The following is a 144,179-nucleotide window of genomic DNA, read 5'->3' on the forward strand; positions in this document are numbered from 1 at the left end:
TTTTTTCTCTGGCTGGAATCACAGGTATAAGAGCTCAGTTATATATGGTGGATACAAACATGTTTTGAAAATATATGTTAGTGTAGTTCCATCTGTAAGAACAGGACTGGTGGTTGTACACATTAAGACAATAAAAAAAAAAAAAAAAAAAAATCAAATTCAAACCGTTTTCCATGGGCTATTAGGCAGTGAAGAGCCAAGAGCAGTCAAGCACATTAGATGACCTATGAAAGATGAGCTAGGATTACAGATAAGAGTCCCATCATTAGTCATTTCATTCAAGTGTTTAAGAAACTATTAGCGCCGCACATGATAGTTGTTCGAGTCTGTCTATTCTCTATATACACCAGATATAATGATGACTGTGTCCAGGAAGAGGTCTGTTGACAAATGATTTTGATACTGGTTCATTTTGGGTGCATGTATTAATTATTTACATAAATATCCAAGCTAAGTACCATTACAAACATTGCATTGCATTCGATTTCTAGCTTTTTAAACATGATTACTTGCAGTGAACTCAAACTGAGGGGGTTCTGGTGCATCTTGCCCTTTTGGTACGGCCGAGATGTGATCACACTATACACACTGCCCAACATTTCAGTGTGTGCTTCACCTTTGAACCCTTCATGAGTTCAGACCTCAGAGTGAAATCAATATCGTTTAGCCACTGTGTGTCTGAATCCACTACAACCACTGCCCTCCAAAAATAAAACGCGGTGAAGCTAACGTTCTTTGGGCCATGTTGTTTTTTCCATACACCATCCAATCAGCCTCCATCCTGTCAGGCTGTGCCTGTGTTTTGTCTAGGGGGGAGGTCAGACTGTGGCTTTCTCTGAATCAGCTGTTTCAGCGCCAGTGGATGCTATCTGCTGTCTATTCTGACTCGTGTTACATCACTCGGACCCCAGATTTGGGCGGCAGAGCATGTGTGTGTGTGAGACTGACTGATATCTGATGGATAGGCAGGGGATCATTGACATTATATTCTAAAATAGCTTCATACTCAGTATTGTTTTGCATGGTATGTCAAAGGCAGTGTGGCAAATAACCTCATTATCTTCTCAGAGACTTCACCTTTAGATTTAAATATCATTAAAAGAACAGTTCATCCGAGGAGGACATTTCTGGAATCCAAACCCATCCATTAATCTGCATATAATGCTGGTCTCTCTGTTCTATGGAAATGACAGTATCATTTAAATGGTCCACCATATTTAAATTCTTCTGAAGCCAAATAATAGCTTTGCCTGATGGAAAGACCAAAATTAAAGTTGTTATTCATGAACGAATCATTCAGAGCACTTTTCCAAACGCAAATGTTCTGTCGGCAAAAATTTTTTTTTTTTTTTTTTTTTTTTTTTTACTTAAAATAACTATTTATTCAATAGTCAGCCATTGAATTCTTAGTATGAACCCACCAAGGAGAGCACACTAAAAATGTTGTTTAGTGAATAACTACTTGTTTTTCATCAATAAAGCATAATACTTTTATGTTTTTTTTTTTTTTTAAGCTTTAAAGTTCTAGTCCCAAGGGCGTAGATTTGGTTTGAACATTGGGGGGGTTGAAGTTTGGGTATGCCTCCTGATATTGTGATCATGGTATAAATAATGGGGGGTTGTAATGCATAGATTTAAATATTGGGGGGGTTATATCCCCCCCATCCCCCCCACAAATTACGCCCCTGTCTAGTCCCCATTCATTGTAAGTGCATAGACAAGCACATGGAAGTCATTCAAGTTTGAAACAGTGTTAGTATTATTTATATACCATGGTCTGTCCGAATACTTGATTCTGATTGGCTGGAAGGTGTGCAAACAACCGTTTAATGCACAGTTAGTTCCAGATCAGTTTAATCACCGTTCTATATTGATGCACTGTTTTCATTGTATCACTCACACACACTCACTCACACACACACACACACACACACACATAGAGATTGGAGATTGCGCTGTGCGCGCAAACATATCAACACTGCGCAGCGACTTTTATTAATAAAATAGCTAATCGCTACGTTACATTTCTATGCAATTTCAAACAGATGTAATTTTACAGACTGGCCATAACTGACAAAAATATCTGTCATTTTTACCCTTCCGGTCAAATATTGCACTGCAAACATCAAAAAAAAGTTGTGCTTTAATGCTGACAAATGAACACGGCAAAAGCAGCTAGCTATGCATTAAAATATCTGAATGCACACCACGTAGTGCATTAAAATAATTTAATGCATGAATTATCCCTTCCTTATAGTTTTGATTAATATTTTAAATAAGTGTTTAATTTGAATATTTGGAGTTTTCATTTTAAATCGAGTGTACAATTTCAGTAGTATTTTTATTTTATTTCCGGTTAGTAATTTTAGTGCTTCCACTTATTGAGCAAACTTATTTTAGTTAGTTTCCATGGCAACATTTCTCATTTTTGTCTTTCTATATGGAGGAGTCCCCGGTTTCTAACCTCGGGTCCTATAGACCTTATGTAGCCCCGCCCCTTCTCAGCGCTGCGCTCGTTGTCTTTTGACTTCCGGTCTGTATTTTCACAGCGATCTTGCATAGGTATGAATAAACTGCTCGTAAAAAATTTCCCGGTCGACATTTAAGACATCTGCTTTACAATGCTTATGATAAACATTACAATGCTCATGATAACTTTTGTTAACTCTACAATAAGTAAATCCACTTCACCAGCTAATTACTCCTGGACAGCGATGCCATAGAAATATACAGAGCGACCGCAAAAACGGAAGTTCAAAGACAATATTCTAAAGATGACGGCGCCCACGTTTCTCTGGTGCATAAGGTCTATAGGGGCTGTCGAAAGATCATCGATGGACACCTCACTCATGGGTCGGGGTGCTGCCATGGACCCTGGGTCTTTGGGAAGCCCCTTGTGGTAAGGAGGACGAGGCCGAGAGCTGTGAGAGAGGGGCGAGGAGCTCTCACGGAGGAGCTCCGGAAGCATAAAAGGATGAGCGACGACAGCGAAGGACGAGAGAGGACCAGCCCTGGACAGTTATGTTATGATTTGTTTATGTGTGCGGCAGTCGTCAGTGAGTCCTCTTATATTTATATTTTATTTCAGCTTAATTTAAAAAAGTGTTTTTAAAAGATTTGGTTTTAGTTCACGATAATGGCTTTGAGTCCTTTGGCTTTTTGTACTGACAGTACTCTTCACCTCTACATGGAAAAAATATGGTCATGCCTCAGACCGTTTTCTTTCCATTTCCATTTCTTTGTCTGGCAAACAAAGCCGTGCACTTTAGTTACGATAAGATCTCAGTCTGCTCCAATGGTGTGATGTCCCAAGAAACATGGCCACCATGATATGGCACCGTTTCGTCCTCATGACCTCCTTGTACACACACACACAACACAAAATCCTGGAATTGCCTACTTACCGTAAGAGCTATGAACTTAAACATGCTCCACGTGTTTGAAGACTCAATACACTGAATAGGGTTGTTGAGTTCAGTTTCTGTGGCATGACCAGGGTTTGTTTAAGCAGAAAATACATATGCATTCTACCTTCTCGATTATGTTTGCGTTTGCTGATGGAGGGAAATTAGTGAATCTGGATCTGCTCCCTGGTTTGGAAAAGATAAAGAGAGAATGAGATATGTAATACTATCAAAAAAAAAAAAGTGTCACTCCCTCTCACGTCTCCCAGATTAATTGTTTTTTAACTTTTGTTCCTTCTGCTCAGTCATGTGCGGTGCTTTTTCAGTCATATTTCAATAGAAGTGACCAGACTGCCATACGATTGGGTTTGGGTTTGTTTTTGCACAGGGATCCAAGGACTCGGAGAAGCGGAACTCCAGAAAGGGAGTCGTATCAGGCAGATCTGCTGTATGTATAATGCTAACATTGTGAAGTGGTTCTGATAGGCGTGGGAGATCAGAGTTCTTCGCTGCACACAGATATACAGCACTTCCATGTAATGTCTCTACAGCACGTATGCAGACTGTCAGAACTGTCATTCTTTTAAACAGGGTGGTGTTTTTTTTTAAAGAATCAATACCTTGATTCTAGCACGTACAAAACTTGAAAAAGGGGAGAATTCAAAGTGGGGGAAAAAAACCTTTAAAGGGATAGTTCACCCATGAAGGAACTAATTTACTCACTCTCATGTCTTTCTGAACTTATATGACTGTAGAACACAAAAGGAGAAGTTGAACAGAATGTTCACACTGTTCTTTTCCACACAATACAGGTATACTTGTTATATATTTTATAAGATGATAGCCACATGATAGTTTTGTTTGATGAACAGATGAAAAATCATCATTCAGTGAAAATCTGCCATAGCTGATCTCAATCATGCACATTTACAAAACTTGGTGCTTGAAGTTATAATGATGACAGAATTTGTACCCTTTCTGGTAACACTTTACTTGAAGGGGTGTGCATAAGACTGACATGACACCTTCATAATCATGACATGACACATGTCATGAATATGAAGGAGGTTTTATGCATGTTTATGACAACTGTCATTAAGTGTCATTCGTTCAATTATGACATTTTAATGCAAATATGACATTGTTTGAGAGACCTGTCAGTGTCTTTGTCATGACAACTTGACATTACTAAGACAACACAACCTGTCATAAATATGTCATAAACATGACATAGCAGATTAATTATCAAACTTAAGAAACCACTGGGTTAACATTACATTAAACTATCATTTGATTGGTTTTGACATTGGCTGTCATGAGGCCATTATAACATTTTAATGACAAATTCAATTTGTACCACTGTAGTTGAGGTCACGAAGAATATTCATGACACAGTTATAATGGCCTCATGACAGCCAATGTCAAAACCAACCACATGACAGTTTAATGTATGTCTTTGGTATGTCTAATCCTAAACCACCCCAACTTGAAGACAGCACGCTTTTCTTGTGATTCAACCGTATACCTTTTTTGATATGTGCGTGGAAGGGAACACTCTAAGTGTCCCCTTTGCCCAGAAGCGTTAACCAAATATTTTCCCTCATTGACTGAATTAGCAGTGACAGAAAAATCTGAAGGCTCTCTGTTATTTTATTTATCATTAAAATATGAAAAATTAAATGATCAGTAATAATAAATGATGACGGAATTTTTACCAGAGGTCGGACCAAGTCATTGTTTTGCAAGTCACAAGTAAGTCTCGAGTCTTTGGATTCAAGTCACGAGTCAAGACAGACAATTACAAGCCAAGTTGCAAGTCCTCAACTTTAAGCTTCAAGTCTTAAACAAGTCATTAGTGCTCTTGGCCCAAATTAGTGTCTCAGTAGTAAATGTATACTGATATATATATATATATATATATATATATATATATATATATATATATATATATATATATATATATATATATATATATATATATATATAATTTTCCCCTTCATTTCATGTTTCTCCTTACCCAATTAACGTTCTGTATTATCTATTTATCTATCATCTGTAGGCCTGTATTGCCCCTGGCAATTCATGAAACACTTTAAGGCAATTTAACAGTTTATTAGAATATTTCATTTCAGTCATTAAAAGTATATAGTAAGTATAATTATAAAGACATAATTAGTGGTGTTTGGTTTAGGAATAAATCAGAGTTTGTAAACGAATCGTAAGCTTGAATGTATTATTTAGTTCACATCCACCGTTTCTTTTGTAAACGATCCAGTGTTTTTAACGAATCGGGACTGATGAATATGCCAAATAATTCCCACAAAAACTGTAGTTGATGTCCATTGTCCACAGTAACCAAGTAGCTAACCTGATAAGTTAAATACTGAACCATATCAATTTCAACTAACCTCTGTCTGTGGGCTTTCAGATGACTCACAAAACTGGACATTGTTGATAAATGTTTCAAATATTCATAAACTTTTTAACTAGATTCACCTCAAAATATGACCTGACATCATCCTTGGCCAATGGCCTGGCTTACTACACGCGACTTACACCATGACACGGCGTCTATGTCCCCTCGTAAAAACAGTAAAAAAAACCCGGTAAAACTGTCCATCTCAGTCAGACTAATTTCTGGCCATTTCTAATTATTGGAGGGGACTTGTCCTCCTCAATGGTTTGGTTACAGCCCTGCATGGTATATTGAGGCCTTTTCATATAGTAGTAATAACATTAATCATTAAATTCCTATTTCGATATTTTTTGTATTGGACAGCAGTGGTGACTTCTTCTGTATGATCTGGATCATGATTGCTGTCAATCAAAGTCCCCTAAGTGCTGAAGAGTTAATGAGGAACCAGCATGATCTGCTCCACCCACCCCATCACTGACCCCCTAGTGCCCTAAACCTCTCTATCCTCTAAACTCCCCCCATTACTCCCCCTTCCCAGCCTTTGAGGCCTAATTGTTTTGATAGGCTGATGCATAGCAGTAAGACATGGTCGCATTGGAGATTCATGTTTGGAGAGAACAAGAGAGCACAACAAGATGCAAACCCGAATAAGGAGTCCGGAGAGAAGCAGGGGTTCTCTAAACCTCCGATAAAGAGATTTCAAAAACAAGATATGCATTGATAATGTAGGAGACAAGGTGTCTCATCTACTTTGTTGTGACCTGCACTGGTCGCGCTGATTCAAATGGAGATGCTAAAAAAAAAGATTATACGTCATCTTGGACACTAATCTAATCATGTTTGGATATGATTTAGACTTTTTAAAATAGGATATATTAAAGCACACGGATAGGGTCACATAGGATGACTGTTACATATCCAAAAACGCTCAGTGTCTGCCGTCTATCATTATAATATGCTCGTCAACTTTGTCAACAAGGTTATAAGTTAAAATGTGTTTGAAAGTGTAAGGAAAAATGTAGGTTTTTGCTGAGGTTTATTTTACATAGTCCTGTGGTGATTGATGAATTTTAGGAGTGAATTTAGTAGAAATTTAGGTTTAAAGGTTTAGGTTTAGATGTACTAATTTAGGTCACACAGGACATGTCAAGCTCTCAAAAGCATTTTATGCCATTCCTTAAACTGATGAAAAGATGAGGAAAATACTGATTTTCTATTTGCTAGTATTTATACAGACAGTGAAAGAAGGACAAGAAATGATATGAGAGTAGTGATGTATATGAGAGGGAAAACAGGATTAGGAAATCTAACTAGTCAGAATCGAACTTGCGTCACCCACATGAGCACCATAGCTGAATGGTCTATCCCACAGCTCCAACGTTTTGGTATAAACCGTTATTTCCATCGACTTTCATAGTCATGATGTCATCTGAACCAAAATAGTCCATGAGTAAGAACCCTAATGACCTCAGTGCTTCTCTTTTATCATCAAAGATGGATCACATAATCCTGTTCTCCCTTAGTTGATAGAGCTGAATTGTTCTAAGCGGTTGACAAAGAAAAAAAGCATTGACCAGCCATTCTCACCTTGCTCACTTCAAACATCATCTCTATAGGAACAATTGGCCTGCTTGTAGCGCGCAGTAGTTCCGCGTACCTGTGTTTACCTTTGGTCTGCGAGCCAAGCCAACAGTGGAATTCAAAGGGCACGAGCGGTGGAGTGCTCACTCTCTCACTCTCCCTGTTACCATTGTGTAAAGCCCCCCCCCCCCCCCCCCTTTTTACAAGACAAAGGCCTCACTGGATAAGCAGATGTAATGCTCACCCCAAGCAACCTGAGAAAACAATATGTGTTGCTGCCACAGTCTTTCAGTGCGTACGTTGAAACCGGTCATGTTTGAAAGACCCTCAAATCAAACACATTTATGGAATTGGAACCAAAAGCTTAAGTGCTTCACAAAGTGTCACTAATGCTCATACTTGATGAGAGATTTGTACCCTAAACTTATGTTGAATGTCCGGTAACGCTTCCTTTTACAGTACGTGTACTTACAGTGTACTTACCTAGAAAGTACTGGCTAATATAAGGTAAGTACTTGGGTTAGGGGTAGGTTCAGGGTTAGTACCTAGTTATTACCCAGTAATTATAGTTACTATAATAAGTACATAGTAAGTACATGGGTAACAGGACTGTAAAAGGAAGCGTTGCAGAATGTCCTTATGCTAAAATACGGTCAAATTTATGTTTTTTTTTTGCAATTAAGTTAAAACTACGAATTAGCATCTAATTTACAGTCAAAAGAAGAACTCCTAGCATGACACATTGACTATGATTATATTTGATATAATTGAGCTTTTTTGTTATCTGTGATGTACGTTAGGCGGGTGTTTTGTGTTACATTTAATAGTGTTTAGTTAATGTCTGTTAATATTTATGATGAATTCATCATGTGGATTTCTATTTTGCCACCTGTATTGTAAAATACATGATGCCATCCCATAATACCTGAATTTCTGCCAACTATAGATACCTTTTTTTTTTTGAAACGATCTACAACACTAGCAATGTGCTGACAACCCATCAAAATGCCCTTTTGCATCTAATATCAAAATGAAATCCAACGGTACATGATATTTTGTGGGACGTGGAGGAAGACACACAGCTGTGAAGAGGCTGCGCCGAGTCAAGGGTTTAAAGGAGTCACAACGGATGCTCTCAAGACATTTTGAAAAATTCCCTACGGATAAGACAACACCTGTAGAGGACAAGGCCTGGGTCGCCATGCGTCTCTCAAGAACATGAGGTGTCAATCAGTAACGTGGTTATATGGGCTTGTTAATAGTTAACACAGACCCCAGATTTGCGGCCCCTTACAGAGTAAAACTGACACGGACCTGCTGGTGGTGATTGCCGAGTGGTCTATCAGAAAACTAAAAAAATATATATATACATAAAGGTAAACACATAAACGTCGAGTGAATCTGAGTTTGTTGAGGGCGGGGATGTTTGACGACAACGGATATGAAATTTTCAGACAGGGAGTGGAGATTTTATATAAGGCTTTTACGAGAATTCGGCTTCAACTGCTGCTCGTTTAGCCAAAAGTTACGCCACCCCTGCAACGATTGTCATCTAAAACTCATTTGTTCGCTCAAAACTCACGAACGCTTGCTACGCCTCCCTCCCTCCCTCGCCAGGGTCAGAGGAACATGATTAAGGACTATCTATCTCCCCCCGCTCCCCCATAATGGCCTTGTGGCTCCAGGCAGAGGGTGAGCAGCGCCATCCTTGACAGACACCTTCAGTAAGCTCTTTCACCCCCCTACCAACAGCCTCGTGCCCCCCTGCCTGCCTGTCTGTGTGACTCCTGCCTCGCTGCTTTGATAAACACTGCCAGCGGGGCTCAAACATGGGTCAGGATAACCTCCTGATGACCCAAAGGCTCCGTCTCCTGTTGTGACACACACACACACACCACTGACCAGGTCATCTCTACCTGACGAGCCACTTCACTGTCCTTATCAACGTTCTCAATTCAACAGAGGAGCACTTTAAACATTCCTCTGTGGGGTCGCTAATTGGTGGACGATCCCGGTTAACAAGCTGTGGATGGCATTCTGGGAAGGCTCCAACACATTTTCTTTCGGTAAAATTAACAGAACTTTCGTTCAAAGTTATACGGTCTTTAATAAAAAAGTTTTGTTGTGTTCTTGGAACAGTCCCCTGAAACATTTTGGCTAGTCTGATGTTTTTTTAAACGTTACTTGTTTCAGAGAACATTCAAACGTGATGTTCCCGTAATGTTTTCTCTAGCGTTCACATAACCAGTTTTGGCCTGGTTTCACAGACAGGGACTTGGTCTTAGTTAAATTAGGACATTTAAGTAGCTTTTATAAACACGCAATAGAAAAACATTACTGGTGTGCATCTTGAGACAAATCAATGGCACTGACATATTTGAAGATACGTCAGAGCAAGTTGCTTTTAGTTCATACAGCTCAAACATGCAGGTAAGTCTGGGACTAAGCCTCGTCTGGGAAACTGGGCAAAAAGTAGAACAAACCCAGACTCTTTGACCGTTCTTAGAACATGAAATAACATTTTCATAACTGGGATCCTCAGAAAAACATGCTTAGAACACCGTTTTGTTAGCTGGGATGAATTTTGCTAGCGCTTGATTATAATTATGTATCATTTTAATTCGTTACAGTTTTTAAAGGGATAAGTTTGCCAAAAACTGATCAGCTGACTTACCTTTAAAAAGTGAGGAAACCTTAACATGATTAAGTAAATAAACCATGAGTAATTGAAAAAATTAAGGTATGTGGAGGGGTCAAGTTCACATAACTACATTTTTCAATTATTCAACATTTTTTTCAATGTGGGGTTGACTTTCTTCCGTCTCGTCCATACAGCGATATGGGGTCCAAAACAATATTGAACCTAACTGCCTTTTCATTGTGTGAACGAACACATTTGGAAAATTCTTCAAAATACCTTTTTATTGTGATATTGTGTTTTATTGCGTGCAGAACAAAGACAGGCATACAGTTTTGGAGTGACATGAGGGTGAGAATGAGGGTGACGGTGAGGGTGAACTATCCCCCCAAAAAGTTGGATTCTGTAAATCTGTAAAATAACGAGTCTGAATATAATGGCAAAATGCAGCTTAGAAGTGTCGGGACTCATATATGAACAGATCCCTTAAACTGCAGGACTGCATCATGGGGACGGAGTAACTGTCTTCAGCAATAAATGATTATTGATAACTTAGGCTGCTTTAAATCTCTTTAAACTTACACCGATCCAAAGTTCATCTTAAAAAAACTGAATATGTGTAAATTGACATTGGCCGAACAATGCAACAATTTTGTGAATTGCATAAAGGGGAGAGATAATATTCAAGCCAACAGCAGAATTGTTACAGATTAAACATTAAGCTCTGATTAAATCGTATATTGTGTCTGGAAAACTATGACAAAAGCCTATAAAGTTAAGTACACAATACATAAACTGGTAATACAGAATCACAATGCCGCGCTCACTTGGACGTGTATCAAACACAGAGTCGGTTCAGTTGAGCAGGACGCACAAGAATGTGCTATCCACTTTGTTAAAAATTACATAAAAGTGTTCATGAGACTGAAAAATGTGGATTATATGTGTTTTTTTTTTTGTGTGGTACATATATAATTAATTAGCTAATTACATATTTAAATAATAACAATAAATACAAAGCTATGTCAAGAAACACAGTACATTTTGAAAGAAGTTGATGACAAGTTGAAAGTTGAGGTAAATGAACCTCAGCTCACGTCACACAAAATGCTTAAGAAATAAAATGTAGTCTTATGGATTCACAGAGCCGAACGTTTCATTGTCTAATCTGAGATGCTGTTTTCCTCAACCTTCAGAAGGGACTGTCTTTATGTCACATTAGGTCCCTATTAGGTCACATATAATCACATTATCTGAGCAGCAGTTTCATTGTCTTCAGAGGTACACACACACACACACACACACACACGTTTACTTTGCTATCTAAATGGGGACATTCCATAGACGTAACGGTTTTTATCCTGTACAAACTGTATATCTCTCCCCTTACCTTATCCCTAAACCAACCCATCACAGAAAACTTCCTGCATTTTTACATTTTCAAAAACCCTAATTACTTTATTTTTATACCAGATTTACAAATGAGGACGTCCCTAACTAAGGAGGATTTTGGAGATTTTGTCAGGTTTTGGTCATTTCTGGGTACAAATTTGTCCCCAAAATATAGTTAAGTAGGTACACACACACGCGCGCACACACACACACAGCCAATGCAGTAGCTTCATTTCCTTATCAGCTATGAGCTCAAACACAGTAAGGTCAGGAATTACGGTTACAGTTTCAGCAGTTCGTTCGATTTACATATATCTGCTGTCAAACACAAATAATCACTGTTCAACACTAACACACGCCACAGTGTTAACACAAACTAGTAGAAAGCAACACAAGGCTAATTCAATCTACATATGGTTTCTTTCCTTGAATGGAATGGATTGTGTGTTTCTGAAGGACAGATTTGTTAAAGTAACAGAAAGGAGCGGAGAGCAACAGGCGTAGATGACAGCTGGATTCTCACCCATTTTCCTGTCCTGTCGGGCAACAGTGTAACCAGAAACTCGGAGACCAGGTGTTTCATTCCCAGGCTGGGCAATAACCTTGACGTTAGCACAGAGTTTCCTAACCTTCTCATGTATCACCAATGAACTACATTTACCACTACACTCTTCCTTAGAAAGAAAGAAATGATAGCTGACAGCGAGAGAAAGCAATATCTTGTAATTCCAGATATTTCATTTAAGTCAAGTCAAGTCGCATTTATTTATATAGCGCTTTACACAATTCAGATTGTGTAAAAGCAGCTTCAACAACAGTGTTCATGTTGCAAAATTAATCAATTATGAAACAAAATTCAATTTCAGCCGTAAAGCAGCTCTACAGAAGACCCGGTTTCCGGTTCTCAGAAGCAGATGTTGACAGTTCGGTAAACTTCTATAATGGTGAATGGAAAATACAATAAATATCATTTTTCACGTTCCCATTTGCTCTGATAGCAAAATAAAAACAAACAGCGCTTTATGACTTTCCAAAAGAGTTAAAAAAAGTATTTGTCAAGAAAGATGTCACATTTGCCATCACTCCATTAGTTGTTGTATTAGAAATATGGAGGCTTGTTTCCGCCAAAGAATAATAAAAAAAAAAAGTAGCCTAATTGCGACTTTTAATCTATTGTATCTATTTTAACAATTGTAAGTTTACATCTCGCGATTCTGACTTTCAGAAAAAAGGTGACTTTTTTCTCAGAATTGCATGTTTATATCTCGCAATTCTAACTTTATAACACGCAATTGGGAGATTTAAAGTCAGAATTGCGAGATATAAAGTCACAATCGCGTGTTATTTAGTCAGAATTGCGAGATATAAACACAATTGCGAGAGAAAAAGTCGCAATTATCTTTTAAAATGTTTTATTCTGTGGCGGAAACAAGCTTACATAGAAACATTCATACAGCAACAAGTTAAAGCTGCAGTCCGCAGTTTTTCCTCTTTGTCGCCATCTCTGTTCGAAATCTGCATTTGCAGTGATTCGCGGAATTATCAACTTTACGTGAGTTGTACCTCAACACCCTCGACACGGCACAGCGCGGATGAACACAGTGTTTGAGGAGACTGGGAGGCTGTCAGTCACCGCACCGGTGTGGATACTGTCATTCAGAATCACAGATTATTCTTTTTGGAAGTATGACCAATATAATAATTTTCACCGGAAAATGTCATCTGAACAAGTAAGAAACATCCAACTTTGTTCTGGTTCTGACATTGCAGTAAATCGCGCTGATTAAATCTAAAAATCGCTTATCATATCACGCAAAACTGTGCAAATTATACTTTGTTCTCAAATTGTTAATGTTAACAACGTCAGCATTGCGTGACTACATGTAATGTCTTTCCGATATGTATCCTTGTTTTCGCATGGGCCGGTTGCAGTCTCTTTTTTTCTGCAGCCACTATTCTTTTGTATTTTACAGCGGGTAAGTCTCTAGTTGTCACTGGTGATTGTCGTTTGAACCTTTCTGGATCCGCCATCAAATTGATAAGTTTAATTATATCAAGTGCTGTGAGAAAAGGCTATAAATCTCCACCTCCAGCATCCTCACGCAATATAGCCTACTAGCCGAGACTCCTTCTTTATGTGTACAGATGTGACGTAATGACGCAAAGACATTCTCAAATTTCCCACAGAAATCCACCAGTACCACTGGAATTAAAAACATTATTACAAGCTTACCGCTTTGAATCGAACTAAGGCAAGCAGAGAGTTTTGAACACTGGCTGGTTATGGATTTTCTCAAATATGTATTTTGGATCATTTTTAACCCCAAAAAAGCTATGGACTGCAGCTTTAACTAGTTTCCTGTGAGCTGGAGCTTCTTCTGTAAAAAGTAACTCCGCCCTTTTTCAGCGCTGCGCTCATTGTTTTCTGTCTTCCGGTTTGAGTTTCTGCATGAAGGTAATAAGATCTTACGGATTTATCAATGAACCGCTCATTTTAAAATACTGACATTTGATATGACATCCGCTTCAAACATTTCAATGCTCATGATAACTTTCGTTAACTGATATTCCCGAATAGTAATTGTCTTTTAACATATTTAATTGTTAACTAATTATAATTAGGCTATGTCTAATTAAAAAAAAAAAAACGTATTATTTATAATTAAAAAATTTATATGGTAGGCCTATTTTACTTTAATATGGTAGGCCTAATACTTTATTTTTATGCCTAAAAATAAAGTATTAGTTACTTCCTTTAATGGCTGAAGTGACACAGGCTAAATGCGTTGACCTCAGCTCAACATAATATTCTCCCACTTGAAACATTAAGTTGTTAAACTTTTAGAAGATACTCTGTACAAGGTCTCTTTACACAAAAGAGGGTTCAAAAAGAAAACAAAGAGCCTTTAGACGAGAACAAAAACAAGACTGCATCTGTCAGGTGTTGCGCGCCAAACGCCAGCAACCTTGAAGGGAGTCGACCGGAATGCAGGGGCATTATCTCTCCCAGCACAAGTACAACTTAAAGCCAACTCTTCTTATTTTCTTCTCTCTGAGGGTGAGAGAATGGGTAGAGTAGAAATCAATATTCCAGAGTCCATCCATTTTTTTTTCCTCTTCTTTTTTGTGGACCTATGTGAAACTTGCAGAGTGACCCCTGACAGAAGTTAATGGCTAACTGTGTTATCTCTCTTTACAGCCCGGGGTTGAACCCCAAATCAATAGATGATGCACAAATATTCCAGCACTCAGCATTGTTCATGCTCTCACCACATTTTAGATCGTACAATTTTGCTATGTTTTGTAATTCTGCTATGAATATGCTGCAATAATAAAGTGGTGAAGGGATGACGTAAAAACCTGGGAGAATAATCGGCCTCTGGTTCCCTCGAGATTTCCTCTTAAAAAATAAGGTCTGTGAAAAACATAATTTGACCATACTTGAACGTTTTGTTCGATTACGTAAATTACACACATTCACACACGTACTAGTTACTTATTAGAAACGTGTTTTTTTTTTAAATAACAATAACAGCTTCAAAAATCGTGTTTTTGATATTGGTGTTCAAAACATTAAAGTATTGTCAAATTATGTTTACCATAGAACTTATTTTAGGGGCCATTTACACAACACTGTTTTCAACTAAAAATGGACAAATTTTATGCGTTTTGGCTATTCATTTACACGGCAACGGCATTTTGGGGGATTTCCCCCAACTGCATTTCACAAACTTTTGAAAAGGGGGTTTCAAAAGGCAAGTTTTGAAAACGATAAGTTATCGTCTCTGTGTAAACTCCAAAAGCGTGAATATGTGAAAACAGTGACGTCATGCGCATGCGTATTATGTGTTCAGTCTATAGTGTTTCTTTACAAACTGCCATCGCCACCTACTGGCCTGGCATGAATAATAGGCTAGTGTTTTATTCGGTGTCGCGGATCCGTGTGAACGAGGATTATTTTTGGCGTCTCTACGTGACAAACACAAAGGAGAAACTTTTCAGTTTTTAGTACATCGTTGCCTTTTAAACTTGCCCTTACTCATACATTGAAAAACCCAATTATAAAACCCTATAGGAAAATCTCGAGAGAACCATGTAGCGAATTAGAGTTCTGGGTTTTGATCCCTGCAAAACTCAATTAACATTTCACCTTTACTCAATTTTTCACTAAATAAAATAAAACAGGGAAAAGATGATATCTTCGCAAATTAAATCTACAGTGACTGAAAATCTACGGTGACTGAAAAGTACAAAACAAATCAATTATGAAATAACAAATGCAAAAATAACAAATTATAAACGCAATGGCAATTCTAAAAACGAAATAAGTCAGAAAACAAAACACATCGACAAGTCTGACAAAACGGAAAAGGTGGATATATTTTGCGAACTGAATAATTACCGCTGATTGGACGAGACATCTGTCAATCAAGACATGCAGAAAGTAGAGAAAGATATAACAATATTAACTTCTTATTTATTGAACTGTATAAAATCAATATCACTCGAGCTGATATTCAGGGGGGAAAAGCACTCTTGCTTGTGTGTGCATACTAGATTAAGCACTGCATTCTACATCATGCAGAAAGAGCGTCTAAGGCGAGCTTTTTTTGTGTGCAAAGGATTTCAAACTCAATAACGTCAGCTTGCACATTGTTAAAACAACAATTATTATCGTAGACGATACATCTCCAATAGGCTACTTACACGCAGAGCCGGATTAACGCAAAGGCAAACTAGGCACGTGCCTAGGGCCCGATTGGCGGGATGGGGCCCAGACAGAGGGACAAAAATAAAAAAATAAAAAAATGTACAAATGTCCTATCTACAATTTATTTCAATATTTATTAATTAACTAAAAATAGTGACGATGTTTATCTTAACCATAGACTGTTACATTACCTCAGATTAACGCCAGCCCATGACTGTATACATATAGAGGCGCCAATTGTCACTCATCTGCAGTTAAACCACTTAATGTTTCCGTTTCAAAGCGGGTGCCGGCTTCTGAAAGTGTGTGTAACGGACGCATCCATCAGGTGCTTGCGAAGCAAAAGCCTAAATAGGCACGCAAAGAAGCACAGCTCGTAATGCAGGTGTGTGAGTTGTCGTCATCTATTTTGGAGTGATTGCAATGTATTCTAAATATAAACTTGTACTGTAGATCAGCGTCATTTCTGGAAAAATCATTCACCGCTTTATTACGAGTTAAAAGAGCGCGAGCGTCATTAACGTGCCCAGCACTAACGCTTTGAATTTGCGCGTACAATGAATAACATCGCGTCGGGAGCTGACTAAAAACGCTACAAAAGTAAAAAAAGCCAACACACTACAACATTTTAAATGTTTAAAATAAAGGATCTCGGGTCTATCTTCTAAATTCTGCTGATGATTAGATTATAGCCTACCCTGACATCATCTACTTAGTTATGCCAATAATATCGCCAATAATATCAGTTTAGAATTTTTTTTCTAATCAGTAGCGACCGTGTCTTTCTCTTGAATTGTGTATAGCATAAGCTAACAATGCAATGCATAATATCATATTACTTATATTAATAATATGACAATATCTACAGTCAATATTGATTAAATGGGAGGGAAAAACCCTGCCAATACCGCAGCTATGAAAAAAATGATAAAAGCACTTAGGCTATGTTCATCTCCTGAAGTGGTATTCTGGAACTGTGAATAAATTGAATAAAACAGCAAAATAACAATAACATCTTCATTAAACAAAAAAGAGATTAAAGTTTGATTAATATGTAGGCCTACATACAGTAGCCTACTGGTAAAAAGTCTGGACCAATTACTATTTTGAATGTTTTTGAAAGAAGTTTCTTATTATGCTCTACAAGCCTGCATTTATTTGAATAAAAAAAAAAAAATTCTTCAAGGATGTGTTAAATATATAAAAAGTGATAGTGAAGACTTTTTTCAAACAAGTTTTTAATAATCAAAAAATCCTGAAAAAAAGTATCACAGGTTATAAAATAAATATTAAGCACCATTGCTAACATTTGATAATAAATCAGAATATTATAAAGTTTTCTGAAGGATCACGTGACACTAAATTCAGCTTTGCATCACAGAAATATATTTTAAAGTATAGTAAAATAGGAAAACCATTATTTTAAATTGTAATAATATTTCACTATATATTTTTCTGTATTTTTGATCAAATAAATCCAGGCTTGATGAGCATAAGAGACTTCTTTCAAAAACATTAAAAATGGTAATGTGTCCAATCTTATGTACTGTGTAAGTAAAAATATACAACATCTAAAATTAAATGTTGTATAAATTAAAAGGTTAGGAATCATATTTGTTTCAAGAGTTTTTTATTGGGGGTGGGGGGCCTCCAACATGAATATTGCCTAGGGCCTCCAAATGTCTAGAACCGGCCCTGCTTACACGTGCACATGATAATCGACTTTCTCGCAGCGTTCTTTCTGCATGTCTTGATTGACAGATGTCTCGTCCAATCAACGCTAAGCATTCCATTCACAAAATATATGCCTACCTTTTCCGCTTTTTCTGACTTGTTGTTGTGTTTTAACTATTAAGTTTTTTTATATTTCGTTTTGTTTTCTGAATTGTTATTTTGGTTTTAGACTTGCCATTGTGCTATAATTTCTTATTTTGTTGTATTTGTTTTGCACTTCTCGACCATTGTAAAAAATCCCTTAAAAATCTAATCGTTATGGAAAGACATTCCCAAACAACCCCAAATCCATAAATACCCAAGTCTGCGAGATGTCACAAGAGTGTTAAAGCATTTGCTAGTGCACAGAGCATGTGATGGACGCTAAATATATCTTATTGAGTCACTACTATCACAGCTTATCACTGACTAAAGTATCATCTACGTGATTACAGTAGGCCTATGTGCAGGGAGCCAAAAAAACGGAGGAGAGTTGAGAGGAAGTTTTGATGAATGGCATGCTGTTTGGTGAACAAACAACTATCGTCTCCAATCTAGAAATCAAGTACTTCCACCAGTTTACTACCCAGTCAAAGGTTGAGCTCAAGGAGGTTTTATAGAATTATTAAGTAAGCAATTATGATAACCCAGCGTTTTAAAGATAATAGAACGATAAGATTCTGCAAGAGGAGCATTATCGCTCACCCCCTCGCGTCAGAAAGTCAATATGTTGTTCTTTGTTTTGCTTTTGTTTTTCCTTTTTCTTCCACAGAATCAGCGAATGTTATGTCTGCCGGGCGAATTTTGTCTTTATTCATGGCGAGCATCAGAAGCTCACAGGGACCACAGTGGAACCGAGGAAGGGTTAGCATGACCCTGCTAAAGCTAGTGGTATTTTTTATCAAAGCTCATAAACCTTGAATGACTATATATTGATAAAGACTGTTTAAAGTGTCACTGGAACGATAACATTTGCACTGTAAATGTGTCCCGGAGGCTCCGGCTCCAGTCGAGGCCTGTTGATAAGCGGACTAGCTCGATTCCTCACGGCATCCCCGGCGACACCGACATCCAATCCAGTCTACTCGGTTCAATCTGGGATTCTGCCATTGCTCGGGATTCTGCAAAGGCAATTCCATGGCAAAAACACCAATACACTTTTTTTTTTTTTTTTGGAGCTTCCACAGAATATTTGTTATAGTACAGTCAAACCAATTATTCAGACACCAGATGTCATTTTTACTAGTGGGTGCAGGACACTATAGTTCATTAATGTAAGTGAGGATAGCAAAATAAAGTAAACCGTGACATATTATACCCAAAAATTCTTCATAAAGTGGACTACCAGTAAAATGTATACAAATTTGGGACCAAAACGTATTCCGACACTTTGACCTGGCCATGTTTTGCTTAAGTGTTTTTTCTTTAGTTGCTAATGCGACCTTTTCACAGCACAGACTGAACTAAATGAAGCATTGCTTGGTGATTGGTTGAGCTAAGTTTATATTATCTAATTGTGTAGTTAAATTTAACAGCTGACAGCTATTCAACCAGTTGACAGTGTAACAGAAGGACGGCCAAAACCAGTGACATATCAACTGATTTGATAACTCTTGAGTTCTTGTCATATTTTATTACCATTTTCTATAGCGTTCTATATAAACTGTGATAATGTGAGAAATGTGGAAGGTGTCTGAATAAATTTAGGTTTGACTGTATAATGGCCCCCGATAATTAATAATAATGGTAGTGCTTTTAAAGTGTTTGAAAAAAAATATATATTTTGTATTTTATTAGGTTATGGGTGTGGGGAGTGACTAATTTTTGCAAACAAATACTTATGAGACAGAGGGAAAGTCATTTAAAAAATATGCAAATGATTGAGTAGAGTTAATTTGTAAGCTTTCTGGCTAGTTATTGGGATAGTCATATTCCATAGAAGCATAGAAGTATGTAACACACTCCCGCTGACCTCAGATGTGGGCAGAATTTGTGAATGTGCTGCATGAACAAACACTACTTCCCCTCGCCTCCCTCAACCTCACACTACTGAATTGAGCGGTTATCTGAGACGGCACAAATGAAACCTTCAGATGGAATAGGAACAAAAAATGGGGCCAATATAGAGCTTTTACATGAGTAATACCAAATATTTTTACATTGCAGATTTTACTTGCTGAGGTCAAATAAAGCAAGCCTTCTCAAAATACTTTTTGAACAGGTTGATTCAAACTCCTGAAGAAATAAAGATAAGCTAAAACGGTCATTGTTCCACGTGGTCCTTAAATAATTTTGAACCGAGTGATTAATTTACAGATCTTGAAAAAAAGGTAAATGTTATATTTATGCAAATAATTATTTTAAAGTAGTGCTGGGCAACGATAAATAGCATCCAAAATAAAAGTTTGTGTTTACATAATATATGTGTGTGTACTGTGTATATATATATATATATATATATATATATATATATATATATATATATACACTACCGTTCAAAAGTTTAGGGTCAGTGAGAATTTTATTTTTATTTTTTGGAGGAAAGAAATCAATACTTTTATTTATCAAGGAATAATTAATTTGATCGAAAGTGACAGTAAAGACATTTATAATGTTATAAAAGATTCTAACCCTAACCCTATTAATCAAAGAATCCAAAAAAAAAAAAAAAAAAAACTGTACAACTGACAGACCAAGAACTGTTTCAACATTGATAATAATAATAAATGTTTCTTGAGCATCAAATCCTCATATTATACTGATTTGTGAAGGATCATTTGACAAAAATTCTGCTTTGATCACAGGAATAAATTACACTTTACTATATATTCACACAGAAAACAGCTGATTTACACTGGAATAATATTTAATACTATAACTGATTTTTGTTGTATTTTTAATCAAATAAGCGCAGCCATGGTTAGCAGAAGATAATTCTTTTAAAAGTATTTAAAATCGTACCGACCCCAAACTTTTGAACGGTAGTGTATATATATATATATACACATGCATGTATATATTTAAGAAAAACGTGTTATTTATATATAAAATATTTATATATATAAATTATATATAAATATATATACAGTGCATGCACACATTTCTTAAATATATAGCCTACATGCATATGTGTGTATTTATATATAGAAAATAATTATACACAGTACATACACATGTAAAAACAAACTTTTATTGTAGATGTGATTAATTGTTGCACAGCACTATTTAAAAGTTATTCATTTAATTACAGTATGACAAGTGAAAAAGAAATTGCACTATTCCTATTTACCAGTAAAGATACTAAAATATTAACATTATGCTGATATTATTTGGCTCAAGTTAGCGAGCATTGCATCAAAATGCTACTGCGGGGAAAAAATGTGTTGCCCTGAATTGGTATTATGTAATCGTGTACTTAAATTTAACAGCTGACAGCTATTCAACCTAATACATTTGTGAGACAGTAACAGAAGGATGGCCAAAACCAGCTGATTTGATAACTTGTTAGTTCTTGTCATATTTTATTACAATTTTATAAAGTAGGCTAGGCTATAGCGAATAAACTGTGATGTGAGAAATGTTGAAGGAGTCTGAATAAATGTTGGTTTGACTGTATATTGTAGGCTATTTAAATAAGTCAAGAACCTCTTCATAAATATGGCTGTTTTCAAGGGTTTTCCAGGCCTTAAATTTCAAAAAGTAAAATTCAAGTAGGCCCACTTCTACTTTAAGCACCTTGTACGAACCCTGTAATTATTAAGATAAATGGTGCGTTCACGTGCTATGGAAAAGATGATATTTTCCACTTGTGAACTGGTATTTGCCAGTGTGTTGCGTTCAAGTGCTTTTGTTGTCGTAATGTGGTAAAAAGATGGAGATCCAGACCTGTTATTTAGCTAAAACTATTTTAGATTGCTTAAGTCATCTGCTACAGCAAGAAGATGATTTATCAAAAGGTAAATAATATGCTGTATATTTTCTAGATCATGAATAGTACATATTTTTTACCAATTACCAACTCTCGCGTTGCTCTCCGCCATTTTGAAAAGTTCAAAGGTAATCTCATCTCGGCAACTCGTGCATCAAAATATTCTACGAGTTGCCCAGTGGAAAATACCACATGAGGGGGTGTTCATGTGCATTTTCCATGTCGGCTTTTGGTATTTACCATAATTACCATAGCACGTGAACGCACCAAAAGACAGCAAGGCAAGCATTGCATTAAAAAAATAATAATAATCCAAATACATTAATCTCAATGACAAAAAAAAGAAAAAGACGCAAAAAGTAGGCTAGGCTACGTGTTAAAATATGAACAAGACGAGATGTACACTTTCAAAGAAATGTTGGACGAATTGAAGAGCCGTCCTTCCTGGAAGTCTGGCACGAGCGCATCAGTCGACGGTGTTTGTTGTGCTTGTGCATGTGGGAGAAATCCAGTGAATGGGGAACGCTGGCCAGTTGCATAGACTACACTTACAAGTTAGTCATCTAATGAACCGCTGGTTGGTCAGATTAGTTCTTCAGTTAGCGGCTATGTTTACGCAAACGGCCCTGCAGTGCTACTATACAGCTTGTTTATCACTGACTATCGTCATTTTCTGCAGCGTGTCTTGAGCAGTATCTACACAACAAATGGCAGAATCATAGAGCTGAGATGGCGAAGGGAGGAGAAAGCATGGCCTCTTTATGACTTTGTGTGGCGTCTGTAGGGTCCGAACTCCAGAGCCCTGTGTCCTACACGCTCTCAGCACTCCCAGAAGAGCCTGTCCAGACCGAGCGGCCTTTGCCCGTGCCTGTCATTAACGCCAGGCCGTAAATATCCCCCGCTCGCTGCCGTGAGCGAGGTGACGTGTGAGGACCTTCAGACACGAGGATCAGTGTCTTCCAACTCATAGCAGGTGTGGCATCTGAAACGTGTGCTTGACGTAAAGGTGGACGAGTTTATTGAACGCTGATGTATTGGTTCAGTCCAAATAAGGATCGTTTTATAAACTTTGGTTTCTCTGTCAGGAATTCAACGGTAGGCCTATCATACAAAAATGTTTTACATTACATTACATTTTCCTGGATAGTTTGTACATCTTTAGGGAGCGTTTATAGGCCTACACTGTAAAAAAAAAAAAAAAAAAAAATCCGTTAAATGTAGGGTAAAAACCGGCAGCTGTGGTTGCCAGAAATTTACCGTAAAAAATACAGTTGCAGCATTTTAGGTTTTACAGACTTGACTTAATTTTACATAAAAAACTGTAAATTAAACGACCTTTATAAGTATTAATATCTGTTTTGTACCATTGTTATACACTGAGAGTCACCAATAATGGTGGTGATGAGTCACATGATTCAAAGCTCATCACAAGTAGCTTTTCCACAAGAAAGTGTCATTCACACAAACACAACACCATCAGAACACACATGCCATTTTTTTTTAATGCAATAAACAATTTAACAACATTACATGTAACATAAAACTTTAATGTACATAACTGATTAGAAAAAAAAAATTATTGAAGAACATGAAGCCATGAAGTTGTTTCAACAAAAATACATCAAATGTTAAGTGTCACACAGGGAATTGTGGGAATGTCAAATTATGGTTTGTCACTGTAAATTTTACAATGACATTGTAAAATGTTCTTCTTTTTTTACTTCCAAAATGTAAATTTTAAATTAAAATGAAATGTACGGTTAGATCTAGTTATTCACCGTATATAGTACAGAATCTCTCTGTTAACCAATGAATTTTTCACCGTAGCATTTTACAGTCTTTTACCGTTAAAATAATAATTTTTTTTATTTATTTAGAAAAACACATTACTGGTGTGAATCTTGAGACAAAACAATGGCACTGACATATTTTAAGAAGTTGCTTTCAGTTAAAACAGGTTCCTAAAAGGGACATAAAAACATTTTGGTCTCCCAAAATAACTTTTCAGTGTTTTTTTTTGTTGTGAAGTATATTTTAATAATCTAGAGAACCTTTTGTCCAATGGAAAGGCATGGTAAAGGTTCTCCATGGAACGACTGGTGCTGATAAATAATGTTCATTTTTAAGAGTTTGGGGTCAGTACGTATTTCTTAAATTAATAAATACATTTTCACTCAGCAATGATGCATTAAATTGATCGAAAGTAACAGTAAATACATTTATATATATATATATATTTATATATATATATATATATATATATATAGCTTTCATCAAAAAACAAAATCCTGAAAAAATTATGTTTCCACAAAAATATTTAGCAGCACAACATAATAAGAAATGTTTCTTTAGCACCAAAATCATATTAGGCAGCTGAAATAAAGATTTTTATCTTGAAGTTGCATCAAACTACAATGGCTGCATTCGAAATCACATATAGGCTACTATAGCCTTGTAGTGTAAGCGAAAAACAGTATGTGACAAACGAAGTATGACAGAATTCACAGTAATCATAAAAGTATATGCAAAAATTATCCAGGTGATCTACTACTTCCGTTGAGATTCTGAAGTGTGCATATGATGGACACTTTACTATCCCATGAGGCCACAGAAGAGGATTTGTAAATGAAGATGAAGCCACGCAACTGACGCTGGAAGGTCACATGATAATGACAACATGGCGGACGTAGTGTGTCCAGATTACATTCACACACACTCATACTATACAGAACATGCTAGTTTAGCGGTCGCAATGCAATTACTTGTTGAAAATAAGTAACTCGAGAGAGTATTTCGGATTCATCCTACATGTTTCAGGACAGTGCCAATCTCCTCAGGCACAGCTCTGGCGTGTGTCAAGAGCAGGCACTGCCCCCTTGTGGTGGTTTCTCACACTTTCACTTTGGGATCACAATCAATCACAGCAACACCTCTCTCTGTGCTAGCTGTCTCTAGCAGAGGTGTGATCTCTGTAAAGATAAAGCAGTCATCTATCTGGCTCTCGTACCCCACAGCCTGGTGTCAGTCACTCTCAGCGGGAGACTCCGTCTGTGTCTGATACCCGGCGTTCACTCCGTCTCCCTCTCTCACAAGCTGAAGGCCTGTGACCGCTGAGAAGATAATTGCTTCCTAAATCTCCTAATCTACACTGTCTCTGCTAACACACAACACTGAGATGTAGGGAAGAGTGGAGAAATATGTGCTGCCCATGTAATCTCAGGAACCTTTACACAATATCCATCCATTCAGAAATTTTAATTTCTTTAACAACCATGTAGCGAAACACATCACGGCCATATTCCAGGATGACAATGTCATGATTCATCAGGCTGAAACTATGAAAACAATTATTGGGAGGAGCATGAAGAATCATTTTTTACAAATGAATTTGCACCTCTGAGTCCAGAGCTTAAATTCACTGAAAGTCTTTGGGATGTGCTGGAGGAGACTTTACAGAGTGCTGGACTCTTGCATTGGCAATACAAAATCTGGAGCAAAAATATATATGCACCTCTTGATGGAAATAAATGTTGTGATGTTATTACTCTAAGTCTTCAGTGTAACAATTCTTATTAACAATGTTTAAAAAAAAAAAAGTTTGGTGCTTAATATTTTTGTGGAAAGCACTGCCATTCAAAAGTCTGATATAAGATTTAAAATAACATTAATTCCAAGAATACTTTTATTCAGCAAAGATGATTTAAATTGATCAAAAGTGACAGTATAGAATTCATGATATACACATTTTTATTTCAAATAAATGCTGTTCATTGAACTTCCAATTCATCAAAGTATCCTGAAAAAGCTATCATGGTTTACACAAAAATATTAAGCATCAGAAAACAATGTTTTTAACATTGATAAGAACCATTGTTATAAACTTGAGCACCAACAATAACTGATTAACACCAAATCTGCATATTAGAATGATTTCTGAAGGATCATGTGATCAGCCTGTTCTCATCCCAAGGCGTCATCTAACGGACGCTTTTGTTTTGACCATGCGTCAACATGCCGACGCACATGGCACCCCTTAAGCCTTGTTTATACCTTCTTTTACTGTCTATGGTTTATACTCGACGCGTCCGCAAGAGCGCGAAGTGCGCGCGGCAAAAATGACGTCATTGCGGTGTGGGCGGTCGTGCGCGTTGGGTGCAAGACCCCATTTCGCCTGGCGGTGTGCACGGCACTGTTTGTAACATCGCGCGCGGCGCCGCATCCGAAGATGAACGACTTCGAGCCGAATCTGGCCGAACTGGTATGTCTGTACCACCATGTTTATGATCCTTCTATACACAGAGACATTTGCATTGATGGGCGACCATAAAAGCCTCTCATTTTGTGAATAGGAACACATTTACATTAAGCACCCAGTTTGCACTTGTATAAAGTAACTGCTTACATTTACAAAATAAGCCTACAATAGCAGAAGTAAGCCCTGCTGATGAAATTAAGGTTTAAACACTCTTCAATAAGGCTTCAGTTGTTTACTAGTTTACATGCAGTGAAAGTGCAATAAAACTACTGCATTTATTACTCTTTTTATATGAATCAGAAATTAATAAACTACTAATAAATGGCAAACTACTTCTTCACTGCTGATTCCTGGTGGTTTAGAGGAGAATTACTCCGAGTCGCCCCCTGTCGTTTCACAGAATAGCACAACGGCGAGCGCGTCAAGCATAAACGCCTCGTCCATATGGAGAGGTCCGCGCGCAGTCAGCGGAGACTCGCGCTCGTGCGGACGCGTCGAGTATAAACAAGGCTTAAAGCGTCAATATGAGACGCGCCTCCTAGTGGTCTAACCCTAACCCTACCCCAGACCTAAACCTACCCATAACGGAAGCGTCATCTAACCGACGCTAAAGGGTGCCATGTGTGTCGGATTTAGACGCATGGTCAAAAGCACAACTGACGCCCGACGATGAGCGTCTCATATTGACGCTTAAAGCCCCGTTCACACTACAAGCGACTTTGTCGCTGCATGTCGCCAGTGGCTGGCGATGAGGTCGCTAGTGGGAGTTCCCACCACTGGTTGCCTTTATGAATGACATCCAATGATGTGGAGAAGGATCATACGCGCTCCGCTCCTATTGGTTGTCGCTCCCGAAAGTCGCTCCTCATTTGCATAAAGTTAAACAGATCTCAACTTTGTCGCGTCACCAGACACGCCCCATCCGGTCGCCAACGGTCGCTGTCGCGCGTGTCGCCGGAAATCGCCAGCTCCCCATTGAAATGAATGGTATCGCGTCGCTTGGTCGCGTGTAGTGTGAACGGGGCTTAAGGCCAATTTATACTTCTGCGTCGGGTGCGCGCAGTAGGTACGGCGTAGCATACGCACAGACGCGTACCATACGCCGTACCCTTCGCCGTAACCTGACGCGCACCTCCTCAAAAATGTAACTACACGTCGCGACGACGCGGACCGCAAGATCTGTGATTGGTCGGCTTGGTAGCATCGCGTTTCCTCCTATGCATTTCCGGCGTGTTCTTCTGCACCGCCCGCCATTTTTAAATTCTAAGTACAGCGAAACTGTTAAAAAAACTAAAAATTTACCTTTTCCACCTCGATAAACTCCAACTCCAACATGATCTGCTCTCTTTCAGTCGCCATTGCTTGTAGTAACCTAAACTCAAAACAGCCGCGAGGAATCTTCTTCTTCTTGCCGCGAGGAATCTAAACACAGTGGAACATTAAAACCCTCCGCCGCCAACTAGCGTTTCGGCGCTGTACTGCAGAGCAACGCAGACCTAAACGCAGAAGTATAAATGCTCATGACGCCGTCGCCTACGTGCGTAGCCTACGCCGTACACTACGGCGTACACTCGACGCAGAAGTATAAATTGGCCTTTAAAGGGTACCATGTGCGTCGGCATGTTGACGCATGGTCAAAAGTGTCAGTTAGATGACGCCTTGGGATGAGAATGTGTTGCGATACTGAAGACTGGAGTAATGATGCTGGAAATTCAGCTTTGATCACAGGAATACATTACATTTTAAAATATATTCAAAAAGTTATTTCAAATTTCATAATATTACTGTTTTTTTCTGTATTTTGATCAAAGAAATGCAGCTTTGGTGAGCATAAGAGGCTTCTTTCAGAAACATTAAAAAAAACCTTTTCGCACACTAAAGACTTTTGTACATAGTGTATGATCAGATTAAATCAGAGGTGTCAATACAACATTCCACATCCTAAACAAAACAGACACTCTTGGGTGCAAAGGCCACAGTCAGGATGAAGGATGGCCAACTACATGTCAGCACACCCCACTGACGCCCATTTCTATAATCAGCTCCATTAAGCTCTTTTCTCAATCCAATCTCAAAACACTTGTGCGGCATGTGGGATATTAACAAGAAGATGACATTTCAGATGTTATCACTAAATCACTATTAACGTACTATGCCAGAATCGAGGATCGGCGGGTTTTCAGAAGAGGGATCTGAAGATACTGAAGCTATACCCAATAATAGACACGACACTTCCTTGAAAATAAATTCCAGTGCAGCGCTAACAGCCATAATGAAACGACCCTTCACAACCCATAATGTTTACAATGAACCTCTTAGAGAGCTACATATTGCAACTTATATGTTCAATAAAATACCTTACTCGCCTGCACTGGAAAACATTTATTTGTGCTGCTCGTTCAAATTACTTAATAAAAATGAGCTACAGCAACACAATTGCTATACATTTTGTCCTAACTTAATTTCATTGTGTTCAATCCAATACATTTCAAACAGAAGTGTACTCAATCCATTTGTTTTAGGATTCCGTGAATGATTTTTGTTGCATTGACAGAAAATGGGCGGGGGATTTTTAGTTCCCAGCATGCTTTGCATATGCCAGGATCAGGAGAATAAATGTTGTGTACCTATTAATTGTGTGTTTTTGAGTGAAGGGAAAGCCCTGTTAAAGGGATAGTTCACTTTGAAATTAATTTTTGATATGTTTTAGCTTACCTCAAGGGCATCCAAGATGTAGGTGTCTTTGTTTCCGCAGTAGTTTCAATTTTGATATTTTTAGGTCAAACCGTTCTTGTCTGTCAGTCATATAATGGAGGTCTATGGTCACCACCTCAAAGAGCACGCACAGAGAAGTCCAAATTAAACATGATTTAGCAGTTCCGCATCACAATCCGTACAGCGGCGCTTCCATAACATGAATCCGTACAGTGACCCTTTGAATCAAATGTACAATGAATCACTTCCAGGTCAAATGAAGTTAAATATACCTTTGGAAACTGTGTTTTGTCATCTTTGATCTTCACGCATTGTCGAAGTCCACGCCCTTTGAAGACGACATTTCAGCGGAAAATACAATGACACCCGAGTGATATTTAAAAATGGCGGTGGGCAGGGATCTCGCGTAGACTCCGGTGAAAGAGGGAAAAGAGTCAGCAAATGAAATGAATGAAGTTTTGGTCATGTGGTCTATAGTATTGAAGTTAAACGTAATGGTTATTGGTGTTGAACATTTTTAACCTAAAATGTGTGTTATAAGGTTAATAAAACCCCATTTTAAACGGCGGTTTAAAAACTATGTTCACGAGGTCTTGGAAACGACCTGCGGTGACTGAACGCGCCATTTTTCGTTATGAACAATATTTTGCAGATCAGCGATGTAAGGACTTTAAAGTCAACAAAAGAGTCAAATGTGAAGTAAATTGTGTCATAATGAAATCTACCTACTATAAGACACCCTGCACGATGAGGCAATCATGATGCCTCATCGTACGGTTTCATGTTACGCTCCCAACAATGACTGTACGGAATCTTGTGACGCGTAACATAGTTCCCCACCCAGCACAGCCTCAAGCAAATCACCATTTATGAGCATTTCATAGGCCAAAAATAAACCAATCAAAGCTAAGAAACGAAGATAAGACCCTCCCCCAGTAAATGACACAGCAAAAGTTCATTGGTCTAATCCGGTAAGGATCGCACTGACGTTTTACGTGCCCGGAAGCGAGTTTTCGTGTACGGATTGTGATGCGGAACTGCTAATGACTCGTAAATGTAAGCATACATTAATGGCCTAACGCCGCCTTCACACTGGCAGATGAAATCAGCTCCGTAATACGCAATACGGACCCAACGGACGTCGTACTACACAATGAAAAGCGTCGGAAGCGGGTAGAACAAAAATGGCGGAGAGATTAGAAAGGTTGATTCTGTCAGTTCTGTATGATCTCTCTGATGAGGGTTATAGAGATATTAATAGGAAGGCTGCGGCGTGAGGAAAGTTGCTCAGGACGTTGACATGTCAGGTCGGCTAAAAAATTTGATATAGTGGTATAATTTATACCACTATATCACATTTAGTTCGATGTCTGCCTACAATTTAATTGTATTAACTGCCCTAATAACGTTAGCAAATCATGAAAATAAAAAAATGACATGACAACTTAACTTTTAATAAAATAAATAATGATTTTAAACGATAAGAATTCAGGTTTGTTTATCAGTATCATAGCAACGCTAACTTCCGCTGGAATTGTCGGATAGGAACCGTTCGTAGCTTTTCGCAAGAGTTCAATTTTTTGAACGCATCCGGATGACCAACGGACACGATTTTCTTCGCACCGCACTCGGTCGGACCCGTTTCGGACCCATTCGCATGCGGTCTGCGAATCTCCATAGGAAATGAATGACTTCCGGTCGTTTCGGCGCTGTATCGGAGCTGATTTCAACTGCCAGTGTGAAGGCGGCGTAAGACACGAAACGAGCGGTTTGTGTGAGAAAACGAACAGTATTTATATCGTTTTTACCTCTTGTAACCACAGCCACGTCCAAGTGATCTGAGGGCGCCGGCGCTTCGGTCTGTGCGTTACAAGAGGTAAAAACAATATAAATACTGTTCGTTTTCTCACACAAACCGCTCGTTTCGTGTCTTACGTTCGACATTTAAAAGAATTTGACGTTTTTATGGTTACCGTTGTGCTGAAGAGTAGATCTTATGGTTATGAATGCAATTTCCCGCGAAAAACCATCCCGACAGGTCTAAAATATAAACACTTATAAAGTGAATCAGGGCAAGAAAAAGACACGTTTTGGAAGAAGGATTGATGTATTTAAATTTTGAAAGAAAAAAAAAGTTATATTGTGTACCATTAAATTCAAATGTGATGGTGACAACTGAAGCGACATTTAGAGTCATAATTAAAGATGAAAGTGCAATATCTTTTGCAAAGTACCGTGCTCCATTTTGTTAGATCTTTATTCGGCAATGCATATTCAAAGCAAATTTCAATACAGGGCAAAAGGAATTTCTCCTATGATAAATGTTGTACATCATACATTAAACATTCATTCGTTCATTCAAAAAAAAGTATGTTTTGTTTAAACCAGGGCAGTTTTTTGTGTACTGAAAATAAGGTACAAAATACCATGACAAAACCATTCTACCATTAAGGTATATTTGTGCATCTACTTTTTAGTGTTAAAATGACACAAAGAAACTGATACTGACAAAAAAAAAAAAGATCACGAAATATGTGAAAAATTATACAACTCTTTAAAAGGTAAAGTATGAAACTACTTTTGCTTCCAGTAAAACTGTGTTGAGTCACACTGTAATGAAACATGCCATCAAACAACAGTAGAAGTAACTTTAGACCTCCGTGATGGGAACAGGAAACAGGGGGGAAATACAGGTCTTCAAAACATATTTTGACAAGCACAGAAAGATGCCAAATTGTCAATGAAAGACTATTTTGATGAACAGTCCTCAGCTACAAATCATTTTTGATCAGGCTTTCTTGTGGCCTAATTAAAGTAAGGCCCCACTTAACATGTATAGCTTGCGTGGATATTCTATAGTATATTCCAAGTCATCGAGATTCAGTGGAAAAAGGTAAAAATACATAAATTAACTGGTATAACAGCATCTTATTCCCAAAAGGTAATGAAACATCTTCACGTTTTTGGAACAATGGCACGAGACCGGCGGTTTCTTTTTCGAATCCTTTCTGTGTTAAATATCTAGCGAGACAATATGGTGCATAAAGCAAGACTGCTGGAGAACAATCCAATAATGATGCTTGTTAAGCAAATGAACATCCTTTTAAAGACGACAGGGATCAGTTGCATGGAAAGCATGCACTTTCCCCTATTGATCGGATGACGAGCCAATCACCACCATGGGTTTGACAATAATACTCTGTGTATATACTGTAGTACAGCAGCAATTCAAGAGAGGAACATGCAATGTTATACTAACAGTACTGCTAAAAAAGTGAATGGTTTTTTTTTATTCCACTGTTCGGACAGGACAAGTAAATGCAGATGCTCTTACACGTTATTTGGAACTGAACGCTACGTCACACAAAAATGAGATTTCAAAATGAATTTCCAAAGCTTCAGTAGGACTCTTAGAGTTCAGTCGTGTCCTAAATTCACCCCAGATACTGTAGATTCAACTGTTTGCATCAGGATATATAAGCATAATACACTGACATAATAAAAAACATGAAACATTAGCAGACCCTGACAGTGTCAGTTCACGTCTTGTAGGTGGAGCTGAGCTACTCGCGGCAGAAAAATGCGGGCACCTGCATGAATAAAATGGCAAGATGGGAGTAGTTAAGCAAGTTTCTTCCTCCTCGTGGTGAACATAATCCAAGCAAACAGAAAACCGAAGGTTCAAAGATCAAATAAAAGATGGATGGCGTAACACTGATGTCTCTTAGCTTAGCGTGAGACACGGAGAGCCTTGCGGATACAGGAAAGGTGCTTATGAGAGCAGCAGCACAGACTTGTGGCTGAGAAACAGGGAGGTTTGCGCTGGCCTGGCGCTCTAGTAAAGCAGGATGCGACGTTCGATGGCCTTGCGGCAGATGGGGCACTCGCTCATTCGGTCTCCGCAAAGCTGACAAGTGCCGTGACCGCACATGAAGATCATGTTTTTTAGGCGATCCAGACACACGGGGCACATGGTCTAAGTGGAAGGCAAACATGTTAAATTAGTAATTTTTTTTTTTTTTGGCTGGAAAAAAGTGGAAACGTTGTAACTTTAGATGCCAGTGAAATTTTACAATTGAAATTGAATAAATCAAATGCAAAATAAAACCCTGCATAGTCCTCACTGTGTTAATTGGACTTACAGAAAGCTACAAAAGTTGTTCAGTCAAGAGCAGTGATTCCGTTTTTCTTTTGTTGTTTGATTAACATTAAGAATACAGACAGAATTAGGCTGCTGTCACTTTAAGACCTAACACACGTTTACGCTCACTTAAGACATAGACTGTGGGAATGTGAAAACTTGTCAAAGGCGGATTTTTTACAATTCTGTGCGTATTAGAGCGTGAACGAGCGTGAAGTCTGTTAATTGGCATGTCTAACTAATGTAATGTTCATATATTTAAAAAAACTGAATGATACAGGATTGCGATCATTAAATGTTGGAATTTTAAACCGATTATTGACCGACAAACAATTCACGATTCAAAAGTAGAGTTGTCAAAAGTACCGACTTTGGTACCAAGTCGGTACTGTAATTTTAAAAATGTGTCGATACCAGTGTTTCCCTCTAGCATTTTGAGCGCTGTTGAACGGATTCTTAAACACCTCTGATTGGCCATTGTGTTGACGTGCTTAACATATGTGTCTGTGATTGGCCAATGTGTTCACACGCTCAACATATATGTCTCTGACTGGCCATTGTGTTGATGCGTTCAACATATATGTCTGTGATTGGCCATTGTGCTTTACACAAATACACACGGGAGCGTTTGAAAGCTGCATCTATCAGCGGGTGCGCTGCTTTTAAACGTTCTCATGTGTATCTGTGTAAGCGCTCTGTGGAGAGTGCCAAAGATGTCATTGATGATCATTGTAGCCAATCACAGGCATATATGTTGAGCACGTCAACACAATGGCCAATCACAGACATGTATGTTGAGCACGTCAACACAACTGCCAATCACAGACATGTATGTTGAGCACGTCAGCACAATGGCCAATCACAGACATGTATGTTGAGCACGTCAGCACAATGGCCAATCACAGACATGTATGTTGAGCACGTCAACACAATGGCCAATCACAGACATGTATGTTGAGCACGTCAACACAACGGCCAATCACAGACTGTATGTTGAGCACGTCAACACAACGGCCAATCACAGACTGTATGTTGAGCACGTCAACACAACGGCCAATCACAGACTGTATGTTGAGCACGTCAACACAATGGCCAATCACAGACATGTATGTTGAGCACGTCAGCACAATGGCCAATCACAGACATGTATGTTGAGCACGTCAACACAATGGCCAATCACAGACATGTATGTTGAGCACGTCAACACAACTGCCAATCACAGACATGTATGTTGAGCACGTCAGCACAATGGCCAATCACAGACATGTATGTTGAGCACGTCAGCACAATGGCCAATCACAGACATGTATGTTGAGCACGTCAACACAACGGCCAATCACAGACTGTATGTTGAGCACTTCAACACAACGGCCAATCACAGACTGTATGTTGAGCACGTCAACACAACGGCCAATCACAGACTGTATGTTGAGCACGTCAACACAATGGCCAATCAGAGATGTTTAAGAATCCGTTCAACAGCGCTCAAAATGCTAGAGGGAAATGCTGGTATCGTCACATTTTTAAGATTCCAGAACCGACTTGCTACCGAAGTCAGTACTTTTTGACAACTAAAGATCGGCAGGGTTTGTTCTTGATGCATCAAGGAAACGAGTGAATCGCTTCAAACTGCAACGCTCACCTGCTCTTTGATATCCTGCAGTTGCTGCTGTAACTTCTGCACATCTGCATTGACATTAGTGTTGTCTTTGTCCCTCTGCATGGCTGGGATATTTCCACTGGCTGAAAAGCAAAGCAGGGGCCATTGAGAAAAGTTTCAGCGGCTCAACAGTTAATCATGAAGTTGGTGAAAGTGGACCCCTGGGCCTCTGCATTTGCAGACCGCAGAGTCTTCTAACTAGGCAAATTTTACAGAGGAATAGCTTGATTCTAGAAGTTTTGTGCCTGTTCTAATACTTTACATGGCGTATATGGGGCACTGTGGTGTGAAATCAGCCCATAGCACTGAATCGCAGCAGGCCGCAAGCAGGCTTATGGTCCCACTTGACGGCTACTTTAATTCGTAAAGTGTGGGCCAGTGAGAATGGCGTATGCTGGGGTGGAGATAGGGACTTTGAGCCCAAAGGAGCAGGCAGAAGTTGAGGCAGGAAGAACTTGGGGGTGATTAATAGAATACTTACACCAACTTAGTGCCAGATTGTTGGGCTGGAGAAGATCCTGCGACCCCCCTGCCAATGAGTTAGAGCTCCCTGCTGAGAAGCAACCAGCCACAGTGTTACGTATTGCACGTACCCCTGCTGTTGGCTCAGGGGCCAATTCAGCCTGGCCTGTGGTATACGCTAGTTATAAATATTCATTAGAGGGAGCAAAGGGAAGAGCAAGTTAACGCAAGTATTTGACACATGGGAGGGCTTGTTCATCAAGCTATCCAATTATGGCTGCAGGACTATCCTCCACAGCAATTCTGCAGAAGTGACGAAAATCACTATCATAAAAGAAAGCTTTTAAGTAGGGATGCACTGATATTAAAATTCGGCCTGATAGTCGATAATTACTTCCATGTTAAAAGGATACTACACAAAAATGAAAATGATCTTATTTGCTTACCCTCATGCTATCCCAGATGTATGACGTTCATTACGCAAGATGGATACAAAGATGTTTAGGAAAATAATCCATCTCTGTGAGATCTTATAATGCAAGTGGATGGGACAGCTTTAAAAACACCAATATCGAACATGACCCTAGTGGATGAATCAATGCTTTCTAAAGCAAAAAAAGGTGTATCGGAAAATTCGAATATTTTAAACTTTAAACAATCACTTCCGGCCAAGCTCGCAGGAGAAGTTACGCAAGAAGCGTAGAGGACAGTTGGCCAGAAGCGATGGTTTATGGTTTAAAAAGTTTCAAATATTAATATTAGTATTTTTCTCACGCCCACCTATCATTTTGCTTCAGAAGACATTGATTCAGCCACTGGGATCCTATGGGTTACCATTGTGTTTGTTTTGTATCATTTTTGAAGCGTCAACATTGACGGTCCCATTTACTTGTATTATATGGACTCAAGAGATGGATTATTTTTCTAAAAACCTTTGGGTCACACTTTATATTAGGGGTCTTTAACAACTATGTACTTTATATAAAAAGGTAACACTATTTTACATTGTACTTACTGTATTATATTAAGTTAAGTAACAAACCTTCCCCTTTAGAAAGGTACATGTAGTTAATGAATATTACTCAGTACTTAAATGTATAATTACATTAACAAGGACAAATTAAAATAAAGTGTAACCAAAATGTATTGCAAAACAAATGTGCTGCTATTGAGGTGGGATATGTTAACATTGTAATTATAGATGTAATCACAGATGTAACTGCATGCAGGCATTTTTAAAATATAACAATGTAACAACATGCTTGAAACAACAACATGAATATTGGATAAAATCTTTAGTTACACTATTTTAAGGTGTCATTGTTACATTGTAATTACATTTTTAAGTACAGAGTAATATTAAGCAACTACATGTACTTACATGGGTTTGGGTAGGATTAGGGTTTGGTTGAATGTTATATTATTATTGGTTGTAATTATGCATAATTTACTGTTATTACTATGTAAGAAGGACACTGTAAAATAGTGTTTTTTATTTTATTTTATTTAAATGTTAGTACATGTTAGTAACAAATGTTAGTAGACACTCAATAAAAAGTAGGACCAATCTTTGTGTTCCACAGAAGTCAAATACATCTGGGACTGCAAGAGGGTGAGAGAATAAGATCAAATCATAATCAATAAATGGAAAATTCTACACCAGTGGTTCAATCCTGGTCCTGGGGACCCACCGTTCTGCACAGTTCACATGTCTCTCTTATCTGACACACTCAGTTCATGAAGCTCTCACCTAAAGAGCTGATTATCCGAATCAGGTAAAATACTCATTTAGAGATTTGCTGAAGATTAAGTTATTTTTAAGCGAGAGTTATATGATGGCAAAGGTAATCTAAATGTAAAAATAGGAGGATATTTAAACATTTCTAATAATAGTAATATGGTATCGTGCATCCCTAATTTTAAGGTTTTCATTCAGAGTAAAAACATTTAAAGCAAAGGTTTTAGAGACCATGGGCGTTGAGAGGCCTGAAAGGGAGATTTTTATGATGGATTAGTGTGAAAGAAGACAGACTGGTTAATTTTGAGCCTGACAAGTTGGAAAAAATTAGATGGATATTCGCTAAATGGGAAATTAATGGTGGCATAGTGAGAAACATTTCTTGGCTTCAGGGGTCGGCTAACAACACTGGATCATTTCACAGTCCCCCCACTCTTTCTCTCCAAAAATGATGTAGAATCTGTCCAACAGCATGATTAGTGGATGTTTCCGGCGTTCATATTCAAGTTCCCTTCGGTAGAAATTAAAGTTCTCGGCATGTAATTGGCCACAGCCTTCAGATGCCAGTTTATCGCGGCCACTTTTAGAGCGAGGAGCCTCTTGTATGTGGGGATTGAAGTGCTTTAGTCTTCAAAGTGACTGAAGCAGGAGAGAATCCCATCTATGGTGGCATTTCTCTCTCATTGCTTCGTCTACATGGAGGGGGGGCGGACTGTGTTAGGTCTATATGAGATGCTGCTTCGGTCTTGTGTGTGTGTGTGTGTGTGGAAAAGTGGCGCCTTACAACAAACAGAGCTCAGGCACTAAAGACAGACCAAGATAAGAGCTAAAGGCTACATTCCTCTGCTGACTGGACTGTGTGTGTGTGTGTGTGTGTGTGTGTTTGTGGATCAGCATGTCTGAGGGTCAGCAGAGATGTCAGCGTGGATGAATGTGTTGGACATCTAAGCGAGGCTAAAAAGAAACAGATCCTCCTCTCTATAAATAAACACTAAGAAAAAAAAGTGAACTTACACCAGTATCCCTTTGAACTCAAACTAAACCAACATAAAAAAAAAACATGGGCAGTGTCATGATCACATACAAAGGAATGATGTTGTAACAAATAGTAGTGAATCACAACAAAAAAAAAGAAAAAAAAAAGATGGGACTAAAATAAATCTTGCATAGCCCCTTTGGCGTGTCCAATTATAGAAATATTCTATGCTTTCTGTGAAAAATGAATGCATTTTCAGTCGTCTGCTTGGAGTGGCTTCCTAAAAATCCTTAGAAACTTGCAGCGCATGTTACGAAGACATTCCAGAGCAGTTACGAAGCTCATTCCAGGGTGTTGATATTAAACATTAAGATGAGGGGCTACGCGTCTGATTGGAGTCATGAAAACACATTTGGGAAATAACAGATTAGTCATAACAATGGAGAGAGAGAAATGAGTGGATATAGAAACAGAGAAGCACCAACCCAAGCCAACGTAAATATCAAACATGAGAGACATGAGAACGTAGGAAGAGAGAGAGGAAAGAGAAATAAAAAAACGGGAACGTGTGGAAGTTCACTCACTAAGGTCCTCATCATCAGTGGCATCCTCCATACCTTTCCCTCCACAGCACGAAACGAAGGGAGTGCGGCGCTCCACCACGGCCCGACACTGTACACACTTTTTCATCAGGCTGGCGCAGTCTGCGGGAACACACACAAATGCGCAGACACACACAAAGTGGGTTTGCTTCTTAATCCTATAAAGCCAACTGGATCATTGATAGTTCAATACTTTTAGCATGTAGTAAGTCAGTCAAAAGTGAACAAAACAGCAGTTTATGAGGGCTAAACTGTGGATCAGTTATTATTGCTTTAGCATAAAACCCTTCCAATGACTACTTTCAATTTGCATGAATGCACTTCTTACACAGACACAAATTCCACCAAACTCTATGCACCTACAGGCCAATTCGCACGTTTATGGCGCTTTTCCACTGCTGGTACGGCTCGGTACGGCTCAGTACGGTTCGCTTTTCCACTGCGTGGTACGACTCGGCTCAGCGCGGCACGGCTCGGTTCGCTTTAGCTCGGTTTGCTTTTCCACTGCAGTTAGTACCGTTTCAAAGTGGGTGGGATTATAGCAGTGCCCTAGATTTCTGATTGCTTAAAAAAAAAAAAACTTGGAGGCAAAATATTTTTTAGTGATTATGTGAATTACACTGTGCAAATCAAAGTAATACTACCCAACGGATGAAGAAGACTTGGCTCTCAGTCTCCACAGTAACCTACATGAAATATTCATTTTATTTTATTCGATTTTTCGTGTACGCATTTATGAGGAAAAAACAATGTTATGGACGTGTTCTCCGTTACGGATGTGAGCGCTCTGAAAGCGGCACTAAGATGCTTTAAAACTTTCACAGAGACATCAAACAAAAAGCACAAAACCTTTCTTTAACCTGAATCTTAATTTTAATCAATGTTTCATCAACCAATTGCCTGGATTTGATAAATAAGATGTAAATATAGCAGACGATAGATAGGAAACGGGAGGCGCCGGCGCGTGAACTGGAGCTCGTCACATAAATGAACCGAAACTCAGCATATAAGGTAGCCTACTTGCCTCACATGTCTACTTTTAAACAGAACAATTCAAAACGAAAGAAAACAGACTACAGACTGCTCTCTGCTTATGTAATCCTTATGAAATGTGCATTTCTCTCCGGCACGTTCACTAGGCTACTGAAGATCGCGAGTCAGCATCGTCAACTTTATCTTAGCCGACAAAGAAAACACTTGTTTATTAATAAACAATTAAAATATATCCTTGCTATATTTTACATATTCATAATCATTACTTTTGCCGGTTCTTTGTGAAGAACAGCAGTGGCTGTTACTGGCTATTTAAATCTAGCGGGTTTGATGTCTCGCAAATACAACGACTCTGGTAGTGACGATTCTGTCTGACCAATCAGTGATCTGCAGTGCTTTCACGTCACATTTTAGTATCGGTACGGTACACTTGGAACCTCGATAGAGGTGGTACCATTTAAAGCGAGCCGAAGCGAGCCGTACCATGCAGTGGAAAAGCGCCAAAGCGTGCCGTACCGAACCGTGCTGTACCGTACCATGCAGTGGAAAAGCGCCATTACGTTTACATACGTTTTCAAAAATGTTAAACTTAAGTTCAAAACCTAACATAATACAAAACTGAATAAGACAGCCATTTGCTACATTTCTACAATAATACCATATTAAAAATATATCTAAAAACTGTAAAACTATCAAAGCAATTAGTTATAGCTGAACACCTACACAGATGTTAGCCTTTCAAATTCATTACCATCCATTCGAAAGGGGAAACTTGGGAACATTTGAAACATGTGCAGTGAATTATAAAGAATAGATCATTTTCATAAAGAAAACATTGTATAATGTTCCTGTTGTTAACGTTTTTAGGTTGTTGTTTTATGACGGACAAAGTGTGTTTGTTGGGCGAAAACCTTTGCTAGTGTTCTGGGAGAGTGACTTGATTTGAGACATGAATTAAGTGTTTTGATAGAATTAGTGCATTTTGAATGTGAAATGGAACTGCTGTGCGAAGATGAAAATTGTTTAGGAGAACCGTGTGAAGAGTTTTGAAAAAGTGACCCAAGTATTGAGAAATGTGTCCTAGCGATTTAAAAAAAAAAGAGTTTTCAGTGACATTGTGCTTTAGAGATTGTCAGCCGTAGTGATCATAAGGGAAGGCTCTTCTTTCTGGATTGACAACCCTATTTAAATGCACGATTGAATCAGAAACTACAATCATTGACATTGATAACCAACGGACGAGACAACATTTGATTTGTTTTTGCTCTGGTACCAAAATTAGTACTGAGAACCAAGAAAATGAACTGGTATTGGTATCGACTACTGAAATGTTGGTACTGCGACACTGACAACCCTCTATTCCATTATATGAAAATAACTTTTTATCATAAAACTAAGCATTGAAATATCTTCTTACTAAGAAATTGTATTAGGATACAGATTGAGAACTATGAGAATATTTATATGCATTTTATGAAAGTAGTCTACATCTTGCTATGATTTTACAAGCATATAGCAATTTTGTCTTTTCTGCAATATAAATATTAGCAAATACTTATATTTGCTGGATGAGAGACAAATCACACGGGGTGATGAAAGAAGAGGTGTGGTGTGGGAGGAGAGAGAGAGAGAGAAAGCTGACTTACTCTCACAAGCGCACATGTGACCGCAGGGCTGGAATATTGCATATTTTGGCTCAGTTTGGGCAACTGAATAAAATTGAGCTGTTTCTTTTTTACCTCCTCAGGGTCCATATCTCCTTATTATAGTATATGAGCCATAAAAACTTGATGTATCAAAAATGAAACTCAACAAAAAAACTTTTTTTTTTCTTCTAAAAACGGTTCCATTTCAAAAAATAGATTTCTGGCCATTATTTAATTTTCATGTCAGGCTTTACAAGATTAAGCTACCTTGTTAACCTTCAGAAAGTAAAGTAAATGCCCATTGAACAGAACAGGCTGCAACATTACTGGCAATAACACCAAACTGAAAATGAAGGTCTAGCTGACATGTGATGAATGTATTTAGAGAGAATGAAACTCAAGGGATCAGGTAGGAGAGAAGTAAGCTGAGAGCAGACAATTCACTTAGATTCAACCTAACTTAAAAGCCATTTACATACTGAAAAAGCCTGCTTTAGTATTACGGGTTTTTTTTTGTTGCATTGTGACACTCATAAATGCATTTTGACACCAAGCTGCCATTACTGTAATGCAGACGTTTTACTTAAAAAATAAATACATAACTGAAAATAACTTATTTTTAAGTAATAAAACTGCATTACAATAATGGTAATTTTGGGTTTAAATGCCATAAAATAGTCACATTTAATAAAATGGTCCTAAAATGCTAATTTTCTTCTGATTATGGAGTGAAAAATGACTCCATATTCACCCATAACTTATGTGTGCACACCTAGATGCCTTTATCTGTATCATAGTCATGTTATGTGTGATGTGACGTTCTGACAAGTCAGATGACAGAACGAGCTTTTTTAGCTGGATGAGAGACAAATCACACGGGGTGATGAAAGAAGAGGTGTGGTGTGGGAGGAGAGAGAGAGAGAGAAAGCTGACTTACTCTCACAAGCGCACATGTGACCGCAGGGCTGGAAGAGGACGGCTGCCTTTTTATCAGAGCAAACCACACACTCCTCAATCTGTGGGTGAAGAAAAAGAAAACACATCTGCACTATGGCACATAAGAACACGTGCATGGACAAAAGAAATTAGCGAGGAAGGTTTCTATACCTTGGTTCTAGACTGGACCTGTTCTTTGCAAATGAGACACTTCTTGACACGAGGCGAGCAGAGAGAGCATGTGGCGATATGACCGCAGGGGCCGAAAAGCGTGTCCCTTTTCATATCCGAGCACACCATGCATTCCTCGAGAGTCTCATTATTACTGTTAAGAGACGGGCTGCGGGAGCCAACCTGCCCACTGAGAGCAAGAGAGTAAGTGGGAGAGAGAACAAAATATTGATCGAGATACAAATATATAAAGTGCAGATGGAGAAAAGCCGTTACACATAGCAGGGAAACACATCATGGAGCCAAATTCAACTAAGCTTCAATGGATCCCCTACTGGTTGGGAACAGACGTTCATACCTGGTCTTCTCTTTGTGGCATTTAGCTAGAGCCTTGCAGAGGCTGGGGTCAGGGCACAGGTCCAGAGGAGACTGGCCCTTCTTGTTTCGGATGGTGAGGTCAGCTCCGTTGGCCGCCAAAAAACAAGCGATAGAAGCTGCGCTCTTCTTCTCAGCCCCCTGAGTGCCCAGTCCCATGATCAACTGTGAAGATGCAACCACAGTGTCAAACACTATAGATTAATATAGGTTATCTGTTAGAGAAACTCACAATTACTCATGAAGTTTGAATAATTACACTACGCTTTTAAAATGAGAACAATGCAGAGAACTAGGTACTAAAAACTAGGTGACATGACGTGAATTTGTCCTCTTCATTTAACCCATCCAAGTTAGTGCACACACATTAGGAGCAGTGAACACACACACACCTTCAGGTTTCCAGTCTGATTCTCTTACCATTAGGCCTCCTAATTTACTCTCCGTCATGTCGTTCCAAACCTCTTCTTTTCATCTTCCCTTCATTTTTAATGAAACCTGAGAGATTTATGTTCCTCCATCGCAAGCCCATGCAACCAAAACCTGGAAGCTTCAAAAAGTTACTTGTAGCCATAATCTGTATGAATTGAGTGGTGTAATCCAAGTCTTCTGAAGAAGCATAATCGCTTCATATGATGAACAGATGTAATTTAGATCATTAAACATTGATCAACACACATAGTGGAGCGGCTAAGTGCTTATGTTTGGCAAAATCGTTCAGTTTATGATACAAGCGTGAAAATTGGCATGAGCTGTCTCCATGGGTCACTTGACAAGAAAATTGTCCGAGCCACTTGAAATTTCAACATAAAATTTCAAGATGGCAGCAATTTTTCAGGATTACTGCCGCCCGCCATGTGGATCTTTAAATGATACATTTTCTCATAGATACTTTCTGTTTGTCATGGTTCCATGGCTGTGTCAGGCAGAGTCGCTGTTGCCTCTGGATCTGTTCCTATTGACATTCAGTATTAGTCATTGCTCAATTTTTTGTTTGGTGCACTGTCCGTTCAGCACCACAACTGTGCTAATTTATTAGGGCCCAAGCCCAAAGGGCGAAGGCCCTATTGTTTTCCTTAGGATTATTTATTATTATTATTAGGGCCCAAGCCCAAAGGGCGAAGGCCCTATTGTTTTCCTTAGGATTATTTATTATTATTATTATTATTATTATTATTTTTCTGCTACCTTTTGGACACTTTTGGAGGCCTTAACATGCTCAAAAACTCCTGAAACTTTGCACACATGTCAGAACCCGCGGCCATCAGGGCCGGGCTGAAGCTGGTACCCGGGCGTGGCAGGGGGGCTCGACAGCGCCCCCTGGAACGGGGTCCGAAAACATGGTCCATAAATCAAACACGCTTGCATGTAATAATATGAAACTCGGTACACATGTAGATCTCCTCGTTTCATATATACTTCACACTCTTACTTTTTACCCCAGCCCAACAGGAAGTCGGCTATTTAGGGTTGTTGGTAAAACACACGCAATGGAATGTGAAATACTCCTCCTAGAGAATTCAAACAAACGGCACGAAACTCGGTCAGCATGAAGTCAAGACATTGAGGATGAAAGTTTGCGAGGGGATTTTTGATATCTCGAACGGTTTGGCCGTGGCGAGGAAACAAAATTATGGCGAGAAACGTGAAACAGGAAGTGTGTCATAACTACTGCATACATTAACTGATCTTGATGAAACTTCAACAGTGTGTTCGTTGTAAGAGCCCGATCACATGGATGTGACTATTGTGAGTCAAAGTTATAGCGCCACCAACTGGCAGCAGGAAGTGTGTCACTTCCTAAATGCTTTGAAATCACCCTCTTATTTTTACCCGATTTGCTTCAAACTTTATGTGTATAATGTAAACACACGGCAGATGTAGACCTGTGAAAGGATTATTGATATCTTAGATACTGTTGACGTGGCAACACATCAAACTTTAATATTCTTGTTTGATGCTTTTGAGACTCTTAGCATGCTTGAAATTGCATGAAACTCGACAGACACAGGTATGCATATGGTTCAGATCAAGCCGGACAACTTTCTAATTAACTGTCATTAGCTCAGACCAAGAGGAAGTTAGATATTTTGGTTTGAATGTGGATGTTTCTGAGAATTTTCTCTCCCTCTCCCTCTGACAGAGAGAATGCACCCTGCCATTCGTGTGTGTCTGTGTCTGTGTGGGGAGGGGGGGAGTGGCTCTTTTAGTTTAAACACAAAATTATACATAGGGCCATACTGCCCTCTTGTGTCCAAAATTATATTTATATATACATTATACATATATTTGGTATGTGACTGAGGACCGAGAGCTTTTAAATACGGGACATTGATAATGGCCACGTGCAGAGCGCTCGAGGGAATTCCTATGGAAGTAGGAATGAACTAAAAAACGTTCGCTCTGTTCTGCTCGCTCGTCGCAGTGGACGCGCACCATTATGAATGCCAGTGCAGCCGCATACTTTTTAGTGTCACTTTAAAATTAGTGCAATAACGGGGCCGATTGCTTGAATTGTGAGTTCAATAGTCTATTATTTTTCACGGAAAACACAACAACAAAAGAGTACAATGATAGATTCGCTTAAATAGGGGCTTTTACATAAAATAGCCTATTCCGTCATCATCTTTTCAGTCAGCTCTTCACTCTCGTGATTAATGAAATTTGACTCCTGTTGCTGATATTTGCTGCAACTTTCGTTCCGCTCACAATTTAGTAAGCAAACACGCTTCAAATGTGTTTTTATTTTATTTTTGTGTATATATATGTGTGTGTATATATATGTGTGTATATATATATATATATATATATATAGCTTATGTTTCAAATATGAGTTAATTAACAATCGTTGGAAAGAATGATACTTTTAATATCACTAAACCGTCATTAGGTGTCGCCAGGCGACCGTCTTAATGAGCGAGTCATTGATTCATTCGTTCAAACGATTCGTTCGAACGGCTGAGTCATTCATGAATGAGACAGATTATGGATTGGTCGTTGAATCTTTGAGTCAACCGATTTGTTCAAAATGCTGAATCATTCAGTAATGAGAACGCGTTGCTGTGAGATGCTCGATGGTTCTGCTGTGATCTTTGTTTAACTATTTTCGCTGCTGAAACAGAAAAAAAAAGTCAATATTGCATCTAAAATGTAAGTGATTTGACGTGTGTGTGTGTGTGTGTGTGATTGTGTCTGTTACAGTGATTGTTTAACCCTTGTTAAAGTTTAGGCCTTGTCTTTTTGGATATATATCTTTTTATATAAAAAAAATAGCATACAACCCATGTATTTTAAATGTATTGTTTGCTTTAAATTACATTGAGATTTGTATGTTTGGTAATTGAACCTGAATGAATTATAAATGAATGTGCTATATTTCAGATCATATATTTGTTTTCCTTAAAATTTGAACTAACACTAACTTTATTCTCATCTGAATGATAGATTATTTATTTCTGTATAAAATAAAAACACATTTGATTTTTCTTTTTTAATCAATGTAGAATGTGTAACTGAAAAAATAAACAGATTAGGGCTCTGATCGAGGACAATAATGTCAAAAAAAGAATCAGGGCATGTCTCATATCTTTCTAAAATGTAATTATACACCATTTATTTTTATATAAAATTATACAAATATTAGAACTAAACCCATTTTATTCCTTTTTTTCAATTTAAGAATTATTTTTAAGTTTAAAAACAGCCAGAATGGTTGTTTAGTCAAAAATAATAATAATCCAAATCATATATAGTGCTATACTGCCCTCTTGTGTTCAAAATCAGGTAGGCCTATTGAATTTATATATTTATATATTAGGGATGTTACTATGGGAATATTTTCCCACCGGTTAATCAACGTGTGATTGTGTAAACCAATTGTGTAAACCTCCCGCTGGGGGGTTTAAAAACACTAACTTGAAAGCGAAAGTATAATATGGACGTCCGCACGGACATTGAAATGGTGGCGCTCGAATGAATTCCTATGGAAGTAGAAATTAACTAAACGTTCGCTCTGTTCTGCTCGCTCGTCGCCATGGACGCGCACCGTTATGAATGCCAGTGCAGCCGCATACTTTTTAGTGTCACTAAAATTAGTGCAATTTCGGGGGCCGATTGCTTGAATTGTGAGTTCAATAGTCTATTATTTTTCACGGAAAACACAACAATAAAAGAGTACAATGACAGATTCGCTTAAATAGGCGTTTTTACATAAAATAGCCTATTCCGTCATCATCTTTTCAGTCAGCTCTTCACTCTCGTGATTAATGAAATTTGACTCCTGTTGCTGATATTTGCTGCAACTTTCGTTCAGCTCACAATTTAGTAAGCAAACACGTTTCAAATGTGTTTTTATTTTATTTTTGTGTATGTGTGTGTATATGTATGTATATATATAAATATAGCTTATGTTTCAAATATGAGTTAATTAACAATCGTTGGAAAGAATGATACTTTTAAACATAACACTAAACCGTCATTAGGTGTCGCCAGGCGACCGTCTTAATGAGCGAGTCATTGATTCATTCGTTTGAACGACTGAGTCATTCATGAATGAGATAGATGTTTATGGATTGATTGGTCATTGAATCTTTGAGTCAACCGATTCGTTCAAAATGCTGAATCATTCAGTAATGAGAACGCGTTGCTGTGAGATGCGCGATGGTTCTGCTGTGATCTTTGTTTAACTATTTTCGCTGCTGAAACAGAAAAAAAGTCAATATTGCATGTAAAATGTAAGTGATTTGACTTGTGTGTGTGTGTGTGTGTGTGATTGTGTGTGTGATTGTGTCTGTTACAGTGATAAGAGTTTAACCCTTGTTAAACTTTAGGCCTTGTCTTTTTGGATATATATCTTTTTATATTAAAAAATAGTCATACAACCCATATATTTTAAATGTATTGTTTGCTTTAAATTACATTAAGATTGTATGTTTGGTAATTGAACCTGAATGAATTTTAAATGAATGTGCTATATTTCAGATCATATATTTGTTTTCCTTAAAATTTGAACTAACACTAACTTTATTCTCATCTGAATGATAGATTATTTATTTCTGTATAAAATAAAAACACATTTGATTTTTCTTTTTTAATCAATGTAGAATGTGTAACTGAAAAAATAAACAGATTAGGGCTCTGTTTGATGACAAGAAATGAAAACCAATGCGATATGATGAATGTCCAAAAGATGGCTCCCACAGACTGTTTTTAAATAGGATTGTTTGATATTTTTTGCTTTTAAACTGTGTGTGTGTGTGTGTGTGTGTGTAAGATATTTTGGTTGGGTGACAGTTGTAGTTTACAGTTTGACAAGAGTTTATAGCTTGACAAAAGCACAATGTTGTGTTTTATTGCAAGTGTACACAAATATAAGTAAACACTTTGCAGTTTGAATAATGTCCTGTATGAACAAAAGGACGGAGTATGTTTTTATGTCTACATTGTTCAATTACGCCACACACACACACACACACACAAACACACACACACACACACACACACACACACACTATTTTTCTAATCAGATCAGGCAAGTAATATTCTGTCTTGTCTCTTAAAAAAACAATATATATATATTTATGTATATATATATATATATATATGTGTGTGTGTGTGTGTGTGTTTGTGTGTGTATATATATAAATATAGCTGCGAGCAGCGATGAAAGGGCCAAAGCCGGCGGCACCGCCACCCCGGTTATAGCGCCACCAACTGGCAGCAGGAAGTCTGTCACTTTCAAAAAGCTTTGAAATCACCTGATTGCTTCAAACTTCACTACTATGATGTAAACACACGGCAGATGTAGACCTGGATGTAGACCTGACCTTTCAGAAGGTTGCTCTCGCATACTTTGTGGTTGATATGTGCCCTCAATGCACACTTTTGCAGAGCCCACACTGATACAAGCTCTACAGCACACTTCTTTTCGACAGTCAAAGCAGGGTTACGTTTTTGCACGTCGTGCACAATAACCCTAAAGGCACCAGGGTGGCGCTGCCACCGGCTTTATATATATATATATATATATATATATATATATATATATATATAAATATAGCTGCGAGCAGCGATGAAGGGCCAAAGCCGGTGGTACCGCCACCCCGGTGCCTTTAGGTAACTAAAGGCACCGGGGTTGCGGTGCCACCGGCTTGGGCCCGTAATCGCTGCTCGCAGCTATATTTCTTATTATTTTTCTGCTACCTTTTGGACACTTTTGGAGGCCTTAACATGCTCAAAAACTCCTGAAACTTTGCACACTGGTCAGAACCCGCGGCCATCAGGGCCGGGCTGAAGATGGTACCCGGGTGTGGCAGGGGGGCTCGACAGCGCCCCCTGGAACGGGGTCCGAAAACATGGTCCATAAATCAAACACGCTTGCATGTAATAATATGAAACTCGGTACACATGTAGATCTCCTCGTTTCATATATACTTCACACTCTTACTTTTTACCCCAGCCCAACAGGAAGTCGGCTATTTAGGGTTGTTGGTAAAACACACGCAATGGAATGTGAAATACTCCTCCTAGAGAATTCAAACAAACGGCACGAAACTCGGTCAGCATGAAGTCAAGACATTGAGGATGAAAGTTTGCGAGGGGATTTTTGATATCTCGAACGGTTTGGCCGTGGCGAGGAAACAAAATTATGGCGAGAAACGTGAAACAGGAAGTGTGTCATAACTACTGCATACATTAACTGATCTTGATGAAACTTCACCAGTGTGTTCGTTGTAAGAGCCCGATCACATGGATGTGACTATTGTGAGTCAAAGTTATAGCGCCACCAACTGGCAGAAGGAAGTGTGTCACTTCCTAAATGCTTTGAAATCACCCTCTTATTTTTACCCGATTTGCTTCAAACTTCACTACTATAATGTAAACACACGGCAGATGTAGACCTGTGAATGGATTCTTGATATCTTAGATACTGTTGTCGTGGCAACGCATCAAACTTTAATATTCTTTTTTTATGCTTTTGAGACTCTTAGCATGCCTGAAATTGCTTAAAATTGCATGAAACTCGACAGACACATCTCATTTATTAGCCAGTAGACATGTGCAAAGTTTCAGAAACGGGCGTGTTGAGGGCTCAGTAGCGCCACCTTTTGTCAAAAGTGGGGAGATTAATTTTATCTACAGTAATAAAAATCGGTATGTGTATTGTTCTCCTCCAGCCAGACAAGTTTCTAATTTACACTCAATAGCTCCAACCAACAGGAAGTCAGATATTTTGGTTTGAAAATTGTCATTTTATGTCTCTCTCTCTCTCTGAGCCTACGTCTCTGTGTGTGTGTGTGTCTGTGAGTGTGGGGAGGGGGAGGGGGGCTAGATTAACCATTTGACTGCTGTGTTGTTTGGCCTGCATTAAAAAAGAAAATAAATGTCTTACGCCTTGTATTTTTTAAATAAGTTGTATTAATAAGTAAAGGCATATAACCAGTTGAATTGTAGTGCATTGAAAATAGTTTTATATAATTAGTTTATTAATTAAATTAACTTGGTCCATAAACTTCGTCAGAAAATTTGGTCCATAAATCAAACACACTTGCATGTAATATTATGAAACTCGGTATATAGATCTCATCGGGCCAAACAACTTTAAGCCAGCCCAACAGGAAGTGGGCTATTTTTGTCTTAATGTGGATGTTTTGCAAAACCAGGCTCTACATTTTTACCCACTCCTCTTAAGTGGTTTATTTTATTCCCACCAAACTTTTTCAACATGATGAAAATACATTAAAGAAGCATAATTGTGAATATCTATTGAATATCTCTAATTGTTTTGCTATGGCGAGGGATTAAAATCATGTAAAAAAAAAATAAACACTAAAAGCCTCATATCTTCTAAAAATTTAATTATACACCATTTATTTCTAGATAAAATTATACAAATATCACAACTAAACCCATTTTATTCTTGTTTTCAATTTAAGAGTAATGTACAAGTTTAAAAACAGCCAGGATGCACTATTCAGTTAAAAAAATAAATATATCAAATAATACATAGGGCTATACTGCCCTCTTGTGTTCAAAATCAGGTAGGCCTATTGTATTTAAATATATTAGGTAGCCTATGTGACTCCGAGAATATTTTCTCACCGGTTATTTGACGTGTAAAACGTGTTAAATCGCTAAGTTAAAAGTGAAAGTAAAGTAAGGACGTCCGCACGGACATTTATAGTGGTGGCGCTCACAGTGCGCTCGAATGAATTTCTATGGAAGTAGAAATGAAAAAACATTCGCTCTGTTTTGCTCGCTCGTCGCCATGGACGCGCACCGTTATGAATTCCAGTGCAGCCGCATACTTTTTAGTGTCACTAAAATTAGCGCCATATCGGGGACCGATTGCTTCCGGTTTTCAGGGAAAAGACAACAACAAAAGAGTAAATGACAGATTCGCTTATATAGGCGCTTTTACACAAAATATTCCGTCATAATTTTTCCAGTCAGCTCTTCACTCTCGTGATTAATGAATTTTGACTCCTGTTGCTGATCTTTGCTGCAACTTTCGTTCTGCTCACAATTTAGTAAGCAAATACGTTCAAGTTTTAATTGTAGTGACTAAATGATTTTATTATACACACACCAAATTGACGGTGGGGGGCCATGGTATATTTAAATCTGCCAATTGTAATATCTGCTGGGCACCCCTAGTCTAGTCTTATTAAATGTATGCTTCATCTTTCATTTTTAATTTGTAAATTTGATCAATAAATTCAATTATTTAGAATAATAAGACACTATATGGCTGTTACTCTAGGTAGGGGTGATCAAATTAAATCGTTTACACTGAAAAATAACAATGCATTAAATAATGTGAGATTGTTTTAAATATGAGTTGGAAAGAATGATACTTTTAAACATAACACTAAACCGTCATTAGGTGTCGCCAGGCGACCGTCTTAATGAGTGAGTCATTGATTCATTCGTTCAAATGATTCGTTCGAACGACTGAGTCATTCATGAATGAGACAATACATGTTTATGGATTGGTCATTGAATCTTTGAGTCAATCGATTCGTTCAAAATGCTGAATCATTGTGTCTCTTACAGCGACAAGAGTTTAACCCTTGTTCAAGTTTAAGGCCTTGTCTTTTTGGATATATATCTTTTTTTTAAATTCCAAAATATGCATACAACCCATATATTTTAAATGTATCGTTTGCTTTAAATTAAATTAAGATTGTATGTTTGGTAATTTAACCTGAGATGAATGTGCTATATTTCAGATCAATATATTTGTTTTCCTTAAAATTTGAACTAACACTAACTTTATTCTCATCTGAATTATAAATAACTTATTCCTGTATAAAATAAAAACACATTAGAATTTTCTTTTTTAATCAATGTAGAATGTGTAATTGAAAAATAAACAGATTAGGGCTCTGAGGACAATAAATGAAAATCAATGCGATATGGTGAATGTCCAAAAGATGGCTCCCACAGACTGTTTTAAATGGGGTTGGATAAATATTTTTTGCTTTTAGACAGTGTGTGCGTGTGATTTTAGTTGGGTGACAGTTGTAGGTTACAGTTTGACAAGAGTTTATAGTTTGACAAAAGCACTTTGTTGTGTTTTATTGCGAGTGTACACAAATATAAGTAAACACTTTGCAGTTTGAATGATGTCCTCTATGAACAAAATGACGGAGTATGTTTTTATGTGTAACAGTTCAATCGCACCCGCACCCGCACCCGCACCTCACCCACACACACACACAGACACACAGACACACACACACACACACACACACACACACACACACACACATATTGAAACCTGAGTGAAGTACAAAGCCCATAATGAAGAATAGTTTAGCATCCAAATACATCGCAAATGTTGAAACAGTTTGATTCTAATGAGAGAGTTACGTGAGCCAAACACCACCTACTTTCACTTTCGCTTTCAATTATTTCGGTTATTTCTTAATTATAGTTTTTTTTTATTCTTGTTCTGTTCTGAATATCATTAAATTTAAAGAATTGCTTGTGTAATATTTTGAGTGTATCATCAAAACAGATTAATTCTCTCGGTTTAGTGATTCCCTAGTTATTTTTTTATTGTTTTCATTGTTCTAATCCGGTAAGGCAAGTGATATATATATATATATATTTTTTTTTATTTTTTTATATATATATATAATTTATATATATATATATATATATATATATATATATATATATATAAATATAGCTGCGAGCAGCGATGAAGGGCCAAAGCCGGCGGCACCGCCACCCCGGTGCCTTTAGGTAACTAAAGGAACCGGGGTTGCGGTGCCACCGGCTTGGGCCCGTAATCGCTGCTCGCAGCTATATTTAATCTTATTTTTGTTTCCCCACCTCTCCGTGTTAATTTGACATGTTTAATAACTGTTAGTTTAAAAAAAAAAACTCCCTTGTGACTGTAACCTTGTCGTGGTAAGGGAGCTTGTGTACCTCAATGAACCCTGAGAGCTATGCCGGTGGGAGGCAACTCCAGGCTTTACCAACCTGGACAGGTCATGGGTGAGGAGTCAGACAAAACACAGTCAAACTACCTCTCTTGACAGAGTCTCTTGAGGAACCCAATACATTTCTATGAGAACATGTATCATTTAAAGATCCACATGGCGGGCGGCAGTAATCCTGAAAAATTGCCACCATCTTGAAATTTTATGTTGCTGTGGGCGGTTTCTTGTCAAATGACCCTTTGAGACAGCTCATAGCAATTTTCATGCTTGAATCACCAACTAAATGATTTCTTAAGCCTACTTGCTCCACTAAGGTGGTGGCCATCTTGAAAAATGGCCACCATCTTGAAAGTTCAAGTAGCTGTGGGTGGCTTATTGTCTAGTGACCATCAGAGACTGCTCATGCCAATTTTCATGCTTGTATCACCAAATAAAGCAACTGCTCCACTAAGGTGTCGGCCATCTTGAAAAATGTCGGCCATCTTGAAATTTTTAGTGGCTCGGACAATTTTCTTGGTCAAGTGACCCATGGAGACTGCTCATGCCAATTTTCACGCTTGTATCATAAACTGAGCGATTATATCACTTAGCCGCTCCACTAACAGTCACACAGAATATGATAAATGGAAGCTAAACCAAACTTGCTTGACGTGCCTCAGACAAGCTTGCCAAACATGAGGAATTGGTCCTCGTGCGTCAAGCAGACATTTTTAAGCGTTCGAGCTCAAAAGCGATCGTGCCGCTTCAGAAGGCCTGGATTAAACGGTTCAATTCATACGGTTACATTTACTAAGTCTTTATTAAGTTTTGGTTGAGTGGCCTTTCAATAGAGCGACAGAAATCACTCAGGTTTCATTAAAAATATCTTCCATTTGTGTTTCAAAGATGGATAAAAGTCTTATGGGTTTGGAACAAAATAAGGATGAGTAATTGAAGACAATTTAAATTTTTGGGTAAGCTAAACCTTTAAGGTAAACAAAGTTGGGTATTTGTCCTAATACCAGAGAAGAACACATCAGTAGACATTTAGTGCATTAAATAGGAGTTTTTAATGAAATGTTATGTTGTGGGTGGTTACTAGGGTGTAGAAACAGCAAGCTGTTCTGGGCTTTTTTTTTCTTTTTCTTTAGAGATGTTGCTATGCAATTGTTCTGAGTTTTTTCTTACTGGCCAAGTCAAGTGTCAAACACCCAAGTTTCTAGATATGTCTCGGGTTCCTTCTTCAATGCAAGATTTTATCAATGTTATCATTCACTAGGTAAAAAAAATAAAATAAATAAATAAATTCACTTAACTGACATCACTGTTAAGCAACATAAGCAAAACTCTCAGTGATGCTCGTCTTAAACGGCAATAAAAGATTAGCAATTGACTTTTGCTTAAAGAAACACAAGAGCCCCACTCATGTCCATGATGTAATGTTGAATGTTGGTTCAACAGATTCAACTGAAGTGATGAAAAGCTATGGACCATATTGAGATGAAAGTGGGCAGACTTCTGCATACTGATGGCCTCAGTGGAGTGTTTTAAATGGATGGCTCGACTCTCCATCTGCTGCATGCGGTAAGTGTGATGGTTTGATAGGGAGAGAGATTTGTCACACTGTTTGTGTTAATAAATGGCAGACTGCTGGCCTGGAAGCAGCCTCCTGTCACACAACGCTTGATTTACGACAGCCGTGGGGGTGGCGATGATGTGAACTGGCGGGGCTGGGGTCAGGCGTAAGAAGAAACTACAAAGGCAGTAACAGATAGGGTGCACGGGACCGGCATCGTCAGTCTGTCTGGTGTCAGACGTTATGGTTGGACTTTCTGACAGTTGATCCAGTGTGTATTGATAGCATAATGTGTTAATGAAGATAAAGAAACGCTGCGGGATGGGAGGTCACCGATAAGTGCTGTGGGATGCCTGAGAAACAATGGCACTGATGGGAGATTTACAGCAGCAGCACTCGAGAGAAAACATGCAGATCAGTTGTGATGTGATCTATCAGCTGTCCCAAATAAGCCCCGCCCTCTTTTTTTGTCTACCAAAATAAACAGCCAAAAACTAAATCCACAACTAAGTCTGAATCCACTTTTGCCATTTTTACAACGGGAAAAATGGTCTGCGCACCCGGCGCATGGTCTTAAAGGGTTGTCCCTATTCTCTTAATGAGTAATGGGTGTGTTTTGGGCGTAACGTGCAAGCGGAAAGACTGAACGCTTCTCTAGCGAGCGCGCGAGAGGTAAAAGCGTGCATGCAGAACATCTACGGGACAAAGTGTACGTGCGTTGTGGACCCGCCTATAGGCGCATTTTACTAATGCGCCCTTTAAAATAACAAAAAATATATTGCGTCATTGACTTTAGACCAGGTTTCAGCTGGTCAATGGCGCAGTCTATTTCAGTTGCCTCAAAATAGCAACGCACCAATAATGCGCCTGAACACACCTCGTTTTCAGACCAGCACGCAAATGGGCGCAAATGCATTTGCTATTTAAACAATGTGGCACAGGACGTGAAAATGATAACTGCGTTGGGCTGAAACTATCAAAAAACACTTGCGTCGCGCTTGGCGCTGCATTGCGACGAGTGTATGATAGGGTCCTAATTGTTAACTATTGGCGCTTTTCCACTACACAGTACCAGCTCGCCTCGGCTCGGCTCGCCTTTGTTTGGTTTTCCACTGTGTAAAAGTTGTACCTGTACCTGCTTTCGGGTACTTTTTTTCGTACCACCTCCGGCGAGGTTCTAAGCGAGCTGAGGCGATACTAAAATGTGACGTGAAAACAATGCCGACTGCTGATTGGTCAGCGAGAATCGTCACTATTCACTGCGTCATCATTGCACGCGCCAGATGGAGTATCCAGAATAACCCCGCCATTTTTAAATAGTTTGGCCAGAGATAGTTACTAAACTTACTACTAGGCAACTCGGAAGAATACGCCGTGGTCAAACAAGGAGGTGCAGACATTCCTTTGTTTGGTTGCCGAAGAGAGGATCCAGCGAGAGCTTGATGGGGCAACGAGGAACGTAAGGCGTCGCTATGACGACCAGGTACTATTTGTGGCGGTACTTTCTGCAATGGAAAACGGAGCGAAAAGCGAGCCGAGGCGAGTCGAGTCAAGCTGGTACTGGTAATGGAAAAGCACCACATATTGCTAGTCGTCTTAAGTCATACAATAGCTTTGTGTGAAGAATAGACAGAAATTTAAGTAATTATTCACTGAAACTTTGTGAACTAACTGTTCTTTTGAAACCTTTTCAGGTAATTGGCAAGTAACTGACCATTTTCAGTTACAGATGACCTACCCCATTTAAGGGCAGTGTCTCAAAACCTGCAGACAGTAAACCATTAAATATAACTGTACGAGCAGGAAAGCTGTAATGAGTTGTTAGCTGACAGTGTGACATCATGTCAAGACATGGCAGGTTTCGCTCACTGGTGGTCTGTATGAAGTGCTTACTCTCTATACTGTCACATTCAGGACCATTTACCTGAGACCACAGTATTCATTGCATTTTAAATCGGCCCTGATAGAGCCCATAGGCTTGGTAATTTGATTGCCATCGTTGTGCCAATGCATTACGGAGAGTGCTGTCTCCTAAAGCTGTCTTCTTTCTGCTTCCTCTCCACCCACTCAATTTCACACAAATATATGCAATCCCACAGAAGGGGAAGGGATAATCAGGGGAGAATGTCTCACCCGAAGGATCGTGTGGTGTACAGGACGTCGTACAGCAGTGGAACTGTGGCTCATTGGGCCAGTAACTCATGTGACAGCAGGGAAATGGTTCTTATAGCAGAGTGCGATCTATCATTGTTAACACAGGGAAAAGCCTGAGAGTATCTACACTGCCTCAGTGTTTAGGACTGATCTTAGGGCTCTTTTTAGAGACATGAGTCTTGATGTAAGCGTTGAGTTAGTTTGGATGGTATGAAAGTAGCTTTCCACATTTGGAAATTGTGGTTCAAGGTGATTTTGGATATGGTAGCTCCTGGTCATACTTACATGTCCAAGTAAAGTGTGTTTGATGGTTCATGGTGCCGTTTTTTTTAAGTTTTTTTTTTTTAAGATGCTACAATTGTTCATTTTGTCCTTGACTATTAAACATATCTGAAGGCCCCTGTGTGAGTTTGCACAGACACCACATTGGTAAAGCGCACATTTGTGTTTTTAAGCCTCTGAGATGCATACTGCAATAAGACAGAATGTATCTGTAGGGCCCTATGATTTTAGCCATGCGGAAAATGTGTACAGATTTGCAGAATCCAATCATAAAACTGGAATTTACAGTATATCACAGAATGTCATGTAACTGGCCAATTTTTGATGAAAAATTAAAAGGGCTGTATACTTAATCTAATCGTGATATGGACTATGAATATTGAAGTGTATAAAAAACCCTGCTGTTTAATTATGAAGTCTGTATGTTCTGCACAGCATAGGGCCCTAAAAATGTCATTTTTATTATTGCAATTAATTCAGCATGCTTTTTGATTACTAAAATTGAATTTAACCATTGAAATGGAAAATCCAGAAAATTTTAAATGGTACAAATGGAATTTGGGAATATTTAAACAGATTTTATAGGGACCAATATAAGTAGTCTTTAATATGTGTATGATTTTTTTTAATAAACAGAATTAATTTAAAATACCAATTATTCCTTGTGGATCAATTCAGAAAAACTGAAAATGTGTACTACATCACGTTCTGTTAATCGGAAGCTTTTATTGAGAGCACCTGTACAGTTTATATAGTTCTCTGTACATACTGTGTTTTTGGAAGGCTCCCAGGGTTCCACTTTGCTGACGTCCTGCATGTCCTGAAGTTGTCGCAGCTGGGACAGAGTGTGGTGACGCAGGGCCTCGTGCAGCGGCGTGTCTCCGTCCTTGTCTTGCACGTCTAACTTCGCCTCGGCTCGCACCAAGAGCTGGACACAAACACCGAGACTAAATGTAACCAGTGTGTTCTCAGTCATGGTAGATATAATTATGCTCATGTTAATCGATGCGGACGAAACAAGACAACTATGACATCTGAAGCACAGGTGTCAAATTTCATCATGCATGTATAATGTTTGAGACAAAAAAAAAAAACATTTTTGTTTGATCATTAAGTGAAATATTTCTCAACAGACCATGCCATTACAGAAGTTTTGAAAAGAGGAGAGTTGCACTGCTCTTATATGACCACACGATGGCGCTTTCGATTCTATTGATTCCTCCTTCACCACCCCCGCTCCCCGTACCTCTCCTGGCGTAGTCCAGATTGCTCGGGACTAAATGAAGGGGATAAATCTGCAGCAGAACTCCCTGCATTTAAATCTTAAGCCGGGGCACTTAGCTACATTGCTTCATCAATGCGTTTGTGTTGAGTGGGACGCCAGATCGCTGGGTGAGGGGTGCAGACATCAAACATTGAAGGCAAATGAAGAGAACAGAACAGGAGGAAGACAGAGCCACTTACTCGCACTATCTGGGTGTGCTGACGCTCGACCGCAAGGTGCAATGCCGTCTGCTGGTTAACGTTCTGTACGTCCAAATTAGCATTTCCCTATGGAGAGAGAAAGAGCAAATCAATCGGTTGACCTGAGAAATATAAATGGTTTAAACTTGAACAACTATGATATACGCATTTATATAGATGCTATTAGATAAGATGCCTTACAAAGCAAAACAAAGTGATTGTGCGTATTTGTTCATTTACATTCCACTTTTTTTAAATGTTCAATAACAGTCAGTGTCCGTTTCACTTCTCATCCACTGAAGATAAATCGGTGCTCATGAGGATGCCTTCGAGTCCCATAGGTTGTGTTAAGAAATGTGAGCTAATGGTGATTGGTATTCAGATATTCCCTGACTGAACCCCCATAGCAGCATCTCTCTGCATTACTGCAGTGCAGCTCTACTGTGGTTCGCAGGCTGAGGCTTAAGTCACTGGTGTGAACCTTTTCTTTGTCTCTCCCTCTCTTCCCTCATGGCAGGTACTTGACAAAGGGCTGCACTGAGCCAGCACAGCAGTCTCATAACACTGCTGGAATGTTGCAATAACGTTGTTACTGTGTCGCGGCATAACGCTGAGCCACAGTGTCACGCTGCACTGTGGCGTAGGAGGTAAGGAGCTATGGAGAATCCTGCATTTTTAAGACAGTGATGCAAGTTTAGGGACAGGTCAACTGGAGACCAGTCTTCTTCAATTCAAGAATTTAATTAGCATTAAAAAAAATTGTCATTAATAACTTCATAATTACATCTGATGATTTTGAGCTCGCAAATATTTGAAAGGGAATTAAAGGGAAACCTGCCACTCGCGTGAGATCATAGCTAATGCAAATGGCAACGATCCAACAATCCAATCAATTTCCGTTGGAAAAAAAACAAGTCCAAGCCTACTTTTTTTTTTCTTGTTCGAGATGCTGTTTTACTTGGATATACCTCACAATAGGGACAAAAAGACTATCATAACTTCTGTTTTTAAGAGTCATTATGACAAGAGGTGCACTGGTCGACCAGCCATAAATCAGAACCGGACGGTCTTTGCAATAAACATGCTCGGCAACCGGTTTCTTGTTTTATTTCGGACTTGCACACAAACTGCATTGCAATAATAGGCCAAAACGTCATTTGTGTGGAAATATTACGAGGTCTGTAAACAGGACGTTAACAGGCCAGAGACGGGATACGCTGAAGACCGACGCAAAGAGGAGAGGAGAGCACAGATACTTCACCAGCAAGTTTGTGCTGCTCAAAATATTGGAAGAAAAATATAAATATTGAATTGGGGGGAGGAGATTTATATGAATAATATAACTCTGAAGGGAACTACCTGTCTTCAGGAAAGTTGATGGCATTTTCTTTTCCTTTTGCTTCTGTATAATGCCATTGCCCATTAAAGAAGTGTTTAGAAGTGCAGCTGCTTTCGTTTACAGCGGTAACTCTAAGCGCCACCTTCTGTCAGAGAGTGAATTTACCTTTTCATTGAGCAGGTATGTTTTATGTAGCATAATTACACAAAGCTAAAGTCAGACCATACTGTTTTTGCTTTAAAGTCCCCCTGTAGTCAATAATTGTATCCCTTAAATATCATCTTTAATCACCAAAATGACATTTAAAAAACAATTCCTGTAAAAAGAATTTCTTCATACCGTAAAATAGCTTCAATGTAACACTACACCCTTGCTTCATTTAGTATGCCCGAATCTCCAGCTCAGAGATCCACTTGGTCAACTTTACTGTAGTAAACGCTGCCCAATGGTTTCGTGCTTTACAATGTCGGACACATAACAGTAATTAATAAATTAGCCTTTTGCTTGACTGCGTTATCAAACAGCTAATAATGTGTAGCTACTGCTACACAAACCATGTTCCTGTTCGCTATCTCAGTCTGCCTTCTAAAAATCAGTATCCTTAGAAACGCTTTGAACAACTCAGAACGTCAATGGAGAAAGGCATAGTTCATCATAACATCGTTACATACATTATATACAAAATTAATCCGCTATAATGCTAAATGTACACGATTTTTCATATCAACTGAAAAATATAGCGGAATAACCTGACATCTCTCGAGACTCCCCTGCTTCGCTGTTAATGATATGCTAAAGCCCGCCCGCACATTGACCTGAATGGTTACAAGGTGGTTTGTGACGTCAGAAACACCAGCGATTTAAAATCTTTGCTTCACTGCAGTTTTAAGGAGAAAATATTTAGTAATGGTATTGACTTACGACTTTGCACATGGTTTGTCTTAAAGCATATTAAAAACACCACACAGACATATAAACAACTTTAAAAACTTGATTTTCACCACAGGGGGACTTCCGTGCAAATTATACAATCTAATTCAAATAAAAAACAACTGGTTATGTTGCATGTGTGTAGCATCTTTGTTTGGATCATGGTTAAAATGCAGTGGTTGCCTCTAATTTCAAATGTTTACAGATATTATTTTGTTTATGACCAGTTTAAGCTGTAATAGAGCAAAAATAAAAATAAAAATGGGGGCAACCTGTATCAGAATCGGCCCATTTGCTTAAAAAAAAAAAAAAAGGCAATTTGATTCGGCCATGAATAATCATGATCGGTGCATCCCTAATTATGACTGACCTACTTCAATGAGAGCTGGGTAACAAGTGAACTTTCTCAGCTCTTCTGCACCCCTGATGACATTAACTGCATCAATTATCCACCTGAATCATAATCTGCAGGATACAGTACAGGGTCTCCAGGATGGGTCCTTTCGTACAGTGCAATGTGTGCGTGTGCATGTTAGAACTGCTGACCTGGTGGACTAGAAGCTCTGCCACCTCCACGTGGTTGTTGAGGGCGGCCAGGTGAAGCGCAGTGTAACCATCATCCTTTTTCTCATCCACTATCCATGGCCGTGGCAATTTGGACAGCAGCACCCGCATAGCACTGCAAAACAAAGATGAGAATACAAATCTTAGCATTTGAAAAGATGAACTAATAAACATGTAATTAGTGCGACGGCTTCCTTGGATGTGGTTAGACTGAAGGGCGCATAAAGGCAACTGAAGTCAGGAACATAACCATAACAATAAAAACTGAAAGCATACCACAAATCAACAGGGAACGACAAACCGTTTTCTACCAGCTTTTCAGATCAGCAGGTAAGAGCACAGCATACATCCATAACGCAGAGGTTAAAACAGAAAGCTGATCAAGAGTTGATGCAGCACCAGCAATAAGATAGTTGCCTGTCCTGGAGAAACTAGCGTTCAACGTCAAAAAACGAGTAAACTAGAAAACTAGTGTAGAGAATATATGACCGCCACAGACTAGCTGGAATACAGGCAGAATGATGACAGCGTGCGAGAAGAGAGGAAGGGGCAAGTAATGGGTTGCAGTAATAAACTACTAAAGGGTAATGAGGGGTAATAGTGCAATGATTATTATGAGGAAGAATATAATTTTCTTGTATTTGGTGATACTTAAATATGTAAATAGTAGAAACATACATACTTGGAAGTTACAGTAATGATCCATCATGAAAACCACTGAGTGCTTTTTCAACTTAATAACATTTGGTCAAGGTAAGCTATTTAAAACATCTTAAAAATGTCTAATAAAAAAAATAAAAAAAACAGTACATTGATCAATGTGCCACATAATGTCTGATTTATCTGTCCAGTACTTGAATAGCATCCCTAGTAAATGCATATGAATGTAAAACAAAAGGAAACAAATAAGTAATACAGATAAAACAGCCACTATAGAGGTCATGCCATCCATCCAACCCTATCAAACCTCCGAAAGACTGACAAAATCAAGGAAATTGCGAATCACTTTATGCATTGCTCATCTGGTTATTCACAGTACTCAAGAACAAATGCGGGGTTAGTATTCTCAAATGTCTTTAAATGTTAAGGTTGTTCTTGAGGTGTCATTGGTGGAATGTAATGAGAAGAAATAAGTGAAGAGGCTTCTAAAAGAAGAGAGAATGGAAAAAAAGAAAGAAATTGATGAATGTAATTTCAGAGATGAGGTGGATTTGTGGAAGCCTCTGGAGTGCTGATTTTTGCTGCAGGGTGAATTCTGGTAAATCCAAAGCTGGTATCTAGTTTCTTAGGTAGTGCGGAGAGAGAGAGAGCATCAGCTCAGTACACATTTGGAGCGCTGTGCAGCAAAGCAGCTGTACTGCAGTGTACACAGCATGCACATACACACAGCCCTGAAACATCTTTACACCTGCAATGCTCATGGAGTGTTGGAGTCTGTGGACATGCTCCTTAAGTTACTGATCATCTTGTGCATAAGTTCAAGTCAATTTGATTATCGGCACAGTGAGGAAAGTAAGGAAAACCAATGTTTTGAGTGCATCAAGTCGTACAACAATAGATGCATTCTGGTGCAAGACAAGATTTGGTGATGGACTCCTACCTTCAGAAAGGTACAGGAAATGGCCTGGCACTGGTGCACTCCTGTGTTGGTAGCAATAATAAGGATTGGTGCCAATAAGGTGCTGGCATTGTGAGTGGTGAGCAGATGCGGCATTAGATTGACAGGCTGCCTGCCACGGTGGTAGAAATGGGCAGGCATTAATATTAATGCAGCTTGCTGGCACTACTGCATTGCAGTCAACTTTTTTTTGAGGAGGAGTTCAAAGAACACTAAACATATGCAGTCTATGGGACAAACCCCTTGCAATTCCTTCCTGGAACTGATTTGCTCTACTGTGAGCAAAGGAAAATGCAGATGATGAATGGCTTGTTTTTGGTGGCAAACCTTTATAGGGATTTGATATCGACCTGAGGTAGGTAAACAGTTGCCATTTAAGAGCTAAAGAACAAGGCTCAGAGGACACAACGTGACTGAAGTAGCAGTCTGAACGCCAAAATGAACATGGGGGCAAATGTAGAACTGAAAGAAAGTGGAAAAAGCAAGATGAGAAGTAAGGTGAAGGAAAAGCAAGAACTGGGTCATCCTGTGAGATACGAAGATCCCTCAGGAGTACGCCAACAGGGCCTGTTGTCTCCGGTAGCCTCATGGTAATTTGTCATAGACCTGGAGCTTACTGTTACTAGGAAGGGAAATGGCTAACGCTACCTTACTGTAGTGGTTCCCAACCCTGGTTCTGGTCCACCGCCCCCCACACAAATTATATGTGGGCCTGGATAAGGTGAACCAGTTAACTCTGGTTACACTGGAATAAGCACCAATTTTTATGATCAAGACCTCAAGACTATAAAGTTGTGATGGTTTGCTGGCACCATCTCTTGGCAAACACTGTGGGTGAGACACTAAGTTCATATAAATGTGTGTGCTGTGCCATTGGAGTGGTAGCTTTTTTCTTCATGTTTTCGTAAGCCATGTCAAGCACCAGATCACAAATAACAGCCTAACACCTGTACTAATGCCGAAAAAAGAAAGAAAGAAAAAGAGCAATGGCTGAAATGAGAGTAATTGGAACAATTAAGAATAATCAAGAGGGAAAGTGGATCTGCATCTCAGAATTTCTGCTGAGTGAAGAGGAGTTTGTTATTAAGTGCAGCTTTCATAAAGCCCTCTTTAAAGTGACTTCCTGCCAACTTGCTCTTTATTGGACATATGGCTGTGCAACTGTAATAAAACCCATTAGCATTAAAAGTGTGGTCAATAACTGAATTTTTACACTGGTTGTTACTGATGACTCGGATATAGTAAATCATTTAGTGAAAATGTTTGAAGAAGGTATTGCACAGCATTACAAACCATAATCGCTTACTTTTACAGATATGTCTGTCTCACGCAGTCAACGAGGGACCCAACGGCACAGTAATATCCATGACCTAATTATCTATACTGTTACTTGTGGCATACTGATTAAAAAAAGATGGTATTTAAAAGTGAAATCTATATTTCACTTACACTATGCATATATGCTTTGCTGCACATTGAGTGTCAAGAAACATTCAATTGAAAATACCTCAAATAAGTCCTCCAGTGATCTTAAAAGCATAATAAATACTAATTCATGTAAGCACAATTGATTTAAAGTCGCCCTTCTAATCTTGTTTATATGTCTATGTGGTGTTTTTAATATGCTTTAACACAAACCAAATGCAAATTCTTAAGTCAACACCAATGCTGAGTATTTCCTCTTTAAAACTGCAGTAAACCAAAGACAGTCTCAAAAATGCAGTTTGAAATCGCTGGTGTTTCTGACGTCACAAACTATCTTGTAACCAATCACGTCAACTTGTGATCGTCAACGAGTGAATCTCTGAGCATATTCATAGAACAGCGTAAAATAAATGAGGCAAGGGTGTAGAATTACATTCAAGCTATTTTAAGGCATGACGAATTTCTTTCAAGGAAAGAACATTTAAATGTGTAATTTTGGTGATCAAAGATGAGTTCTAAGGCATATAATGATTGACTACAGGGGGACTTTAAACATTTTTCTGTATTTTCTAGATTGGAGGAAAGTCATTTGACAACGAGTTAACGCTGATAATTATTTTCCATGTGTAATGATGGAAAATTCTTCGATTGGTGGCTGACTCACTTATGGGAGAGAGGAAGACATCTGTGTTATAAATCTTAAGCTTTAAATCCCCAAACTGTTTACTAGAGGTGGGAAAATTCAATCCAACAAAGTAGCTGAGCTGATTTTCAAGTTCTCAGACACAAGCAGAAAAGAAACACTAGACTAACAAGCCAGCAGACACATGTCTGATAAGTTTGTATCAAGGATACAGTTGGGTGTACTTGCATTCAGATGCCCATTAACAGCAGTATGATGCATTGATGAAAGGTTGATTTAATGATCCACATTGGGGTTCTATTTACAGCTTGCTCATGCATTACAGTCAGAAAATGCATTTATAATACATGTTTGGGTCTTGCCAAGGAAAGAGTATTAATTCGCCTTTGGCTAAGCCCCGCCCCCCTTAGTTACTGTTGCTACGTCCGACAAACAAACTTCATCTGGGCTCTGGTATCAACATGGCTTATGCTGTGACAGCTCTTCCTGCTGAAATTTTATCAAACTTTTATAAAGCAGCAAATAAAAGTGTCCGATAGAAGTAGGCAAAAGCGGCTGCAATATACGTTCGAAGGCTATATTCACGACATACAGGTGAAACGCAAGGAACAACAATATCCAATATCCAAGAGGCAAAAGCATACCGGTCACAGTCAAAAAATTAACCACCGCGTATCCTACTAATCGAGACGGAGGCTGGGACTAACAATATCAAGGAGCAACACTGTTCGTGCAAAGCTGGGTAGGTCTCTATTCACTTCTATAATCGTTATTACAAAGCAAACGGACTACGCGAGAATAACGTTGTATTATTAGCAGCGTGTGCTAGACGACACTTGTCAGGATTTGACCGGTTTTGGGAAGGGAAAAAAACGCACACCCCCCTCCAACCTCTCTGGGAAACGCGTATCTGTGTTACAAATGCCCCAGGCACAACGTTTAACCATATTTTTGATAAAACTACGACGGTAATAGCCTGCCAAGACCAAAAATATGAGACGCCTGTGTTAAAGTCAATGGAGCGCTGTGAAAAAGTGTTGCACGTCTGTGGGAGCTCGTTCTTGGTCAATCTACATTCTAGGGTGTGGCTTAGCCAAAGGCGAATAGTATAAGCAAGGAGTCGGCAGTATGACCAAAACCTTACATCACAGTATGAATGATTTTATATTACTGGAACTGTATTTAGCAAAATGGTCATTTGTAATGGAAATGCAACCTCAAATGAATAAAAAATATCTAATAAAATTCAAATGATAGATTTTTGTAGATCAATGCAAAAAAGTGTTATGTACAAGTAAGTCATCTTTAAAGTGGATGCTGGATAAAATACCATGCATAGAAACTATTTCTTTCTGGACATAGAAAGTGGAGATAATGGCTGAATCATGAGGCCATCAATGCTCAACTTCTCCATCATTATCTTACCTGCTGGTTTGAGTTAAGTAGATACAGTGACCTCCAAGTGACCATATGGGTTTCTATGGCAACCATGTATGAATTATTCAACACTTGAGCATGGGTCAGTTATTAACATGGGTCAGTATGCAAACTGTAAATGTAAACATTACTTATGCAGTTCAGTTTGGATCACAGTTTAGGTGAAGTTTTTTCAATTTGTGCTTCAATAAATGTTGATTCATTAATGGGAGGGATTTGAAGCAATTGAAGGTGAGCTGAATATCTAGTGTTGTCTACAAAAGGGGCATCGTAAAAAGATAAATCCTTGTGGAACTGGGCTATAAGCTACTGTTAGAAATACATTTGTTCTTGTTGCAATAGCATTTACAAAGCAAACAAAAACTACATTCATATTTAAATGCTCTAAAATGTCACACTCTTCTTTGATAAGCATGACAAAGTCAAATTAATTTAAGTATTATTAGTGCTTGACTTGATATCATTGCTACTCATGATATCATCCACATTCATTACGACACTTACTACGACAACTATTGGCTCAGAATCACAACTTGGCCAACCCACAAAAAAAGAACAAGCACTTTAATTGGGCAAAAGGCAGTTTGGCTTGTGTCAGTTTGTCCTTGGACAGAGTCTGCTTTGATTGATTACAGTCCTTTACCCCAGTTGAGGTGGACATACGCATGTGGGGGAAAGGTTGAAATGTGCATTGTCCAAATAGTTTTCCGTTCTTTGGTTGCAATGACACGGGTAGAACATCTTGTTGGTGATTTGTGGAAATGTGAAATATAAGATTTAGAAATTTGGAAACCCACCCAGACATTTTAAGGTATTAATATGGGACAGCTAGCTAGCTAGCCAGCCACCACTCTTGATTTATTAAGATGAAAGAACACAAATGATGCAGTCTTCTGTTACACTGTCAACTGAATTAGGTTGAATAGCTGTCAGCTGTTAAATTTAACTACACAATTAGATAATACCAATTGCTTCATTTTGTTCAGTCTGTGCTGTAAAAAGGTCGCATTAGCAATTAAAGAAGAAAAAAAACACTTAAGCAAAACATGGTCAGGTCAAAGTGTCGGAATAATTTTTGGTTCCAAATTTTTATAAATTTTACTGGTAGTCCACTTTATGAAGAATTTTTGGGTATAATATATCACGGTTTACTTTATTTTGCTATCCTCACTTAAATGAACTAGTGTCCTGCACTCACTAGTAAATATATATATAAAAAAATGATATCTCATGTCTGAATAATTTTTGGTTTGACTGTAGGTAGTTTCTGCTGTTTTCCGCTATAATATGAAGAGTTTGGTTCCAAAACGCAATAAATCCATTTAGATTAATTTGAGTAAAAGTGTGTTTTCTTTACCAAGAAAGTGGAAAAATGAAAACCACTATTTTCTGTTTCAAACTTTCACATAGCATTTGTAGGTCATAATAAAAAAAAAAAATAAAAAAAAAAAAAAAATCCAGGTTTTGATTTTCAAAGATTTATTATAAAAACTTTTTTAAAATTTTATTTAGGATTATTTTTTCCCCCAAAATGCAATAAATCAATTTTTTTTAAAAAAAATCAAAATGCAATTAATCCATTGAATCAATATAAAAGTTTTTTTTTATATTGAAACTGTTGAAAATACACAACAACGTAAGTTTATTAGTATAATATTTTTATTAAGAACTGTAAAGAAGATTGAAAACATTTTTCCTCCTCCCGAGTGCCTCATCTTCTTAATCTCCTCACGTAAATGATTCGATTTCGATGCCTTACGTTTCTTACCCACCGCAGAAACAACCACAGGTTCATCAATGCCGTCAAAATTATTCATTTTTTTTGTTTGTTTGTTGATCGAAAAGTACAAAATAGATAAGAAAAACTAGGAAGCCGGGTGTATTTAAGGCGCTGCCGTTACTGTTTACATTGCGTGGAATGGTGCGTTGTGATTGGTTGAGAGCGGATATATATCGCATTCTGCAGAGAAGGGATATCGCATTTTACTTGAAATTAAACATTGACTTTTCAATACCAACCAGATACAATACTGATTTTTGTAGTAACTATTTTTTTTAGAAATGGCGTTTATCGCGTTTTGGAACCAAACTCTTCATATCTAGACTATCTGTGTTTACGGATGTGACGTAACCACGCAAAAAACGAAAGAAAGAAGCGAAAATAAGCATCTGTTCGTCCGAAGCATTGCTAATGAGGCTATTAGCTCCAACAAATAGATTTTCTTTTGTACTTGCTCAATTGATTCACCTAAAAAAAATGTACATTTCAGATTAAAATAACTGGTATCGGACTGGTAACTCTGTTTGCAATATTCTCAGACCCAATGTTGCTCATACTGTGCTGTTTCTCTACTGTTGGGTCTTACAGTAATTGTGGAGGGGGGTTTGGCGCTGAGCTGTGAGATCAGAGTCGAGCAGTGGTACAGCCGCAGTGGGGCTGAGTGGAACAATGGTGAGGAGCTGAGAGACCGGCTGCCACAGGCTTCCCCCCGACAGCACTCAGGTCGGCCCTCCATAAATCACTTTTATGCCGTCTGCTGCTCAGCAGCTTTACCCACTCCATGATGGAATGCTTAAAGGACTGAGGACCGAGGGAGAGGCTGGAGGATAGTGTTTTAAGTACACTGAATACGGAAGGCGTGTTTAGGCAGAAGCACAAGATGATACAGCGAAGTGAAGGTGTCTTTGATCCTGAACGATTAAAACCAAATGTTTTGACTCATCCACCTACCTTTTAGTTGATGTACAATGCCAAATAAGAAATCAAACAGATCCGTTGTTGGTAATCAGTCGCATTTAGACTTAAGAGCTGTGCCAAAATGAATCAGACAAATAACATTAGAAAAGTAATTTGTCTTTTTGTGCAGACTCCAAGGCCCATAGTAATTAAAAGCCCTGCTTAACTCAATACTTATCACCATTCAGCCTGTCAGGTAATAGTGTGATTGATGAGATCTCTTGTTACAGAGGTCCCCGATCTCAGCACTTCTGGGACAGCTTTCAAAACTACAGAGAATTACCCATGGGTGGTGCATTCGGTCAAAACACTGACCGTCAGAGTGAAGCTGAGTCAAAGTTCTCAGATCGTGGCTGGAAATCTTAACTGTGCCGCATTTGCAGTGAACTATAGCAAATGTAAGCACACATCAACAATTCCAGTATGGCTCTATACATTCGATTTGAATGGGTTTAACAAAAAAGGCTCAATTTTCTCAATTATAAATGTAATTTTTGAATACACAAAATGAATAAAAAAATTTTATACTGTACCTCATGATGTGGTGAAGTCTATTTACCTCTAGCATTTAAAATGACTGACTTTAGTTCAGCAACTTATTTAGGCCACCTTTCCTAAACAAATAGACTTAACTAGGTGAAAATATGAGCAATACATTTTATGAGATTCACTCAATCAATTAATCAATCTACATTTTCACAACCACTTGAACTGTAATCCAGAAGGTTGAACCAGTATCTCTACAATGGACACAGGCACAGCAGTATTTCCGCCACTGTTCAATGTAGAACAATTTGTCTTAAACTGCAGATGAGAAGTAGAATACAAGAAGTCATCAATTAGTGGCCCTGCTTTCTCTGATCGATAACCTATTCAACTATATTTTCACAATTTATGACTGAAAGGAGGAAACTAGATGGTACACATTGATACAGTATATGCATAGTATGCTTCCTCTATCCCAGAGTAAGTGGAATTTAACTCAAGAGACTATTGACTTGAAAAACGGCTGACTAGACCAATAGATCACCTCACTGATGGAGGCATTAGGCCTAGGTATTCATCCTTATGTTTGTCACTGCAAAGCTTATCAACTTCTCACTATTGAAACTTAGGGTGTGCTTACACGACAACGATATGCTTAAAACGTTTCTCCTACAGACGACACCATTGTCAAAACAATATAAAAATGGATAAAAAACAATCAGTGGATAAAATTCGATATCACAGGAGTAAAACCCTAAACTTTTGCTGTGTTCCCTTTATTTTACTGACGACTGCTTCTCAAATCTCGGAGTTCGATGGAGGATTCGCAAACCGCTTGCACTTGAAAGATGGTGTTCAAAATACTTTGTTTTGAGTTTTATATTGAGTAGGTCTCCTGCTAACTGGTTAACTCACATTATTATTATTATTATTATCATTATGTCTTACTGAAATACTTCTGCTAATCAGTTGTGGGCCACTATTAACTGTGTATTAATGCAGATCGTCTATCGTTCTCACTACTTTGAGGAGAGATTAAGCATGGAGCACGATTTGTTTTTACCAATGTTTATGTTACATCAGTCATTCACGCTAGAGCTCAGCTAATGTATACATTGCATACATGCACTGTAATTGATACGGTTTCCACGTGTTCACCGCAACATATCAGAAAAATACTCGGTAAATAAATTAGTGCAAGTAAAATAATCGGTTTGTTGATGGACATGCACTTGTTAATGCTGATGGTGGGGAATTACAGTTGCAACATCTCATAAATGTACCTCAAACTGAGTAGTGTATCACTGAGAAACATCCTGCTCGAGTTGTCCTTGCGATGGAGGTTCTGATTGAATAACTAGTTACTATGTTTAGTTTACGGTGTCTGGCCAATCACTGAGCTGTCTGGCCAATCACAGCAGAGTAGCTTGCGGAAAGGAGGGATTTAGAGAGATTGATTCATCTGACGAGTCGTTTGAGAATCATTGAAAATGTGGTGATGTGCAAAGGTATATTATGAGGAAATTGAAGTAGAGGGCTGCATTGGGATTGAGTCAACGCAAATCTCGCGGGAGCGGGCGGCTTGAACTTTGCTGCGGCTATAAAAATTTTTTTTTTTAAATCGCGGTAGCCTAAGCGTTTTAGATGTCCCCGATAGCCTAGCCAGACTACCATTCATCTTCCTGATCAGTGCGTCAGAATACATGCAGTCCAGGGAAACGAAACAAACAACCCTATGAATCTCTTTAATAATAGCAATACAAACACATGTTTTTTCCTGCGGGACGGGAGAAGACACAAAATCAATGCATCTCTATTATTGTGCGGGAATAAATTCTCAGAGTTTTGCGGGTGCGGGCAGGAGTGGACATACATATTGCGGGAGCGGGCGGGAGTGTAACACATACGTTGCGGGAGCGGGCGGCAATGGTCAGAAATTCGGCGGGCGCGGGCGGGATGGTAAATGGTAAATGGAGCCCGCGCAGGGCTCTACTTTGATGCATGTAAACCTGTTGTAGGAGACTCCAAAACAACATCAGGAAACTTTAAAATAGCATAATAGGGGCTCTTTAAGCTAAAACTCCCCTATTCTATTTTTTTTTTTTTTTTTGACATTTCAATGGGGTGACTTTCTTTGAAGATTAATTTTTTTGAGGTCCCAGCTTTTGGGTGATGTTTTTAAATTTTCTTGAATTTGTAGTTCCCTAGCTGCAAGCAGTCCCATGAACTATAAATTTTGTCTTTTTCAATTGTGCTGTTTGGCTGAGGGTTCGGCCTCAAGCTGATGTATTACTCAGAGTGCATTACACCTGGCAAATAGTCAATTTCCATAACACCCATAAATACAGACAGCATTTGAATGCCAATACGTCAGACTGTGAATTAATTGAATAGTATTTCATAATTTAAAAAAAGACTTGATTAAGAAAATGTTCTGCAAGCATTATACAATCTTGAGGATTGACTATTATTATTTTTTTACTTTTTATCCAGAGATACGTTTTTAGTGATTTACTGAAATGTTAAAAACTCTTATCCTCAAAGACTTGCCCAACACTGCTGTAAGCTATGGAAGGTGGGAGAGGAGAAGCCTCAGGACAATTTACAGCTAACGATTTAAATTATTTAACAGAGACATCACACTAAATAATGGGAAATCCTGGCATGTCCCAGAACCAAGTTAAATCTTATGCTCAATACAAGTTGGAAAGCTGCAGATAAGCTAGTGTCCTTTTAAAACGCTGTAACAGGTTTGATCCAAATTACACTAGTACTCTATAGACTTTTCATAAACATAACATATCTTATCTCACACCGAACTGCGTATGTTACTAAGTATAGTGTCGAGGAGAGGCAAGATCTACCATATGCAGCATGTTCCGGCACTATTTAAAAGAGAACCGAGAGTACGAAGTGTTTAGATGGAGAGAGTAAGGGGAGGAGAGGCTGGGTGTTAGAAAAGCAGGGGAGGGGAAAGGAGTGAGGGAAACATAAGTGGAACCATGAGAGACCACTTTATTTGGTGCTACTAAAAATAACACAGCGAATAGCAGGCCAGCAAAGCCGTGCTGCGCTAACGCAGGCTAGCTACTTGCCTTACTGAATGCACAATCGATAGGTGGAACGCTGGACGGGATACTTCCCAGAGCTTGTAGGGGGACAGCTGCCTCAGTGCGAGGAGGGGGGTTATTTTTTGCACTGGTTGACTAAATATGGTCACAGGGAGATGAACAAGACACTAAAGAGGAGCTGGTTTTCAAACTCTTCCCATGGTAAAAAGTGCTAATGATTTCGAGGTGCAAAAGCTGGCTCCTTTTGTGACTAGTGGCTCTTCGTTCACTTTCAAGAACATCATGGAGAGCTTCTGAAAGCAACATAATCACCTCTAGTCACCTTAGATAAGGTTTACTAAGAAAAGGGTAAAAATGGTTTAGAATAAAAAAAGCTATCTGCAAGCTTCAGAGAGGCGACGATCTGCATACTTGGTGGATTGTTGACGTACATTTGTTTCCAAATTAGAACAGCTACTTTTCCACTTTATAAATTTGCTTATGAAATGAAAAAAAGGAAATATAGAAGGCAGTGGCTTGTGTATAAAACTGCCGTTTCAAAATGTAGAGCAGGAATAAACTAGCCAAAACACTAAAGCGCTAGAGAGAGCTCCAGCAGTCATGCACATCTTCACAGAATTCACTGAGAATGCACATGCTAGAGATGGGAGGGAGGAGGGGGTGAAAGTGCTGCAGTTTTTTTTCTGTCCGTTTTTAGAGCAGCAACGACAGCTCCTCGTGTCAGCATGATGTCTATCCCTGCCTAAATGTAAGCCGTGAGTATGCTTTCTTCACCCGGCTCCACCCCTCCCGCTTTACCACTCTTGTTTCTTCTCCACAACACACATTCAGTACACCCCCCCTTCCCCCCCTCCCTCCCCAACCCCCTGTCAGAGAAGCTGAATCAGCGAGTCAGGCATGCGATGGCTGCAGCAGCTGGAGAACTCTGGAGGTCATTATGGCTCTTCACACACAGAAGAGAAGAAAGAGGGAGGAGCAGAGAGAAGAGGAAACTGAGCTGACAGGTAATATATGCTCCATGTGCCTTCCTCCCTCCGGACGGGAGTTCGCCCCCCATGCCGGCTGGTCCGCACTGGCGTCTCTGCTTTTTCTTCTCCGTTTCGGATGCACTGGGGGTTAAGCGCGTGGCCGGTCAGCCGTGGTCGGTGAGAGGGAGTGGAATTTACAGCTCTGCAGCAGCAAGAGGAAAAACTACTTCTCTGGGAACACCACACATAGCAGGAAACGTAAGTGCTACCCCCCCTTCACAAGCAAAACGGCAGGGATGTGTGAAACAGCCCGACAGACAGGTGTAGGTGGAACGGGGGGAAAGTTGCTGTCCTCTGCATGGATTTGCTTGCTTTGCTTGCTAGAATACTGTCACTTGCTCACTCGTTTGCTCTCGTGCCCTACCTCACTCTCTCCGTGTCTCTTGCTTTTCTAGTGCTGGTCAGGCTGCTGCAGCACAGCACTCTCTGGTTCATTACCTCCTCGTGGCTGCAGCACGGAAGACATCGAAAAGACGAACTCAGTAACCGAAACTTACTGCTCGTGAAACATGCAGCATTTATCTTGGATCTTTTCACTCTGAGGCACTTTCGTATGGAATACGACTGTCGGGATGGTTACACACTTCGCCAACACTCATTTTTCAACTGGTCAGCTCAAATTACTGGAACAACGTTTGGTGATTCAAGACTTCTGTAACTACAGGGGGACAGGTGTACGCCAGCCATGAAGGGACATTGGTGTCACGGTGAGACGCGAGTTTCAGGCCAGGTGGGGAGTGAATCGGATTGATGAAAAAAACAGATGTGCTGGCATATTAATTCTTCGGGGAGGGCTGCTGATATGTGTGTCAGTGAGTGAACCCACAACACCAAGGGTAGTAACCCAATTTCTCTCTGCATGCTTTCCAATCATTAGGCAGGGGCAGGGCTGTAGTGCTGCAGTGCCATCTCCCCCTCTCAACACACTCATCCCTAAATCTTTACTAACACTGTGGCGCCACAAGAGTCCAGCCATACCTCGCCATCATATCTAACCCCGTCAAGCACCAAACTCACCCAGGATTTCCACCCCTGCTCAGAATAGCCTGTCTAAGTGTTCTGTTATATTTCCACCCATGCGCCTCTCCTTTTGGCCTGGTATTGGATAGGCTCCTGAGAGGAGGGGGATGAGACAGGGCGGTGTTGACTTGTGGAATGTGTGGAGCTGGAGCAAAGATTCATTAGAGAGCTACTGAACATTTCATGCTGCCATGCAAACAGTTATTGATCTCTAGCACATAGCATTAGATCTCTGGAGAAGCTTCTAGAACAAACAGACCCAGGTCAACTCAGGGGGAAAAAGGTATGGAGGGTGGTCGGGGGGTTGCAGGAAAGAAAAGAAGAGGTTAAAAAGAGAAGAAAAGGGAAAAAAGAATCAGCACACTAGTTCCAAATCACTATTGCTGAGTGGGCATTAGCTCTTGCATGTGACCTCTGGCCTGGTCTGTGTGGCTAAAGCCCAAATCCTGCTCACAATAGCTTCCTGTTCCACTTGGATCAACCTCATTTTTGGACCTCAGCAACCAGTCTGACATACAACTGAGAATGTGGTTAAAGAACGGACAACCAGACGGAAACAGGCAGAAAGGAGATACATACTGTGTTGAGGACACTGTTACATTAGAAATGCAACTTTTTAAAAATGTCCTTTGAACTTTCATGGACAACAAAAGAAAAATCCAGGCTACAAGGATGGAAGAGGACAAGTTACCTCATTTTTCAACAACACCGTTTTACCAATTACAGAAAAAGACTAAACTTTTTTCCCAAAAGAAACCTATGGCACTGTTCTTTTCCAACTTCCCTACGGATACCCCACACTCTCAGAGGGCAGCCAAGGTCAACAGAAGATACAATACTGTGAGAACCCCAATATGTGTAATGCATACTGGTAACACAGTGTTGGGATGGGGCAAAAGAAAGCATGACCTAAAGAAACTGTGAGAGTGACGTTATGTATAATGCTAATCCACTACATTCTGCAGAATGGTTAAATCTACCGACGGTGATTAACTATGCTTTTGGTTTTAATAAGGGCTGCGCTAACCAAACATCAAATCAGACAAGGTAAGGAAACTCAGCTGTGTCGGGGGCTGCCTACTTGGTGTACATACTTCTTTATGTGCCCATATGAACATATAACAGCTATGGAATGTAAAGAAGTATGTATTCTTGGTCAGGCACTGATCCTCAGTTTATAAACTTTGCATCACTGAATTTTGGTACATGGAGACAGTGTGATGAATTTTGTAACTGGGGTGCAGAAACTTACAACAGCAGTGGATTCTGAGAGAAGTCGCTGCTCTTTTAGTGACTTCACCAGCAATCCACACCAACCCCTCCCTAATTCAGCAATTGACATGCTAGATAGTTCATTCTGGCATGCTGCAGGTAGACAAACATTAAAATAATGGATTGTAGGGCCCACTTTCTTGGTGACGGAATGAGTTTAATCACTGCAACCTTAAAGATCCAATGACGGCCTGAGACATCGCCATAGGAACAGGAGCTCCTTTCATTATTGGAGTTTGCGGCATTTTAGGCTTTGAATTGTGGCCAGCTACAACCAAGATCCAGTACTGCAGGATCGGCATACGCCAGAACCATTTATACCAAAATAGTTTCAAACTTGTCTAGAGAGGGTAAGTTTGCGACAACTTCACTTTTTTGAATCTTGAAAATGTAATCTTGCTACAAGGAAGCTGCTGAGGTAACAGTTCCATAAAGGTGAGCAGCGCTCGGCTATTAAAAGGAAGCTTCTCTCACATTGCGGGATAGTACGGTGGTCTGTTTCACCCTGCCACCCGTTCCTGCCCCTATTGTTCATGTTTGCTAGGCTTGCCAAATGCTTTGCTGGACCACAGAGTAGTCAGATTAGAGCATGGAAAGTGACAATGCAGGATCAGAGGGGGTCTGCCTGTCAGCTGATTCCAATTGTCCTTTACAAAATGTGGACGGAGGCCTTCAGAAGAGGACATCCAAGCATGTTCTCTTTCATTTGTTGGTCTATTGGTGTGCAGCAGGTTACAATAGCAACCACTGCGAACAGTAGAATGAATGTCCGAGTAGAACAAATGCATTACACAATGCTGAACTTTAAAGCTGATCAACAGGTGATGAAAACAGTTGTGTGAGGGGATAAGCTAATCAAGGACAGTTGAGCTTAAGGGTTCGAATGCTTCAAACCTACTCCAAGCATTTGGCAGTGCACCAGGTCATCTATCTGTTGAGGTAATATTTGATTCGTGGTGATGACTAAGGTCAGAGCGCACCTGCAGTTTCTTGTCCGATAAACACTTCCGTTTTAAACCTCCCACTCAATCACGTTACAGGCCAGGAAAAATGTAATTGACGCATTGTGTGCAAAGATACAGTAAGGGTTTTTGGTCATGACTGGAGCCTGGGAGAGCTTGTGGCCCATTTTTCTGAATGTCAGACACTCCCGTCTGTCCTCTGTAGGGCTGTGCTCTTTCCATTTTTGTGCACCGCTTGCTGTATGGTTCGCTCCTGTCAGTCGTATGGCTGTGTTCCCTCTTTCTCGCCCTCAACCCCAGCCTGAGTGACACCCACAGCAGATGCTGACATTATCAAATGTTCAGCTGCTATCTCTGGCTTTTGCCCTCTTATGGCCAGTGTATTTAGGGGCCGAACTTTGTCCAGAGTGCCGCAAGCAAGTGTCTGTGTAATGCAGGGAGGGGGATCTGTGGAGTAAAATAGCACTTTACTGCCCCCGGTTTAATGAGCGCCATATTGAGCAGCAATGACCCCTTGCTTACACTCTCAGATGGCCACCTGCTAAGGAGCTAAACTGTGTGTTATAAAACAACGCTTTGGCTTGAGCTCACTGTGCGTCACCGAATTGTCTGGTGGAGTTGCTTCTGCCTCGGATTGTGACTGACATGTGGTACAAATATCTGTGTTAGTCATTTCAGCATTACCACACGAGCAGTCTCAGAGGCGCTCCCACCGCAAATTAGCCCGGTAATGTAGCCGAGTATGACTGAATCTTTTTAAATTTTAGAAAGTGACAACTACAAAAAGCAGCACATGCTGACATCTGAATCGCCCAAGCGACACTCTGCCCTCGGCAGGCTTAATCCATCAGCAGCTGTTATTGCTACAAGACTCGTGGACACTCGATTTGAGTGCACCATGATGGATTATTATCTTTTTCACTGAGCACAATTCTCTCTCTTTTTAATAACGATAAAGAAAACCTCTGGAGTGCAGTGAAATGTATTATTGGATAAGTATAGAGAAACAGTCTGAAATGAGCCCACGCGACATTGCTTGTCATGTTTCACAAAGTTTAACTGCTAAAGGTTATAAAACAGGGTCACATAAGCTGATTCTTATCAGTCTCATTAACAGCAAACCACAATGCTTTGCTAAAGCTGGTAAAATGGAACCAAATCACCTCTTCAATGGATTTGGTCCCCTTCAACCAGCTGTAGCTATGCTTTGATGACAACATGAATTGTTTCTATCCTGCCTTTTTTTGCTTCCGCAGGAAACCGAGACGATATAGTTCAATTTCAGTGAAAAAGTTTCTTTTAATAAACGTTAATACTATGTATTGTGACTGCCTTTTCTACAAGCTGAACATTTCTTTCAAGGTTTTTTTTTTTTTTTAATAAATAAAATTATACAAGCATTGGTTTTACAAGTTTGTGTTTTTAAAGAGTGGGTTCAAATATGAATGCGTCATTCACCATTAGAGAGCAGGCAAAGACAAGATATGAAAAGAAGGTACTGTGACGCAATGGGGGTGTAAAGTTGGGCTAAGCAGAGGACTGAAATCCACATAAGAAAAGAAAGTCAAGGGAGTGGGGAGGAGAGCAGTTGCAGCACATGCTCACTGCGACACATGCGGGAACGGTCGCCCTGAGTGCTTCTCGGTAACCCTTCTCTGCCTGCAGACGGGAGTGGGGATGAAAACCAGATGATTCTAAGTGTGGGGGGTTGTACACACAAATCATATACAGAGAGAGTCCACCAATTATGGCCCCCTGGCACACTGACGCAGCGCAGGCATGCGGTGTGAACCTCCCTCTCCTCTGCATCAGAGCAGCATCCTTCCCTCAGTCACATGGATGGCAACGCTGCATCATAATTTCACCCATAATTACGCTGATCTGCCACCATGTCATGCTGAACCTGCTCTGCACCTCCATCCATATCCATACAGAGGTAGTTAAGAGATAAAACATTTTTTTTCTTCTTCAAGATTTTAGGTTCATATTTATATGTAATGATGTATGTTTTAAGTGCTGTAACTGGTCACTATTTCTTGCAGGATTTTTAAAATCACACTTTTATTCTTATATTAATCCTTAATCCCGAGTGAGACAAATGAAATGAGCTCATAAAAGGGTCAATGACAAAAAAATAAATAAGTGGGCACAATAAAGAAAAGGTGAATTCAGTTCATGTTGGTTTCCCGTTTTTAAAAAACGATTCTACCATTTTTAATAAAAGTTCAATTTAAAGATGCTAAAAATGTGGTGTACCTAAAAAACACTTTCAAAAATGTTTTTAGATATACAGTATATTTTTCAAAAAGTATATGAATGATTAATTCACATCTATAAATGAGTTGCACTAGGGATGGGCAATATGACCAAAATCTTATATCACAATAGGAGTAATTTTATTTCACGACAACATTTTTTATTTATTATATCACAATAGTTATTTTTGCTTTGATAGCATTGAAATATAATTCTTTTCACCATTTTCAATATCATCAGCTTACTTTTAACAAGTAAACCGTGATAAAGAAAGAGCTAAGAAACCAACTACAATAGTCAAGTCAAGTCACACTTATTTATAGTATATAGCGCTTTTTACAATACAGATTGTTTCAAAGCAGCTTTACAGAGATAACAGGAAAATAATGCAACAAAGATTGTTTCCAGAAGAAAATAGCGTCACAGTCAAGCTTAAGTAAGTTCAGTGATGTTTCATTTTTGCTGTAAAAAGTTATTAATTTAGTTCATTAATATATATATATAGCCGCTCTGGAGAAAACCGTGATGTCATCGTCCAGCTCAGTTCAGTTCTCATATAATGGTGTCAATGCAGGCAGATCAATACTATTGTTGAATATTAAATTTAATGTCCCCAACTAAGCAAGCCAAAAGCCAGAGGCAACAAAGGTGAAAAAGGCGAATAGAACAAAGACACAAATGAAATAGACCTACTTGAAAACCTTCAAGCACTAGAAATAATGCATAAAATGTATAATCAAATGTATAAAAAAAACAATGTATAGACTTTACAGTTTAAATTAAATATACATTTTTTCTTATTAAAGTGATTCCTTCAAGAGCAGTGAGAGATTTTCTCTCTTTTGATGTTGTTTGATTAGCATTAATAAATGACAGCAGGTAAATTTGGATCCTGTCACTTTAAGACCGACTGCACGGAGTACTCATGCATTTACGTTCACTTAAGACATAAATGACTCTGTTTACTTGCAAATACATGGTCACTTTGAAACATAGGTATGTGTATTTCACCGCTCAAGCCCAATTAGGTGGCAAAATCACTCGGATCAGTTCTCACGTGGTCTATGAGCAGTGGTTTCATGTCACGCGTCTCTCGGACAGCGCTGAGAAACAGTCTCTCAGAGAGCGTGCATATACTGAAATGAGTTCTTTTTCGCTGCTAATTGAGCGTCAACGGTTTAATATTCACCTGTTTTTAATCCGCAATGCTTAAAAACGCATGCAAACAATAAGCTTTCGTGACCATGCAAGCACAGCACTGTCACATGAGCATAACCGCGATAGAGACGATAGTCCAAAATTTATACCGGTTAATCGTGTCTACCGATATAAGTCGCACCATGACGGTTTATAAATGACCTTGCGGTGTCATTTTTTCAAATTTAAGCAAGTAAAGCAGTTTTTGTCCCTAAAATAATAATAATACAAGATTATGCCTTAAACTACTTTCTCAAGAATTTTATTCTCAGGCATGTGGTCAGAAAAGGACAAAAATGGAAGGAAAACACAAACCTAATAATAATAATAATAATTATTAATTTTATTTTTGAGAACAACAGTGAAATTACAATACTAATATTTATGTCCGTCTTAATTTCTTTGCTTTGAAACATTAAAGCACAGAGCTTTTATTGTGGTGGAAAACCACAGGGCAGGGCTGCTTAATTATGGTTAAAAATCTGTTATTTTGGTCAATATTGTAATCATGATTATTTACCACTATTAGGGGAGGGCAATATGACCAAAATCATACGAGTAACTTTTTCACAATATCAAGATCAGTCAGTAATCAGTACAATTAAATTCAAGTCATTCTATGTACGTATGGCATTTTTAATTTATTTTTGAATAATAAAAAAATCCCTGCCATTGACCCAAAAACTGCATGTATAATAACTATTAGGAAAAATAAATTTGACTTTTAAGTAAATATTGCAGTCAGAAAAATAAAAATAAATTTTTTTTTGTTAACTACCACAAGACGAAAAAGACCAACTCTGACCCAGGTCTCTATAAATAAATTCAATGATTGGCTCAAAATGTTACCATTACTTCATTTTTACAAAAAAGTAAACGGTAATGCACCTGACAATATGGATCTACAGCAGAGGCGCAAACAGCCTATAATAATCTGTGCTGATCATTGGCTTTCATATTCTACATATTCTCTACAGACATATAAAACACCTCATTGACCAATCATTTTTATTAGTGCCAAATCCTGTTCCTATCACACCGGGCTCCACTGGCAGCATTAGATGGGACTATTGGCTAAGCCTCGAACTAAGCAGCTGTAATAGAGGCAGCATTTGAGGGTGGGACTCCACGTGGCGGTGAACAACCAGGTTGGCCCGTTTGTACAGTAGTAATAGGGGCTTATGCAGTGGCTGCCTCTGGATGGGCTGTTTGCGGACAGTGTTATGAGTCATGGGCTATTAACTGTACTGTTTACAGTGCTGGAGCACAACTGCCTTCCAGCAGCCATCCAGAGAGCCACTGAGACGAGCCAGTCCTGCTCTCATCCTGGGACTGTCATAAACACACGAGGAGGAGGAAAATACAAACTAATTTATGAGCACTTACGACAACCCTAGGGTGCAAACTCACAATGTATAGATATGGGGATTATTCGATGAATATTCAATAAGAATTGAAATAAAAAAAATACTACATAGAAAAAGCCATAACCAACCAGTGGTTTAATGTTTCACAGAGTTATGGTAACTGTCGAAGTAGTGCGAATTTAAAGAATCAAGTGCACATACCAAGACGGTGTGTGACAGTCCAACAAGTTTGTCTAATTCGTCTGTATTAGGGCTGTCAGTTAAACGCGTTATTAACGGCGTTAACGCAAACCCATTTTAACGCGATAAATTTTTTTATTGCGCGATTAACAGTCTTTTTAGCCATGCAAACTTTGTTTTTTTTCACATGCTTTTGCAACCGGACGCGGCATGCGCGGCGCTATGAAACCCATTCATTTCAATGGCTTGCGCCGCACAAGGACGTTTCGTTGCTTCGTCGACCAAAGCACAAGAGCAGCAGCGCACACCACGGTCAAAATTCAAAATAGTTCAACTTTTGCCGTTGTGACGATTACCAGCGCGGCCAATAGAAACGTTTTGGCATCCAAAAAGTTTTGAAAACTGGCGTAGCGCCGCGCATTCCGCGTCCTTTCTGAAAGCACCGGATCTAGCTAGACCGGAAACACACTTGTTGCGAGCCGGCCAAATAGTAGGTTAAAGTTACGTTTTGAGTGGGTGACGAGCGCGAGACGCCGAAATGGATGCCAATAAGATTCTGAATGGAAAGTTTACTTTTAAAAAGTTGCCAAATGGTTCCATTGACAAGACCAAAGTGATCTGTGTGTTTTGTCGTTGTGAACTGAGCTTTCATCATCGCAGCACGTCCAGTCTGAAACACCACTTGATGGCCAAGCACACACACACAAACACACACACACACACACACACAGCTGATGCAAATTCTCCGCTCCCTCGTCAATATCAGGACCTCGTCAGTATTTCTTTCACCTTTTATTGAGGGCCAGTGTTACATTGTGTGAGAGATTATTTGCTCCAAGTGAAAATGTTTTAGTGTGAAATTGAACACAATATTGTCAATGTTGTTTTCAATAAAAAACATTTGCACAAAGCAAGCCGATCCACTTTTTCATGTTGATAAGAGCATTAAAATTAGAAAAAAATAATGGGACAAAAATAGACATTTAGAATAGATAAAAATGTGCGATTAATCACGAGTTAACTATGACATTAATGCGATTAATCGCGATTAAATATTTTAATCGTTTGACAGCACTAGTCTGGATGTTTAAAATTCCTTTTTTTTTTTTAAGATTATGACTGTACTTTACTTTTCACCCAGCCATCATTGAAGCCCACCGAGGCTAAAACAATTGAGAAAGCAGCGATGGATGTACATCAGTGTGTTAAAGACTTTAGGAGAACATGCAAGGATGAAAAAGAGTTCTGTGATTAAATTCAACAGCTGGTTAAAATGGTGCAAGAGGACACAGGCTGCTACCTACTGGTTTTAAATATTCACCGGGTTACTTAAAATATTAACCGGAATATTATGAAAGAGTGGACAATACTGCATTGCAGGATAAAAAAAAATAGCGTCTCATGTAAGAATTGTCTTTTGAATTTGTTAAAATTATGAGTATTATTATTATTGCTACATGTACAAATGTCTCCAATTAGACAAGCCCTAAGAAATGCATGTGGATTAAATTAAGAAAATGTAATGTTTTAAAGCAGAGTGCAAGTAAAAGTCTTCAGACCTAGTAAATGCATGCGTAGGTCTATTCTCCAGGGTTGGACTAGAAGTAGCTTCGGCACAAGAAAGAGTGCTGAGAAGAAGACCGCAGCGGCGCGAGCTCATGCAAGAAATACAAATAAATGGTGAGCTGGAGGAGAGCTATATATCTCTAGGACTTTCGGATGGTGAAGGGACAGGTTCTGCTCCTAAGCAAGGCTCTACTGTACAAGCGAGCCATAAATACCGACCCGGGGCAGTTCTTCATCCGCACGGTCAATAAAAAAGGATCCCCGTGTTGCCATTGGGAGATTGAAGTCAAGATTGATCATTTCACTGAGGGATTTGTAACTTGAACTGTACAACAATTTTGCACTGCACAAAGGTGCACCAAATCAATCCTTTATTAATAAAGGGCTCTGTATTATTACTATAATACTATATACACTGAGCATCTGTGATACTTTGTATATATAAAGTCTTATTACTAGATTAGATGCTTCACAATCATATTTTTTAAATGGTTATTTATATCATTTTCTTTAGTGTATCAATAGGAAATCTTACTTTTAGGTTTACAAACAATCCATTTGCAAATATTGTAATAATCCAGATTTTTATTTCAACTTGGATTCCTACGAACAGAAAGTTTGGCCCAGACAAGAGATCTGATCTCACAGAGTCACATGAAGAGACAGAAGCAATTGAGTTGTCTAAATCCATAAAAGAACTGTGGCAAATTCTCCAAGAAGCTTGCAAACGGTAGAATAATCTAATGTTGTAGGACGTTCATACAAAAATATCACTGGATTATTACAATTAGGGCTGTCACCGATGATTATTTTGGCAATCGAGTAACCAGTCGATTATTTTGACGATTAATCGGATCATTTTTTATGTGGTAATTAAAAAAATAGACCTAAGTGAACGATAACCATTAAAATGACTTAAATACATAGGTATAATAACCCTGAGGCAATAATAAATGGTTCAGATAAAGTATCAAAAGCATGTAATCATGGTTTTATTGAACAACACTGTTAAAATACATAATGTAATATACATTATATAAACAATCAACTTATGTACATTACATATTATAACCAATGCTAGCAGAGGGCGCAAGCGGTTTGTTGTTGTTACACTTTACAGCATGATCAAATCCTTGTTTAATATTGGCCAAACAACATTTAATTCAAACATCCACTTAATATTTGGCACTTCTTCACAATAGAAATGCTACAGCCAGCCACTGTAATTTCTTAACCATGAACATCAAAACATGCAAACTCAGAGGGAGGGTTTAAACTTTTTTTTTTTAAATATGCGAACTGTTGTTCATCGTGATTTGTGCCACTTCCGGTATTTTGCCGGTTAATTGATAAGGTTAAATTACAATGGAGGATTTTTTCTTTTTAATCGAGGAATTGTGACAGCCCTAATTAGAATATTTGCAGAAGGAATGTTTAAAAATCGAAATGTTTGGCACACTAAAGCATAAGATATAAATAACCATCTTAAAGGGATAGTTCACTTTGAAATTAATTTTTGGTACGTTTTAGCTTACTTCAAGGGCATCCAAGATGTAGGTGTCTTTGTTTCCGCAGTAGTTTCAATTTTGATATTTTAAGGTCAAACCGTTCTTGTCTGTCAGTCATATAATGCAGGTCTATGGTCACCACCTCAAAGAGCATGCACAGAGAAGTCCAAATTAAACATGATTTAATGACTCGTAAATGTAAGTACACATTGATGGCCTAAGACACGAAACGAGCGGTTTGTGTGAGAAAACGAACAGTATTTATATCGTTTTTACCTCTTGTAACCACAGCCACGTCCAAGTCTGTGCGGTTTGAATATCAAAATTGAAACTACTGTGGAAACGAAGACACCTACATCTTGGATGCCCTTGAGGTAAGCTAAAACATATCAAAAATGTATTTCAAAGTGAACTATCCCTTTAAAACAAATGTTTTTGTAAAGCCTCTAACGTGCATTTTTTTTTTGTTCTCAAATCAGTAGTTATATTTAAAAAAGCTAAATTTACAGCTCAAAGAAGTTCAACAAGTTTCAAATTCCACCCAGAAGGAATTACTCTCCCATTCCATGAAAAAAGTAAGAACAAAAAAAAAGAGTGGGAAAAGTTTGCCATCGATCCAGGAAACGACATGCATGAAAAGAGTTAAAACAACCACAAGGCCTATTTTGACTCCTTGATCTGGACATTCAGGCTGATAGCAAGAAAAGTGTGTGTTAAAGAGGAAGATGATGACAGTAGTGTCTTAAATCCAACACATTCTGCACAGAATCCTCTACAGCTACTAGGACAATAGCAATCAAAGTGCCTACTGTAGTTTGTATGTGAGTGGGCATCCCCACTTGTGAAATTACAATGGTAAATGGGCTGCGGAAAAGATGAAATGATTTCTTTTGCGTTCACACATCTCAAATTAGACCTGTACAGGTCCCAGATATGAGCTGAAACCATTGAATAAATTCAGAGCTGCATAATTGTCACTAACCAGAAGCCCGATTTCAGTTATGCCACATCTGAAGTCATACCTGGGGTTCCCTCGCAGAGCCGCGTGGTGAAGCGCGTTGAAGCCGTTATTGTTGGTAATCGTGACGTCTGCACCTGCTTCCAGGAGCACAGAGAGCATGTCATCCCTCTTCTTGCTGATGGCATCATGCAACGGTGTGTCTCCCTCCGAGTCCTGTAGGAGGCAGCCTCAAGTTACACACGCTAATATAATGCCTAGCAGGTTTATTTACACAGACCGAGAATAAAAGAGGCTGTGATGTTACCACAGAAATGCTAACATGATCATCAATGCTGGCATCCCATTGCAATGTTTAGTGTGACGGCATTTCCTGAGCTTTAGAAATGCAGGCAACCAAGCAGCGCTGAATCACGGTAAAACTGCAATATACTGTTTCACTGCTGAATAGAGGAAAAAATGTGTGCCGCAGTGTTAATCACCCGGGAAAGCGGCATCTCTTTATCATATATTTGTCTAGTCTGCAGTATAAACAGCATACTAATCAAATAAAGGTTTCAAAATTATGGCAATTGCTTATGAAAACCAAACCAAACATTTTACTGGGAGCTAAAACTGAAATGTAAGACAGTGTTAAAGAACTGCGTCAATCATTATTGAGACGACAATATTTACTGAACTTTCTACAAAATATAAAAGATATGAACCGATATAAATCAAGCCAATACCTCATTGCTAAAATCAGTTATAGGCAAAATATCAGGCAAAAATTGGCTGATATTTTGAGATTTTCAGCATCGGCCAATAACTATTACTGAACTATTGTCTAAAATCTGCCAATGGCCTTCATCAAATGTAAATTATCAATAATATATTTTTTTGTGTTTTTGAAGGTAGTCTCTTATGCTCATCAAGGCTGTGTTTATATTATCAAAATACAGTAAAAACAGTAATATTGTGAAATTATATGACAATTTAAAATGTACTGTTTTCCATTTCAATGTATTTAAAAAAGTAATTTATTCCTGAAATTCAGAATTTTTATCCTACAAATCTCTCTATATATATATTTATTAGGGCTGCGTGATTTGGGTAAAATGTCATATTGCGACTATTGAGGTCAATATTGCGATTGCGATATAATAAACAGTCAACTTGCTTGGAAAATGCACACACAGATTAGTGATAATGCTGAAATGTGTATTTCTCAACTCAAACTAGCAACAACCAACTTAATGCACAGTGTTTTCAAATTAAAATAATATTTTTCACAAAATGAAATAATGACATCTTTTTTTACTGCAAACTTGTTATCGTCTCAATAGTACAATAGTATAAAATAATTTGTATGCTCATGAAAAAAATATAATTTGAACATTTCTTTCCAGACAAGCAGACACATTTAAGCAGGATGTAACATATGCTTTGTCTAAACTCAGTCTGTGGATCATTTTTGGTGTGAGTGTATTGTGATTGTCAAAACATTTGGTAACTAAACAGAATTTTGTTAAGTTTAGTGACAACATGTTACAATGTTTACATGGTACAGTGACTGGTTGGCTACTGTTTTTATTATTGTTTGATACAAATTTCACGATTTCAGTTCAAATCTTGTGATATGATTCCGATCTTGATTCAATTCGGATTCATTTGGATAAATATTAGGGAGCCTAACAGTAGATGCATGTTAATAAAAAAGTATCTTGCCTAATGCTGTAAACATACAGAGCCTGTATTATTATTAAGGCGAGACACTACAGGTGAATAGGGTAATTTTTTTTAACTAGCAGATATCACCATGAAACTTTTCCCGGTTTTCTACATTAAGATGAGAAAAAATGTATTACAAGTTTTCTGTAATTTAATGTTTAAATATGCAAATTAGGCATTATCTAATTAAATATGCGCTAATCTGAGTATTGGATAAAGCCAGGTTCAAAATTCTTTTTTCATTGTGTTCACATATTAGATGGGGAAAAAATTACAGAGGGATTTATGGATATCTACTTTTGTTATCCTATAAATCAGAATATACTGTCAATAGCCTTAAAAAATATATTTTTGCCATGTTTTTTTTTGGAATAAAATGTTATATAAATCGGGCTAGGAATAATAAATTTACAAATCCCTCTTTAAATGTCTTCATAATCAAACTAGGTACAAGACTTTAAAGTTTGGTGTGTATAGGTGCTACCGAAGTGGAGATTTCGGACTTTGAGTATGAGAGAAAAGTCATTTTGAGAAAATGGGCTTTAAAGATTTACCATCAGCCAATGAGATTGCGCATTTGCGCCCTTTTACTTTCACGATTGGTTGCTGATAAAAAGGAAATGACCATATTTGGATGCGACAGCATAGTACAGGAGAGAGAGAGCTTTCTAACGGTGTGTGTGATGATGACAGGGTGCAGATCGCGATCGCGGAGCAACGGGTGAGTTAGATCGCCAACTTTTGATGAATTTATGAGAAATCTACAGACGCAAACAGACAAAGTGCAGTAAAATAAAGACGTAAATGTGTATTTCGGACTTTTTTTCCACCACAAGTCTGAAAGAAGACATGTTTTTGAAGACAAATATCCCGAAATCTCAAAATTGACCAGTGAAAAAAAAAACTATGTTTTTGCCTGTCGTGTCTCGCCTTAAAAGGTAAAAAAAAAAAACTCAAATTAAACATAATGTGGATTTTACTAGGCTATATATATATATATATTATATAAAACTTTTGACCAATAGTGTACAAGCACAACAAGAAGCTACTGCCTAGCTTTAGCTCAAATGATGTGACTGAAAGCGTCACAGAAAGACGAAGCAAGGACGAGAGTTCACTCTCTAAACTGAGAGGTACTGAGACACCGGTGGGCTAAAAACACTTGGAGAGGTCGTTCACCTGCAGACTGGGGTGGCAGCCGAAGTCAAGCAAAGTCTTCACCACCTGCAGGTGGCCCTTGTTGACAGCGATGTGCAGGGGCGTCTGTCTGCGTTTGTTTCTGGCGTTCAGGTCGGCCCCGCCTCGCTGCAGAACCTCAATGACGGAGCCCTCGTCCCCGAAGGACGCGTGATGGACAGCTCGGTCTCCATCCTTATCCTGAAAGAGTCGCACATCAATCACTGTCAGCATCCCCATTTAAACACCAGCCTCTGACTCGAAAGCCTTTACAACTAGAACTGGCCTAGAAAAGTCAAAACGCTGAGGAATGTTTATGGACACGCAGTCATTACTGAAGCAACCGCCTTATAATGATGCAAATCTTCTGGCTAATTAATTTGAGGTTAAAAGTGATCTGCAGCCATAAATTAACCTTTGCCTAATAATCTATTCATTCCTCCAACTGACTGTGGCAAGAAGCCCAAACTGCTTTTCTCCTCAGAAATACAAACATCCTTTAAACCATAAAACATCCTATAAAGGGACTAGGATTTCAGCCAGGAAAAGTTAACATCAGTGTTGTTATTGTTATGTATAACTAAAAATATGAATAATTCTAACTAATATTAGAAATGTTTCCTCGGCAACTGACTGTAAGACATAAATTCAAGTTAAATAAGTTTAATGTATAAACTAAAACTGAAATGAACATTATCTTACACGTTTTGTTTTTAAACTTAAAAATGACAAAAAGCACAAAATCACTAAAAATAAAATATAAGCTCTAACTAAATAATAAATCCTATAACAGTATAGAAATAATACTAACATAACACTGGTTAAAATGAGCACAACCCCTCCAATGTTTAAGTGAATGACTTTGCAGAATTTTAACAGGGTGCCTTGCTTGTATATAGCCGTTGTTTAGTAATATACAATTAGTATATTTGAATTTTGTTAAGTAATATTTGCCAATATAAATATATATTTATTTAAATCTCATGAAGGTGTAAATTAATATTATATGTTGCTGCCGCTCACAATTCCTAACAGACAACCAAACAAACCCAGTGAAATGGGGGGAAAAGTGATTTGTGGAAGTTTATATCAATGGTTTAAAATGTAACAAAGCTAACAGCATTCACAGCAGCATGTATGATCTTTTCTGCCCCTGAAACATCACCAGGAAATAAATATCCGGGCTTGATTGTGATTGTGAGCGGAGAACCCTTCACGTGGCTTGAATAGCAATGTTAGTGTTCCCAGTGTCCCGTTTTTCCCCCTCCCTGCACATAATCAAACAGTAGATGTGCTGACTGCACGCTAACGTTAACTTATCCTCATAACACGGCAATCCAGGTTCAGTAACTTTCTCTCAATATGCCTCTGAAGTACTTATTTGTTTAAGTACTTTTGTACTTAAATATAAACAGACATATTTCACTTAGCACTCCTATTACAATAATGTAATTTCATCAGTCCAAGTTAATTGTAAAATCACTCCATGGATTAAAACGCGGCAGCGGCTATTTGCACTAAGTGACAAAAGCAATAGAAGCTATTTACACTAAGTGTCAATAGTACCATTTTCCTTAGCGATATGCTATGTACACTAAGTGAAAATACTAATAGCGATACATTCTATTTACACTGTGTAAAAGTAGCAGTTCTTTGCAGTAAGTGCAAATAGTTGTTAGATGCTATTTATACATACCATTTGCACCTCAGTATTGTTGTACATAAACAGGATGCAATAATAAACAGAGTGTAAATGATTATTCATGTAAATGGATGCCGTCTTATTGGGACAATAAAGCCTTCCCAACACCTACCCCTGATAAACACTATTACTAAACACTTGTAAGGCACTTTATATCCACTTTTCAAATATTTTCTAAAATAATGCCTTTCTGATCTGATATGTGATGGGAAAAGGAAGAAGAGCGAGTTTGAACTTGGGTCGATCGAGTCAAAAGCTACTTCCACGCGCTATATTCCCTACGCCACAGCAGACGTTGAGTGGTGAGTGTCTTTTTGCCCAACCAGACATTGGAGGGTGGAGTTAGAGTAAATAACCTTTGCCAACAAGACAGGCTATTTACACTTAGTGTAAATAGACACTCGGTTAAAACACTGCTGTGTGTGTGTGTGTGTGTGTGTGTGTGTGTGTGTGTGTGTGTGTGTTCTTTTTTTCCCTACAGAGCAAGGTTCATCTGTAGAAGATAATAGCCTTTGTATAACTAAATACAGAAATATTCCTTAAAAAAAAATAAAAAAAATATGAGAAACTGTTAAACAGCAGATTTGATTTTTTATTATGATGCATGTTTCTGATACTTGGATGCGATGCTAAAAATAGTAATCTTTTAATAGAGACATAGTGTCTGCACTTTCCAGAGGAATCAACCAACAAATGGCTTATTTCATAGCTGTCTCTATATAAAGTTGGAATAGGACAGTATTTTAGCATTTGTTTTGTGGCTTTACTGGCGGAACAGTATCTAACATTTATCCTAGCACATTAAACGGACACACAAGGAAACATTTCACTCAATCCAACGAGTCACACCGCCAGAAGAAGTGGTATTTCTATATGCTGGTTTAAGGATTTCTGAGAAACGCTGTAAAAGTGGATTGTGGGGGGGGGGGGGGGGGGGGCCGAGTCAAGTCATCTTTATAGCGTTTATACAATACAGATCGTTACAAAGCAGCTTTACAGCGACAACAGAAACGGTTCAATTCAACTGTAAAGCTGAAGACAATTTAGTGTTGATTCAGTTCCTCTGTAAAGATCACCAATTATTAAATTAGTTCAATTCCTCTATAAAGCAGTTCTGCATTTTGGGGGCGGAGCAATGAAGAGAGGGGCGCGTTTGATTGGGTTGATCTCGAATACCAACAGTGTTTCTCAGTAATCTCTTACTGCACCTTCAGCTAGCTCCATGAGGTCTACTTTTGACAAGAACTTCTGCTTAACGGTGTTTGAACTGTGAAAAGCAAGATCTAAGTGGGTTAATGCAAGCAGTCAAATGACAGCATATTCGGCCTGTTCTAAATGCAATAATCTTTGGGGGGGGGGGGGGTAAAACAGGCAACAGAGAAGCAGAGGTGATTCAGGAGCCGGATAAAGCAAGGGGAAAGTACAAACCTCAGCCTCCAGGTCTACATTATGTTTCAGCAGCAGTTTGAGGACGTCCACGTGTCCATTTTGGCTGGCTGCCTGCATGGCGGTGTGTCCTGCGCACTGCCCGTTCACCTGGGGAACAAACAAGACACATCTGATCACATCCTGCAATATGCATATTTGTGTCATTCTTTAAAAAGGTGTATGTGGGCTCATGTGTATGAGTGTCTGATTGTGATCTGCATTGCGGTAAGCTAAACAAGTGTGCAAAGGCATGAATATTAATACTGGAGCCCCTGGTGTCTTTGCAGGACATGTCTTGTCCCGCCGAGCATATAATTTGGCCAGTCACCCAAGCCAATCTGACTTCCCTACCCATCCCTCCCTCTGCTCAAAGCAATTACTCGAGTGAGGGGCGGTAGAGGACAGAGCCGGCCGTGGCTCCAACATAAACCAAAACGGTGAGAGGAAAGATTGATATACACTGCCGTTCAAAAGTTTTGGATCGGTATGATTTTTAATGTTTTTAACCCTCTGGGATCCTTCATTTCAGAGTCACACTCAGGACCTTCGGGTCCAAATGGGCCGGAAGGGTGGGATTAATATTTATTTTTAAAAAAATCATTTATTTATTTTTTACTTGTTTTTTATAATATTTTTTCTTTTCTTTTTTGGTGTTTTGAGACAATTTCAAAAATAAAAATGATTTATAATTAATATTAATGCAATAATTATGACCCATTTTTTCCCCATTGAAAATAATAGATTTTTTTTTTTTTTTATATACTTTTTTTTAAAGCTGTATTTCATTTTAGAGACAAGCCTAGGCCTCATGAAAGCAATTTTTGAAATGAGATGGATGCCATCTGGTGGACAAATTGAGCATTTTAAAAATTCAAAACCCATATGTAATCTGAATTTATTAGTGTGTATGTGTATAAAAGTGTGTGTGTGTGTGTGTGTGTGTGTGTGGATGTGTCTGTTTTGCACTCTTGATGTTTTATAGATTCACCCCTTCACTGTTGTGTGCTTTTTTTCTGGATCGTGGCTGATTTGTAGATTGTACACACAAAATAACTCTGTATTTTCACATTTTTTGCCAATTTCCCATTCATTTCCTATGCGGGTCCATTTGGACCCGAAGGTCCTGAGTGTGACTATTTTTTTTACAACCACTTAGACTATTCAAATCCTGTCCCCAATTTTTTTGGGTGTTCATATACCAAGCACCAACAAAGTCACCAAATTTCGGACAATTGCGATAAAGCTATGATTTAAAGCTGCAGTCCGTATTTTTTCCTCTTTGTCGCCATCTCTCTGTTCGAAATCTGTAACTGCAGTGATTCGCGGAATTATCATCTTTACGTGGGTAGTAAATCGGCATGAAACAGCGCGGATGAACACAGTGCTTTGAGGCGAGTGCTGCTGTCAGTCACCGCGCTGTGTGGATACTGGCATACAGAATCACAGATTCACTTTTTGAAAGTTTGACCAACATAAGAATTTTCATAAGAAAATGTCTTCTGAACAAGTAAGTAAAATCCATTTTTGTTCTGACCAACTAAGGGGGAAAAAGCATTCGACATGATAAGCTTCGTTAGATTTAATCAACATGATTTACAGCAACCGTGCAAATTATAGCCTACTATGTTCTCAAATTGTTAATGTTAACAACATCAGCATTGCGTGACTAATGTTAAATTTAATGTGTTTTATGGTTACCTGCGTAGTTCAGAATTCATATTCTCCATAATAGCAAAACGAGAAAGGCACAACAAAGGAAACTCCATAACTGTGTGAATTAAGAAAACGTACTGTTACACGATTGAACTATTGAAATGTCTTACTTGTTCAGCAGAAAAAGGCCGTCTCTTCTTCCGTTTCGAACCCCTTCAAAACACGGAGTTCACGCACTTTTCAAAAGCCCCGCCGATGTTTAAATCCTTGTGTTCGCATGAGACTGTTTCTTTCTCTTTCTCTAGCCACCTTAAATCCGAAGTACGAAGTCTTTTGGGTTTTATAACTGCTGAATCTCCAGTTGACACTGATGATTGTTGTTTGGATCTTTCTGGATGCCATAAGTTTAATTATGTAAAGTGCTGCGAGAAAAGCCTATACATCTAAACATCTCGTCACGCGCAGTATAGCCGGCTAGCCGAAACTCCTTCTTTATGTGTACGGGTGTGACGTAATGACATGCTCGAATTTCCCGCGGAAACCCACCAGTACCACTGGAATTAAAATCATTATTACAAGCTAACCGTTTTGAATCTAGCTATGGCAAGCAGAAAGTTTTGACCACTGGCAGAATACGTTTTTTTTAATATAATTATTTTGGATTATTTTTAACTTTAAAAAGTTACGGACTGGAGCTTTAAAATAAATAAATAATGTAAATGCTTCGGGTCCATTTGGGCCGAAGGACCCCAGAGGGTTAAAAGAAGTCTCTTCTGCTCTTCTGTGTTTATTTGATTAAAAATACAAAAAATACAAAAAACAGTAATATTGTTAAATATTATGACAATTTAAAATAAATGTTTTCAATTTAAATTTATTTTAAAATGTAACTTATTCCTGTGATCAAAGCTGAATTTTCAGCATCATTACCCCAGTCTTCAGTGTCACATGATCCTTCAGAAATCATTCTAATGCTGATTTGATGCTCAAAAAACATGCATTATTATTATCAATGTTGAAAACAGTTGTGTACAAATTTTTTTTTTCAGGAATCTTTGATGAATAGAAAGTTCAAAAGAACAACATGTATTTTAAATAGAATCTTTTGTAACATTATAAATGTCTTTACTGAAACTTTTGATCAATTTAATTCATCCTTGATGAATAAAAGTATTGATTTCTTTTATTTATTTCCCCCCAAAAAAATTTATAAAAATTCGTACTGACCACAAACTTTTGAACGGTAGTGTTTAATGTTACAAAAGCTTTCAATTTCAGATAAATGCTGTTCGTTCGAACTTTCTATTCATCAAAGAATCCTTGAATAAAAATGTAAATAACTGTTGATAAATCATTGATACTCAACATTGATAATGAGAAATGTTTTTTGAGCATCAAATCATCATATTAGAATAATTTCTGAAGGATCATGTAACACTGAAGACTGGAGTAATGATGATGAAAATTCAGCTTTGACCACAGGAATAAATTACACTTTACTATATATTCACATAGAAAACTGACGTTTTAAATTGTAATAATATTTCACAATATTACTGGGTTTTTTTTTGTATTTGTAATCAAATAAATGCAGCCTTGGTGATCAGAAGAGACTTTTTTTAAAAAACATTAAAAATCTTTAATGTTTTTTATTAAAGATTCAAAACGTTTGACTGGTAGTGTATGCTATATATATATATATATTCCCCACCATTTTGAGGGTATGAAACATTCTGCCGCTCAGAATTCCAAGACCTGGAAGTCACAATTTTAAAATTCCCTCACATTTCAAGTCTTCAAAGACCATGGGAATCCTGCTAAAACCACAAAACATTTCAAGGATCAATGCCTTCACACATGTTCATTGTGGACCGCATTCTAGTGTCTAGATCACTTTTCCAAACAAAACTCAAATTAACATCCCCCTTATTTCCCTGTAGTCAACATGCTGTGCAATCATCATTGGCACAATCATATTATTATTGTGGTGATTACACTTCCCCATTATTATTGTGGTGAGACCAAGTGCTTTGAGACATTTCAGGAGTGGTCAATTGATTTTCATTTTGAAATGCACACAAGCAACGCTCTTCGACTGTTCGCAAACCATGAAACCATGGTTTTAGGAGTATGCAGAAGGCACAAGAGAAGGCACACACTTCCTTTCAGAGTCAATTTGCTTGATTGTTATGTTCAGTCTCATTTAAAGCAATGAATGTGGGTCCATGTCTTCATACAAACTACCATTGAATACTTTCAGCGCGTTAGGTACTCGTTTTGTTTTAGCTCGATGTTTCACAAATCTGAGTTTCAGGCTCATAGGAGCTCCAAAACGAGCAAAGGAAATCTCATATAAGAGCAGACATCATTCTTTGACTGTGCGTTTGATCTGATCTGATCTGATCTGTGAGATTTCAGTAAAAACTGAAGGTGCAGCAGTTCAAAGAAAACAGTCCCACTACAAAAAAAGTAGTATGTTGCTCGCTCAAAAAACTACGAGCTGCATAGGTTTCTTAATTCTGACTTGCACTTCTAAAATGTAAAAATCGCTACCTATTTGATCAAGTCGAATAGGGTCTTGTCACAAGGATCACACTAAATATGGACTTTTTTTCCTTTAACTATTCATGTAAATTCTATAATTTGGCAGGGTGTGTTAAAAATGATATCGCATATTGACACCAGCTAAAATATTAAATAAACGTGCAGGGGATGTGTAGAATCCATTCGAATTCTATGGAAATCTGCTGAGCTTTCTGTGGGTGTGCAAATTCAGGCATAGGTATGACTAAATAGCAAATACAGTTAGGAAACCTGTGGTATGTACAGTTGGGAAAAACAGAAAGCTAAAATGTACAGTCAAACCAAAAATTATTCAGAGACCAGATTTTTTTTTTTTTTATGTAAGTGAGGATAGCAAAATAAAGTAAACATGACATATTATACCCAAAAATTCTTCATACAGTGGACTACCAGTAAAATGTATACAAATTTGGCACTTTGACCTGACCATGTTTTGCTTAAGCGTTTTTTCTTTAAAGCTCCAGTCTGTAACTTTTTTAAGTTAAAAATGATCCAAAATAATTATATTAAAAAAAACTTATTCTGCCAGTGGTCAAAACTATCTGCTTGCCATAGCTAGATTCAAAACGGTTAGCTTGTAATAATGATTTTAATTCCAGTGGTACTGGTGGGTTTCCGCGGGAAATTCGAGCATGTCTTTGCGTCATGACGTCACACCCGTACACATAAAGAAGGAGTTTCGGCTAGCCGGCTATACTGCGCGTGACGAGATGTTTAGATGTATAGGCTTTTCTCGCAGCACTTTACATAATTAAACTTATGGCATCCAGAAAGATCCAAACAACAATCATCAGTGTCAACTGGAGATTCAGCAGTTATAAAACCCAAAAGACTTCGTACTTCGGATTTAAGGTGGCTAGAGAAAGAGAAAGAAACCGTCTCATGCGAACACAAGGATTAAACATCGGCGGGGCTTTTGAAAAGTGCGTGAACTCCGTGTTTTGAGTTAACTCCCGAAGGGGTTCAAAACGGAAGAAGAGACGGCTTTTTTCTGCTGAACAAGTAAGACATTTCAATAGTTCAATCGTGTAACAGTACGTTTTCTTAATTCACACAGTTATGGAGTTTCCTTTGTTGTGCCTTTCTCGTTTTGCTATTATGGAGAATATGAATTCTGAACTACACAGGTAACCATAAAACACATTAAATTTAACATTAGTCACGCAATGCTGATGTTGTTAACATGAACAATTTGAGAACAAAATAGGCTATAATTTGCACGGTTGCTGTAAATCGCGTTGATTAAATCTAACGAAGCTTATCATGTCGAATGCTTTTTCCCCCTTAGTTGGTCAGAACAAAAATGGATGTTACTTGTTCAGAAGACATTTTCTTATGAAAATTCTTATGTTGGTCAAACTTTCAAAAAGTGAATCTGTGATTCTGAATGACAGTATATCCACACAGCGCGGTGACTGACAGCACCACTCGCCTCAAAGCACTGTGTTCATCCGCGCTGTTTCATGCCGATTTACAACCCACGTAAAGATGATAATTCCGCGAATCACTGCAGTTACAGATTTCGAACAGAGAGATGGCGACAAAGAGGAAAAGCTACGGAATGCAGCTTTAATTGCTAATGCGACCTTTTTACAGCACAGACTGAACTAAATGAAGCATTGCTTGGTGATTGGTTGAGCTAAGTTTATATTATCTAATTGTGTAGTTAAATTTAACAGCTGACAGCTATTCAACCTAATTCAGTTGACAGTGTAACTAACAGAAGGACGGCCAAAACCAGTGATATATCAACTGATTTGACAACTCTGAGTTCTTGTCATATTTTATTACTATTTTCTAAACTATAGCGAATAAACTGTGATGATGTGAGAAATGTTGAAGGTGTCAGAATACATTTTGTTTTGACTGTATATTAAAAAAAAAAGTGTGTGCGTGTGTTACGGTCGAACTCTTACGTCTACATCAGGTCTCTTCAGGATGTCCTCTACTTTGGCCAGGTCTCCATTGGCGGCGGCCTTCACCAGCTCTTCATTAATGTCTCCAGACTCCTGAGTCTCAAAAAGTTTCTTGAGGAGCTGAGACAGGCGCTCTGAGGGCAGAGAAGGACTATAGTGTCATGCACAGTACACGATGACTGATGGATTGATTCCTGCCTGTGGTTGACTGAACGCCACTGAAATATAGAACGCTTTTATCCTCTGGCAAATCAATTCATGTCACAATATATTGAAATTAGGGCTGCATGATACAGCAAAACTGTGATATGGCTAAGTGCAATTATCCACCAAAAAAAAAAAAAGCTTGATTGTTTAACTTTTGAAAATAAAGAAATGGGTATGAGCGTTGTCATTTTACAGTTGTTCTATAAAAGTTTAGTATTATTTTATTAAATACTCTATTTTACAGTAAAATTATTACAATGTTAATAAATGTTTTTAACATTTTAATATATTACTTTAATAATAAACAATACAAATCATAATTATTACTTTAAACTAGCCATATTGGGTCAAAACTAGTAATGACTTGTGTATTTATATATATATATAAATATATATATATATATATATATATATGTACATATAGTGTTTATATATAGAGAGAGAGAGGAGAGAGAGAGAGAGAGAGAAATATACACACACTTTCCAGCAAGTCATTACCAGTTTTTTGACCCAATATGACTATTTTATAGTAATAATTATGATTTCTATTGTTTATTTTAAACTAATATATTAAAATGTGTATAACACTTTCCAGCAAGCCATTACCAGTAACAGCCACATACTTATCAAGTATTTCTCAAATCGTTTTGCCCTAAAAGAAGAGTTTAAATAACGTCTTCAGAGTAAAAAAATTAATTTCTCAACCTTTGTTTTTATTATTTTTATTTTCTCCGTACGATTCAGGAGCTTTACAGATGTCTTTATAAAATGTAGTTTAATAACTCTCTTCTCAGTTGTTGAAATTTTTTTTAATTTTCCAATAAAAGATAATACTTTTTACATGATGTTGTCACTTTTTTTCCCTCACTGTTGTGCAGCCCTAAATGAAATGTAATAATATCAAAAGATACAAGTAAAATACCCATGCGCACTACCACTCAGTTTGGACACACCTACTCATTCTACGTTATTACAATTTTCCACTTTTGTCCATCAATAATACTAGTAAAGTCATTAAATCTATGAAATAACACAAATGGTGTTCATGGGAATAAGTGACGCAATTTTTTTTAAATATATATATACTACTATTTACTATCCTCTCCAGTATATTTATTTATGTGTGTGTGTGTGTGTGTGTTACCTCCAGAAGCATTAGTAACAGCAGATCCAGAAGGAGCCACTTTAGTGACAGCAGCTGGATTGTACGTCCAGGACGTCCCGCACACCTCGACTTTCAGGTCGCTGTCAGAGTAAATCTGCTGCACTCTGCCCACTTTTCCAAGAGTCTGCTCAGAAGAAAACACAGGTGTAAAGTGTGTGACTGTCCTAAACAAGATTTATTGCTTTTAACGCACTTTCTTTTCCCTCAGAGCTCAGAAATGTCTGGAATGCTAGACAACACTGTGTTCGAACTGTTCTTTACGCACAGGTACAAACGCCTCCTCTGAGAGCAACATCCTAAGCACAGCGGAGGGAGAGCGAGAGATGTGGTGGTCGGAGGAGAAAAATCAATAAAGTGTAAGGTCTGGCTTTTAAAATTGAGATTGGCTCATTTAAAAAAGAGAATACCCAAAGGCTCCTAAGCTTGCAGGACCCATTTCTCATCTATATGGCTCATAACTGAAGCTATTGGAAATCTGAGCTTTGTCCATCGAGGACAACAAAAAGGGAGGCGTTCCAAGAAATATAAACCAAGCACACAGGCCTAATGCCACTCACAGCATCTCATCAACTGCTTCAGGAGGCAGAGCTGCTTGAAACAGCCGGTAGATCAAATAAAACAACTGTGCTATTGGTAGTGGGTTGCCAGTGGCTGCAATTTACTGCTCATCAGCCTCAGACTGGGTCTTTATGACAATGATGAGGTCTCATCATCGCCTGCCTTTACGGGTCATTTTATTTGTGAGAGAAATTTAAGATGCTTAGTAGTAGTAAACGTCTTTTCTGAATTATGAACAATTGACTAAGCTGTTAATTAGTCTCAGTGCTTAGTGTCGCAATGGTGCCAATACGGGTGACACAGGTTTAAATCCAGCAAAATTTCCTGATCATGTTCATTATTTGTGTTATTATTATATAATAAAATGGCTAAAATATATCCATGTTCTCATAACTCAGCCAAAGAGTAATATAATGTTACACATTCACAGAAATAATCTTTAAAGGGATGGTTCACCCAAAAACTAAACCCGTGTCATTTATTCACACACATGCTGTTCGACACCTATATGACTTTCTTCTGCAGAATACAAAATAGACATTTTGAAAAATGTTGCTAATGATTGACTTCCATTGTACGGACCAAAAAAATAATAAAATATATTTTGCGCTCCGCAGAAGTCATACGGGCTTGGAATGACATGAGCGTGAGTAAATGATAAGAGAGTTGCAGATCCCTTTATGGATGAGGTAGGTGGCGCTCACTGGCAGCATAGCTTCAGCCCACTCTCCATGTCCTCTCTGGAGTAGTTTGATGCGGTCTATGTCATAGCAGATCTGGACCAAGTCTCCCACCAGGAACTGAGAGCTGCCTCCCTCCGCTCCAGCCGCCACCTCTCCGCTGCGTACGACGTTTGCCTTGGTGAGCACCGCTGGGTTAAACGTCCACCTAGAACACACACAGGGGTCAGTGTTCAATACAACTCAAAGGGAAATTCATGGATCCTCAACGACAGTAGGTTACACACACATGCATGTACATTTTTAAAGGGGTCATATAATGGTACATGCACTTTTACAAGTTGATTGTACTGAAATGTGTGTTGGCAGTGCCTGTACACAACCATCATACAATGATAAAAATCCATCCAGTGTTTTTGTTTTAATCTCCTTATACGTTTTCCCCTGCCTCAAATTGAGCCGTTCGATTTTGTGACGTCACACACTCGGAAGCCCCTCCCACGATTGTTGATTGACAGCATCGTTTCAACACAGACCCGCCCTCGCTCATGAGCCAGCTGTCAATCATAGTCCGCGCGGACCGGCGTGGTCATTGTTGATATGCTGGAGCACTGTCTATGAGCAGAATGGCGTCTAAGCGATTGTGGTGTTCTGTTCTTGGGTGTAATAACGAACACAGCAGTCATTTTAATGTTCCTAAATCCGAACCGCTGAAGACGCAGTGGCTGAGTTTGTTTTCGAAGGGAATATTCCCCACGAGCAACGTCAATGCTCTCATGTTTGCGCGAATCATTTCTCAGCAGACTGCTTTATAGACGAGGGTCAGTATAAAGCTGGTTTTGCTAAGAAGCTGCTCATGAAAAAAGGTTCGGTACCAGCTATTCGTGTTCCTGATGAACCTCTAGAACAACTGAAGTAAGTGTAACGTTTTATTAAACTTTATATTAATATTTATATTAATCTTTGCAAATCGCTAGCTGCACGCTTCACAATGAATGCATCTAAGGTTTACACTTAGGTTAGGCCTACATTACGGCATGTTTTCCATGTATGATGTTCTCAATATAATTCATAATCCCACGTTTATACTGAACAACGCGTTATGGTTATTGTGTTATTGTGTTACAAATGGTGTAAGCACAGAACAGAGAGGCGGGGTGACCAAAGCTCATTATCATTTAAAGTCATATGCACTGAAACGGCGTGCTGAAAACAGAGCTGTTTTTGACCAAGTAAAATAAGTGTTTTCTTCCAATATTAATTAAAGTATATTACAAACTTTTAATTTAGACCCTAAAGAATCATACTAGCTTGTACAAAAATGGCATTATATGACCCCTTTAAGAAATATTTGCATGTTTCTACTGTATATATAATTTATATTATATATAAATACAAATTTTTCTTAAATGTATACATGCGTGTGTGTATTTATATACAAAATAATTATACACAGTACATACACATATATTATGCAAACACAAACTTTTATTTTGGATGCAAACAGCACTAAGAAGCTGTCTCTTAGCGTGTGTGTGTGTGTGTGTGTGTGTGTGTGTGTGTGTGTGTGTGTGTGTGTGTGTGTGTGTGTGTGTGTGTGTGTGTGTGTGTGTGTGTGTGTGTGTGTGTGTGTGTTTTTTTAAAATAAAACTTCTATTTTGGATGCGATTTATCGCGATTAATCGTTGACCAGCACTAAAAATTGTTTTAATATTGTTATACTGCTTATATTGAGAGAAAAAAAGCAGTTTCATGCTATTAAGAGGACTAATGTGAAGTGTTTCTTGTTATGTAAATTCTTGATCCACTGATATACTAATTACTATTTATTTATTACCAATTATTTACTTAGATGTGTAAAATGTGTATATACAAATTTAACATTGTAATGTATATTCTTATTAATCAACATTAATATTAATATGATTTGTCATATATTTGAGGTTTGCGCCTGTCACGATGAAACAAAAGCAAAAGAAGAAGAAGAAAAGAAAACTGTGGTGATATATGGCCCATGATGATGTAAACCGTGTTTTCAGAGGTGCTGTGTGACTGACCGGTTTCCACTGGGATATTGCACCACTATGTCATGGTCTTCATCGATGCCGCACACAGTGCCTGTGGTGGTGAGGGTCTCAAACATGCCATCAGTCCAGCCTCCGTGACCGTGCTGCAGCGACTGAACGATCTCCAGGTCCAAATCAATGTTGACCAAGTCTCCGATCTGCAGCCCTCCGGGGTTCCTGTTTCCATTCTGCTCACCTACAGAAGGGCACAGAGGAAAGAGAGAGATGATCGAGAGAGCAATAGAACAGCTAGGGACTTCTCATGGGCATTATCATCCGAGACCAGTATTCATTATTCTATTGAAAAAATGAACTAAGAAAATTCTGAAATGGCCAAGTCATGCTTAAGTACATCTACACTAGCATTCAAAAGTTTTAGATCAGTAAGATTGGTAACACTTTACAATAAGGTTCATTAGTTAACATGAACTAAGAATGAACAATACTTCGACAGCATGTATTCATCTCAGTTAATATTCATTTCAACATTTACTAATACATTATTAAAACCAAAGGTTGTATTTGTTAACGTTAGGTAATGCACTGTGAACTAACATGAACAAACAATGAACCGATGTATTTTTATTAACTAACATTAATAAATACTGCAACATGTTTTGCTCATTGTTAGTTCATGTTAGTTAATACAATAACTAATGTTAACTAATGAACCTTATTGTAAAATGTTACCGATTTTTTATTGTTTTTAATAGAAAGCTTTTGTAACATTATACACTCTACCATTCAAAGTTTGGGGCGAGTAAGAATTTTTTTTTTTACTTGTGAAAGAAATTAAAGAAATTAGTGACACTTTACAATAAGGTTTCATTTGTTAACATTAGTTGACGCATTATATAATGGGTATATATAATAAATAATTGGTCTTAATCAGGCTGAATAACTTTCCTCTTTCCACCAATCCCGAAAAAAAAAAGGATTTGCATGAGTCACGTGAATGGCCAACAAGGCAATTTTCCAGATTTTATTAATTAAATTTATAATATTAAATATTTTATATAAATACAATTACATATGCATCTACAAATATATCATAAATCACACCGTAACTCCAATATGCTCGACTCAAGTTTTGTATGCAGGTTTCTGCGTTACAGTGCGTTTCAAATGAATGCATTTTGGTAAAGTGAATTGAACTTCAACAGATAACTGTGAACACTGCATTGGGACCCTGTGAATTGGGCCACAGCTTAAGACTTGGGACCATCCCTTAAGGTTTCAAGAGAAATTTATTTAAGTCCAACCACTTTTGCTTAGAACCTTCTGTTATTGGCATGGATAGCAGGGAGTCAATTATGGATTGGGGCCAAAACAGCTTTTAAACTGGAATGTGTCACCGTAGCTATATGTTTGAAGTATGTTTGAAGATCCCCGCATCTAGTGCTGACACCTAGTGGAAGCATCTCATACAATACATTGAATTAAGATGCAATGGAGGACTTCACCCAACCACACTTCACTCAATCATATTCATCATAAATAATATGTGCCTACAAGTATGATATATTTGTATAATGAGACATTTGAAAGCTTACCCAACACTGGACAGTGGTCTCTGTAAAAAGCGCCTCCTTTGGCATCTTGCACACATTTCAAATCAGACTAAAAAAAACAAAAAAAAAACAGAACAAGACAATTATGAGAGATTTGTTCAAACTGTTTTGTGTGCCTAACAAATTCCTAAAGTCTAACCAGTCTCAATGAAACAGTAGTCTGTGCTTCATCCTCTTTATCCAAATCTAATTAATAATTCCAGTGGCAGATGGCTGCGCACACCCTACGGATATATAGCAATAACAGACAAAAGCCGTAGCCCAACTGCGAAGAGATTGGCTGAAATTCAGACGTCGCAGAAAGTCGAACAGCCAATGAACGGGCAGCCTCTCACTTCAATAACTGAGGCACGCTTTACGCAGGCCACTCCCATTGCTCTCTTTGCCTTTGGTCTTCATGTGGATTCTCGCTCTCTTGTGAAGCGACAGAAAGGGGACAGATTTCTTTTATCATGCAGATAGCTCATCCAGCTGCCCCTCACAATGCCTGCCCTGCACATGGCTCTCATAAAGAAGCCCAGCTTATGGGATGCTGGTCTGTGTGTGGTGCATTGTGCGCGCGGGGGGGGGGGGGGGGAAGTGGGTAGCAACACAAAGGCCAGTTAACTGCAGTCTTTTGTGTATGTGTGTATAGTGATGGGGGTGGCTCACCATGCCCTCGAATCCCACTCGGTAGAGGTTCTTGGCCCCGTTGTCCCAGAGGACGTAGGCTGCGCTGTGGGGGCTGGCAGCACTCCAGTCCTGGATCTCTGTCACCTGAAACAGAGGAGGACGGTAAAAAAAAAAAGAGCAAAGAGAAGACGAAGTCATGCAGACGACAAGAAATTCAAAGTGTTACTAAATATCCCTCACTTCAGTCACGTGACTAAAGCAGTCTAAAGTCTGATTAATGCAACTAACAAACACAATATTCAAGGGAAAAAAGGTTGAAGGACCGTGGATATCCCAATGTAGATAGACATTGTGTGAAACTATAAAGTTACAACAACAAAAAAATGCCACTGAATGGTAATTATATGCTTATTTTAAGCAGCTTGTCTTTGACTTGACTTTAAAGTCGCAATGAAATGGAAGTAGCAACAGATTTTTTTCTTCCGTATTGTGATGGGAATAGTATAGGGTGAGGACTTGGTTTGTTGATTGGATTTTGAGATGGAGGAGTGGAGGCAGATGAACGTGAGAGCTTGAGCGGCAATTTAAGCAGACTAAATGAGTGGAGAAGTCCTGGTGAGAGAACATTTGTGCTTGGTACGTTTTTTGTCTTTAAACCAAACTTAGGTCTTCGGCCGACAAAGTATAAATCCCGTCTGGCTGGTGCGCTTACCCATTATGTTTACTCGTTAGTAGGGGTGTAACGATACACGTATTCGTATTGAACCGTTCGGTACGAGGCTTTCGGTTCGGTTTTCGGTACGCATTTTTGAACCGAACGGTTCGTTGGACCATTTTTCCTGCTGACCAAAATTTCGTTATTTCAAATGTAGGCGCGTCACGTGTGGCAAGCACGCTCATAATGTAAGAGACGCTGGCGTGACCACAACATTGCCCAACATCAAATGCAAATGCAGTGTTGGGAAAGCTACTTTGAATCTGTAGTTTGACAAGCTACAAGCTACTCGTTAGTTAAAGTAGTTAAACTACAGTCAAGCTACCCTTTTGGAAAAGTAGTTAGCTACACTACAAGTTACGATCAAAAAGTAGCTAGCTACATTGAAACTACTTTTGCTTTTTTTGAACAACATATATTATAAATAACTGAATAAGTGTCTGAGAAATGTTTTAAGTAAAATATTTAGTGTTTAAAACAATGCAATACAATTATGATTTTTATTGTTTTATTACAGACAACACTCAAATATCTCAGACTGTTTGTCAAAAGTGCAAAATTGCAACAAATACAACATTGCAAGAACAAAATATACATCCAACGTAAATTGCATGTATAGACTTTTTCTCAAAAATACCGATTGTGACTGTGAGATGGTTGCATTTTGGCAAGAAAATACATTGAACAAGCACTCACATGTGGCACTGGCAATGCGCGTTAAACTCGCTCACACGCAGTGATGGAGCTTGCAGAATTTACTGTGAAAGAAGAACCTGAATCACAAGCTGCTTGTGAGCACAGTTCGGTTCGCTCTGGATCCAGTCACAACACATCTATACACCAATTTAATTAGATCAAAGCCTTTGTCGTGCGATAAACAAACTAAGATTACATTTTTTGTTCAACTGACAAACACGATGGCGCAAACTTTAGTGGTATTTTATGTTCATTACCAAACTGGCGGACAGATCATGGGGGTTCAATGTAATTAAATCAGAAATAGAAATTTGATGTAACATAGAGAGCAATAAAGGATAATTAATACATTTAAAATGGCCATTAATCACCTGTATGTGAGTCCTTAAATTTGTGCTTGAGGTCTTCTGTACGTCAGTGAACCGTTAGCCGCAAGATGCGTGAATAAACAACAGGTGGCGGTAATGGCAAAACAAATTAGTTTGTAATCTAACAAGAAGAAGAATATCCTTGCATCGCGCTGATTCGCGCAGGCTCAACAAAACACAATGTAGCTTTTGCTCGCGCTACACTGCTACTTGCTGCAAAAAGTAGTTAGCTACTGGAAAAGCTACACTGTTTAAAAAGCAACTGAGCTACTGCCAAGCTACTGAAAAATGTAGTTAAGTTAGTAGCGTCGCTACAGTGTCCACAGATCAGCAACATTCACCATGGGTTTACTGTAGTAACACTCACTGTAACCATGGGAGTTTGGCAGGAATAGTAGGCTATAATGCTTTCAAGTAACATTACGTCGGTTTTATTTTGACATTATGAATACAATTGCTGCCCTCAAATGTTAATCTGAACTAAAATAAACCTTTGTTTATAACTACTACAATATTACATTTAATTTTGTCCAAGGAGCTGTTTTGTTTTATAAGCTCCTAAGAAAAGTCAAGTATAGCTCCATCATTGCTCAAAGTTAAAAAAAATCATACTTTATGATGTTAGTTTTAATAAAAATATAATTAAAAAAATTAAATCAAGGAAATTTCTCTCCCATTTCTTTCTTTTTGCTGTATCGGAAACGTACCGAATCGTACCGAACCGAACCGTGACACAAGTGTATCGTATCGAACTGAACCGTGAATTTTGTGAACCGTTACACCCCTACTCATTAGGGCAGTAGGCGGAGAGTAGATGCTCTTTTGTGGCTGTTCGAACGCATTCGACCACATGAGCGTTTACACTACGAAAGCAAATGCGTTTTCGACTACCTCTGGAAGTCCTCAAAAGTGGACAAACTCAAAGTGTTTTAGACCCTGTTTACACCTGTATTTAGCATTGTCCACTTGTGACCCGACAGATGAAAATGCTTCTTAATACAAGGAGTAAACAGGGCCTAAGATCCATAACACACATTTAGAAAATAGACAGAATTTCATTCCATGCCGACTTTAAGCTGTCAGCTTGAAACAACAGCAACCCCAACTTGTCTCAAATGTCAGTTGTGTTTAATGATCCAGTGTCAAACATGCTTAGATTTCCTCCAAAATAATGTACCATATACAACTTCAGTCACAGAATTCCACAAATAAATACAGAAAACATTAGAATAGTCTGATTAGCAAGTTGTCTTATGCCATTTGCAAGCTCTTCTTAACCTTACAAAACATTACAACAGCTATGAGTTTGAAATATTATGTAATGGTAAAAAAGTAAAAAATACCAAAACATTAAACAAGCAGGAAGCGCACAGTTTCACCACCAGTAAATGTTTCCACCGCCAGAATGCCATTCAACGTGCCAATCAGAGTGACAGAAATGCTGCTCTAATTACAAACCGTGAAGTTGGCTTGAAGTCGGCTCTCGCTTTAAAGGAAGTGTGTTTGAGAGCACTCTTTAAATACATTTAACTGGAGTGGCCTGAAATATCTGAGAATTCAAAGACCAAATAAACAGTTGACTTGCACAGTACTTTTTTTTAGAGTGGCATCACTCTTGATGGAAAATATGCCATTAAAAATATCCATGTTGAACTTATGGGAAATATTACAGAGCAACAAACGGCCTTATGAAGTTAAATACACTGATTTGCACAAAAATGGTTTTCAACTGGGACAATGTGTACAAATTAGGGCTGCCCCCTTATAGTCAACTAAACGTTAGTCGAGTAGAGGCTTAGTCGACCAAATTTTTTTGTCGGTTAGTCGCAGAAAAAAAAAAAACTCGGCGAAGTCAATTGGCGAAGTCATGGAGTCTGACGGACAGAACGTTAACAGCTGGTCAATGACCATGTGGTAGTTATGTCGGGCAGGAAATCCAAACCTTTAATTCATCGACATCAAACATGGCTTATCATTTGAAAAAATTTAGTAGCCTAACGTTAGCCACTTTAAAATGGCTGCTTCCTCTAACATTAATGTTAACCTAGACAACTGTGCGCTATTATTAGGCGGATATACATGAAAAATCTTCAGTCGGAGGCAGCCCTAGTACAAATACATTATAAAAAATTGGGCTTTGCAGGTTCGTCAATGAGCAAAAGAGAAGCAGTGCTGAGCAATAGAGCAATAAATAATTACAATGACAACTCTAAACGTGCCTAATATAACACTGGAATACAATAAGGAAAGCTGTTATTGAAGAGACTTAAAAGGGTCATGAATTGAGAAATCAAATGTTCCTTCTTTTGACAAAAGAGGTCATGTACCATCAAATATCCTGGAAGTTTCAGAACTCAAAACTTGCTTGCTAGTCCAAAAGCAGCTTTTAATGAAGCCAAGCTCGTAAAATGACTCGTTTTGGATTTTTTTTTTCACCTTAAGTCAAAGGGTGACGAAAGACTTCCTCAGCAGAAGATCAATGCCTACTTCTACATCATTGCCTCTTTAGCCCCGCCCACCGATTTCCACTTCACGTAGTAGTAAATACGAGATAGACTCCACAGCAACAAAACAATAGAGATGCCTCTAAAGGTTTATAAGAGCTTTGTTTTGCATTGCCATCCTTGTGACCCAAACATTAAGAAAGTGTGGATGAACTATTTTTTTTGGGGGCGTTTTTTGCCTTTTTTTATTATGATAGGACAGTTAGCTAGTTGACAGGAAGCGAAGTTGGAGAGAGAACGGAGGGCGGGATCGGGACTCGAACTCGGGACGCCTGATGCGCAACTGCGCTATATGTCTGTGCGCTGGCCACGAGGCTATTGGCGCAGATGGATGAACAATTTTTAACCAAGTTCCAGTCAGATTGCGCAAGTAAGACACTGTTTGTTTGTTTCGCTTTATTTTACTGCAGATTCATTTTTAAACGCGAGTTCGACGCAGGCTTTTCAGAGAGTGAAAATAAAAGATGATGCAGTGCCAACTACACTGGATTAAACAGTAATGGCGCAACACACAAGTGTGAGTAACAGTGTTTACCATGCGTCACTATTGCGTTGTCTAATACAGATCGATTGATATGTACTGAGTTTTTATACTGTAGCGCCACAGTCAAACTGAATATTGTGATGGATGTTGTTCATTCCTTTGCGTCGCATTTATGGGGTTAATGCGTTAGATTATGGAAATGGAAGAAAGCATGTAGAGAACGCTGCTTTTGTTATAGTTTTGATTGAAGTCATTCACTGAAATCCTGAATAAAAGCTTCATTGAGCAATATCTGTTTTGACATTACTTACAACACGTTATCGAAAAGGATGAACGATGAATAGCCTATGAGAACGACAGTGAGACAAACAAATGTACATTCATAATTCCATTTACACCACAGAAACACCACAAGTCATTCTTTGTCAGCTATAACTGTGGTAACTCCAAGTACTTAAAGTCCCCCTGTGATGGAAATCAAGCTTTTAAATGTTGTTTATATGTCTATATGGTGTTTTTAATATGATTTAGATCAAACCATGTGCAAATTCAACACCATTGCTTAGTATTTTCTCCTTAAAACGGCAGTGAACCAAAGACCGTCTCAAAAACGCGGTTTGAAATCGCTGGTGTTTCTGACGTCAAAAACTACCTTGTAACCAATCAGGTCAACGTGTGATCGTCGACTGGTGTGAGTGAGTGGAGGCGGGGCTAATTTGAATATTCATAGAACCGCGTATACTACACGAGGCAAGGGTGTAGAGTTACATTCAAGCTATTTTAAGGCATGTTTAAATATGTCATTTTGGTGATCAAAGGTGAGTTAAGGGATACAATGATTGACTACAGGGGGACTTTAAAGCTAGTGTAGAAAATTTCGAAGAGGCTAGCAATAGCAAGCTAGCTTTGAAAGCATAAGATCCCTCCCTTAATAGTGTCTCCAAAGCCACGCCTTCTTTAAAACACATGAACACGAACAGCCGATTCTGGAAAGCTTTACGGGACGAGAGAAGGCGTTAAACTACCTCATGTCTCAAAGCGCATCACATTACAATAATAATGAACGTAAACAACTTACAGAGCTCTGACCTGTACACCTGACTGCTGCAGATTCATTTCCGCGTTGATACGTCACGGGTTGCCATCTCGTAATTACAGTTATGACATGGCGAAGCTCGTTGGTTTGGTTCAGGAGGAACTGTACAAGGTGGCTGCTGTTTGCTTTTGCCGCTCGTTGGCTGTACGTCTACAACTCTGCATATATGACGTGTGATGTCTGCGCGAAGGTATGGAAATACACAGGGGCGGACTTAACCATTAGGCAAAGGTCGGCAATTGCCTTGGGCCCCGAGCTACCTAGGGGCCCCCAAAATGCCCCATTAAATTATGCTTAAGTTTTTTTTTTTTTTTACTTTTCGCAAATTATATATTTCTAAAAAACATTTGCGAAAAAAGGCATCAAATCATTAGTGTCGCAGACAGGAGGGGCCCCCACCTCACTACATTGGACTATTCCATTATCTCACTTTCTGCGTGCGAAAGTGACAAGGCTAATGCGCCAAAAAACTGACGGAGAAAAATAAGTTATTGACAGACAGTGTAGGCTACAGAGTGACAGACAGAGAAGCTACCCAAGCGGTGCTGAAAAAGCAGGAAGCGGGAGGAAAGCAAAACGTTTTTAGCAAAAGTGCAGAAGGTAACAAACTTTTTTGTGATGCCCGGTATGTGCTAACGATATGTTACAAGTCCATGGCCGTAGCCAGCTATGAGGTGACCGAGGTCCGGAACTCTGTCATATTTTACATTTAAAAATAAAAAAATTAAAAACTTTAAGGAAATTATCAAGGTGGAAAGTTGCATGTTAGGGTTAGTGATATATTAATCTTATTTCCAAAACACAAGCTTTGAACTTATTTCGGATTATTATTATTTTGTTTTCTTGTTTTTCGTAGCAATATCTGGCAACATTTTACTGTCGGCATTAATAAAAAAAAAGCTTATAGACAAACTGTAATTGCATAAAGCTACCACATTCGGTAAGACAAACGCAATGATCATCGTGATTATCTGTAAGAAATGTATAACACTATCAAAAACTATAGCATAATACAGATCTGTATGAATGAAATTTGCCAAATAACTTACTGGCCAGCTGGAAGACGGCTCATGCTGTTTAGTTAACCTTTCAAGTCATCATAAAAACATTAATTAAAGCAGTGTTTCTCAACTAGCAATCTATTCAGTCAGCATATTTGTGTTTGATCTCTGTGAATTACAGAAATATAAGACTTGCTAGACCTACTTTTTTTCTATATTTCTTTGCACAAAACTCTCCAGAAAGTGCCATGTAATAGTTTATTTTAAAAAAAAAAATTCAGATTTTTTTATTTTTTCGTTCTCTTTTAAAGATCGGATGGGGGGCCCCATACTACCTTCGCCTTGGGCCCCCAATTTGCTAAATCCGCCACTGGAAATACATACACTGACAGGCAGGTAGGACATCGTATCACTGCATTTGGACTCAATGTAATGACTGGACAAATTTTTTTGGTACTGACTACTGAGATTTCCACAGAAGATATATGTACATGTTTTAATATTTAGACCACTTCTATTATTGATTGCTATCAGGATGTGAATTGAGTTTAAATTAGTATAACAAGAAGTGTTTTTAAAACAAATTGCCTACCCTACCTTTAAATGTATTTGCCGCCCACAAACAAGACTTACAAAGCATATGCAACACGCATAAATGTTTAATATTGTTGGCAAACTATGTAACGAGATATTTTTCAACATTGGCCGTTTTCAAAACAATTCCACACGTGCAATGGCAGGGACATTGATCATCATTTAATATGCAAAACTGTTACCCCTTCATAGCAGTGGGCGTTTACTTCCAAGTCTTGAATGTGATGCCCATCAAAACGGAGTGTTAGAAAGAGAGGATCAAAAACAGGATAGAAAATAGCTCATTACTTCTAAATTAGGATATAACATCATAACTGGACCTCAGAGAACATTATAAAATAAAAATAAATAAATGCAGTTCATGACCCCTTTAAAAGCATGTACCAAAGGTAAGGTAAACACTTTTAAAATGCTTTTAAAGCACTTTTTAAACTGCAGAAAGTGTGTGTTGAACTAGCTGAAGTGACTTTCCAGTGGTTTAAATGTCATATATGACCATGGAGAGGGATTTCAACAACTCTCCAATTCAACCCTATATTTGCACTTGTAGTACATTTTAAATCAGTGGGCTATATATATAATTATAGTTTAAGTAATGACTAGGCTAGTGTGTGAAATTGCAGAAAAAAAACCAGTAACTTCTCATGTTACTGCTCATTTAGGATCTTTTATGTTGTATGCTGTAAGTTGCTTTGGATAACCACATCTACTAAATTAATGTAGATAAATAATGTAACAGGTTTGTATTGGCACCATCGCATTTTGCTTCAATGAACATGCAAGAGCATAACACACAATGTATATACTTGATAGAGTGGAAAGTTACTCATCTAATAAATGATGAGCAAAGAGCATAGCCAAACATGTTGAGGCATTACCTTCCCTCTTCTTCCATTCCCGCCATCCTGATCCTCCCACTGCCAATCCACTCCCCGCACCACCCGTCCTCCTGCAAAGATGCCCCGGGCTGTGATCTTCTTTGACTTGCGACGAGATTCCAGAAGAACTCTGTGCAAAACATACAAGAATGTTACAAAGCAAATGGCAAGAGTACAGAAGTTATGCTTTGGAAACATTAGAGCATAAGTTTTGCTCCCAGTTAGAGGTAAAGTAACTTCCTGCTTCCACTGTTGGATTGTCATTATATTGTTCAACTCGATTTACTTAGAACCTATGATGTCTCCTGAAACCTGCAATACACCCAGAATGAAAAGTCCTGGATAATGTTTAACATCTCTTTCAGTTTCTAGAAGAGAACTTGTCTGGCCCATGCTGAACCACAGCGGACAGTCTCGGATTCTCCAGCTTTGCTGACATGTTCATTTTTAAAATGCCAATAGCCTCGTGGTTAGCGTGTCGACATATAGCGCAACTGCTCCGAGTTCGATTCCCAGCTCGAGGTCCTTTGCCGATCCTGTTCCCCTCTCTCTCTAAACTCTGCTTTCCAGTTAAAATATCTACTGTCCTATCCAATAAAGGCACAAAAAGGCCAAAAACATAACTTTAAAAAAAGGCCAATATTAAAGGGATAGTTCATCCCAAAATAAAAAATTGGTCGTTTATTCACCCTCATGTTGTTCCAAACCTGTATGAGATTCTTTCTTCTGTTGAACACAAAAGAAGATATTTTGAAGAATGTTACGAGATAGTTGACGGTAGCAATTGACTTCTATAGTATTGATTTTTCCTACTATGGAAGTCAAAGCTACCATCAACTGTTTGATAACCAACATTCTTTAAAATATCTTATTTTGTGATCAACATAAGAAAAACTCATACAGGTTTGGAACAACTTGAGGGTATATATATATAAATGACAATATTTTGAATTTGGGGTGAACTATCCCTTTAAGATCAGATGGATCCTTAAAGCAGCTGGAAACCACAGCATGAGACAGCAGCTGCCAGAGGGAAACACCCTGCAAAAAGGCCTGGCTTCACTACTGCCTTTGTGTGTTGTACTTCCCTAACCATTCTCACGAGGGAAATAGAGGCACACTTAGTTGAAAGGACACCAGCTGTTGAGCTGACCTATTGTTTCTTTGAGCTCATGTTGAGGGCAGTTATGGATGGCTGACACGAGAGACGTCTAAACAACTGCTAGACTTCTTAATAGCCTCACCATATGGAGACACTGAAAGAGAGACGTTACTCAAGCCATTCAAACGGAATAGATGGCAACTCTAGAAACAAAACAGCAGCTCAAATTTCTAGATTCAATGCGAAAAAAAAAAAAAGAGTTAACTAGGCTATTCCTGGCAGCCTGTAAATAAGTGGCCGGGTATACTTCATTTTCAGCGTTACGCTTCGTCTTGTGCACAGTCATGTCCACAGAGGTTATAAACTATAGGCTACTCAACCGCGGATGGACGAGTTCGACACATGCGCAGTACGATTGCTTTTCTATACTCTACAAATCATCAGAGGGCAGCACTGAGTCGTGTCATTTACTGTATAGGACATTCGCTTGGAAGGATAGAAGAAGAAAAGTGCCGCCATTGCAGGCAAAGTCTAGAAGAACCAAAACAAAAACAATGGAAAAGGATATACTGTGTTTCCTGTGGCTTAATAAAAGTTGTGTACTTTCAGAAATTTTAGCCTAAGTGTTTTTAACTTGCCCATCGCTTGACTTTTGCTCCTGTTTATGCCTTGTTCTTGAAGAAGGCTAGTTATTTTACCATACGTGACAGTCTCGCTAACAGTTGTTGACAAATCTCTTCATCCGCCCGGACGAGGAGAAGAGCTTTAGTTTCGGTATCACTCCAATTTGAAGACATCTGTAAACAGTGCTGACTTAAACGCGTTATCAGTGCATCATTTTATGATTTTGCTCTTTTAAACGGCTTCTGATTGGCCCAAATCACTTCTTACCTCAGCGCGTTCTGAGTGCTATATACATATACTGGTAATTTATTGGTAATGTTACAAGTTCCCTTACTGGTAAATTGCCCGAACAAATTAACCGGTATATTTGAAAAGGTCCTGTTCACACATGATCTGTTACCGGTAATTTACCAGTAAAGACTGTATACGTGAAAGGGGCGTTTTGATTTGATGTGTAACATTATATTAGATCCGTGCGGTACAGTGGGTCTTAATATATAGGCTGTCCGTTTCATTAATGTTAATCAAACAACTGTGGTATCATGGGAAAAAAAGTTGAATAAATACTTTTTTCTATAGATATTTGGGTTTGACTTGGGTTTTTGACTTTGGGGTTGAATTTTGGTGTTATTACCAGGGATTTTAAGATATGGTTTCTAGGTGATTTTGTCTTGGAACCTTCAGAAAACTTTAACTCGATTTTTCTAAAAAAAAGTTGACTTTGCTGACTCTATCGACTTCATTTTTTATCTACCAAATCATAGGCTACATCAATTTGAAGGTTTCTTAATAGAGAATGTGAAAATAACTAATTTTTTTATTTTGCTCATTATGACTCATTTTGCCAGCACGGGTCACAAATATAATGGTAAAAGACAAGAAAACAGTGTTAATGTCAATATTTATGACATGTTGACTGTCTGACTTCATAACACTTTTAGATTCCCTCTTGTAATTTCACCAAGGAAAATGTGCAGCGGAAGAGTTAATAATGTGTTTTTCATATATCTTTCATAATTTAAAATTACACTGAACAAAATTATAAATGCAACACTTTTGTTTTTGCCCCCATTTTTCATGAGCTGACCTCAAGATCTAAGACTTTTTCTATGTACACAAAAGGCCTATTTCTCTCAAATATTTTTCACAAATCTGTCTAAATCTGTGTTAGTGAGCACTTCTCCTTTGCTGAGATAATCCATCCACCTCAGAGGTGTGGCATATCAAGATGCTGATTAGACAGCATGATTATTGCACAGGTGTGCCTTAGGCTGGCCACAATAAAAGGCCACTCTAAAATGTGCAGTTTTACGGTATTGGGGGGGATCTCAAAAATAATAATGGAAGTGTAAAATTATTAAAAGCCAATGTCATAGAGAGATAAATGCTATTTAAACCAATTAAACACATTGCTAAAAACATGCACCATACTATATTCTACTACAACCACCTCGGTGGAAATGTACAATGTAGAGATGATTTATTTTGGACATTTGTTTAAAATGTCAAGTTTACTTGTTCATACAGTCTACTAACGCAGTCTGATCCAACTTTTGCTTTTTTCGAGCTTACCGGTTGAATTTGGAAACGTGACAAACCAAACTTCATTCACTAGCCTCTCTGGATACCACGTATCCCAGTTACATGCACCAAACAACTTTTTTGCCATAATGTTGGTAATTTGCCCAGAAAAATGAGGTATGTCACAGATAAACAAAATGGTGGATAACAACAAGAATGATCCTTGAACCAATTTGATTGGCTAGTAATTTACCTGTCATAAGGTCTGATGTGAATTCAATTGCTTTTATACACCAGCTGACAAGTAATTAATATAGAGTAGGCTAACTTTTGCATCACACAAAAACTGCAGTTAATGTCAAAGGAAAAGCATAACATGTTGTGTCACTGAAGATTCAATCGGCTGGAGCAAGAGGAAACATAAGAACTTGCTAAAAAATGACCAACCAAGCATGGGAGACACCAGAGCTCAGTTGTTCAAAAGACGTTTGACTGGAGTTTGGTTATCAAATTGGATCAAATCTAGAAAATGTAAGGATTTCAAAAGAAAACGGGGATTGTGATTCTGAAATTGGATTGGACCACAAAATCAAGTCTTGATCAAGCAACCTTCAGTAGGTAGGTAGTAGAGATTTTAATGCAAAGTCAGCTGCAGCAGCTGAGGCTATTTATTTTTACGGCCAAACACTTTAGTATGTGTCGTTCAAAACTTTTTGGGAGGATATTAGGGATACATTGGGACATTGGGAACAAAATGTAATAAAACTTTAAAATTGGTGAAACAACACAACATTTACATTTTCACTTGATTTGTTAAACTGTTACAGTGTTAATGTACTGTAGATAAAGTTGGCCATCTATAAAGCTTTTCAGCACAGTAAAGAAAAAAATAGTTTGTCCCCATAAAATGATACAGGTATGTATCTGGATCAGGGTGGTCCTGTCTACTGTTGCTTAAAGAAATGCACAAAAGCAAGATGCGTTAGCTGATCCTGGATAGCAAAACTTGGGATTTCCAAATCTGGATTATTCTCCTCCAGAGACTTTTAGCACAACTGTGCTCAGGTAGACATGACAGTACAATGTCCCTTAAGTCAAAACCAACTAAATCAAGACCAGTGGGCCGGCTTTACCGTCATCCACTATGCAATTGAGACCTAAGGTAGCAGCTTGCATTAAGATTTTGAGCTTACACAACTCTCCCAAAGTGACACACGCCCTGACCAATGATGCAAACTGGTCTGTGCTATTAAAGGTTGGTAGTCCCACTGAAATCCTGTCGTACCTGTCGCTGCGCAACTGAAGAAAATGTTGCATGCTAGGTCTGAAACTGGCCAGAGAAGCTCCCTCATCCACAGAGGGAATAATGTCAAGGAGTGAAGACCACAGGGAGGAAAGCCACACTCACCTCTCACTACCCGGGGTGGTGATGCGGTAGAACCTGTGGCGCAGGTGGTGTTTGTCACCATGGTAACAGGTGGTGCAGAGGTCATAGTTGGTGCACTCTGCGCATTTCCACCGGATCCCGATGATGGGCTGCTGCCGACAGGTGTCACACATGGTGCCATCGTGCTTGATTCCTGTAACATTGCAATTACACGCATATGACAAGGGAGTTGACTTCCACCTGCATTTGTAATCTGGATTACATACTCCGATTCCACAAATTACTTGTAGTCAGATTAGCCTGTATTACAATTTTAAATACTTATCAGATTACAATGACTTTATTGATTCAATGATTACATATTCACACAATGACAGTAAATTATTCATAACTTATTGATTCTCAGACGTTGTTAAAGGTCACTTGACATGCAGGTATACAAATAAAATATAATTTTAAGTAATTATTAGCTTTTCATCACAAACCCCCAGTTTAATGCACTTCATTCATGTTGTTGATACAGAATGGAATGTATTTTCTTTCTTAATATTTTTATAGAAATTCTATTTTTGGTTACACTAAATTTGGTAGATATCCACTTATATATCTAAATGTGTCTCTGTTACAGTGTAAATATACATTTAAGTACAGAGTAATATTAATTAAGTCTGTACTTACTACTGTAGTTTATGGTTAGTTGCATGCGATCATGCCTAATTTATAGTTATTATTAATACAAGTAGTCTAAATGTAACGTGTAACAAGGACACGTTAAAATAAAGTGCTACCCTGTTTCATAAAGAATATATTTTCTAGTTGTTTTATATATGAATACGGTAGTACAAAATAATCCTATTCAACTATATGTGATGAACGAACCAGGTCAAAAGTAGCCTAAAACAATCAAGTCATATGACTTGAATGATTTGTAAAGACATTAAGCGTTAGATAATGTTAATTAAAGCTATTTTGCACGTTCGCGTTGTTGTTGTTTATGTCACGTGACAGACGCACCTGACCGGTTAGTCCCAGTCTCACTCACCTGTGGGCGCACTGTCCAATATCCTCACATCATAGGCTCCGGAGCAGCGGTAATTGGCGGCGGTGCCGTTGTCCCAAACCACCACCACCTCCTCCGGACTCTCAAAACTCCTGACGGTGCCGACGTGCCCCTCTCCACCGTCCTGTTTACCCCACTTCCAGTCAGGACCGCGGATCACTCGAGCACCCACTCCTTCCATCATGACTCGGTTATTCCTACCGGTGGTCATTTACGAGCAGACGTTGCGATTATATGTAACTTAAATATGACTAGCCGTTAAGCCAGCACAGAAAAATATGAGGTTATAAATTAACTAATTCGTCCCGTATTACATATGGGTCAATGGCCAGTGAGGGAGGACAATTTAGCGGTATGGACAAGAAAAGGGATGCCCTTGTTTGCTTAATTCATAAAAAATAATGTCTATTGATAAACTGACTAAACATTTATACAGTGAACTATTAGTTACATAGGCGACATATACATGTAACCTTTGAGTTGTTTGCGTGGTAGAGTAAGCAAATTTACTTGGTAATGAAAGGAAGCATAGTTTTGGAAAATGTTGGCAAAACGGTCAATTTCAGTCTCTAACGGCCCGTTTTTTTTAGCAAAGGCCAGTTAGCTAGTCCTGGCTAACCAGCTATAGCTAACCTTCCTAAAGTTGTGAGCGGTTACTTGACGTTAGCAAAAACGCAACAAAAACGTTCGGTTTAGGAAAAAAAAACAATCGTTGTTTTATCGTGTAATGTAATAAATTGTTTTGCGAAGTTTGCCGTGCGTTCGCAAACGTTCAACAGATGGTCCAACTTCGCGTGACGCGATCCCGAAGGTCTGCGCGAGCCGCTGTCCGTGAAAACCTGCAAACGGCAGCAGAAGAGCTTCCAGTGCAGCTAATCCACTATCACCAAGGCTTCCCGGTTTTTAATGGAAACGGGATTGCTAAATGAATGGCTGTAGGTGAAGTAATCGCATTTCTTCATGCCCGAAACAAATGCACGCACGGGGCTGTAAACAGCAACCACATCGCCACGGATGAAGAGACCTTTGTTAGTGCTTTCCCAAAAATGACACCAGCGGCAGAACTTAGTATTTCCTGATCGAAAAGGATCCGGAGATCATTTCTGCAAGATATCCTTAAAAGCGATCTTTAAGTCCAGGTAATGACAAAGGATTGGTGAAATGCGCTCTTGCGAGATGTTTCATTGAGGTGCAACTCAAGACGATCGCGTCGCCATTATTGTCAATCAGATTCAGAGCCGTGGTGGAGGTGGGACTGTTTGGGATCCAAGCAGTTCCCGTGGCGTAAAATGACGTCACGTCAGGATTTAAAGTGAGCAGAGCCCAGACACAAAATTATTTGTGGGGTCTGTCCCATTGTTTCACTCTCAATATTTGTCATTATCAAGCATGATTATTTTAAATTTATATTATATTGCAGTAGTGTATTTAAACAATTTATGTCACATCATAATATATCATTAAAATGTTCTGTATGGATGGAATGATTTTTTGGTTATTATTAAAACCTAAATCTTAGATGCTGGATGTAAGTTCAGGGTCAAATATAAAAATCAAAGTCAGTTTCTCACTAGCACTTATTGCCTTGTAGCTCAAGCATGCATTTCTTCATTTAAGACCACATATTAAGTGTAGCCTATATTTCATATTAAGACAAATTTAACAATCATATATAACTATTGTAATCTGGATTGTATAATCAGATTCCAAAAAATAAGTACTTGTAATTAGATTACATTACATTTTAAAATACTTGCAATCAGACTACTTTTGACTGATTACATATTTTTCACACAATGGCAATAAATTATTAATAATTTAGACAAGGCAAGTTTATTTATAAAGCACATTTCATACACAATGAAAGCAAAGTTCTTTACATAGAAAATGAATATTCATAAAATCACAATAGATGCATAAGTAAAAATATAATTTATAAGAAATAAAATTATAAAAGCAGAGAATTCTGAATAACTTAATAAAAAAAAGCCTACTGCTTATATACCTTAGGGTTTGACAGACCAGCCTCTAGTCATGTGACTATCACTGAAAACTAAGACCGCAAACAGCTTTTTGAATACTGGATTTACATTAACCATTCCACTTTAAGAAGTGGGTTTTTTTAACCTATTAGAATCCTGGTTTTTGATAGGTTTGATTTCTGTTAGTATTGTAAGTTTCACATAATTCACACCCACATTATTATTATATTAATAATTTTTTTTAAGTATTCATGTTTTGTTTTTTTTTATTGCTCATTCTTGCTAATTAGATCTTTGCTTCACACGTTCTAGCCCTATGGTTCTAGCCATGGTTCTAGCTAGCACACTGTTAAAATAGTCCACTTGTAGCCAGTAGAGGGAGCAAGTTGTGAGAAAGTTAACAGACAACATGTGGAGAGCTGCCTTTATATATTCAAATAAACAATTGAAAAATAGAAATTGAAAACATTAGATTCAATATTCACGAAAAGTATCCTTGTTCTAAATACTTTATTGTCTTTTTTAACTTTTAGACTCTTCCTTGACTTGTCAGGTGACATAAAAGTGAAACCATTATAGCAGAATTAATTTTACAATGAGGAAGTAAACATTAAGAGGGAACTGAGTAAGTTTCACTAAACTGAGCCAATAAATGTTGTGATCCCACTTCTATTTTCATTTAACAGGTTTAAAGGGGTCCTATTAGGCCCTTTTACAAAGTCTTGATTTTGTTTTTGGGGTGTACTAGAAAATGTTTTCATGCTTGATTGTTAAAAAATAACGCATTATTTTTCACATATTTTACATTATTACAGCTCCTCTCTCTGGTTGAACGCGTAGTTTTCGATGAAGCCCCTCCATCTGAAATACGAATTGTGCTGTGATTGGCTAGCTGGCCCAGTGTGCTGTGATTGGTTAGCTGGCCCAGTGTGCTGTGATTGGTTAGCTGGCCCAGTGTGTTGTGATTGGTTAGCTGGCCCAGTGTGCTGTGATTGGCTAGCTGGCCCAGTGTGTTGTGATTGGCAGCACTTAGCGCATGTTCGGGAAATGTCCCGCCCCTTCATAACCACAAGCTCTACTCAGATGTAAATATTAAAGATGGCGTCAATTTCAAACCATTTCGAGCCCGATTCAGACCCTGACAATAATAACGAACTAGAGGATTGTGCTGAACGGATTTCAGCAACGGACTTTGCAAGCAGGGATTTCACAGGACGTTTCAGAGGGCGATTTGTGCAGTTCCCTCCTCCAAGCGGACAGGAGAAACGCACTTCCCCGTCATACAGTGAGCTATTAGTCGTTGTTACTCGCGCTGTACAATGTACAAGCTGCGGCTACAATGAGGCAGCGCTCAAAATCAGACCCAGTCGAAGCTGGACGACCGATTTTTGACCAGCTGCACCCCAGCCCAACCCCATAAGCCTCTCCCCTTCTTCCAAGACCTCCACCCGGAGGTTTTAAAGTCTTGTAAGCTGCCCTTTTCAGCGCGTATTACTAATCCCGCTGCCGCTGATTACGACACTGTATCTAATATGGCGGAGTGCGGCTACGTCGGCGATGCTGCTCAAAGTTGCGGCCCATCTCGCGCCGACTTCGGCTCCAACTTGGAAGTCACAGCCCCTGTGGTCATCCAAACCATGATTACTTCCACTTTGGTTGGAAAATCTTACATTGCCGCTGGATAGGCACTGCCACTCTTCATTCTATGGCTGTGCTCCTAGCTTATCAAGCAGACTTGGTTCAAGAGCTGGATGAAGGAGAGGGCCTGACTCCAGAGGCTGTTAAGGAGCTCAGACGGGCTACTGACTTGGCGCTTAGACCTACCAAACAGCTCCATGGCGGGAATGGTGTCAGTAGAGCGCCATCTTTGGCTCACTCTTACTGACAATAAAGAAAAGGATAAGACTTTCCTGTTAGATGCCCCCATGTCTAAGGATAGCCTATTTGGTGAGTCTGTGACTGCTGTGGTGGAGAAATTTCGGGCATCGAAACAGCAATCTGCTGTTTTTCACCAGCTCATCCCATGCAGGTCTAGGGAGATCAAGCGGCAAACAGCTCCAGTTCGTTCGCGGTCGTCTTCTCTACAGCGCCCCCGTGAGGTGCATCGAAGTTAGCCATCGCCTATGGAGCCCACTCGCAGTCCTAGGACTCGTCCACCGGTTCGCTCGCGGCAACGCAGACAGATAGACCTGAGTTCAACGGCCAAGGCCTCTCGTCCTCGGGTCCCCAAAAGCAGTTCCTGATTCCTTCACTTGTCCTCGGAGGCCAGGCCCTCCATTGGAGAGTTTGAACAAACCGCGCAAGCGTATTCATCTCTCATTGTGGCCTCCTGGTTCCGGTCTTAACTGTCCCACCGCAGATTGCGTCTCGGGCGGTTTTAGGCCGAGCCCTCTCGACGAGCAACGTCTCAATCACTCCGCGCGTTCCAGGTTTTGGATTTCGGGGAAAAGCCCTAGGGTCATGTGCGCATGGCCTTTTTATGACGGTGTTCAAAGCCCCCACGTTCAACGTGGACAGTTTCCTGTTTCAGAGGTTCCCACTACTTATGTGCATCGGGGCCCTATTTAGGGGAACCTGTTTATAACAAAAAGTTCAGCCGTGGTCACTCCACATGTACTTCCTGTTTCTACAGACGCCAGAGGCTTTCTGGAATCAGTGAATGTACTTGTGCTGGCAGTTCGGCAGGATCCAAAAATAGAGCGGTTAACGCCCCTTGCAGAGTACTTGGTAGCATGGTAGCACCTGCCCGAGATCTCACAATGGGTGTTACGGCTACACCATCCAATTCAGGAAAGGCCCACCTCCTTTTGGCGGGATCCTTCCCACAACGGTGCGTCCTTGGGAGGTCTCGGCTTTGAGTCTGGAAATTTCGTCACTCTTAGAGAAAGGGGCTATAAAATAAATACTCCCCGCTCAGATGGAGTCCACCTTTTACAGCCGTTATTTTGTTGTGCCCAAAAAGGATGATGGTTTGCATCTGATTTTGAACTTACGTCAGTTAAACCTTGTGGTCAGAGTGGTTAAAGTCCATTTTGTCTCATATCCAAACCGGAGATTGGTTTGTGATCATCGATCTAAAGGATGCGTACTTCCACATCCAGATTGTCAAGAGACACAGGAAATTCCTTAGGTTCGCTTTCGAGGGCAAAGCTTATCAATACCGCATTCTTCCGTTCGGACTGGCTCTGGCTCCCAGAACATTTACAAAGTCTATAGACGCGGCTCTAGCCCCGTTGTCCGGATCTTGAACTACCTGGATTATTGGCTGATATTAGCTCAATCTCAGGATTTGGCAATAGTTCACCGAGACTTGGTACTCAGTCATTTGAGGAGCCTGGGTTTACTCATAAGCCTTCAAAAGAGTGTGTTGCTACCATGTCAGCAAACGACTTTTCTTGGCGTGGATCCAGACTCTCGCATGATGTGGGCACGGCTGTCTCCCGCATGTGTTCAGTCGTTACACTGCTGTCTGAGTCAGTGCTGGACATGAAGTCTAGTCCACGTGGGTTTATGCCACAGATTGATGGGTCTTATGCCTGGTTCAGATTACACGATTTTAGCCCGATTTTGGCACGATCCGTTTGACGTAGGGTGTCGTGAGGATTCGTAAACGACAACGGGCGTCAGGACACAAGATTCGATCGTATCATCTCGTATAGTGTTCACAACATCACGACAAAAAGACTAGCTTTGAGAAAGACTTTTTGAACGGTCGTCCACGACGGGTTCCGTCACATGTATGAGGTTGACCAATGGGAGCACAGAAGCTTTTCCGTGCACAACTTTCAAAAATGGCGAAACGAAAGAGAGAGGTTGGTTCTACTAGGTGGAGTTATGACATGGAGGAAAGGTTCGTGGAGCTGTGGCAACAGTAACAGAAAACAATATTTTACCTCAAGTTCTCTTTGGAGGATTGACAGCCCATACTGTCCTCTTCGAGCAATCCAGGAACGTGTCCATTGTCGGATTTTCTTTTTTTTTTTTTTTTACGTTTTTCTGAACACAGGACAGCCAACACTCACCGCTTCATCCATTGTTTGTTTACGTTCGTTTCCGGAAGTCACTCGCAACTAGTTTCGCCTTCTCGATGACATCGCGCGCACCGTTAAAGACGGCACGCAATGACTGGTCAGGAAGCAATGTGTAGTCTGACATGTTTCTTGTCCATGACACAACAAGATTTTAGGAGGCAAAATCGCGTAATCTGACACAGTGACTATCCTAACAGACAAAAAAATCGTGTAATCTGACCCAGGCATTAGCGTCCCCTGTGGTTCAGTTGGGCCTGCTCCACATGAGACCATTTCAATAGTGGATCAAAAGCCAATAATGGATCTCACTTCGTGTCTTAATATTTCACTGGCTCTCTTTTGTTTTTGCATGTGTTCATAATTTCTTTGCGGGATTTGAAATGTTTCATTGTGTTATCACAATTAAAACAACTGACTTAAAACACAACTACAAAATGTGCTTACAAAATCTTTAACATATTGTTAATAATATTTGGATAAAGGGTGAAGATGTCAATTTTCCAATACTTTTGGCCACTACTGAATGGCAGTTTATTGATTTTCCAACGAGGCTGAATCCAGCTTCTTATTCGCAGCTTCTTATTGACGCTATCCGTTCCACCTTAAATGACGCGAACTTCCGCGTTTGCTGGCTTCTTATTGACGCTCAACTTAGGGACCGTGCGGTTTTCTCTTTTTCGCGTTTTTAAAGGGATTGTGTTACTTTTGGGTCTATATTCCGAATAAAATGATAATAAAAAATGTTTAAAAGCAAATAACACTGATATATCAGCGAAAATGGACTGTACAAATATTAAAGCACATAAATATAATTAGGCTACATTATTCTTTAATTATTGTATGTCATCAGCTCAATTTAGGGACCGTGTGGTTTTTCACTTATTCACACTTATTAGAGACCCTGTTTGTATTGTTTATATTTTTCCAGAAAATAATAATAAAGTATTTTGAAAGGTAAATAAATAATAATAACACATAAATGTCTGTTAAAATATAATTAGGCCTACATTATTCTTTAATTATTGCAAATAACATCATTTGAATGTATTCAATACATGTTTTTTTTAAATTATTATTATTATTATTACAAATTAGAATTTCACAAGGTACTGAGATTATGCTCCAGCTTGGATCCAGCCTCTTATGAAGACTTCAGATGACCCAGCACATTTGAATAGATGAAACCTACCCTTGCAAGGACTCCAGAACATCAAACATGAATGATTATACAAAATGATCTATTTATAATTGCTTTAACACATTAATTTTGCTTAGATGCATATATGATATTTGTAAATACTATAATTTGTGGTATCTTATAACTGTACTTTCTGATATCATCTCATTAAATCCTATTGTGGTTTTGTAACATAGAAACCTGCATTTTCTGTAAAGCTGCCTTGAAATTATATGTATTGTGAAAAGGGTTATACAAATGACTAATTAAATTCAATTGCATTGACTTGAAAGTGCCATTGCATGGTTACTGTACATTAGAAAGATATGGACCCAATCTGACAAAATACAGAAGAGTTATCACATTGTTGGCCTATTTGGTTTTACTGATGTTTTACCCTGTATCTGCTTGAATATAATCATGCACAATTTCACGTTTTACTGTATAAAAAGCCATTGCATTGTTGGCTCAATTGGGGGCTCTATATCTTAGCTGTATTTGATGGAATTTTTTAATTTTGCACTTTAGACAGTGCACAATAAGCCGCCTAATGCATTTTCTGCCCATTCTGCGGCGCTGTTTCTCGGCCGCCTCAGAGGGTGCGTTAAATTTGACATTGTCCCATTAGACTAGAGCTCCTACTCTGACGAAATCCACATTTTGAGCAGTTTTTACTGTAGAATTTTTTTTTAATGAATTTTTTAATTTTGCACTTTAGACAGTGCACAAAAAGCTGCCTAATGCATTTTCTGCCCATTTCGTGGCGCTGTTTCTCGGCCGCCTCAGAGGGTGCGTTAAATTTGACAAAGTCCCATTAGACTAGAGCTCCTACTCTGACGAAATCCACATTTTGAGGAGTTTTTACTGTAGAATTTTTGTTTAATTAATTTTTAAATTTAGCACTTTAGACAGTGCACAATAAGCTACCTAATGCATTTTCTGCCCATTTCGTGGCGCTGTTTCTCGGCCGCCTCAGAGGGTGCGTTAAATTTGACAAAGTCCCATTAGACTAGAGCTCCTACTCTAACGAAATCCAAATTTTGAGCAGTTTTTACTGTAGAATTTTATTTTAATGAATTTTTGAATTTTGCTTTTTACAGTGCACAATAAGCTGCCTAATGCATTTTCTGCCCATTCTGCGGCGCTGTTTCTCGGCTGCCTCAGAGGGTGCGTTAAATTTGACATTGTCCCATTAGACTAGAGCTCGAACTCTGACGAAATCCACATTTTTAGCAGTTTTTACTGTAGAATTTTTTTTTAATGAATTTTTGAATTTTGTACTTTAGACAGTGCACAATAAGCCGCCTAATGCATTTCTGCCCATTTCGTGGCGCTGTTTCTCGGCCGCCTCAGAGGGTGCGTTAAATTTGACATTGTCCCATTAGACTAGAGCTCGAACTCTGACGAAATCCACATTTTTAGCAGTTTTTACTGTAGATTTTTTTTTTAATGAATTTTTGAATTTTGTACTTTAGACAGTGCACAATAAGCCGCCTAATGCATTTCTGCCCATTTCGTGGCGCTGTTTCTCGGCCGCCTCAGAGGGTGCGTTAAATTTGACATTGTCCCATTAGACTAGAGCTCCTACTCTGACGAAATCCACATTTTGAGCAGTTTTTACTGTAGAATTTTTTTTTTATGAATTTTTGAATTTTGCACTTTAGACAGTGCACAATAAGCTGCCTAATGCATTTTCTGCCCATTTCGTGGCGCTGTTTCTCAGCCGCCTCAGAGGGTGCGTTAAATTTGACAAAGTCCCATTAGACTAGAGCTCCTACTCTGACGAAATCCACATTTTGAGCAGTTTTTACTGTAGAATGTTTTTTTAATGAATTTTTGAATTTTGCACTTTAGACAGTGCACAATAAGCTGCCTAATGCATTTTCTGCCCATTTCGTGGCGCTGTTTCTCGGCCGCCTCAGAGGGTGCGTTAAATTTGACAAAGTCCCATTAGACTAGAGCTCCTACTCTAACGAAATCCAAATTTTGAGCAGTTTTTACTGTAGATTTTTTTTTTAATGATTTTTTTGAAGTTTGGTTTTTACAGTGCACAATAAGCCGCCTAATACATTTTCTGCCCATTTCGTGGCGCTGTTTCTCGGCCGCCTCAGAGGGTGCGTTAAATTTGACAAAGTCCCATTAGACTAGAGCTCCTACTCTGACGAAATCCACATTTTGAGGAGTTTTTACTGTAGAATTTTTGTTTAATTAATTTTTAAATTTTGCACTTTAGACAGTGCACAATAAGCTGCCTAATGCATTTTCTGCCCATTTCGTGGCGCTGTTTCTCGGCCGCCTCAGAGGGTGCGTTAAATTTGACAAAGTCCCATTAGACTAGAGCTCCTACTCTAATGAAATCCAAATTTTGAGCAGTTTTTACTGTAGAATTTTATTTTAATGAATTTTTGAATTTTGCTTTTTACAGTGCACAATAAGCTGCCTAATGCATTTTCTGCCCATTCTGCGGCGCTGTTTCTCGGCTGCCTCAGAGGGTGCGTTAAATTTGACATTGTCCCATTAGACTAAAGCTCCTACTCTGACGAAATCCACATTTTGAGCAGTTTTTACTGTAGTATTTTTTTTTAATGAATTTTTGAATTTTGCACTTAAGACAGTGCACAATAAGCCGCCTAATGCATTTCTGCCCATTTCGTGGCGCTGTTTCTCGGCCGCCTCAGAGGGTGCGTTAAATTTGACATTGTCCCATTAGACTAGAGCTCGAACTCTGACGAAATCCACATTTTTAGCAGTTTTTACTGTAGATTTTTTTTTTTATGAATTTTTGAATTTTGTACTTTAGACAGTGCACAATAAGCCGCCTAATGCATTTCTGCCCATTTCGTGGCGCTGTTTCTCGGCCGCCTCAGAGGGTGCGTTAAATTTGACATTGTCCCATTAGACTAGAGCTCCTACTCTGACGAAATCCACATTTTGAGCAGTTTTTACTGTAGAATTTTTTTTTAATGAATTTTTGAATTTTGCACTTTAGACAGTGCACAATAAGCTGCCTAATGCATTTTCTGCCCATTTCGTGGCGCTGTTTCTCGGCCGCCTCAGAGGGTGCGTTAAATTTGACAAAGTCCCATTAGACTAGAGCTCCTACTCTGACGAAATCCACATTTTGAGGAGTTTTTACTGTAGAATTTTTGTTTAATTAATTTTTAAATTTTGCACTTTAGACAGTGCACAATAAGCTGCCTAATGCATTTTCTGCCCATTTCGTGGCGCTGTTTCTCGGCCGCCTCAGAGGGTGCGTTAAATTTGACAAAGTCCCATTAGACTAGAGCTCCTACTCTAATGAAATCCAAATTTTGAGCAGTTTTTACTGTAGAATTTTATTTTAATGAATTTTTGAATTTTGCTTTTTACAGTGCACAATAAGCTGCCTAATGCATTTTCTGCCCATTCTGCGGCGCTGTTTCTCGGCTGCCTCAGAGGGTGCGTTAAATTTGACATTGTCCCATTAGACTAAAGCTCCTACTCTGACGAAATCCACATTTTGAGCAGTTTTTACTGTAGTATTTTTTTTTTATGAAATTTTTGAATTTTGCACTTAAGACAGTGCACAATAAGCCGCCTAATGCATTTCTGCCCATTTCGTGGCGCTGTTTCTCGGCCGCCTCAGAGGGTGCGTTAAATTTGACATTGTCCCATTAGACTAGAGCTCGAACTCTGACGAAATCCACATTTTTAGCAGTTTTTACTGTAGATTTTTTTTTTTATGAATTTTTGAATTTTGTACTTTAGACAGTGCACAATAAGCCGCCTAATGCATTTCTGCCCATTTCGTGGCGCTGTTTCTCGGCCGCCTCAGAGGGTGCGTTAAATTTGACATTGTCCCATTAGACTAGAGCTCGAACTCTGACGAAATCCACATTTTTAGCAGTTTTTACTGTAGATTTTTTTTTTTATGAATTTTTGAATTTTGTACTTTAGACAGTGCACAATAAGCCGCCTAATGCATTTCTGCCCATTTCGTGGCGCTGTTTCTCGGCCGCCTCAGAGGGTGCGTTAAATTTGACATTGTCCCATTAGACTAGAGCTCCTACTCTGACGAAATCCACATTTTGAGCAGTTTTTACTGTAGAATTTTTTTTTAATGAATTTTTGAATTTTGCACTTTAGACAGTGCACAATAAGCTGCCTAATGCATTTTCTGCCCATTTCGTGGCGCTGTTTCTCGGCCGCCTCAGAGGGTGCGTTAAATTTGACAAAGTCCCATTAGACTAGAGCTCCTACTCTGACGAAATCCACAGTTTGAGCAGTTTTTACTGTAGAATGTTTTTTTAATGAATTTTTGAATTTTGCACTTTAGACAGTGCACAATAAGCTGCCTAATGCATTTTCTGCCCATTTCGTGGCGCTGTTTCTCGGCCGCCTCAGAGGGTGCGTTAAATTTGACAAAGTCCCATTAGACTAGAGCTCCTACTCTAACGAAATCCAAATTTTGAGCAGTTTTTACTGTAGATTTTTTTTTTAATGAATTTTTTGAAGTTTGCTTTTTACAGTGCACAATAAGCCGCCTAATGCATTTTCTGCCCATTTCGTGGCGCTGTTTCTCGGCCGCCTCAGAGGGTGCGTTAAATTTGACAAAGTCCCATTAGACTAGAGCTCCTACTCTAATGAAATCCAAATTTTGAGCAGTTTTTACTGTAGAATTTTATTTTAATGAATTTTTGAATTTTGCTTTTTACAGTGCACAATAAGCTGCCTAATGCATTTTCTGCCCATTCTGCGGCGCTGTTTCTCGGCTGCCTCAGAGGGTGCGTTAAATTTGACATTGTCCCATTAGACTAAAGCTCCTACTCTGACGAAATCCACATTTTGAGCAGTTTTTACTGTAGTATTTTTTTTTAATGAATTTTTGAATTTTGCACTTAAGACAGTGCACAATAAGCCGCCTAATGCATTTCTGCCCATTTCGTGGCGCTGTTTCTCGGCCGCCTCAGAGGGTGCGTTAAATTTGACATTGTCCCATTAGACTAGAGCTCGAACTCTGACGAAATCCACATTTTTAGCAGTTTTTACTGTAGATTTTTTTTTTTATGAATTTTTGAATTTTGTACTTTAGACAGTGCACAATAAGCCGCCTAATGCATTTCTGCCCATTTCGTGGCGCTGTTTCTCGGCCGCCTCAGAGGGTGCGTTAAATTTGACATTGTCCCATTAGACTAGAGCTCCTACTCTGACGAAATCCACATTTTGAGCAGTTTTTACTGTAGAATTGTTTTTTAATGAATTTTTGAATTTTGCACTTTAGACAGTGCACAATAAGCCGCCTAATGCATTTTCTGCCCAATCTGCGGCGCTGTTTCTCGGCTGCCTCAGAGGGTGCGTTAAATTTGACATTGTCCCATTAGACTAGAGCTCCTACTCTAACGAAATCCACATTTTGAGCAGTTTTTACTGTAGAATTTTATTTTAATGAATTTTTGAAGTTTGCTTTTTACCGTGCACAATAAGCTGCCTAATGCATTTTCTGCCCAATCTGCGGCGCTGTTTCTCGGCTGCCTCAGAGGGTGCGTTAAATTTGACATTGTCCCATTAGACTAGAGCTCCTACTCTGACGAAATCCACATTTTGAGTAGTTTTTACTGTAGAATTTCTTTTTAATGAATTTTTTAATTTTGCACTTAAGACAGTGCACAATAAGCTGCCTAATGCATTTTCTGCCCATTTCGTGGCGCTGTTTCTCGGCCGCCTCAGAGGGTGCGTTAAATTTGACAAAGTCCCAATAGAGTAGAGCTACTACTCTAACGAAATCCAAATTTTGAGCAGTTTTTACTGTAGATTTTTTTTTTAATGAATTTTAGAAGTTTGCTTTTTACAGTGCACAATAAGCCGCCTAATGCATTTTCTGCCCATTCTGCGGCGCTGTTTCTCGGCCGCCTCAGAGGGTGCGTTAAATTTGACAAAGTCCCATTAGACTAGAGCTCCTACTCTGACGAAATCCACATTTTGAGCAGTTTTTACTGTAGAATGTTTTTTTAATGAATTTTTGAATTTTGTACTTTAGACAGTGCACAATAAGCCGCCTAATGCATTTCTGCCCATTTCGTGGCGCTGTTTCTCGGCCGCCTCAGAGGGTGCGTTAAATTTGACATTGTCCCATTAGACTAGAGCTCCTACTCTGACGAAATCCACATTTTGAGTAGTTTTTACTGTAGAATTTCTTTTTAATGAATTTTTGAATTTTGCACTTAAGACAGTGCACAATAAGCTGCCTAATGCATTTTCTGCCCATTTCGTGGCGCTGTTTCTCGGCCGCCTCAGAGGGTGCGTTAAATTTGACAAAGTCCCAATAGAGTAGAGCTACTACTCTAACGAAATCCAAATTTTGAGCAGTTTTTACTGTAGATTTTTTTTTTAATGAATTTTTGAAGTTTGCTTTTTACAGTGCACAATAAGCCGCCTAATGCATTTTCTGCCCATTCTGCGGCGCTGTTTCTCGGCCGCCTCAGAGGGTGCGTTAAATTTGACAAAGTCCCATTAGACTAGAGCTCCTACTCTGACGAAATCCACATTTTGAGCAGTTTTTACTGTAGAATGTTTTTTTAATGAATTTTTGAATTTTGTACTTTAGACAGTGCACAATAAGCCGCCTAATGCATTTCTGCCCATTTCGTGGCGCTGTTTCTCGGCCGCCTCAGAGGGTGCGTTAAATTTGACATTGTCCCATTAGACTAGAGCTCCTACTCTGACGAAATCCACATTTTGAGCAGTTTTTACTGTAGAATTTTTTTTTAATGAATTTTTGAATTTTGCACTTTAGACAGTGCACAATAAGCTGCCTAATGCATTTTCTGCCCATTTCGTGGCGCTGTTTCTCGGCCGCCTCAGAGGGTGCGTTAAATTTGACAAAGTCCCATTAGACTAGAGCTCCTACTCTAACGAAATCCAAATTTTGAGCAGTTTTTACTGTAGAATTTTATTTTAATGAATTTTTGAAGTTTGCTTTTTACAGTGCACAATAAGCCGCCTAATGCATTTTCTGCCCAATCTGCGGCGCTGTTTCTCGGCTGCCTCAGAGGGTGCGTTAAATTTGACATTGTCCCATTAGACTAGAGCTCCTACTCTAACGAAATCCACATTTTGAGCAGTTTTTACTGTAGAATGTTTTTTTAATGAATTTTTGAAGTTTGCTTTTTACAGTGCACAATAAGCCGCCTAATGCATTTTCTGCCCAATCTGCGGCGCTGTTTCTCGGCTGCCTCAGAGGGTGCGTTAAATTTGACAAAGTCCCATTAGACTAGAGCTCCTACTCTAACGAAATCCAAATTTTGAGCAGTTTTTACTGTAGAATTTTATTTTAATGAATTTTTGAAGTTTGCTTTTTACAGTGCACAATAAGCCGCCTAATGCATTTTCTGCCCAATCTGCGGCGCTGTTTCTCGGCTGCCTCAGAGGGTGCGTTAAATTTGACATTGTCCCATTAGACTAGAGCTCCTACTCTAACGAAATCCACATTTTGAGCAGTTTTTACTGTAGAATTTTATTTTAATGAATTTTTGAAGTTTGCTTTTTACAGTGCACAATAAGCCGCCTAATGCATTTTCTGCCCAATCTGCGGCGCTGTTTCTCGGCTGCCTCAGAGGGTGCGTTAAATTTGACATTGTCCCATTAGACTAGAGCTCCTACTCTGACGAAATCCACATTTTGAGTAGTTTTTACTGTAGAATTTCTTTTTAATGAATTTTTGAATTTTGCACTTAAGACAGTGCACAATAAGCTGCCTAATGCATTTTCTGCCCATTTCGTGGCGCTGTTTCTCGGCCGCCTCAGAGGGTGCGTTAAATTTGACAAAGTCCCAATAGAGTAGAGCTACTACTCTAACGAAATCCAAATTTTGAGCAGTTTTTACTGTAGAATTTTTTTTTGTATGAATTTTTTACCTTGACATGTTAAACATAGCTTGACTAGATACCTGTTAAAGAGAATAATCATGCTTTACACAGGTTGCAGTGAGAATACACAATCAATTATTGCTACAGGTGCAGCTTAAATAGAACATCACATGGCATGGACACATGACAAACACACCTGAGAGGAATCCACAATAATTGGGAGCACACTCATTAACCAATCAATCAATTAACATGACACATTACACAATGCACAAATACGCCTTTCTGCAGTGTGTTATGAGTTCAAAGCTTCACAAAACAATGATTCCACAGTAAAAACTGCTCCAGATTTGGATTTCAATAGGAACAGCTGTCCTATAACGGGACAATGTCCACTTTAACGCACCCTCTGAGGCGGCCGAGAAACAGCGCAGCCAAATGGGCCTAAGGCGCAATACGCCTCTTTGTGCATTGGGTTATGTAAAGTTCAAAGCTTCACAAAACAATAATTCCACAGTAAAACTGCTCAAGATTTGGATTTCATTAAGAACAGCTGTCCTATAACGGGACAATGTCCACTTTAACGCACCCTCTGAGGCGGCCGAGAAACAGCGCCACCAATTGGGCCTAAGGCGCAATACGCTCTGTGCATTGTGAAAAGTCAAGTCCAAAGCTTCATAAAACAATAATTCCACAGTAAAACTGCTCAAGATTTGGATTTCATTAAGAACAGCTGTCCTATAACGGGACAATGTCCACTTTAACGCACCCTCTGAGGCGGCCGAGAAACAGCGCCACCAATTGGGCCTAAGGCGCAATACGCTCTGTGCATTGTGAAAAATCAAGTCCAAAGCTTCATAAAACAATAATTCCACAGTAAAAAAAATCTACAGTAAAACCTGTTTAAAATGTGGATTTCGTTAGAGGAGTAGCTCTACTATAATAGGATAATGTCAAATTTAACGCACCCTCTGATGCGGCCGAGAAACAGCGCCGTGAAATGGGCAGAAAAATGTATTAGGCGGCTCATTGTGCATTGTGTAAAGTGCCAAGTTCAAAGACTCATAAAAATAATATTCTACAGTAAAAACTGGTCAAAATTTGGATTTCGTTAAAGGAGTAGCTCTGTTATAATGGGACAATGTCCAATTTAACACACCCTCTGAGGCGGCCGTGAAACAGCGCCCCGAACTGGGCAGAAAATGTATTTGGCGGCTCTTTGTGCACTGTAAAATGCAAAATTAAAAGATTCATAGAAAAAAAATTCTACAGTAAAAACTGCTCAAACTGTGGATTTCATCAGAGGAACAGCTGTCCTATAATAGGATAATGTCCAATTTAACGCAACCTCTGAGGCGGCCGAGAAACAGCGCCGCGAAATGGGCAGAAAATGTGTTAGGCTGCTTATTGTTCACTGTCTAAAGTACAAAATTCTAAACTTCATAAAAAACCAATTCTACAGTAAAAACTGCTCAAAATGTGGATTTCGTCAGAGTAGGAGCTTTAGTCTAATGGGACAATGTCAAATTTAACGCACCCTCTGAGGCGGCCGAGAAACAGCGCCACGAAATGGGCAGAAAATGCATTAGGCAGCTTATTGTGCACTGTAAAAAGCAAAATTCAAAAATTCATTAAAAAAACATTCTACAGTAAAAACTGCTCAAAATGTGGATTTCGTCAGAGTAGGAGCTCTAGTCTAATGGGACTTTGTCAAATTTAACGCACCCTCTGAGGCGGCCGAGAAACAGCGCCACGAAATGGGCAGAAAATGCATTAGGCGGCTTATTGTGCACTGTAAAAAGCAAACTTCAAAAAATTCATAAAAAAAAAAATCTACAGTAAAAACTGCTCAAAATTTGGATTTCGTTAGAGTAGGAGCTCTAGTCTAATGGGACTTTGTCAAATTTAACGCACCCTCTGAGGCGGCCGAGAAACAGCGCCACGAAATGGGCAGAAAATGCATTAGGCAGCTTATTGTGCACTGTCTAAAGTGCAAAATTCAAAAATTCATTAAAAAAACATTCTACAGTAAAAACTGCTCAAACTGTGGATTTCGTCAGAGTAGGAGCTCTAGTCTAATGGGACTTTGTCAAATTTAACGCACCCTCTGAGGCGGCCGAGAAACAGCGCCACGAAATGGGCAGAAAATGCATTAGGCAGCTTATTGTGCACTGTCTAAAGTGCAAAATTCAAAAATCCATTAAAAAAAATTCTACAGTAAAAACTGCTCAAAATGTGGATTTCGTCAGAGTAGGAGCTCTAGTCTAATGGGACAATGTCAAATTTAACGCACCCTCTGAGGCGGCCGAGAAACAGCGCCACGAAATGGGCAGAAATGCATTAGGCGGCTTATTGTGCACTGTCTAAAGTACAAAATTCAAAAATTCATTAAAAAAAAAATCTACAGTAAAAACTGCTAAAAATGTGGATTTCGTCAGAGTTCGAGCTCTAGTCTAATGGGACAATGTCAAATTTAACGCACCCTCTGAGGCGGCCGAGAAACAGCGCCACGAAATGGGCAGAAATGCATTAGGCGGCTTATTGTGCACTGTCTTAAGTGCAAAATTCAAAAATTCATTAAAAAAAAATACTACAGTAAAAACTGCTCAAAATGTGGATTTCGTCAGAGTAGGAGCTTTAGTCTAATGGGACAATGTCAAATTTAACGCACCCTCTGAGGCAGCCGAGAAACAGCGCCGCAGAATGGGCAGAAAATGCATTAGGCAGCTTATTGTGCACTGTAAAAAGCAAAATTCAAAAATTCATTAAAATAAAATTCTACAGTAAAAACTGCTCAAAATTTGGATTTCATTAGAGTAGGAGCTCTAGTCTAATGGGACTTTGTCAAATTTAACGCACCCTCTGAGGCGGCCGAGAAACAGCGCCACGAAATGGGCAGAAAATGCATTAGGCGGCTTATTGTGCACTGTAAAAAGCAAACTTCAAAAAATTCATTAAAAAAAAAATCTACAGTAAAAACTGCTCAAAATTTGGATTTCGTTAGAGTAGGAGCTCTAGTCTAATGGGACTTTGTCAAATTTAACGCACCCTCTGAGGCGGCCGAGAAACAGCGCCACGAAATGGGCAGAAAATGCATTAGGCAGCTTATTGTGCACTGTCTAAAGTGCAAAATTCAAAAATTCATTAAAAAAACATTCTACAGTAAAAACTGCTCAAACTGTGGATTTCGTCAGAGTAGGAGCTCTAGTCTAATGGGACTTTGTCAAATTTAACGCACCCTCTGAGGCGGCCGAGAAACAGCGCCACGAAATGGGCAGAAAATGCATTAGGCAGCTTATTGTGCACTGTCTAAAGTGCAAAATTCAAAAATTCATTAAAAAAAAATTCTACAGTAAAAACTGCTCAAAATGTGGATTTCGTCAGAGTAGGAGCTCTAGTCTAATGGGACAATGTCAAATTTAACGCACCCTCTGAGGCGGCCGAGAAACAGCGCCGCAGAATGGGCAGAAAATGCATTAGGCGGCTTATTGTGCACTGTAAAAAGCAAACTTCTAAAATTCATTAAAAAAAAAATCTACAGTAAAAACTGCTCAAAATTTGGATTTCGTTAGAGTAGTAGCTCTACTCTATTGGGACTTTGTCAAATTTAACGCACCCTCTGAGGCGGCCGAGAAACAGCGCCACGAAATGGGCAGAAAATGCATTAGGCAGCTTATTGTGCACTGTCTTAAGTGCAAAATTAAAAAATTCATTAAAAAGAAATTCTACAGTAAAAACTACTCAAAATGTGGATTTCGTCAGAGTAGGAGCTCTAGTCTAATGGGACAATGTCAAATTTAACGCACCCTCTGAGGCAGCCGAGAAACAGCGCCGCAGATTGGGCAGAAAATGCATTAGGCAGCTTATTGTGCACGGTAAAAAGCAAACTTCAAAAATTCATTAAAATAAAATTCTACAGTAAAAACTGCTCAAAATGTGGATTTCGTTAGAGTAGGAGCTCTAGTCTAATGGGACAATGTCAAATTTAACGCACCCTCTGAGGCAGCCGAGAAACAGCGCCGCAGATTGGGCAGAAAATGCATTAGGCGGCTTATTGTGCACTGTCTAAAGTGCAAAATTCAAAAATTCATTAAAAAACAATTCTACAGTAAAAACTGCTCAAAATGTGGATTTCGTCAGAGTAGGAGCTCTAGTCTAATGGGACAATGTCAAATTTAACGCACCCTCTGAGGCGGCCGAGAAACAGCGCCACGAAATGGGCAGAAATGCATTAGGCGGCTTATTGTGCACTGTCTAAAGTACAAAATTCAAAAATTCATAAAAAAAAAAATCTACAGTAAAAACTGCTAAAAATGTGGATTTCGTCAGAGTTCGAGCTCTAGTCTAATGGGACAATGTCAAATTTAACGCACCCTCTGAGGCGGCCGAGAAACAGCGCCACGAAATGGGCAGAAATGCATTAGGCGGCTTATTGTGCACTGTCTTAAGTGCAAAATTCAAAAATTCATTAAAAAAAAATACTACAGTAAAAACTGCTCAAAATGTGGATTTCGTCAGAGTAGGAGCTTTAGTCTAATGGGACAATGTCAAATTTAACGCACCCTCTGAGGCAGCCGAGAAACAGCGCCGCAGAATGGGCAGAAAATGCATTAGGCAGCTTATTGTGCACTGTAAAAAGCAAAATTCAAAAATTCATTAAAATAAAATTCTACAGTAAAAACTGCTCAAAATTTGGATTTCATTAGAGTAGGAGCTCTAGTCTAATGGGACTTTGTCAAATTTAACGCACCCTCTGAGGCGGCCGAGAAACAGCGCCACGAAATGGGCAGAAAATGTATTAGGCAGCTTATTGTGCACTGTCTAAAGTGCAAAATTTAAAAATTAATTAAACAAAAATTCTACAGTAAAAACTCCTCAAAATGTGGATTTCGTCAGAGTAGGAGCTCTAGTCTAATGGGACTTTGTCAAATTTAACGCACCCTCTGAGGCGGCCGAGAAACAGCGCCACGAAATGGGCAGAAAATGTATTAGGCGGCTTATTGTGCACTGTAAAAAGCAAACTTCAAAAAATTCATTAAAAAAAAAATCTACAGTAAAAACTGCTCAAAATTTGGATTTCGTTAGAGTAGGAGCTCTAGTCTAATGGGACTTTGTCAAATTTAACGCACCCTCTGAGGCGGCCGAGAAACAGCGCCACGAAATGGGCAGAAAATGCATTAGGCAGCTTATTGTGCACTGTCTAAAGTGCAAAATTCAAAAATTCATTAAAAAAACATTCTACAGTAAAAACTGCTCAAAATGTGGATTTCGTCAGAGTAGGAGCTCTAGTCTAATGGGACTTTGTCAAATTTAACGCACCCTCTGAGGCGGCTGAGAAACAGCGCCACGAAATGGGCAGAAAATGCATTAGGCAGCTTATTGTGCACTGTCTAAAGTGCAAAATTCAAAAATTCATTAAAAAAAAATTCTACAGTAAAAACTGCTCAAAATGTGGATTTCGTCAGAGTAGGAGCTCTAGTCTAATGGGACAATGTCAAATTTAACGCACCCTCTGAGGCGGCCGAGAAACAGCGCCACGAAATGGGCAGAAATGCATTAGGCGGCTTATTGTGCACTGTCTAAAGTACAAAATTCAAAAATTCATTAAAAAAAAAATCTACAGTAAAAACTGCTAAAAATGTGGATTTCGTCAGAGTTCGAGCTCTAGTCTAATGGGACAATGTCAAATTTAACGCACCCTCTGAGGCGGCCGAGAAACAGCGCCACGAAATGGGCAGAAATGCATTAGGCGGCTTATTGTGCACTGTCTAAAGTACAAAATTCAAAAATTCATTAAAAAAAAATTCTACAGTAAAAACTGCTCAAAATGTGGATTTCGTCAGAGTAGGAGCTCTAGTCTAATGGGACAATGTCAAATTTAACGCACCCTCTGAGGCGGCCGAGAAACAGCGCCACGAAATGGGCAGAAATGCATTAGGCGGCTTATTGTGCACTGTCTAAAGTACAAAATTCAAAAATTCATTAAAAAAAAAATCTACAGTAAAAACTGCTAAAAATGTGGATTTCGTCAGAGTTCGAGCTCTAGTCTAATGGGACAATGTCAAATTTAACGCACCCTCTGAGGCGGCCGAGAAACAGCGCCACGAAATGGGCAGAAATGCATTAGGCGGCTTATTGTGCACTGTCTTAAGTGCAAAATTCAAAAATTCATTAAAAAAAAATACTACAGTAAAAACTGCTCAAAATGTGGATTTCGTCAGAGTAGGAGCTTTAGTCTAATGGGACAATGTCAAATTTAACGCACCCTCTGAGGCAGCCGAGAAACAGCGCCGCAGAATGGGCAGAAAATGCATTAGGCAGCTTATTGTGCACTGTAAAAAGCAAAATTCAAAAATTCATTAAAATAAAATTCTACAGTAAAAACTGCTCAAAATTTGGATTTCATTAGAGTAGGAGCTCTAGTCTAATGGGACTTTGTCAAATTTAACGCACCCTCTGAGGCGGCCGAGAAACAGCGCCACGAAATGGGCAGAAAATGTATTAGGCAGCTTATTGTGCACTGTCTAAAGTGCAAAATTTAAAAATTAATTAAACAAAAATTCTACAGTAAAAACTCCTCAAAATGTGGATTTCGTCAGAGTAGGAGCTCTAGTCTAATGGGACTTTGTCAAATTTAACGCACCCTCTGAGGCGGCCGAGAAACAGCGCCACGAAATGGGCAGAAAATGTATTAGGCGGCTTATTGTGCACTGTAAAAAGCAAACTTCAAAAAATTCATTAAAAAAAAAATCTACAGTAAAAACTGCTCAAAATTTGGATTTCGTTAGAGTAGGAGCTCTAGTCTAATGGGACTTTGTCAAATTTAACGCACCCTCTGAGGCGGCCGAGAAACAGCGCCACGAAATGGGCAGAAAATGCATTAGGCAGCTTATTGTGCACTGTCTAAAGTGCAAAATTCAAAAATTCATTAAAAAAACATTCTACAGTAAAAACTGCTCAAAATGTGGATTTCGTCAGAGTAGGAGCTCTAGTCTAATGGGACTTTGTCAAATTTAACGCACCCTCTGAGGCGGCTGAGAAACAGCGCCACGAAATGGGCAGAAAATGCATTAGGCAGCTTATTGTGCACTGTCTAAAGTGCAAAATTCAAAAATTCATTAAAAAAAAATTCTACAGTAAAAACTGCTCAAAATGTGGATTTCGTCAGAGTAGGAGCTCTAGTCTAATGGGACAATGTCAAATTTAACGCACCCTCTGAGGCGGCCGAGAAACAGCGCCACGAAATGGGCAGAAATGCATTAGGCGGCTTATTGTGCACTGTCTAAAGTACAAAATTCAAAAATTCATTAAAAAAAAAATCTACAGTAAAAACTGCTAAAAATGTGGATTTCGTCAGAGTTCGAGCTCTAGTCTAATGGGACAATGTCAAATTTAACGCACCCTCTGAGGCGGCCGAGAAACAGCGCCACGAAATGGGCAGAAATGCATTAGGCGGCTTATTGTGCACTGTCTAAAGTACAAAATTCAAAAATTCATTAAAAAAAAATTCTACAGTAAAAACTGCTCAAAATGTGGATTTCGTCAGAGTAGGAGCTGTAGTCTAATGGGACAATGTCAAATTTAACGCACCCTCTGAGGCGGCCGAGAAACAGCGCCACGAAATGGGCAGAAATGCATTAGGCGGCTTATTGTGCACTGTCTAAAGTACAAAATTCAAAAATTCATTAAAAAAAAAATCTACAGTAAAAACTGCTAAAAATGTGGATTTCGTCAGAGTTCGAGCTCTAGTCTAATGGGACAATGTCAAATTTAACGCACCCTCTGAGGCGGCCGAGAAACAGCGCCACGAAATGGGCAGAAATGCATTAGGCGGCTTATTGTGCACTGTCTAAAGTACAAAATTCAAAAATTCATTAAAAAAAAATTCTACAGTAAAAACTGCTAAAAATGTGGATTTCGTCAGAGTTCGAGCTCTAGTCTAATGGGACAATGTCAAATTTAACGCACCCTCTGAGGCAGCCGAGAAACAGCGCCGCAGAATGGGCAGAAAATGCATTAGGCAGCTTATTGTGCACTGTAAAAAGCAAAATTCAAAAATTCATTAAAATAAAATTCTACAGTAAAAACTGCTCAAAATTTGGATTTCGTTAGAGTAGGAGCTCTAGTCTAATGGGACTTTGTCAAATTTAACGCACCCTCTGAGGCGGCCGAGAAACAGCGCCACGAAATGGGCAGAAAATGCATTAGGTAGCTTATTGTGCACTGTCTAAAGTGCTAAATTTAAAAATTAATTAAACAAAAATTCTACAGTAAAAACTCCTCAAAATGTGGATTTCGTCCGAGTAGGAGCTCTAGTCTAATGGGACTTTGTCAAATTTAACGCACCCTCTGAGGCGGCCGAGAAACAGCGCCACGAAATGGGCAGAAAATGCATTAGGCAGCTTTTTGTGCACTGTCTAAAGTGCAAAATTAAAAAATTCATTAAAAAAAAATTCTACAGTAAAAACTGCTCAAAATGTGGATTTCGTCAGAGTAGGAGCTCTAGTCTAATGGGACAATGTCAAATTTAACGCACCCTCTGAGGCGGCCGAGAAACAGCGCCGCAGAATGGGCAGAAAATGCATTAGGCGGCTTATTGTGCACTGTCTAAAGTGCAAAATTAAAAAATTCCATCAAATACAGCTAAGATATAGAGCCCCCAATTGAGCCAACAATGCAATGGCTTTTTATACAGTAAAACGTGAAATTGTGCATGATTATATTCAAGCAGATACAGGGTAAAACATCAGTAAAACCAAATAGGCCAACAATGTGATAACTCTTCTGTATTTTGTCAGATTAGGTCCATATCTTTCTAATGTACAGTAACCATGCAATGGCACTTTCAAGTCAATGCAATTGAATTTAATTCATACAGTCATTTGTATAACCCTTTTCACAATACATATAATTTCAAGGCAGCTTTACAGAAAATGCAGGTTTCTATGTTACAAAACCACAATAGGATTTAATGAGATGATATCAGAAAGTACAGTTATAAGATACCACAAATTATAGTATTTACAAATATCATATATGCATCTAAGCAAAATTAATGTGTTAAAGCAATTATAAATAGATCATTTTGTATAATCATTCATGTTTGATGTTCTGGAGTCCTTGCAAGGGTAGGTTTCATCTATTCAAATGTGCTGGGTCATCTGAAGTCTTCATAAGAGGCTGGATCCAAGCTGGAGCATAATCTCAGTACCTTGTGAAATTCTAATTTGTAATAATAATAATAATAATTTAAAAAAAACATGTATTGAATACATTCAAATGATGTTATTTGCAATAATTAAAGAATAATGTAGGCCTAATTATATTTTAACAGACATTTATGTGTTATTATTATTTATTTACCTTTCAAAATACTTTATTATTCTTTTCTGGAAAAATATAAACAATACAAACAGGGTCTCTAATAAGTGTGAATAAGTGAAAAACCACACGGTCCCTAAATTGAGCTGATGACATACAATAATTAAAGAATAATGTAGCCTAATTATATTTATGTGCTTTAATATTTGTACAGTCCATTTTCGCTGATATATCAGTGTTATTTGCTTTTAAACATTTTTTATTATCATTTTATTCGGAATATAGACCCAAAAGTAACACAATCCCTTTAAAAACGCGAAAAAGAGAAAACCGCACGGTCCCTAAGTTGAGCGTCAATAAGAAGCCAGCAAACGCGGAAGTTCGCGTCATTTAAGGTGGAACGGATAGCGTCAATAAGAAGCTGCGAATAAGAAGCTGGATTCAGCCTCGTGATTTTCCAACTGATCTTCAAACCAAAAGCATGCTACTTTTATGAGGTTTGCAAACTTCCCTAGAGTTGTTGGAGGCGTTGATGGAACTCATGTTCGCATCATTGCTCTAACTATAAATGAGGAAACATAGGCTATATCAATAGAAAAGGATTACGTAGCATCAACACTAATTTGTGATAATTGTGCACAATGAAATCGATTTTAATAATAATAATAAATTAACAATTACCATCGCACACCTGCAGGTCATAGCCTATGCGTAGGATACCAAAAAAAAGTAAAAAATCTAAAAAAAAAAAAAACAATAAACCAGCACACTAATACTTGCAAAAAAGTATCAAGGAATACATTATATTAGCATATATATATATATATATATCACCGCAACACCA

At 38.7% G+C, this 144,179-nt stretch overlaps 1 protein-coding gene across 7 annotated transcripts; it reads right to left on the reverse strand.

Moving 5' to 3' along the window:
• Positions 1–32,443: 32,443 nt before the first annotated feature.
• On the reverse strand, positions 32,444–120,232 carry mib1 (MIB E3 ubiquitin protein ligase 1). 7 transcript variants are annotated; one of them, XM_056264606.1, is made up of 22 exons: positions 118,963–120,232; positions 117,942–118,113; positions 113,287–113,416; positions 104,990–105,094; positions 104,321–104,387; positions 102,759–102,963; positions 100,726–100,909; positions 99,443–99,587; positions 98,092–98,225; positions 91,940–92,047; positions 88,813–89,010; positions 85,988–86,139; positions 61,175–61,307; positions 58,360–58,446; positions 57,665–57,823; positions 42,437–42,618; positions 42,079–42,268; positions 41,909–41,987; positions 38,348–38,434; positions 35,036–35,107; positions 34,537–34,637; positions 32,444–32,729 (listed from the first exon to the last, which is right to left on the reverse strand). In XM_056264606.1, exons 1-22 carry the CDS (start codon positions 119,189–119,191, stop codon positions 32,589–32,591), a joined length of 3,060 nt encoding a protein of 1,019 aa, XP_056120581.1. In that variant the 5' UTR covers positions 119,192–120,232; the 3' UTR covers positions 32,444–32,588. The 7 variants fall into 7 exon arrangements, with proteins under 7 accessions (XP_056120581.1, XP_056120559.1, XP_056120576.1 ...); XM_056264584.1 differs by having other exon boundaries at positions 35,036–35,194; XM_056264601.1 differs by having other exon boundaries at positions 35,036–35,104; positions 38,315–38,434.
• Positions 120,233–144,179: the final 23,947 nt, after the last annotated feature.

Source organism: Rhinichthys klamathensis, unplaced genomic scaffold, assembly GCF_029890125.1.
Source record: "Rhinichthys klamathensis goyatoka isolate OS25496 unplaced genomic scaffold, OSU_Roscu_1.1 h1tg000011l_1, whole genome shotgun sequence".
Lineage (NCBI taxonomy): Eukaryota > Metazoa > Chordata > Actinopteri > Cypriniformes > Leuciscidae > Rhinichthys > Rhinichthys klamathensis.

Bases quoted from the DNA above. Each gene is read 5' to 3' on its own strand.
- mib1 (XM_056264576.1), bottom strand. From the start codon at position 119,191: ATGACCACCGGTAGGAATAACCGAGTCATGATGGAAGGAGTGGGTGCT. The intron at 89,011-91,939 runs GTTTGTACTTTC...CGACTCTTTCAG, and splicing joins ATGTAGACCTGGAGGCTGAG to GATAAGGATGGAGACCGAGC. The intron at 61,308-85,987 runs GTATGACTTCAG...TTTGTTTTGCAG, and splicing joins GCTCTGCGAGGGAACCCCAG to TGCTATGCGGGTGCTGCTGT.